This window comes from Peromyscus maniculatus, chromosome 4 (genome assembly GCF_049852395.1).
Source record: "Peromyscus maniculatus bairdii isolate BWxNUB_F1_BW_parent chromosome 4, HU_Pman_BW_mat_3.1, whole genome shotgun sequence".
NCBI classification, from domain to species: Eukaryota; Metazoa; Chordata; class Mammalia; order Rodentia; family Cricetidae; genus Peromyscus; species Peromyscus maniculatus.
Window position 1 is genome coordinate 74,843,971 of NC_134855.1, and position 144,179 is coordinate 74,988,149.

General features: G+C 36.3%; 1 pseudogene; it reads right to left on the reverse strand.

The window, feature by feature from the left end:
• Positions 1-51,018: 51,018 nt before the first annotated feature.
• LOC102924863 (large ribosomal subunit protein P2 pseudogene) lies at positions 51,019-51,351 on the reverse strand (annotated as a pseudogene).
• Between the last annotated feature and the right edge of the window lie 92,828 nt (positions 51,352-144,179).

The window sequence follows — 144,179 nt, forward strand, 5'->3', positions numbered from 1 at the left end:
ATTTGATATTCAGTTTCCTCCTATTAAGGAGGAAAGTATGTATGAAATTCACAAGCTAGAAATTCACTACATGGAGCTATCCAGTGGTGGAAGAAGAGAGGGGCTCCAGGAGAGTACTCTTCATGCAGATAAATATTGAGAAAGAAGGACAAGGGAGTACATTTTTTATATTCTCACTCATTTCTAAAATAATATAGAAAAATAGCATTCTGTGCTTTTCCAGTACTATAGGAAGCTTCCTTCCCTGAACTAGTTTGGAATTCATGAAAAGATGAAAGAACATAAAGCATGTAGACAGTCATTCCCACATATCATCATAAGGACCAGCAATTTTAATTTCCAAGGTCTAATTTTGTATTCTCCCTCTAAAAACTAAGGAAGAGTAGAGAAGAAAAGGAAGGTGACAGACAATTTGCTAGCTATGACATACATTATACCTACTTTAAAATCTTAATCTTAGAATCTAGACCCTGATCAAACCAACATATTTCTAACAGATTCCCCCTTTCCACGGACACTGGCAGTCAGCTTTCTGGGATATTGTCTGTGAGTTCCAATTGGCCAACTTAGTCATGCCATGACATATCACCTGGGAAGTGAGTCTACATCAAAGACTTGTCACATCCTGTTCTTCACCTGTTTCCTTCTTTATTCCTAGGTATGAGACAGCTTTGATGCAGACTCACTTTAGGAACCATTCCTATCTTCAAAAAGCATAAGGAGAGACTCCCAATTCCACCACATGGTCTCTAATTCTCCCAAGAGACCTAACAAGCTGTCTGTCTCGGGTGATGGAGCCTGAAATTTTTTTGTATCCCCAGAAATGTTGTTGGTTCTTTGACTGTCTCTCCGTGGTTTTTAATAAATTTTCCAATAACCTCTTTAGCCCCACAAAATCCATCTCAGTATCCTCTTAAACTACCTATCCCATCTGAAACCTAGTATCTATGCCAAAAACAGAAGGCCCAGAAATCATAGATGTTTGATCTGTGACACTAACAGGTTTATGTAGCAAAAGAAATAATGTGAATATATTTATAAATAATTTAATTTTATAGTGATTATGCACTTGAAATTTAGGGCTTGTGTGATTGTTTGAATGTCTGTCTATGTTCAATTGAGAAAGCATGTCAGGAAGAAGGTAACTCTTAAGATAATTTGGTGAAAAGCTTAGAATGATTTGATAGGGCACCATAAGACAAGATGCTTTGAAAATACAGTGGCAGAACATGGCCTTTATGTTCTTGTGTTTATAGAAAGATAACCAATAAACAAACAGATTCTTGTGGTGGGGAGAATGAGTTTACATTAATTAATATTCCTTTTAGGCTGCTGCAGTTAGCCACTAGGTAATGAAGTGCAAAATGAGACTTCTGACTGTGCCAGTAGGCTGTTCAGCTGGAAGATGCTGCATAATTGGTTTGTTGTACTTCATCGACTTGTGTCATGTCTGTGACAATCTAGGGTGGTGACATGGGATGACAAGTCAATAGGGTTCTAATACAGACAGGAAAGCATGGGCTTCTACAAGTCCTGCAATATGGCACAGATAGCTCAATGTTAAGTTCATGATTCTATTAAATTGAAGTACCAGAGACTGAAGGAGCCAAAACTTGTCCTCAACCCATGATCACCACAGGTGTCAATGGTATGATGTGTTCTGAATTTGATCATCCTCGATTTCATTTCATTGAGCTTCTCTATCATGTTCTATCATTGTTCTCTTATGTCATACATCTTACATTTTTTTTGCCTATGGATTTATTGGACAATTTAAAATATTAGAAGAAACAGATGGTAGATTAGCATTTGAAGCTTAAATTGTTATGAAATATGTAAGATTAATGCACATAATGAAAGCATTGTGAATATTCTGTTGAAAGCAGATGAGTTAAAATCACATTAGGATAAAAATAACTGTAAATTTTTGTTTGTTTTTAAGACAGCTAGGGGTGGCTCAGTGGATAAAACTCTTTCTATGTAAACATAATGATATGAGTTTGGAGCCCCAACATAAAAGCCAGATTTGAGGTATCTATAATACTAGCATGGAAGCAGGGCAGAGAAAGGAAAGGAGCATTCATTTCTGGTGCCTACTAGCCAGCCAGTCTAGCTACAGAGACATTGTGTCAAGAGAAAATTCTAGAGTGATTTAGGAAATACATCAGTCATTGACTTCTGTGTATACACGTACATGGTTATTCACTCACACATGCATAAATACACACACACACACACACACACACACACACACAGAAAGAGAGAGAGAGAGAGAGAGAGAGAGAGAGAGAGAGAGAGAGAGAGAGAGAGAGAGAGAGGTATCTTAGAATTCAAAAGTTTTAAGGTAGGAAATAAACTACGAAAAAAAAAAATTTAGCTGTTCAAGACAGGGTTTTCCTGTGTCCTGGAACTCATTCTATAGACCAGGCTGGCCTTGAACTCAGAGATCTGCTTGCCCCTGCCTCCTGAGTGCTGCAATTAAAGGCATGTGCCACCACTACCTGGCAAGAAATCTTAACCGAATGTCTTCATATATGAGCTATTGTGGTGTTTAGAAAAATGAGATCATTTCTTTGAATAAATTATAGATGATTAGTCAACTGAGACTGCATTCATTCACAAATTGTTCCTTCCTTTACCCAAGCACTTACGTGTGTCTAATAATCCAGGCATAGAGCTTACATATAATCGACTGGTAGATGTCTAAAGGATATGAATTCAAAAGTGAAAACACAAAATATCTAGTGTTTTGAAGACTACACTTTCATCATTGAAAATACTAAAGTATCTGGAATTGGATTCCTATAGCAAGACAAAAGTAAAATGGTAAAAGGAAAAGACCAGATTGAAATCTGACAATTATCCTCTGACTGTTGTTGGTTCCAATATACTCAGTATGGTTTTGTACTGTTCTTATAGCACTCAATTTGGCCTTCACCCACAAAGAGTATTTCCTAATCTTGGGGAATAGCAAAGCGTTGACATGAACTGTGTCAGTCTCTCAGTTCAATCCCCAGCACAAAAAAAAAACTGAAAATAAAAGTGAAGTATTCACCAATTGTACTTATATTTATGTGTGTTCCTCAACTCAACCGTGTGTGTGTGTGTGTGTGTGTGTGTGTGTGTGTGTGTGTATGCATTGATTGGTGGAATATGGTGCAATATTGTGCAGAAGAAAAACTAATACAACTAGAGTTTTGATACATACTTTGTGTGTGTGGGTGTGCATGTGTGTGTGAAAGAGGGGGTAGTCTCATATATCCCAACTTACATCAATATTGATATGTATTCTAGGATGCCCTTACTCTTCTAATACTGGTGTCTTCATTTCCCAAATGCTGGGATTACAGCTGTGAGGATTATGTGTGCTTTATTCCATACTGGAGATCACAACCAGGGATTCTTGCAGGTTAATCAAGCATTCTCCCAGATGAACAATATCCTCAACCCCAAATAGACTTTCAAATAACTCTTGAAAAGTAGCTGTAACAAATTATGTTCTCTATATCACATTAGACATATCCAATAACTTATTTTATTCATCATTTAATTATTACCCATTTTATATATGAAGAGTTTCTTATTCAAGTAAATATCTATGATTTCTAATTATTTTAGCTGTTGATCAAACGTGTTTTTGGGTTGATTTTTCCTTTATTGCTTTGAACTATTGTTAATACTTGTGACTGATTATCCCCAAATATTGGATATATCCTTTTACTTATTATCTTTTTCATTGTCAGTCTAGAAAAATCTTCTGTATTTTTTATATGCATTACTGTAATTTCTAGTTGGTGTACCTGTGTTCATCCTATATATCATAATCAATTTAGCCAATATACCTAAGGGAGCTTTCTCTAAGAACATGTCTCATGAGTATATTTCTTCCTGAGCTTTAAAAAATAAACATCACCATAAGCATGAACCATAGATAAGGGATGAAGTTTTGCAAGAGGAAACATCACTGGCTGATCCTGGATGACCCAGTATTTCTGTCTTCTGCTTTCTAAATCTTAGAATATTATAGAAGGTAACACCCTGATGTAAGAATTAAATGTCAGTAACAGTGCACACTGTGTCTCTGTTGTTTTCCAGGACAGGGTGTTCTACAATCTTTGTGCTAGTTCATCTAGTTTTTCCTGAGGACTATTCTCAGACCAGATGGCATTTAGAGTCACTTGAATGAACAATGACATAGGGAATGCATGTTTACCCTGGCCAGTGCTCTCAAGTCTTGAGCTGCCATTAAATGAACAATAACATGGGGTAACATGACTTAATGTTAGAATATTCTGCATCAGTGAGCTATAGTTAAGGATGCAATTGATAGAGAGAAATGTGTCCACTAACAGTCTACTTTGAGTCTGTAGATTAGACAAGAGCCTTTGCAACTTTTGTTTCTTTTTATTTTCTTTAAAGAACTCATACTTCAAGCCGGGCGGTGGTGGCGCACGCCTTTAATCCCAGCACTCGGGAGGCAGAGCCAGGCGGATCTCTGTGAGTTCGAGGCCAGCCTGGGCTACCAAGTGAGCTCCAGGAAAGGCGCAAAGCTACGCAGAGAAACCCTGTCTCGAAAAACCAAAAAAAAAAAAAAAAAAAAAAAAAAGAACTCATACTTCACTTTGTCTTCCAGTCTGCGTTCTTCCTTTAAATTCTGTAATATATTAAATATCTGCATACCACAGTGCCTTTGAATTGTTGCTTTTGTGTCTCTGTATGATTGTCTTTTCAATTTAGAATTTCAAAATATGTTTTAGTCCTTGAAAATTTCATTTATTTACACAAAGATTTTTGGTTACCAGGAGAGTAGCTATTCTCCTAGTGCTCTTTTACCCTAGTGCTTGTCATTTCAAATCCACAGAGTCAGTGATGACACATCATTCATAGCTAAGGTTCATTGTATATAGGAAAGAAATATTTTCTTAACTCTCTAGCCAAGTGACAAATCTCTCTTGAAATGTCTTTTGGGGTACCTTTCTGCATTAACATACCCATTTCTGTTTCTCTTTGTGAGATAAATGATATCAAAAATAATATTTGGTTTTATTTCTGTTGAACATTTTTGGGTGGCATTTTTAACTGCTGACTTATATTTTGTCCAATAGCAGACTGAGGGGCAGAGGGCAAGAACAGGAGGACCAGGTGAGGAATGAGGAGAGATGTGGTTGAGGGAGGGAATGTAGGAAGAGACTGCTAGAATTGAGGGACTTTTGAGGGATGGTATGAAAACCAAGTGCCATGGAAACTTCCAAAAATATATGAAGGTGAGCCCAACAAAGTCTCCAAATAACAGGGAACACAAAGTTCCTGACTGACATCTCTTTTCACCAACTGAAGCTTCCAATACCAGGACTGGGTTTCATCCAAATAATTTGTTGGCCAAAGGGGTCCCATGAAAATCCCCAAACAACCCAGGCTGTTGCCAAGACAATAGATTATTACCCACAAACCGAGATTGAGTCTGTGCCTACACAGTTCTTAATTAAATGCCTTTACCCATACATTCTAGTATCTTTGACATAGGGAAGTCCTCTATAAGCCACACGAAAGAAAAACATAAATGCCAACCCAGCTGCAAAAGCTTTGATCTGCAATAGATTCTGCTTACAAAATATTCTAGGGCAATGATGGCACAAACCTTATAGGAGGAACCCACCAATATCTGATGTGACTTAAGGCTTACTCCAAGAGATAGAAACCCATACCCAACACTACTTGGGTGACCAAGAACCATACATTACATAGCCCAGGAACATAGGATTTTCCACAGGCAAGAGAGTCTCAACTGATTATGCAATACTGAGTGATGAGCTGTGAAATCACATAAATACAAGCATCATTATATGGACAGAACAGCTTGTGTGTGATGGGGGGCACACACATGTGTGCATATGTGCCTATGCCATATCATATGTATGGAACAACAGTTAAAAAAAATAGGCCATTAATTTGAGACAAAGCAAGGGGCTTGCATGGAAAAGATTGGAGGGAGGAAATAATTATATTTTATTTTAAAGAAAAAATGAAAAAAAAATAGTTCTAATACCTACATGTTGCTTGGGATATCTTCCTTTTATTGAACATAAATAATGTCTCATTTTACAATAATTTTATATAGAGGTTACTTTTTTGCTTAACTTTCAGTTAACTATATCACTCAAATACATGATTTCCTTTGGCTTTCACTCAATTTCTGTGTGCAATTATTAATTCATAATAATGAATAATTAATTCATGATAATGATCATTTGCATGGTGTTTCACTTTAGGAAGCAACAGATGAATTTATTGTGTAAAAAAAAAAAGGATCACAAAGATGAAGAAAACCCCTTAATTTATTATTTTTTTAATTGTTGAAATTTAAGTGGTACACACACACACACACACACACACACACACACACACACAAATGAATTATACAATTGTACATGTTTATGGAGTGTCATGTGGTATTACAATATTTGTATAAATCGTGGATGTTTAAGTTAGATTAAACGTAAGTATAATCCAGATATTATTTGTTGTTAAAATACAAAAGATTTCTTCAAGTGTGGTCAACTATACAGCAATTATTTTTTTTTTTTTATTTCCAAAAAAACTTTAATGCCCAGTTAACAACACCTAGGAATAAAGTCTTCAACATGATTTTTGTAGGAGACATAATTTAACCCCCAATAGCATACTCATTGTATGTAGATATTTAGCAGAAAAATAAGTTACTATCAGTTTTCCATTTACATTTAATTTGACACAACTTTAGTATTCATTACATATCTAAGAATATTTGTATGGCATAGCACATAATTAGAATGGTTCAGGGACCAAGACATTCTTTCTATCTTCTTACTTAGGCTTTCCTTTTAATTGATAAATAAATATGTGTATTTTACAGTATAATTTGATGTTTTCATCTATGCAAAAATTATAGAAACAAACTATTCACAAAACCATCATCTTACCAGTATTGTTTTTGTGATAATGATTGAAAGTATGAAAAGGTTGAACCATACAGTGTATTAGAGCAGCTAAAGTCTTCACTCAGATCCCACACTATATGTGCTATGGTATACAGCTTTCCCTATGCACCTCAGACTTCTGGTAATGCCTGTCTGTTTCTTTTTTTTTTTTGGTTTTATTATTATTATTATTATTATTATTATTATTATTATTATTATTATTATTTTACAACACCATTCAGTTCAACATAATAGCCACAGAATCCCCTGTTCTCCCCCTCTCGCCCACCCCTCCCCCCAGCCCACCCCCCATTCCCACCTCCTCCAGATCAAGGTCTCCCCCGAGGACCGGGGTTGACCTGGTAGACTCAGTCCAGGCAGGTCCATTCCCCCCTCCCAGACCGAGCCAAGTGTCCCTGCATAAGTCCCAGGATTCAAACAGCCAACTCATGCAACGAGCCCAGGACCTGGCACCAATGCACAGCTGCCCCCCAAACAGATCAAGCCAAATGACTGTCTCACCCGTTCAGGTGGCCTGATCCAGTTGGGGGCCCCTCAGCCTTTGGTTCATAGATCCTGTGCTTCCATTCATTTGGTTATTTGTCCCGGTGCTTTATCCAACCTTGGCTTCAACAATTCTCGCTCATATAAATCCTCTTCTTACTCACTAATTAGACTCCCAGTGCTCCACCAGGGGCCCAGCCGTGGATGTCTGCCTTCAGATTCCTCAGTCCTTGGATGGGGTTTATGGCACCACTATTTGGGTATCTGGCCATCCCATCACCAGAGTAGGTCAGTTCCTGCCGTCTCGCGACCATTGCCAGCAGTCTTTTGAGGGGGTATATTTGTGGATCTCCGTGGGCCTCCCTAGCTCTCTGCTTCCTCCCCTTCTCACCTTCTCATGTGGTCTTCATTTACCATGGTCTCCTATTCCTTGTTCTCCCTCTCTTTTCTTGATCCAGCTAGGATCTCCCACTCTTTCCCTCGACTGTCGCCCTTCATTGTTCCCACTCATGACCAGGCTATTCATGTAGATCTTGTCCATTTCTCCGTGTCTTTTTTTGGGGTCCCGTTTTCCAGGTAGCCTCACTGGTGATGTGAGTAGCAGTCTAGTCATCCTTGTTCCACATCTAGCATCTTCCTATGAGTGAGTACATACCATATTTGTCTTTCTGAGTCTGGGTTACCTCACTCAGGATGATTTTTTCTAGATTCATCCATTTGCCTGCAAACCGTGTGATGTCGTTGTTTTTCTCTGCTGAGTAGTATTCCATTGTGTATATGTGCCACAATTTATTTATCCATTCTTCAGTTGAAGGGCATCTAGGTTGTTTCCAGGTTTTGGCTATTACAAACAATGCTGATATGAACATAGCTGAGCAAGTGCTCTTGTGGTATGATTGAGCATTTCTTGGGTATATGCCCAGGAGTGGTATAGCTGGATCTTGGGGGAGATTGATTCCCAATTTTCTAAGAAAGCGCCATATTGATTTCCAAAGTGGTTGTACAAGCTTGCATTCCCACCAGCAGTGGAGGAGAGTTCCCCTAGTTCCACATCCTCTCCAGCATAAAGTGTCTTCAGTGTTTTTGATCTTAGCCACTCTGACAGGCGTAAGGTGGTATCTCAGAGTTGTCTTGATTTGCATTTCCCTGATGATTAGGGAAGTTGAGCAATTCTTTAAATGTCTTTCAGCCATTTGGGATTCCTCTGTTGAGAATTCTCTGTTTAGTTCTAAAGCCCATTTCTCAATTGGACTGTTGGTCCTTTTGATGTCTAATTTCTTGAGTTCCTTATATATTCTGGATATCAGTCCTCTGTCAGATGTGGGGTTGGTGAAGATCTTTTCCCATTCTGTAGGCTGTCGCTTTGCCTTGTTGACCGTATCCTTTGCTCTACAAAAGCTTCTCAGTTTCAAGAGGTCCCATTGATTGATTGTTTGTCTCAGTGTCTGCGCTACTGGTGTTATATTTAGGAAGTGATCTCCTATGCCAAGGCGTTCAAGACTATTTCCTACTTTTTCTTCTAGCAGGTTCAGAGTAGCTGGATTTATGTTGAGGTCTTTGATCCACTTGGACTTAAGTTTTGTGCACGGTGACAGATATGGATCTATTTGCAGCCTTCTACAGGCTGATATCCAGTTATGCCAGCACCATTTGTTGAAGATGCTTTCTTTTTTCCATTGTACACTTTTGGCTTCTTTGTCAAAAATTATATGTCCATAGGTGTGTGGGTTAATGTCAGGGTCTTCAATTCGATTCCATTGGTCCACATGTCGGTTTTTATGCCAATACCAGGCTGTTTTTATTACTGTAGCTCTATAGTAGAGCTTGAAGTCGGGGATTGTGATGCCTCCAGAAGTTGTTTTATTGTACAGGTTTCTTTTAGCTATCCTGGGTTTTTTGTTTTTCCATATGAAGTTGAGTATTGTTCTTTCCAGATCTGTGAAGAATTGTGTTGGTATTTTGATGGGGATTGCATTGAATCTGTAAATTGCTTTTGGTAAGATTGCCATTTTTACTATGTTAACCCTGCCTATCCATGAGCATGGAAGATCTTTCCATTTTCTGAGATCTTCTTCAATTTCTTTTTTCAGGGACTTAAAGTTCTTGTCATATAGGTCCTTCACTTGCTTGGTTAGTGTTACCCCAAGGTATTTTATGTCATTTTTGGCTATTGTAAAGGGTGATGTATCTCTAATTGCCTTCTCAGCTTCTTTGTCCATTGTATATAGGAGGGCTACTGATTTTTTTGAGTTGATTTTGTATCCTGCTATGTTGCTGAAGGCGTTTATAAGCTTTATCAATTCCTGGGTGGAATCTTTGGGGTCACTCAAGTATACTATCATGTCGTCTGCAAATAGGGAAAGCTTGACTTCTTCCTTTCCAATTTGAATCCCCTTAATCTCCTTATGTTGTCTTATTGCTCTGGCTAGAACTTCAAGTACTATATTGAATAAGTATGGGGAGAGTGGACAGCCTTGTCTCGTTCCTGATTTTAGTGGAATTGCTTTGAGTTTCTCTCCATTTAATTTGATGTTGGCTGTTGGTTTGCTATATATTGCCTTTATTATGTTTAGGTATGTTCCCTGTATTCCTGATCGCTCCAAGACTTTTATCATGAAGGGGTGTTGGATTTTGTCAAATGCCTTTTCTGCATCTAGTGAGATGATCATGTGGTTTTTTTCTTTGAGTTTGTTTATATGGTGTATTACATTAATGGACTTTCGTATGTTGAACCACCCTTGCATCCCTGGGATGAAGCCTACTTGATCATGGTGGATAATTGTTCTGATGTGTTCTTGGAGTCTGTTTGCCAGTATTTTATTGAGTATTTTTGCATCAATGTTCATGAGGGAGATCGGTCTGTAGTTCTCTTTCTTTGTTGCATCCTTGTTTGGTTTAGGAATCAGGGTAATTGTAGCCTCATAGAAGGAGTTTGGTAATGTTCCTTCTGTTTCTATTATGTGGAACAATTTAGAGAGTATTGGTATTAACTCTTCTTTGAAGATCTGGTAGAATTCTGCGCTGAAACCATCTGGTCCTGGGCTTTTTTTGGTTGGGAGACCTTTAATGACTGTTTCTATTTCCTTAGGGGTTATTGGACTATTTAAATAGTTTATCTGGTCTTGATTAAACTTAGGTATGTGGTATCTATCCAGAAAAATGTCCATTTCTTTTAGGTTTTCCAGTTTTGTGGAGTAGAGGTTTTTGAAATATGACCTTATAATTCTCTGGATTTCCTCAATGTCTGTTGTTATGTCCCCCTTTTCATTTCTGATTTTGTTGATTTGGATTCTCTCTCTCTGTCTTTTGGTTAGTTTGGATAAGGGCTTGTCTATCTTGTTGATTTTCTCAAAGAACCAACTCTTTGTTTCATTAATTTTTTGTATTATTCTCTTAGTTTCTAGTTTATTAATTTCACCTCTCACTTTGATAATTTCCTGGCGTCTATTCTTCCTGGGAGACTTTGCTTCTTCTTGTTCTAGAGCTTTCAGATGTGCTGTTAATTCACTAGTGTGGGATTTCTCCAACTTCTTTATGTGGGCATTTAGTGCTATGAATTTCCCTCTTAACACTGCTTTCATAGTGTCCCATAAGTTTGGGTATGTGGTGTCTTCATTTTCATTGATCTCTAGGAAGTCTTTAATTTCTTTCTTTATTTCTTCCTTAACCCATTGGTGATTCAGTTGAGCATTATTCAGTTTCCATGAGGTTGTAGGTTTTCTGTAGTTTTTGTTGTTGTTGAAATCTAGCTTTAAACCATGGTGATCTGATAGAACACAGGAGGTTATTCTGATTGTTTTGTATCTGTTGAGATTTGCTTTGTGGCCAAGTATGTGGTCGATTTTAGAGAAAGTTCCATGGGGTGCTGAGAAGAAAGTATATTCTTTCTTGTTAGGATGGAATGTTCTGTAGATATCTATTAGGTCCAATTGGGTCATGACATCGGTTAAGTCCTTTATTTCTCTGTTAAGTTTCTATTTGGGAGATCTGTCCAGTGGTGAAAGTGGGGTGTTGAGATCTCCCACTATTAATGTGTGGGGTTTTATATGTGGTTTAAGCTTTAGTAATGTTTCTTTTACATATGTGGGTGCCCTTATGTTTGGGGCATATATGTTCAGAATTGAAACTTCATCTTGGTCGATCATTCCTGTGACGAGGATGTAATGTCCTTCTTGATCTCTTTTGATTGATTTTAGTTTGAAGTCTATTTTGTTGGATATCAGGATGGCTACCCCTGCTTGTTTCTTAAGACCATTTGATTGAAAAGTCTTTTCCCAGCCTTTTATTCTTAGGTAGTGTCTATCTTTGAATTTGAGATGTGTTTCTTGTATGCAGCAGAAGGATGGGTCCTGCTTTCGTATCCATTCTGTAAGTCTATGTCTTTTTATAGGTGAATTAAGTCCGTTGATATTAAGGGATATTAATGACCAGTGATTCTTCATCTCTGTTATTTTTGGTGGTAGTGTGTGTGTACTTCTCTTCTTTGGGGTTTACTGTTGTGGCTTTATCTATTGCCTGTGTTTTCAAGTGTGTATCTGACTTCCCTCGGTTGGAATTTTCCTTCTAGTGCTTTCTGTAGGGCTGGGTTTGTGGATAGGTATTGTTTAAATCTGGCTTTGTCTTCGAATGTCTTGTTCCTTCCGTCTATGATGATTGAAAGTTTTGCTGGGTATATTAGTCTGGGCTGACATCCATGGTCTCTTAGTGTCTGCATTACATCTGTCCAGGTCCTTCTGGCTTTCAAAGTCTCCATTGAGAAATCGGGTGTTATTCTGATGGGTTTACCTTTATAGGTCACTTGGCCTTTTTCCTTGGCTGTTCTTAATATTCTTTCTTTATTCTGTACATTTAGTTGTTTAATTATTATGTGTCGAGGGGACTTTTTTTGGGGGTCTAGTCTGTTTGGTGTTCTATAGGCTTCTTGTATCTTCATAGGCATTTCCTTCTTTAAGTTGGGAAAGTTTTCTTCTATAATTTTGTTGAATATATTTTCTGTGCCTTTGAGTTGGTATTCTTCACCTTCTTCTATCCCTATAATTCGTAGGTTTGGTCTTTTTATGGTGTCCCAGATTTCTTGGACATTTTGGTTCATGACTTTGTTGGCTTTAGTGTTTCCTTCGACTGATGGAACTATTTCTTCTACTGTATCTTCAATGCCAGAAATCCTCTCTTCCATCTCTTGCATTCTGTTGGTTATACTTGCACCCGAAGTTCCTGATCTTTTACTCAGGTTTTCTATTTCCAGCATTCCCTCTGTTTGTGTCTTTTTCATTTTTTCAATTTCCCTTTTCAGATCTTGGACTGTTTCCTTTGTTTGTTTCATTGCTTTTTCATGATTTTCTTTCAGTGCTTTATTGTTTTCTTCCAGGATTTTAATGTTTTCTTCCAGGACTTTATTGTTTTCTTGGAGGGCTTTATTGTTTTCTTCTAATTTGTTTGCCCTTTCCTCTAGTTGTTTACAGCGTTCTTCCAATTTTCTTGTCTTTTCCTCTACACAAGCCTCTACCTTCTTCATGAAGTTACTCATAAGGCTACTTTCTTCTGCTTCTTCTAATTTTTGGTGTTCAGGTCTAGATGTTGGAGGCGAGCTAGGTTCTGGTGATGCTGTATTGCTCTTCATTTTGCTGTATGTACTTCTGCTTTGACGTCTGCCCATCTCCTTGTGATTCCTTCTTGGTCTTATCAGTGGACTTGTCACACAAAGAGCTGACAGACTCAGGAAGACTCTCTCTCTTGTCCAAAAGGGAGTTCTCTTGTCCAACTCTCTGGTCCAGAAGGGAAGTCCGGGGCAGGCTCTGGTCCAGAATGGCAGTCAGGGACAGGCTGGGAGCTGGGGGCCGGTCTCTAAGTCTCAGGAAGTGGGTGGGGTCTTGGGCAGATGGGCGTGGGGGCAGGGCGCGGAGACTGCAGGGGCTGCCAGGGGCTTGGAAATGGGGATCCCTCCCGGTGGGGCTAGAAGGGGAGCTGCCCGGTGGCCGGAACCTGGTGCCAAGTTGGGCAGGCCTCTCAGGAGTGGCTGGTGGCCAGGGATGGTGTCCTGGCTGGACCCAGGCACTCACCTCTGGTCCAGAAGGGAAGTCGTCAGGGGCAGGCTGGGAGCTGGGGGCCGGTCTCTAAGTCTCAGGAAGTGGCTGAGGTCTTGGGCAGATGGGCATGGGGGCAGGGCGTGGAGACTGCAGGGGCTGCCGGGGGCTTGGAAATGGGGATCCCTCCCGGTGGGGCTAGAAGGGGAGCTGCCCGGTGGCCAGAACCTGGTGCCAAGTTGGGCAGGCCTCTCAGGAGTGGTTGGTGGCCAGGGATGGGGTCCGGGCTGGACCCAGGCACTCACCTCTGGTCCAGAAGGGACGTCGTCAGGGGCAGGCTGGGAGCTGGGGGCCGGTCTCTAAGTTTCAGGAAGTGGCTGGGGTCTTGGGCAGATGGGCGTGGGGGCAGGGCGCGGAGACTGCAGGGGCTGCCGGGGGCTTGGAAAAGGGGATCCCTCCTGGTGGGGCTAGAAGGGGAGCTGCCCGGTGGCCAGAACCCGGCGCCAAGCTGGGCAGGCCTCTCAGGAGTGGCTGGTGGCCAGGAATGGGGTCCGGGTTGGACCCGGGTACTCACCTCTGGTCAAGAAGGGAAGTCGTCGGGCCTATACAGCAATTATAATTATCTAGAGTTACCCTACTTTAAGGAGCACACTGGAACTTTTAATACTACCTAATTCTAACTTAATTAATACCCATTATTTAACATATCTCACCCACCTACCCGAGCTATTTTCCCAGTCTCTTGTTACCACCATTCTACACTCTTTCTTCAATCACATTTTCATTGTATTCGACACCCATTCGTCATGAAATATTTGTCTTTCTAGTCCTGATTCATCACCTTTAACACAGTGAACATTCTCTTTCTATCCCTACTGTCATAGTTGACAGGCTTTTGTTCTTTTAATATTCACATATTATTCCATTAACAATGTGGACTATATTTTTCTTTATCCATTCTTTCATCAGTTAATATGCATTTTATTTTATTTTTTTTCATTTCTTGTATCTTTTAAACAGTGTTGAATTAAACACATAACTGCATTTGACTTGCCTCTTTGATATATCTTCTTTTCTTTTCAAAAGGTTAGAAGGACTCTTAGAAGAGTTGAATTATATTCAAATTCACTGAAAGGCATGGGCTATTTCCCTTGGAATTATTAATCAAGGGAATCCCAAGATATCTTCAAAACAATTATGGTCATTGCCCTTGGTTATCCACTGTAACTATGCAATAAGACCCTGTTGCTCTAAACACTGTGCACTTTGGCTGTGAGACATAGAGAAATCAATTTCAAACCAACCTGGAAATGTCCTCCTCACGTGCTGGTATTGATAGTGCCAGACAGTGCTTAACAGGCTACCAGGCTGGGGGCGGGGTCATCAATCATCTTACCAACTGCTAGATCATGCACGTTTCAAGACATGTCTACAAGATAAGATATGCCCACTGGTACAATAATGACATGTATTGTGGAGTAACTGACAGAATTCAGACTGATTTGAGACTTGTTTTACACCACTGTGATCCTGGTTAAAAGTTAATGTCTGAAAGGTCAAATTTCCTCCTAAATATTTATGTTTATATTTATAGACCTGGGATACAACCAACATTAATCAGAGAAAGTTTTTTTATAGAGCTTAGCAGTCAATTCTGTGATGTATAACTGGTTAAAAGCAGAATATAATATCAACCATAGTTCAAGCAATATCAAAGAACATGATATAGAAAGAATGTTAGGTCTAAACGATGGAGAAGAGTGTTATGGAATATAAACCTTTGGGCTTGATATGCCATTACACTCAAAAGTTCATACCAGCTTGGATTACCAGATAAAGAGTTGCCCAACATCAATGTAGTCAAAATTCAGGCAATTGTGGAAAACACTGTCTTTGCCCATCCCTTAATGTGGAGCTGTTGGATGTTGATAGATGCTGTTAAAGGTAGGTTCAATCATTCTCTTTATATATAATTATTCTCTCTATGTAATCATTCTCTCTCTATAATCATTCTCTCTCTCTCTCTCTCTCTCTCTCTCTCTCTCTCTCTCTCTCTCTGTGTGTGTGTGTGTGTGTGTGTGTGTGTGTGTGTGTGTCCATGTGTATCCTCTGTTTATACCCATGCTTCTGTGATTGTCCCAACACCCATAGACATATGAACAAAGTTATTTGGACTTAATGGTTTAGAAAAAAAAGGTGGGGATAGCTTCACAAAAACAGTGTTCTTTTGGACACAGTTGTACATATAATCTCATAGAAATTGTGGCAAGAACTATGCTTGTATAACCCCAACATGAAAGTGGGAATTTGGGCAGAAAATTCTAATACCAGCTGACAAGCTATTAACATTTGATACTTTCTGGGAGAAGGAGAACCATCTTTCTTTAATGGCATGATTCCTGGTAGGACTACCACATTCCAAGTTGTACTCCATTCCCAAGAATAGTTGGGAAATATAAACTTAACACAATGAGAAATCAAAAATGAAAACTCAGTGTTGGGTTATATTATGGGTGAGAGGAGATTGTAGGCTTGGGAGGAGTTTGGGGAGGAGATGAATACAATCTAAATACATTGTATGGAATTCTCAAAGAATTAATAAAAAAGAATAGTTCTCAATCCATATTGCTAGTGAACATAAATTGGACTTTGGAGCCTGTTGATCTTGCTGAAGTTTAAACTCACAAGAAAAGCCGCTAAAACCCATTAACAATATTTGGCTTGACTAGCTGCTTTTAGGTCTGGGTATTGAATGCAAATACACACAAAAAAAGGTTTTAATAGTTTTGTCTCATGCAATAAAAATTAGTTTTGATTTAGTCTTTTTGAATTAGATTCAATAAATTAACAACTTATATTCATAGTCCATTATTTAATCCCAAAAAAATTAGTAATATTAGAACTAAATTAAATTAACTTCATTCACTTATTAAATTAAAGCAAAAGGAGGTTTTGATTATTTAAATGTTTTTTAAATTACCAAATCTAATCTCAATAATAATATTATAAGAACTGATTTAATTTTTATTGAATTCATAAAGGAAGGTGTCCCTTCATGTATTTTTTAATGAGAGCTATTCTGTGAGCAAACACATGTTATTTCATGAGCATAATTTTATTCTTTGATGGATGTCATGCAAAGGAAATATCTAATATATCTTTAGAGTTGCCAAAGAAGAATTCGAAGGTTTTCTGTTTTACAGGTGACCATGTTATTTTAAGAGTTGTACTCTGGATTCACATGGCATGAGTGTCTTTTAGATGCGAGAATTATATTATACACACTGAACAATTGTTTTGTTAAAATAAGACACTTCAAAGGTCCATTTTAATCTGCCTATTTGATAGTCTCTCTAACTCAGCAAGATCAAGAAGTATGCCACAGGTGAGGCTTGGTCAAATTGGAAAGTCTGTTTAGCTTGGTGTAATGCCAGTCAGTCAGAAGTTATTCTGAAGGGGTGGGTGCGATTCTCACTGTCATCTGTATAAAAGAAGAGATGATATACACATTTTCTCCTAAGGAGTGTAGCATTAAAGACTGGTCAGTGATGAAAACACATACATACAATTAATTTAATAGACTTAGAGACTGAATAGGTTGTATCCATGTATTTAGAAACACACACACACACACACACACACACACACACACACACACACACAGAGCAACAACAACAGTTAAGGAAATAAAAGAGCCCATGAATTTGAAGAAGAGCTTGAGGGTGGACATAGGATGGTCATTGGAGTCAAGAAATGGAAAAGGCAAATGATGAAATTATAATCTCAAAAAATAAAATAAAACATTAATAAAAGAAATAAAAATTTGATTTGTGGGTCATAAGGGCATACAGTTCTTTAAAGAGTCCTGCAACGTCTACACTCTTACTTTAAATCTTCTATGAAAACTAACTAGAAATTTCATGTCTAGGTATGTTTTATCTACTGAGTCATAATTTCAAAATTAGTTTCAACATAACCTCATAAACTGGACATGTGAGTATGGACTTTGGGCAAGCTTTCTAGGTAGAGGTGTTCAGTATATCAAGATGGATGGAAAATACATAGACAACGCTATTGTTTTGATTGGTCTTCATAGCTCCTGCAGTGCTTTTAGAATTATTATAAGCAATGGGTTAATGTTTCCATTGATATTGTGATGTGAAATGAGCCCAAAACTTGTTCTTATGTTTTAGATTCCTTGTAGTAATAACTAATTTTATTAACAGTAATTACTTCTTGTCAATAATCTGTTTTGAGTAGACAGCTAAAACAACCCCTCAACCATCTATTACTTCTATAAAATGGCTTAAATCCTTTTCTTTTTGTTGTTGTTGTTGTTTTTGAGACAGGATTTCTCTCTACAGTTTTGGTGCCTGTCCTGGATCTCTCTATGTAGACCAGGCTGACCTCAAACTCACAGAAATCTGCCTGGCTCAGCATCCCAAGGACTGGGATTAAAGGTGTGTGCCACCACTGCCTGGCTCCATGTTCTTTAAGCCATAACAAGATTATACAACAGCATTTTTAAAATTTATTCTTATTCAGAAGAGGATATCAGATTCCCTAGAGCTAGAGTTACAGATGGTTATTAGCTATGATGTGGGTTCTGAGAATTGAGCCTGGATCCAAAACTCATTTTTGTCAACTTCTAAGTGTTCTCTCCAGCCTCCATCACACTATTTTGTAATATATGGTACAACGACACATATGAAGCAATATTAGCTTCAACATGAGTTAACATTTCTTTTTCTTTTTTTTTTTTTAATTCTTTGGTGATTTTGTGTCGTATGTGCAATGCACATGGAGGACAAATTTTGACAATGGCTCTCTTTGTTAATCTTTCTCCATCTCAGTTTTTGAGATAGCCTCTCACTGAATCTGGAACTCACAGATTCAGCTAGACTGGCTGTCACAGACTGGCATCCACACCTTTACCCTAGCAGTGCTTATGTGTTAAGACATATGCAGCTGCTACTGGCTTTTAGCTGCATGCTAGAACCTGAACTCCAGGCTTCATGTTTATACAGCAGATACATCACTCACTGAGCCAACTTCCCAAGCCTCTGCTTGAAATAGTATTATTTTTGCGATTGCATTTTCATGTAAGGAAATTAAAATACTTAAACACTTTTATTCATTATTCTAGTCCTTTAAAGGATATTTTCATTTGAACAGTTTTATCTAGTAGTTTTTCTATATTTTTATAGGATCATAATAGCAATTTTATTTGTTCCCCCAAGCTTTTAATTAATTTTCTCATTAACAATGTATTATATAATAAAGTCATACTTACTGAGATTTTAGCATTTTCCTTTCAGTCTTCCTTCATATCCATTTTCTTTCATTGCACCAAATTATTTCTTTAATCTATTATATGTGCTGTCTAATAAAAACAGACTTTAAATTTCTTCATCTTATCCAACTCAGCACATGACTTTTGTCATATAGTAGACACTAAAATCAGTGCGGGCATTTTCAAGAGTGGGGAAGGTAAGATGAGCAGACTGTAAGTTCAAAGAACACATTAGAGGTTCAGTTGACCCAGTTAAGCCCCAGCTGATCATGTCTGACAGGCTCACCCATAGTTTGCACAGCATAGTAAAACTACCTGTAGACACAATGAATACTTACATTTAGCTTAATGTTATTTTTGACCATAAAACCAATATTTATACCATGGAACTAAATCATAGTCATTTCACAGTATTTTAAATTTACTGATTTGAAAGCTGAAATCTTCAGACCTGGTAAATCTGAAATTTCCTTCTGAGTTGTCCATTTTAGCAAGCAGCTTGATCTGAGTTTGGCTGTATGCAATTTCCTGTGTCCGTATATATTTTCTCCCCCTTTCATTAACCTCTAACTTGTACATTTCAGCAGTTTTAGTTAATTCCATTTTGTACTTTACTTCAAAAATTCATTGTCTTCTATTCCTGCACAGAAAATCACTCAGTTTCATCTGTGATCATTTGGTCCTTTTGTACTTTAAACTGGGCTTGAGATGTTCTTTCTTCCCTTACTATATCTCCCTTCAAGAACTGCCCCTTACTTTGACATCACACTCATCTTTCTCAAATGCAAATTTTCTCATGGAACATCTGCTTATATCCCTTCATTATATCTTTGGAAAGCACTGACACTTCTTTGATGGTACAAAGGCCTTGTAGTGAGTGGCTCACCTCATTTGATGTCATACACTCAGAGCAATTTTAGAAGTCATGTACCCATGCTATTGTGTGTGTGCTCTCAATTCCTGGCTTGACTTTTCAGCTGTCATCTAGAAAGCTGACTCTTATTTTCAAGGCATCCCCCAAACCTTGGAATCACTTAAAAGGAGTTTTGCAACTTGTATGACTAATAAGGGTGTAATCACTGTTTTTACAATTTATTCACCACTTTGCAAAATATTTGTTCTCTTTTACTTCATACCTAGACTCCTGATGTCAAATAACATGTATATTATTGTATATAATATGATCTCATACATGAACAAGAGTGGAAATTATGTATTATTCTTTCTCTTGAATCATTGTCTTGGGAAATTATTAAATATCATGCTGACTATTAAGGGCTGATAGTCCTCAAAGCTAACAGTAAACACAATAACATTTTTAACATCATCAAAAGAATCTGCTTTAAATTTACTGGCTCAGAATTAAATATATTTAATTCAACAACAAATGGTTTGGCTTTATTTGAAATGAGGTCTGATCTAGTCTAGGCTGGCCTTGAACCTGAGGATGACCTTGAACTCTTGATCATCCTGCCTCTTCCTCCTAACTTCTATGATTAAAATTAAGTGTAACTGTATAATGTCCTGTTTATACAGCTCCAGATATTGAACCCAGGGCTTTGTGCATGCCAAACATTATATAATTAAGCAAAAGTAGGACTTCAAGTTTTCTTAACTTGAGATATAAGACAGAAGTTTATTAAAATGAAGACTGGCATGTTATTGCTTCTAAAGTATGAATAATGTTAATAAGTATTTCTTAAAACTTTCTTAATGAAGTTATAATACAAGGCAAAAAGCAAACTGAAATTCACAAAACATCTTTATTAACCTATACAAACCCTATACCTTTGCAGGTAATAAAATGTTCATCTCTGATGCACTTTTCAAAAGCTAAGAGTGTGAAGCATCAAAATGTTTCTTAGGTTGTAAGTAGCTCACTTTGTGTTCCTCTGGCAAGAATAATCTGAGTTGTCGCTTGCAATTTTGCTTTTCATGTTTCCTACACTTTCTTTCATTGTTTGTTTATTTGTCTATTTATTTCCTTTTTTAAATGTGTGTGTTTGTCTGGGTGACTATATGCTAGATGCAAATGCATGCATGTACCTCTGGAGGCCAGAAGAGTACCTTACATTTCTGCTCCCTACTCCCCCATAATCTAGAGTCACAGAGGGTTGTGAGCCACTGGACTTGGTTGCTGGGAACCAAACCTAGATCCTCTGCAAGGATCTAGCCCCTTGCTTATACTTTTCTTTGAAACTGTTTATGCTGTTCAGACCAATCAAGGAAAAAGAGATGATAATGTGCAGACTGCTGCTTACTGCAAGAGACTAACATTCAGCAAAGCTTGTAAATGGCACCATGCGAATATGAATGGCATTCCTTCTTGGCCTGTAACTATTAGAGTTCACCTCCCATTGCTTCTTGTGCTTTTTAGTCTGACATAGTATTTTGACTTTCTTTTTCATTTGCTTATATTTTGCTTTTAAACTCAACAAAGGGAATTCTTTGGGCATATATTTGCAAACAGTTTAAAAATTAGATAATGATTTTAAATTTGTAAATTTACAGTTTTATCTGATCAGGGTATTAATCACAAACCCTTTTTAAAACTGTACCCATGAGTTCTGTGGAGTAGAGTCACTCTTCATGTTCTTTGATTCCCTTTCCATTCATTCATTCTGCAGATACTTAAATGGATAGGAATATCGGGAGACTTGACTAGGTGACCTTCACATTACTAAAATCAAAAAGGTATCTAGCTAGTTTGAGTTACTATGTACAATTGAGTTTGTTGTACTATTAGTTTATGTTTTTGATATCAGAGGATATGTCATGGGAAGAATACCACAGTTTGCAATTAGTGTTTTTGAGTGAATAACAAGGAAAAAATGAAACACAATCTGCAATAATAAGACATTGAAAGCAACAAGCTTGTCTTCTGAAATTAAACCTTATTATATTTTTTGAATTATGTGTAGGTGGGAGAACAAAGCTGATCCTTCTTCTCACTTCATCTTTTTGTTGACTTGGCTTCTGTTACCTCAATCCCCTTTGTAATGGCTTCTATTTCTCAGGAGCTTCCTTCATAAAAAATGCTGCATCCCCCCAAGAAACTCTTTGTGTTTAATTAATTGACAGCACAATTAATGCTTGCAGGGCAACATCTATTGTCTACAATTCACATATGAGGCACAAGAGAAATATCAGATGAGAAGAATAACTGAGTTTATAATTTTAAGTAAAATTGTACTTAATGAGGTAAATTGACTGCAGTTTTCTCTCCATCCCATTCTCAACCATTATCTGTATCATGATGATCTTATGTCCACAAATGAATCAAAATAGGCTTTTCAAAGAAATCTGAAGTTTCTATCTTTTAATTTATAATAAAGAGAAACAAAACACCCTTTGCAGAAATCAACGAGGTCTTAATTTTCTTTTATTTTGTATCAATAGGAATAAGGTCTATTTAGTGTCTGAAACTGTGATGAGGCCAGGTGTGGGTTTTCTGAGAAGAAAGAGAAAAAATCTCCATGACTCTCTATAAAACAAACAGCAGTTTCATTTTAAAAGAGAGCAGTAAGTTGGCTTAGTAGGATAGAATTTCAGAGTCAAAGGAAACTTCTTAGGGGCGGAGAGCTCTAGGATGATTTTAGAAGAGGGAAGGAGAGAGACACAGAGACAGAGACATATAGAGACAGACACAGAGATAGTGAAAGTTGACTAGATAAGAAGAATATAAGATTGTTCAAGAAAATAAAAGATACAAAGCAAATTTTAAAACATTCAATTTGTTGAAAGGAAAAGATGTGGATGAATCTATGCCTGCAGGTATGCTGTCTAAGGGTACACAGAGAAAAAAGGAAGCCAGTGTAAAGGTGTTCAATAGCTAAACTTCTACAGCAGATGGTGATATGGGTTTAATCCCACTTGGCCTTCATGAGGATCACCATACTATATGTTTGAAAATGTCTTTTACAGTTGTGTGTGAAGAAAATTGTATGTTTTAAACAGGTTATTTCTACTCCAATACTTTCAACTTTAGTTAGCTTATAGATTCATAAATGTCATGATTTGGGAGGATTGGAGTCCACAATGCAATAGAGGATCACAGAGCATTTATTCCCAGTACCTTTAGTAAGAGCCCAATCAATTTATTTGTCCTCTTTCTTGTCAAGCTGTGGCTAGACCTTCTTGTACCTGATCTAAGAAAAATGATGAGGCAAAGCATTAGAATATTGGGTTAAAAACAAGCAAGTAGATACTAGGATAGCTAGACTGTAGTAGTAGACTCAGTATAAAGAGATACATAATACATAATTTTACAATTCAAGAAACAAATATTTCTTTTTGAGCAAACTTAAACATTTTAAATTAAAATATAAATCCACTTTTCTCTTCTTTCCTTCTTCTATCCCCTTCAAAGCATCCTTCCTCCAACTCCATTCATATGTCCTCTCACTCTCAAATTGATGTCCCACTTTTCTTTGCACACATTGTTACATACATACACCCCCCACACAAAAAACTATGAAAAATATATAAACAAAAATCTCTTGATTTTGTTTGTGTGTATACAGTTTCATGGCTGACTTGTCTGTATTGTATAAACAACTAGGTATTTCTTCCCTGAGAGAGGCTAATTCTCTCTCTCTCAGCAGTCATTTGTTGTCTGTAATTCTTTGTCTGGGGGCAGAATCTTGTGAGATTCCTTTCTTCTACACTAGCGTATCCATGGATAACACCATTTTCCTGATGTTGTAGTATAGATAACTTATAGTAATTGAGATTAAAGCCCAATATGCAGTAGTCCTCAGAAACTACTCCTCAAAACTGTCCTTTTATGTTTCTTCTAGTCATTAAAACAGCTAGTCATTTCACCACATAAAAAATTATAGAAAATGTCCCCTACATTGTACCATCATGAGTATTGTCGTTATCAGCAACCCCCTCCACAGTTTAATGATTAAGTATTTATAGCCATTTCTAGGAGAGGATGTTTTACACCATACTTCTTGGTATTCTGGTTCCTACAATCGCTCCACTCCCTCTTCCATGGTGTTTCCTGAGCCATAGCTACAGGAACTAGTGAGGTCATAGTTCTTAGAAAAGAGTATGCTTCTTTCAATTACTAGGTGAATATAATTTCTTACTACATTCTAAATCTTACCCTTATATCAACAGATAAACTTGGAGCCACCCCTCACCCAATAAGTGTCTCTTTATAGCAATGGAGACCAACACAGAAAAGCACAGCTGAACACAATGTAGAAATCAAAGAATCTTGAGAAGCCCAGTCTCAATGGAGACATCTATAGCACATCCACATTATACCAGGATGTCTGCTGTGAAGCAGTCTCTCTTAAAAATGGATGCAAACATTAATTCTTAAAGGAGGAGGTATGCAGTACTTGTCATGACACATCATGTATATGTGTGTTGGAATGAATGAGCAGAAGAGACATAAAAGACAGTTTGTTAGTAGTTATTTCTTGGGGGACTGCTATATTTTTGGTTGTCATTCCAGATGGCATCAATTACTTATATTTATGTTTTAACTAACAACTCAACAAATAAACAAGAGATTTAAACAGCTAGGTATTTCTAGAGAAAGATAAATATATACTTATAGGTGAGTGGAGTGGATTCAAATAGAGGATTGTTGATTATTCTTACTTTTTTGTGAATTCAGGATTTAATTATAGAGACAACCATTCCCTGTGTTATATCCATTTTGGTCCTAACATTTGGATATCACACCTTATAGTTCAAATCTAAAAATTGTTAATTAAGGTTTTAAATTAGCACCAGTGCTAGAGGAGACAAGTGTTGGGTTATTTTCCAGCCACGCTGGAATCGAATGAAAGCTAGGAACACACACTGAGAATTTTGCAAATATATTTTTTTAAGGTTTCAGGGGTTTTTGAACTCTTTGAAACCTTTTCCTGGGCCCTCCACATATAACCCCTGTTGGATAAGGAGAACCTGAAATAGATACTCAACAAGACGTAATCTATGCATCTCAAGAGTGTTTTGCTCCAAGTTTAATATTTTAATTAAAGCAAAGATTCATTCTGTGAATGCTTTCTTCCTACTGCTATGGAAAATATTAAAAGTACTGCTATGTGGAAACAAGAAGGAACATGAATGGAAAATTCATGCAGAGACAACTCAGAGGTATTATCAAATCTCATTTTAAACACAGAGTTAAACTGATATTTTTTTTTGCCAGATTAACTAAGGAAACTTTGTATTCTATTAGTTAAAATTGATGGAAATAAGAATAAGTCGGTATTAATGTTTTTCTCCCCTTTTTGAAAGAAATTTTAATCCATTTATTGAAAATTGGTGTTATCGATGTAAAATACTCTTAACAAGTCAGAACACACACACACACACACACACACAGTTACCACCATTTTCATCCTGAGTCAGATGACTGCAGTTACAATGATTACCACTGTTTAATATTTTGTGCTGAGAAGCTATCACATTCAGATTGACAAATGAATTTGACAGATACATTGCTGAATTACTTGATTTGCGATAAACAAGCTAGCTACCTGCCAACATCACAAAATTAAATATATAAAATTTGCAGTTTACACATATATTTGATACCATGTTATGAGTCTTATAATAACCCACTGGGGTACCTACTTTCATCCAGTGGCCTTGAGCACAAGACGTAAACTACCTCTGTTTCAGTATCGTCAACTAAAAAATGAGGACAAGCACACCTCAGTGAGTTGTTGAAAGGATTATAGTGAGATGGCAAATTTCTTGCTGACTAACAGATACACTGCCTGTTATTGCCCTTTGTAATCTACATGCAGCCTGTACACAGAAAATTTCAAACACTCCTCTCACAGCCAGGCAAAGCTCTGTATAAAGAAATCTGAAATTACCCAAGAGAATGTAAATGATTATCTGGGTGTGGGTCAACAACAATAGCAGGAGATAGAGAATTCAAATAGGGCATTTCACACACTCCAAGAGCAACTGTTGAGAAATTTACCAGGGATTGACAGTTAACTCCACAGCAGTGCCCTGTGCTGAAAGTGCTAATGCTACTGATGGAAGTGATTTTAAGAATCACAACAGAAGCTCGGTGCAGAAGTAGTAGCTCCAGATAACAAAAATAACATTCAGCCAAGTCATTGCTGAAAGAACACAAGAACAGTTCTGCAGTGTTTGAGCATTGGTTCTAAATATGTCCTCTGTGAATCACTAACTGTATTTTAACGGCATCATTATGATGGAGCATTTCTTGCCAAATATTTGCTAATTGATCACCAGTACTAGTTGACTGCAACACAATGCAAAAGTGATATACAGCGTGTCCTTGAAGATTTGTAGTCTGGAGGATGAACAAGAGATCAATATCTTAGGATATAAGAAGCCGGAGAACATTTGAAGATTTAAAATTTACAACTGGCAAAATTGTAAATCCAAATAGTTTTATTTCTAAATTTCTATTTAGAGGTTGTGTACAAATGACACGTAAGTAAAAAAAAAAAAAAGTACGCAAATGAACAAATAAGATATTCTGTTATAAGATGGGACAGCAATGTCATTAGTTACATTTGGGTATGATGTGTAGAAAACAGTACTTAGTTCATTTCATTATTAATTCAAAGAACGCGGCAATTTTGTTTCTCCGAGTTTTACAAACTGGTTGACACAGAGGCCTAGGACAGAACCAAACATGTCTGGAGGAAAAACTATGTCAATGTAATGGTGCCTAGTGATGTTCTGCTATACACGTAGATTGATGCCTAGCCAATTGTCCACAGAGAGGCTATACCCAGCAACCGATGGAAACAGTTCCAGACCCACAGGTGGAGTTTGGGGAATCCAGAAGAGGGAAGAAATGATTATAGAAACCAGAGGTGTCAAAGACACCACAAGAAAACTGACAAAATCAACTAAGCTGATTCACAGAAACTGGGGTTCACAGAAACTGGATTGATTGTCATGGAACCTTCATGGGTCTGACCTAGACACTCGGCCTATGTGTTAGAGTTTTGCAGATTGATCCTCTTGTGGGACTCCTAGCAGTGAGACCAGGGGCTGTCTCCACTCTTTTACTAGCTTTTGGGGCCCTACTCCTCATATTATGTAGCCTTATCCAGGTTTAATACATGGGGAGGTGTTTTTGTCTTACTGAAATTTGATATGTGATAGTTAGGGTTTGTATTGCTGTGATGAAATACGACGACCAAATAGCAAGTTGGGAAGGAAAGGGTTTATTTGGCTTACACTTCAGTATTGCTGTTCATCACTAAAGGAAGTCAGATCAGGAACTCAAAACAGGGCAGGATCCAGGAAGCAGGACCTGATGCAGAAGCCAGGTATTGAACATTGGGTTGAGGATGTAGATCAATTGGTAGAGTGCTTGCCTACAATGAAAAAAAGCTCCCAGCTCCACACACAACACCACATAAAACAAGCATGATATCATATTCCTGTAACCACAACACTTTGGTGGTGAATGAAGGAGGGAGGATCATGGTCATTCTTTAGTACACAGCAAGTTTGAGGGAAGCCAGGGATATATGACATCTTGTCTCAAAAAAAAAGTGTCTTCATTTTTAAGGGGATCTTAGAGTATTCAGTGATTAAATGCTTGCCCCACAAGTATGAGGATCCTCAGAACCCATGTACACAAACACCAGTTGGTTTTGATGATTCACCTACAATTCACAATCTCATTGAAATGCTAAACCTGTGGGTGAGGTCTGTGTTTCACTGAGAGACTTTGTGTGGTGATATATTGTATATCAAATGAAGTTTCTTGGGGACCAGAGAATAAAGCCAGCCACTAGATTAAACATAGATGCCAGGCAGTGGTGGCACACACCTTTGACCCTAGCACTCTGGATGCAGAGATCTGTCTAAATCTCTTGAGTTCAAAGCCACCCTGGACCACATGAGATTGATTCAGTCTAGGAGAGAAACAGAGCCAGGCAGTGGTAGCACACACCTTTAATCCCAGTACTTGGGAGTCACACAACTTTAATCCTAGCACTTGACATCTCATGACTTTGCTACCAGTATTTGAGAAGCACACACACCATTAATCCCAGCACTAGGAAGGAAGTGATATGGCTGGGCAGAGAAAGGTATATAAGACATGAGGAGACAGGAACTAGGTAGGCTCTTTTCGGCTGAGGACTCAGAGGCTTTCAACCAGAGGATTCCTACAGGTAGGATCTTGCCTTCCATTTGGCTTGAGGATTCGGTAGTGGTGAGAAGTTTCTCTACTGGCTTGTTATTTTGTCTCTCTGAACTTTCAGCATTTACCCCAGTATCTGCCTCCGGGTTTTTTTATTATTAAGAACATTTAGGATTCATGCAATGACTTTGCTTCAATTAGTAATGTTTTTCGAAAGCAAAGTAGTATTATTCTCCACATTAACTGTGGGACTCCATAGCTGTATGCATGAATGACCATACACACATGTGAACAATCACTTACATCCTGTAGAACACATAATATGAAATTGGAAAACAAAAATCACATACACTCAGATACAATGGGTAAATAAGACAGAAAGTTCATAGGGTTGATTGATTGTGTTGTTTTATTTTTCTGTGAATTACTTTAGCAGTTGCTAAATCCAATCCTTTGTCTTTAAAATAATGAAACAGATACTGAAAGATAGTTGATTATTTTGAAAATGACAAAATCTCTTTAATAGGGAAAATATAATATTTTTAACACCGCACCTTTAAGATTTGTAATTTTATTGTCACCAGAATTGTTTGTTTTTATCCTAAAGACCATGGTAAGCCAGAGCTACAGGAATATGATACCATGCTTGGTTTATGTGGTGATGTGTGTGGAGCTGGGAGCTTTTTTCATTCTAGGCAAGCACTCTACCAGCTGAGCTACATCCTCAACCCAATGTTCAATACTTTGCAAGCATTCCCACATTACCTTATCACAGTTTTCATTCCTGCACATCCTTTCTTTAGGTTCTGTGTGTCAGACACTATTAGACACTCTTATGAGCATGGAATAGTGAGAAATGAAAAAATTAGTCTGTCCTCTCAGATATTGTATTTGCAAGAATACAGCTTAACTCCAAAATAAATATTTATTTTTGAAAAAGCAAATGTTTTGTATTGGCCACCAATAATTCCTAATTGTGTAGATCTTCCACAGAAAAAAAGCCATTTGATCCTTGGCAGTAAGTCTGGTAAAATAGTTAGCATGAAACCCTGCAGAACAACTAGTTGATTATCTGAGATACTGATTCCATTTTATTGCATAACTCTACAAAATTCTCTATGAAGATCACTCATGGCCTTTCTTAATTTAAACTTAGTTTCCATTTCTAAGTGAAAATTAATTATGTTTTCTAAAAAGTCATCAAAACTATATTTAAAGTTTATATATCATAATGAAAATATGCTGGTGTGGAAAAAGTTTTCTGAAATTATACAAGTGCAATAATATCTTTGTCTCATCCCAAAGAATGCTATGGATCACTCTGGTATAGTATCTAAACACTGTGTTCTAACAAGCAATGCAATGTGCTTAAACAATCAAACAAGATACACTTAAATTATGAATGTCTATATATTTCAAAATCCTGGGAGTAAGAGGGAATTCTTTAGGATTGTTAATGGGCTGTTTATTGAATACCCCTGTATCTGGAGTCTCCACTTCTAGCCTGATCTCTTATGTTTTGTTTCTTTGGTATTTACAGATTTTTCTCCTTTCTAATGACACAATGAGCACTGCCATCTGAAGATGCTGCTTTTAGGGATTTGCTTGCTGTATTTCAAATTTTAGACACATTTAGATCAGAAAAATTTATCAGCTTTGATCATCTACTTTTGTTGCCAGCCCATTTGTGGCCCAATATTTATGTGATCTTAAGTGATGAATGTCACCTCTCATAGAAGAATTTAACTGTCATTATGTAATATTGACTGTCAACCTAATTTGAGCTCAAAAGTGTTCATGCCTGTAAGGACAATTCCAGAAGGGTTTACCTGAGGTGTGAAGACTCAACCTTGAATGCAGGTCAGATGATTTCATAGACTGGGGTCCTGAACTGAAAGAGCAAGAGCAAATGTGAGTTACATCATAATATCACCATGCATCTCCTTCTCCTTCTCAGTGACTTTCACAATGAGATCAGCAGCCTCAAGATCCTGCCAACACATCTTCTCCACCATAAGCCTCAATCTGTGAGCCAGAATTAACTCTTCCTCTCTCCCTCCTTCCCTCTCTCCCTCCTTCTCCCCTCCCTCTCTCCCTCTTTCCTTTCCTTCTTTCTTGGGTTTTTGTCAGGCATTTTGTTCTAGTAATGAGTAAATGAAAGAAAAAAATTCAGCAATCCAAGTTTCTCTATGTTTACCAGATACACCCAACAAAGAAACTGGATGGTGGCTAATTCTTATAGATACTCACTGTTGTATATACCACTTTTAAGGTAACTAATTGGTGGGCTGTATGTTTAAACCATTTTCAGAAGCACTAAATAGTATAAAATTAGTGTTGTTGTTGACTGTGGGAATGACTGATTATTCAGTAGGTGATCCTGTCAAATAAACTTGAAAATAAACTAATAAAAACTATTGGCAATCAATTTAATGGTTCTGTGTGCTATTTCTGGAGGCTGTTTTTCCCCAGGGGATATTTTTAAATTATATTATGCTTTGTTGAACATTGTGTTTTGCCTCGGCTCTATGAGTCAATGGGGCTTGGTTATTGGCAAATACTCTGCAAACAGTGCAGAAATCAAGGAATAAAAGAAGTTTCATGACCTAGATGTCTTTCAGTTGGATAAGGTGGGGTGGGCTAGGTGCCTTTATTCTAGAAAAGAGGGGTCTTACAAATGCTTCCAGGGTATTTCCTGTGTTAGTCTGTTCTAGAGGGCCTTTCAATGCTATAAGAAGGAACAAGGGATATTATGCTTTTCAATTTGCTTATGCCTCACAGCTTTATGTGAAAAATAGTAGTAAATGATATAGGGAAAACCTGGAATCCTTATATGTCATCATTGAAAACCTGGTCCATTTTATTATTACAAATTGGGTTTGTGTATTAATTTTTTCCCAGCTTAACAAATTTTGATGGCAAAAATATTCCTTTATGCAATAAAATGGGAAAAATTTGAAAACTCTAAAGAACTGATATTAAGGCTAGGCCCATCCGTTCAGGCATTAAGTGGGGAAAATTCAAACTCCATGGAACATATTCTTTTGGAGAAATAAATTTTGAATTCCAAGCAGAATCTGTCCAAATAATCAGGTAGAATCAGGTAGTGCAAATCAGAGATATTATCCAGCTTCCTGATGTACATGTAGCTCACAAGGACACACCCTCAATAAATGGTGCTTCAGTTGTAAGTTTTCTTGTGTCCCACCCAGTCCACAGCTGCTCAGACCCAAGTAAACACAGAGGCTTATGTTAATTATAACTGTGTGGCCATTAGCTTAGGCTTATTACTGACTAGCTCTTACACGTAAATTAACCCATAATTCTTATTTATGTTTAGGCACATGGCTTGGTACCTTTTCTCAGTTCTGGCTTGTCATCTCTGTATCTGGCTGGTGACTCCTGACTCAACTTTTCTCTTCCCACAGTTCTCTTCTCCAGTAGATAGGCTACTTGCCAATCAGCATTTTATTTATCATCCAATCAAAGCAACACATATTCACAGAATACAGAACATCCCACAGCACCCCCCCTTTTCTGTCTAATCAAAAAAGGTTTTATCTTTAACAGTAAAATTACATATAATAGAACAGTTATCAAGCAAGAATTACAGTTACAACATCTAGTCTATTTGTATTTGGCAAAATTAAAAAAAATATTCTGTTTATTATATATTTGTGAGTCTAATGTTTCATATCTAGCTCATCATTTATCATAACTAAAAAAAATTATAACTATAACTATCTAGTCTTCAATTACATGAAAGACCTCAGAAGGATATAATATTACCTAAGTAAACTGGAAATGCACTGTAATCATTTCCAAAAATCTGGAATGACAGACAGCTGGCTATTTGGACAGTTATCCAAAGTTTCTCTGCAAGGTTGGGGCATCCATTCTTCAGCCTACAGGCCTAGAGTCTCTCAGTTGCTTCTTATGTCCTATTGAATGTCTGACAGTCTCTTCTGTGAAGCAGGAACCCGAAAGACCATCTCACTTTGCAAATTTCAGTGCTCACTTTCCTATGGATCCTTCATGTCCAGTCAATACAACATTTTGTCAAACAGTCCAGGCAAGAACAATTTCTTGCCCAAATGGCTATTTTTGCCAAGAAGAAGATAAACTCCATATGGAGTGTCTTTGATTCCCATTCTCCTTTCTGAAGTAAATCAGTGGTGCCAGTAGCAGACATGTCTCACTGTTCAGAAAGTGTAAGTTTTTAAAACATGTTAAATGCCATATTCTGTAGATCTTTGAAGTGTTTGAAGATTACCTACCTAACTGAAATATATCTATGTATATATAGAAAACTTAACTAACATGACTACAAAGATTATCATAGATGATTAATTAACAATCTGTAGTTCTTAATTATTTTTTAACATTTAAATGTGTTGTATAAACATAACACCTTAAACAAGAAAAGAAATATATATATATATATGTATGTATATATATATATAGAGAGAGAGAGAGAGAGAGAGAGAAAGAGAGAGAGAGAGAGAAAGAAACACAAAATTAACTAAATTTGTTATAAACTAAAATCTATAGCAATATAAACATTTTTAAACAAGTTGTTGCTCTTTAAAAGTAGGTTCATTAATCTACCCTTTCATCTTATCATAGCTATAGTATTCCCTTTCCTTATTCTTTTTTTTCTTATAAAAGAAAGCATTTAGTTGGTAACCTGCTTACAATTTCAGAGGTTTAGTCCATTATTATCATGGCAGAGAGCCTGAAACTGGATCAATAGCTGAGAGCTACATGCTGATCTGCAGACAGAGAGAGACAGACTTTAAACTTGGCACAGGCTTTTGAAACCCCAAATTCCACCTCCAGTCACACACTTCCTCCAGTAAAGTCACACTTACTAACCCTATAATTCTTTCTTTGTTTTCTTTATTAAGAAATTTTCCTCTGTTAAGTTTCGATTTGGGAGATCTGTCCAGTGGTGAAAGTGGGGTATTGAAGTCTCCCACTATTAATGTGTGGGGTTTTATATGTGGTTTAAGCTTTAGTAATGTTTCTTTTACATACGTGGGTGCCCTTGTGTTTGGGGCATAAATGTTCAGAATTGAAACTTCATCTTAGTGGATCTTTCCTGTGATGAGTATGAAAATGCCCTTCTTGATCTCTTTTGATTGATTTTAATTTGAAGTCTATTTTGCTGGATATCAGGATGGCTACAGCCACTTGTTTCTTAAGACTGTTTGATTGGAAAGTCTTTTCCCAGCCTTTTATTCTTAGGTAGTGTCTGTCTTTGAATTTGAGGTGTGTTTCTTGTATGCAGCAGAAAGATGGGTCCTGCTTTCATATTCATTCTGTAAGCCTATGTCTTTTTATAGATGAATTAAGTCCATTGATATTAAGGTATATTAATAACCAGTGATTGTTCATTCCTGTTATTTTTTGGTGACAGTGTGTGTGTGTACTTCTCTTCTTTGGGGTTTACTGCTGTGGCTTTATCTATTGCCTGTGTTTTCGAGGGTGTATCTGACTTCCTTCTGTTGGAATTTTCCTACTAGTGATTTCTGTAGGGCTGGGTTTGTGGATATGTATTGTTTAAATCTGGCTTTGTCTTCGAATGTCTTGTTCCTTCTGTCTATGATAATTGAAAGTTTTGCTGGGTATATTAGTCTAGGCTGGCATCCATGGTCTCTTAGTGTCTCTATTTCATCTGTCCAGGTCCATCTGGCTTTCAGAGTCTCCATTGAGAAATCAGGTGTTATTCTGATGGGTTTGCCTTTATAAGTCACTTGGCATTTTTCCTTTGCTGCTCTTAATATTCTTTCTTTATTCTGTATGTTTAGTTGTTTAATTATTATGTGGCGAGGGGATTTTTTTGGGGGGTCTAGTATGTTTGGTGTTCTATAGGCTTCTTGTATCTTCATAGGCATTTCCTTCTTTAAGTTGGGAAAGTTTTCTTCTATGATCTTGTTGAATATATTTTCTGTGCCTTTATTTGGTATTCTTCTTCTTCTATCCCTATTATTCATAGGTTTGGTCTTTTCATGGTGTCCCAAATTTCTTGGACATTTTGGGTCATGACTTTGTTGGTTTTAGTATTTTCTTCAGTGACTGTTGGAGGCAGATACAGATATCCATGGCCAGGCACCAGGCTGAGCTCCAGGAATCCAATTGATGAGAGAGAGGAGAGATACTTCAGGTGAGGGATGTCAAAATCATGATGGGAGGACGTGCAGAGATGACCAGCCACACTAGTGGAATCACTTTCCTTCTTTAAAAACAGTTTGTGTTTATAATCAACCCTCTTTAAATAAAAATAAACATTCATTAACAATATTTTGGAATTTGGGCATAGCTTCTCATGCTCTTGCTGGATGAGGGCACTGGCAATCTTATGGCGATCCTGAGAAAATTAAGAATTATAGTAAAGTCCTGACTGGAATAGTCTGAGAGGCAGCATTGTCTGAGACAATTTCCTTGAAGCTGTTCTGGATGTTGGATCATCTGGGCCATGGATTCATTGGAGACCTTTCAGGGGGTCTTGGCTGGTCAAATCTGATTCTTCTTAACCTGGAACAAATCCATAGCCTCTTGCTTTTTGTGGAAACAAAAGTAGAGCCTCCTTTCCAAAGAAACATATCCTTAGATCCAGATTTTGAATCAAGATACCTTTAAAATATACATATTGGTTTAAGTGAGCAGCCTTTAAAGTTAAATGTCTTTCTGCAGTTAAAAAGTCCAAAGACAATATAATCCATACTCTTTGTGTGATTCATCTTTATGTGGCTTATTTTTTTATATTACTTTTACTGTCCCTTTAAAAGACTTTATTTTTTAAAACTATTTCTTTATATAACTGTCTATATTCATTTTATTTTCTCTTCCCAGCCAATGTACATTTTTCGAGACAGGGTTTCTCTGTGTAGCTTTGTGCCTTTCCTGGGACTCACTTGGTAGCTCAGGCTGGCCTCGAACTCACAGAGATCCGCCTGCCTCTGCCTCCTGAGTGCTGGGATTAAAGGCGTGCACTACCACCGCCCGGCGCTAATGTACATTTTTACACACACTGTAAAGCATTTAATGTCTTATTCCATCCGAATCTATCTTATTGTGAATCTTTTGCTTTAAACTGCAGTGGCTAGTATTGAAATGGCAGCTTTGGCTGCTTGATCTGCCCACCTCAACTTTCCAACATGGCTGTGATATGTTTACAGCCAGCCTTGGATGCCTTACTCTCTGCTCTGGGAGGCAGTGGATCTATGCTTCCCTCCAGCAGTGTGTAGCCAAAAACCTTTGTGTGTGTGTGTGTGTGTGTGTGTGTGTGTGTGTGTGTGTGTGTGTGTGTGTGTGTTAGCAATGGTTAAATCCAACAGGCACCACTGTGTGGCTTGGATAAACCTCTGTGTACTGCAGCAGGAATCCACAGCCATGCTGCTTAGCTCATGGTGGCTGGTGGCTGGTGGCTAGCGGCCAGCTCCATCACATAGGCAGCTTTCAGTAGATGAGTTTGAGCTGCTGCTGGCATGAGACTGTGAGACTAGGAAGCCCAGTGTGGGTCCATTTCGGTAGGTTCAGAATCTTTAAGCTTTTTTTAAGCATCTATATGGCTCAAGGCCCCACATTGGTCCCCAACGTGAAGAGAAATCTCAGGTGACTGTCCAGGAAGCTGGCTGTTTCTGTCATAACTCATTTTTGGAAGTTGCTTGTTTGCATGTTACTAGGTACTATTTCCTTCTTGGGCCTCTGAGGGAGCTGAAGATTAGATAGTTGTAGTTACAGTTTTCCTTGTTATGAAATTCAGAAAAGTAACTCAATAAGAGGTGTTAAGTATGTAAGTTTGAAAGATATAATAAGATATTTTTCTATTGCTAATATAAGTTAGGATAGAAAGTGAATTAGGTACATTTTGAACTCACTAAAATAGGATTAATAATGGAATATTTTCTCTGAATTTGTCAAATGCAAATGGACTATACATTGTTGGTATATTTATAGCTTGTATATAGTTAATGCACTTATTGTATATAGTTTTTCTTGTATTAGTTATAACTTTTTAAAATGTTTTATTTTTTTTATTAGTCAAAAAAGGGTAAATATAGTGATATTTTATTTGTGCTTTAATAAATAAAGCTTGCCTGGAGATCAGAGGAAAAAGGCCAGCCATTATAAGTAAACAAAGAAGTCAGGCAGCAGTAGCACATGACTTTAATCCTATCACTTAGCAGGCAAGATCTCTGTGTGTTCAAGGCCACACTGAAAACAGAGCCAGGTGTGGTGGCACACACCTTAATTCCAACACTAGTTAACCATGGAGGTCTGGAGGTCTGTACAGACAGACAGGAAGTGACAGAGCTGTGTAGGAAGAGGAAGTGATGTAGCTGAACAGAAAACAAATCAGATGGCAGGACAACAAGTCATAGGTGTGTGTGGGTAGACAGGAAATAACTCTCATTTGGAAGCTGCAGAGTTGGTGATGTAAGGTTGGCTGGTGGCTTTTCCTATTTCCCTGATCTTTCTAAGGCTTTCACCCCTATATTTGGCTCTGTGTTTTTTTATTTAATAAGACTGTTTAGAAATTAATCAACACCTGTTGTTAGAACTAATTGAGTTTGGAAGGCTTGTGAAAGGCCCAAGAACCAAGTTCTTTCTCATCTTCTGTTGCCTTCCTGTCTTCATCCAGAAAACTAGTCATGAAAATCAGGATTCCTTTCTAGGAGGTAGGTCACAGAACCTGGAACTGTTCTTAACACACACACACACACACACACACACACACACACACACACACACACACTAAAATAAAATAACAAAAACTATGTAAACCCTAGATAAAGTACTCTTCCTCAGATTTCCTTGTAAGAGCTGGCCATAAAGACATTCTGTTATGTAATTTGTCTGAGAGTAGACCACTAGACATTCATTCTAGATAGGGTCCTGCCCTGTGTTTACAGAGAAGCAAAGATGAATATAAACTTATAAACTTTCTTGACTGCTGTCCCCATAGGTCAGTTAGTGTCACATTTGTTGCACACTCCTGTGTCCACACTGCTGTTTATCCTAAGCTGAATCATAGATAATTTCCCTTTGATCCTTGAGTTCTCACTTTTTAAATCTCCTGATTTAGGTTATATTTCAATTAAATCAATTTGAACTAGCTTCTCCAGTTCATCTGTATTTGACAGCTTTGTTTCAGACCAGACCAGAAACCAGAAGAAGATGGAAGAAAAACTCTGTTAATTACTTGGAATACATTACTCAAGAAGATTACTAGTTTCACTCCAGTTGTGATGTTTACAAGAGGCTGAAAGTATAAGTTAATAAGCTTGCAACTAACTGAATAAAATGATTTCAAACAGTGATCATTTTTTTACAAAAATAAAATCAGGATGTGGTAGATTAGAAGTAAGCCTGAGGGTGGGAAGAGTCCTCAGATTTAAATAAATGATTGAAACAATCTTGAGAAAATATTTTAGTTGTTACTGAATCACAGATAAACTACTTCATCACTAAATCAACTTCTCAAAAAATTAAGACCACCATCATTATTTTCCTGCCCTTAGCATCTGCATTCATTCCATCTTAAAACAATATCTCCAAATAATTCTCAAATCCTTAAGTCCCTCTCTCAATTATAACACACACACACACACACACACACACACACACACACACACACACACACATACACACACACACACACCTTTACTACAATTTTGATAATTAAACCAAAGATAAAAATAAAGGCACCTCTAAAGCAAAATAATTTGTTGAGCTATTACACAAGATAACTACAAGAAGGATCTAACCTAAGACAGTGATGTACAGCTACCAGAGTAGAGGCCTATAACAGTTAGAAAGTAATCATTATGTCACAATCTAAGGATACCTTTGCTGAAGAAGGAAGATACTCTTTCACTCTATATTAAACCTACATTGGAGATAGAAAAGAAGTGATGTATAATAACAAGGGAAGTTCAGAAAATATGTGACAGGGTGCTGTGAGAAAAGATGGAATGTATATTCTAGATTCAGTTGTTTAAACAGAACATTTTAACCATTTGTATTGTTCCTGACAATACAAAATCTCAACATACTCTTTTCTGTTTATTCATTTAGTAGCTGCAAACACCTTTGATAGACATTTGTCAACACTGATCTACTTCATCCTGGATGTCATACTTTTCTTTTGTCAATACTTTGCCACTTCTATTCTTATCTCCTTTGATTTTCGTGACTAAAGGATTGATTTTGTGCATAATTAATTTTTTATCATATGATATTAATATGTGCATGTGGTCTTATGTTTGTAATATGCATATACAAGTATTGTGACTATAATACATCTTGGTACACATTGTTCAAACTCAAACTTCATATTGCAGGAATGTAAATTTAAGAGTTCTTCTCTCTAAACTTAATTATTAGTGTATACTTAGATTTAAGTTTTTTAACTTTATATTTATAATTCCATATTCATTCAAACATATAACATTAACATATATTCTTAAAAACATATTATTAATTCAGTTTATATTGTGTGAGCATTATAAAATTGGTATTATAACATGTGTTGCCTTTTTGGGACATTTTTATCAATATTATATCCATAAATTTATCCAAAATGTTGAAAATATCGATTTATTTTCACTGATATACAGTGCCTTATTGTGTACATATTCCATTCTTTATTTATATAGTAGGCCAATGGTTGTCATCTGGGTTGTTTATAGATGCTATAATAAATAGTCCTGGACAATTAGAGATGAATTGTAGGAGATAAATAACTTTTTATTCACATCTCCGAGTTCTACTCTGCTAAAACCAAATATCAATAGACAAGTTAAAGGGAAAAAAAAGACACATATATTTATTAATGTGCTCAATAGTCACATAAAATAGGACACTCCATGAAAAAAAATAACGGTTGAAGCTTAAATATCTTCTTCATAGGTAAAGAAGCAAACACAATGGGGGCTGGCCACTTTAGAGGTGCTAGTAAATTATCTCAGGCAAAATCAGGGGTCGAAAAATAGAAAGGCATCCAGAAAAAAAGGCTGTGCACATGTGGAGAGGAAGTGGTAATAAGTTGGCAAAGACAGAAGTTGTAGTTCTATGAGTTGACTCAGGAGTTAAAGGTGAAATTCAATCCTCAGCAGACACTTCATGTAAGGAGAGAAAGGAACTCCACAGGGCAAATTTTATCTGACTTTATATGCACTCTAATATCCAGGCTCTAGGTTTCCTGATGAGAGAGCATTCATGTGTGTGTGCATGTGCACACCCACACACACATGTGCACACATACATACACACATGTACACACACATACATGCAAACATATACACACACACACAAACACAGAGAGGGAAGGAAGGAAGGAAGGAAGGAAGGAAGGGAGGGAGGGAGGGAGGGAGGAAGGAAAGAAGTAAGGAAGGAAGGAAGAGAGAGAGAAATAAAGAAAGAAAGAAAGAAAGAAAGAAAGAAAGAAAGAAAGAAAGAAAGAAAGAAAGAAAGAAAGAAAGAAAGAAAGAAAGAAAGAAAGAAAAAAGAATAAGAAGTGGAAGCATCTAGTATCCTCCTATGAGTACATACCATATTTGTCTTTCTGAGTCTGGGTTACCTCACTCAGGATGATTTTTTTCTAGATCCATCCATTTGCCTGCAAACCTCATTATGTCATTGTTTTTTTCTGCTGAGTAGTATTCCATTGTGTATATGTGCCACAGTTTATTTATCCATTCTTCAGTTGAAGGGCATCTAGGTTGTTTCCAGGTTTTGGCTATTACAAACAATGCTGATATAAACATAGCTGAGCAAGTGCTCTTATGGTATGATTGAGCATTTCTTGGGTATATGCCCAAGAGTGGTATAGCTGGATCTTGGGGGAGATTGATTCTCAATTTTCTAAGAAAGCGCCATATTGATTTCCAAAGTGGTTGTACAAGCTTGCATTCCCACTAGCAGTGGAGGAGAGTTCCCTGAGTTCCACATCCTCTCCAGCATAAAGTGTCCTCAGTGTTTTTGATCTTAGCCATTCTGACAGATGTGGAACAGGGATGGCTGGACTGCTACTCACATCACCAGTGAGGCTACCTGGAAGGCAGGACCCCAGGAAAGACACGGGGATCGCCCAGTGATGGAGAAATGGATGAGATATACATGAACAGCCTGGACATGAGTGGGAGCAATGAACTGCAAGGGTCGAGGGAAAGAGAGCGGGAGATCCCACCTGGATCAAGAACAGAGAGGGAGAACAAGGAATGGGAGACCATGGTAAATGAAGACCACATGAGAAAAAGGAAGAAACAAAGTGCTAAAGAGGCCCACAGAAATCCACAAAGATACCCCCACAAAAGACTCCTGGCAATGGCCGAGAGACAGCCGGGACTGACCTATTCTGATGATGGGATGGCCAAACACCCTAATAGTTGTGCCAGAAACCCCATCCAAGGACTGAGGAATCTAGATGCAGACATCCATGGCTAGGCCAAATATAGAGGTGAAACCTTTAGAGATCAGGAAAATAGTGAGAGCCACCAACCAACCTTACCTTACCAGCTTTGCACCTTCCAAAATGCCATGACTTCCTGTCTACCCAGGCTTTTATTGCCTTGCTGTTCTACCCTCTCATTGGCTCTTAGCCAAGCTACCTCACTTCCTTGTCACTGCCTGTCTGTACAAACCTCCAGGTCTCTATGGTTGGTACTAGGATTAAAGGCATGTGTCACCACGCTTGGCTTTGTTCCCTAGTATGGCCTTGAAGAGAGAGAGACCCTGCCTGCCAAGTGATTGGATTAAGGGGGTGTGCTACCACAGCGTGACTTTCATGTTTACTTAAAATGGCTTTCTATTTCCTCTGATCTCCAGGCAAATTTTATTTATTAACATACAAATAAAATACCACCATATTTCAGCACAAATAAAATATCACTACACTATAGGTCTATAGTATAACTTGAAGTCAGGAATGGTGATGCCTCTGGAAGATGCTTATGGTAACAGATTGTTTTAGCTATCCTAGGTTTTTTTTTTTTTTTTTTTATGAAGTTGAGTATTCTTCTTTCCTGGTCTGTGTGGAACTGTATTGTGGTTTTGATGGGAATTGCATTGACTCTGTATAGTGCTTTTGGTAAGATTGCCATTTTTATTATGGTGGTTATATCTATCCATGAGCATAGAGATCTTTCCATTTTCTGGTATCTTCTTCAATTTCTTTCTTTAGGGACTTATTGTCATATAGGTCTTTCACTTGTTTGGTGAGAGTTACCCCAAGGTATTTTATATTATTGTGGCTATTGTAAAAGGTGATGTTTCTCTGATTTCTTTGTCAGCCCATTTATCATTTGTATATAGGAGGGCTACTGTGTTTTTTGAGTCAATCTTGTATCCTGCCATGTTATTGAAGGTATTTATCAGTTGTGGGAGTTCCTTGGTAGAATCTTTGGGACACTTATGTATATTAACATATCATCTAAAAATAGCAAAAGTTTGACTTCTTACTTTCCAGTTTGTAATTCCCTTCATCTCCTTTTTGTTGTTGTATTGCTCTAGCTAGATTTTTGAGTACTATATTGAATAGATATGGGGAGAGTGGACAACCTAGATGCCTCTCAACTGAAGAATGGATAATGTAAATGTGATATATATATATATATATATATATATATATATATATATATATATATATATATATATATATACAGTGGAGTATTACTCAACTGTGAAAAACAATGACATCATGAAATTTACAGGCAAATGGATGGAACTAGAAAATATCATCCTGAGTGAGGTAACCCAGACTCAGAAAGACAAACATGGTATGTACTCACTCGTAAGTGAGGATACTAGATATAAAACAAGAGATAATCAGACTATAACCCACAGCTTCAGAGAAGCTAGGAAAGAATGAGAATCCTAAGAGGGACACATGGATCACCTTGGGAAGGGGAAACAGATGAGCTCTCCATGAGTAAACTGGGGATGGGGGCAGGCAAAAGAGTTGAGGGGATAGGGGATGAGAACATGGTCAAACTCTGGAAGGAATAGAGTGGGGGAGCAATGAAAGAGATATCTTGATAGAGGGAGACATTATGGGGTAAGGGAGAAACCTGGTGCTAGGGAAATTCCCAGGAATCCATAAGGATGACCCCAGATTAGACTACCAGCAATGATGAAGAAGGTGCCTGAAATGGCCTACCCTGGTAATCAGATTAGTGAATAGCCTAACTGCCATCATAGAGCCTTCATCCTGTAACTGATGGAAGCAGATGAAGAGATCCATAGCAAAGCACCAGGCAGAGGTCTGAGAGTCCAGTAGAAGATGGGAAGAGATATTTATATGAGCAGGGGATGAGTCAAGAGTGGTTTGGGGAAATCTGCAGAGATAACTGAACCAAGCTCATTGGAACTCATGAACTTTAGACCAACAGCTGTGGAACCTGCATGGGACTAGACTAGACCCTCCGAAGAGATATTATATGAGCAGGGGAGGAGTCAAGATCATGTTGGGGAAATCTACAGAGATAACTGAAGCAAGCTCATTGGAACTCATGAACTTTAGACCAATAGTTGTGGAACCTGCATGGGACTGAACTAGACCCTCCACATGTGAAAGACAGTTGTATAGCTTGGTCTGTTTAAGGGGTCCCTGGAAGTGGGATCAGGATCCCTCCCTGGTGCATGAGATGACTTTCTGGAGTTATTACCTATGGTTATAAATCTTGCTCACCCTTGATGCAGATGGAGGGGCTTGGCCCTGCCTCAGCTAAGTGTATCAGACTTTGCTGACTCCCCGCAGTAGGCCCTTACCCTTTTGGTGGAGGGGATGAAGGTGAGTCAGTGAGGGGAGACTTGGGGTCAGTGGGAGCAGGGATGAGAGGGGGGTCTGTGGTTGGTATGTAAGATGAATAAAAAAATTAAATAATAAAAATACAAAAATAAGAATAAAAGCAGAAGTCATTTCAGATAAAACCTGTCCAGTGCTAGTCTCCCAAAGACTAGCAAGAGTATTTAGTGTACCCAGGTGGAGAAACTTGAGTCTTCTTTTCCCTTTCTTTCCCTGTCCCCAGTCAAATGTTAGAGGGAATCTTAGAGCAGGTGCATTTCTTTTTAAGAATTTCCTCCAGTCAAATAAAGCAACAGGGAGAGAGCCCATTTCTTATCAAGAGGTAGAAAGACTAAGAAAGCCTAGAGAAACCTTGATTCTCAGTCAAGTTGTACAGCATGACAATGGCCTTTAATTCAATGTTCTCAGGGAAACACAGTGTTATACTTTTACTCTCTGAGTGAATGTAGAACACCTGAACGGTCTGGAGTTTATTACGTATCTTACAAGAAGATTTCAGGTCATTTCACACGTTTGTACTCACTTTACAAAGCACTGACTTCCTATTCATATTGATTATATAAATTATACTTCCACTGGTAGAATATAAGCTTTCAATACCCTCTATAAATTTTTTAACATTAGATAATGTTAATGATATTCATTGAATTTCTAAAGAATAATATATTTATATCATATTTAATTTTTGATTATTATCAAACTTTTAATATTTTTTGGTTTTGTTTCCTCTAAGACATTTGCATATGTTTATTGCCCATTTACTTATTCATTTATGTGTATGTTTGGTTTAATTTTTGTTGCAAATTCAGGTGGAATTAGATATTTGTCATTTCCCATCAAGGACTTTACCACCTGTAGATTAAAAATATTTTTCTAATTTTTAACTGTTTGTTTTTTTTTTTAAACTGAAATAGAATTCCAGTACTTTAAATACTCCATTTCTTTCTTTCAAACCCTCCCAACTATCCTCCCTCCAATCAATCCTATGCCCCTACTCTCAAGTTGATGGCCTCATTTTCTTTAAATATTTTATACACAGAATTATGTGTATACATATATGTAAGCATAAATAAACAAATACAATATGTTGAGTTAGTTTTTGTAATTTGTGTGGATATGGTTCCAGGGCTGAACAATGTTCATCAAACAACTAAAACGTGGACTTGTCCATGGGAAAGGTTAATTCTTCATGTCCCAGCAGTCATTACATGCCTTAGTTCTTTGTCTAAGGGCAGGACCCTGTGAATATGTGCTGTTTTTAGGTTAACACACCCATTGTTATTGGCATGACTCCAGTATATATATATATATATATATATATATATATATATATATTTCCATGATTCTTCCTGAGCCATAGATGCAAGAGCTGTGATGTAGCAGTACCCATAGTGGCAATAGTGGCAGAGATTTCCATAATCCTTTGACCTCTGCATTGTCTTCAGTGTGGTTTTCTGTGATGGTCTGCATTTTCTGTAAAGAGAGGCTTCTTTGATGAAAAGTGGCATAACAATAAGATTTATGATAGAGTAAGGAATTGTGATGGTCTATGAAAGATGACTTTCTAATCTCCCTTATTTTGCTAGCTGGGGAAGCTAGCTAGGTTTCCAGTTCCGGGCATTTTCTTCCTGCTGAGTGGGTTTTAAGTAAAATAATACAGCAGTTGACTATCATTTATATGTGTATGAGTGTCATAATATGTTGTTCATTGTTCTGTACTACTCAGCCGCAACACCAATGAACAGTGACATTAAAAGTATGACAAAGATACCCCCGCAAAAGACTGCTGGCAATGGTCGCGAGACGGCAGGAATTGACCTACTCTGGTGATGGGATGGCCAGACACCCTGATAGTTGTGCCATAAACCCCATCCAAGGACTGAGGAATCTGAATGCAGACATCCACGGCTGGGCCCCTGATGGAGCACTGGGAGTCTAATTAGTGAAAAAGAAGAAGGTTTATATGAGTGATAATTGTTGAAGCCAAGGTTGGATAAAGCACCGGGACAAATAACCAAATGAATGGAAGCACAGGATCTATGAACCAAAGGCTGAGGGGCCCCCAACTGGATCAGGCCCCCTGAATGCGTGAGACAGTCATTTGGCTTGAACTGTTTGGTAGGCAGCTGTGCATTGGTGCCGGGTCCTAGGCTTGTTGCATGAGTTGGCTGTTTGAATCCTGGGACTTATGCAGAAACACTTGGCTCGGTCTGGGAGGGGGGGAATAGACCTGCCTGGACTGAGTCTACCAGGTCGACCCCGGTCCTCGGGGGAGACCTTGATCTGGAGGAGGTGGGAATGGAGGGTGGGCTGGGGGGAGGGGGGGCGAGAGGGGGAGAACAGGGGAATCTGTGGCTATTATGTTGAACTGAATGGTGTTGTAAAATAATAATAAACACACACACACACAAAAAAAAAAAGTATGACAAAAAAAACTCTATGAGATCTCAACTCTATGCAAAGAAATATAGTCAAGTGAAGAAAACATGGACAGGGAGAGGTGATCCTCCTTAGAGAAGAGTAGTACATCAATTGGCTGTCTATTACCAAGAGATCAGCCTTGAAAATACACAAACAGGTAGAATTATACGGATTGAAGAGATTATATTCAGAAATCTCCATCTCTATATAATTAATTTTGTAGTTAAGTTATAGCCTCAAAAATAAATAATGTATATATTCATATATTAGATTACATGATTACATATGGACTAAACATGTACATATTTTACATACTTTGTTATCTAAACAATATGACACAAAAATTTAAAGAACATTTATAATTTTTATTGAACTATTTACAGATTTTATTTGTAGTATACAGGATACACACTAAATTATGTGCAAACACTATACCACTCTATGTAAATAACCTGAGAATCTTCAGACTTGGGAGCCCAGGGTTCATTGAACCAAATCCCCTAGGGACCTAACCGACAGCTAATTCTTCTTTTAAACTATGAATTCTCTGTTTTTTATGTGCCTTAGTTGTTCATTTGTTGGGTGTCACACATGCTAAGCACTCTACCACTGAGCTATATTTGATATCATTTTATGAACCTTTGGAAGGAAACAACTTCCCTTTAAAATGGTTCTAAACCTATAGGTTTAATTATAGTTTTTTACCCTCATCAAAGGAGCTGCTTTGTGAGGAAGATGGAGATGACTAGTGTTGTTGGAGGGCTTCTCTCCAGGTTCCCCAAGCCCTTGCAGTCCCACAATCCACTTATAAAATAATCACTCAGACACTTATATTACTTATAAACTGTATGGCCATGGCAGGCTTCTTGCTAACTGTTCTTATATCTTAAATTAACCCATTTTTATAAATCTATATCTTGCCACGTGGCTGGTGGCTTACTGGCATCTTTACATGCTGCTTGTCCTGGTGGTGGCTGCAGTGTCTCTCTTCCATCTTCTTCCTGTTTCCCCAATTCTCCTCTCTCTTTGTCCCGCCTATACTTCCTGCCTGGTCACTGGCCATCAGTGTTTTATTTATATAGAGTGATATCCACAGCACTTTCCCTTTTCTTCTTTTTTTAAAAAGGAAGGTTTTAACTTTCACATAGTAAAATTACATATAACAAAACAATTATCGAGCAAGAATTACAGTTACAATATTAAAGAAGATGTTATATCTATCTTATATTTGTAAGTGGTTTTTAACCACATCAAAGACCTGAGAAGGAACATAATGGTATCTGAGAAATGGTAGATGGATGCAAGCAAGTTTAGGGAATCTTGCAAGAGTAGACCAAGACAGCTGGCAGTCTGGACAGTCACCTAATGTTTCTCAGCATTATTGGTGTATTCAAATTGGCTACAGGCCTAGAGTATCTGACAGACCATTTTCAGAAGCAGGAATTCTGAGAGACCCTCTTACCCTGTCTTGGCAGAGTACAGTGGTTGCTTTCCTTGTGTCCTGCTTGTCCAGAAAGGACAGCATTGCATTTGTACTGTCAGCCATCAAGGCAAGGGCAGTTCTTTGCCCAGTTGGCCATTTTGTGCCAAAAAGACAAACTTCCAAATGGAAATGTCTTAGAAGCCCAACATTCTCTCGGGATCAATTGGTGCAACTGGGAGCAATTGTGTCTCATGTCAACAGAATTTTAAGTTATTTAAATGACATATTCTCTAGGTCTATGAAGTGTTTGAAGATTACCAATCTATCTGAAATATATCTATGTATACCTAGAAGACTTAATTAACATGACTACAAATATGATTATCATAGATGACTAATTATTAATCTATTTTTAATTATCCATTACAATTTTAAATGAGTTAAACATAATACCTCAAACAAGAATATATATATATATATATATATATATATATATATATATATATACAGTATAACAAAATTAACTTCAAGTTTGTATCAATAAACTAAAATTTATACCAATGTAAAACATTTTAAACATAAACTAAAATCTATACCAATGTAAAACATTTTAAACAAGTTGTTCTTTAAAAGTAGGTTTATTAATCTACCCTTTTATCTTATCATCTCTATATCCTCCTATATATCTATATCATATCCCCATTTCTTTTTTAGAAAGAGATCACATTTATAATCAACCTGTTTTAAATAAAAATATTGTTTTTTCTCTGTCCCACACCAGAGGGCTCTTCTGATTTGGGACACAAGTATCTCTTAACCATTTTTTTTTAAAGTAATATGTCTGGGTTTAGAGGGGGAGTGAGCCAATTCCACCTCTAAAGCCAGCTTGGTATATTTGGGAATTTGGGCGTACCATCTCTTACTACTTCCTGCTGGAGGGGGGCACTGTATCTTATGGGGACGCAAAGAAAATTTTAGGCCTATGAGGCTGTATTGTGGGAGCCAGTTGCCTTGAAACCGTTCTGGATGTTGAATCATCTGGGCCATGGTGTCATCGGAGATCTTTCAGGGGGTCTTGGCTGGTCAAACCTGATGTATCTTAGTCTGGAACAAATCCATAGCCTCTGGCTTTCTGTGGAAATAAAAGCAGAACCTCTTTTCCAAAGTAACATATCCTTTTATCCAAATTTTGAAGTCAAGGTACCTTTAAAATTTACATTTTGGCATAAGTGAACAGCTTTTACAATCAAATGTTTTTCTTTAGTTACGGATATGAAAGACAACATAATCTAATTTTTTTTTTTTTTTTTTTTTGGTTTTTCGAGACAGGGTTTCTCTGTGTAGCTTTGCACCTTTCCTGGGACTCACTTGGTAGCCCAGGCTGGGCTCAAACTCACAGAGATCCGCCTGGCTCTGCCTCCCGAGTGCTGGGATTAAAGGCGTGCGCCACCATTGCCTGGCTAATAATCTAGATTTTATGTGTGATAGCCATCTTTACGTGGCTTATTACCTTCACTGTTTTTTTTTAAACACTTTATTTTTAGATACTATTTGTTTATATAACGGTATATATTTTTTTTTCTTTTAAGCCTACATACATTTTTACAAGCATTATAAACTATTTCATCTGAATCAGTCTTATTGAGAACTTATTGCTTTAAACTGTAGCCTTTTAAGCCTGAAAAGGAGCTGTGGCTGCTGGCTCCGCCCACTTCAGCTTCCCAACATGGCGGTAGTACGTTTACCGCCAGCTCTGGGAGCCATCAATTCTCAGAAATAGTGGGTCTATGCTTCTTATCAAAGCAGGGTGTAGGCCAGAAACCTCTTTTTTTTTTTTTTTTAATACTAGTAAAGACTAAATCTACCACACAGCGTAATGTGCCACTGGCAAACGCCTCATTCCCGCCATACTGTTGGTCAAACACACATGCCAAGGAACCCACCAGTGTTCAAACCTGAGTTTTGCAGTGTCTAGCTGCCCATGTGAGACAAGAAGCAGGAACCTGGTTTTGGCTCTTTTTAGAATTGGTTATTAAATATTCTCAGGTTTAAGGTGGAAATTTGAGCCGTTGCGCGCCATTTGTAGCTAGAGTTTTCCTGCCTTGCCCAGTCAGGACAAATTTTTGTCACCCGCCAGTCCCACAGCCACTCAGACCCAACCAAGTAAACACAGAGACTTATATTGCTTACAAACTGTATGGCCGTGGCAGGCTTCTTGCTAACTGTTCTTATATCTTAAATTAACCCATTTTTATAAATCTATACCTTGCCACGTGGCTGGTCACTTACCAGCGTCTTTACATGCTGCTTCTCCTGGCGATGGCTGCAGTGTCTCTCTTCCTTCTTCCTGTTTCCCCAATTCTCCTCTCTCTTTGTCCTGCCTATACTTCCTGCCTGGTCACTGACCATCAGTGTTTTATTTATATAGAGTGATATCCATAGCAGACTAGAGCAAGGTACAATTGGACAAAACATAGAGAACAGGTACAGTGAATGCTCTGCATCAAAGACTTGGGGAACATCATGGAAAACGGTCTGGACAGATTACAGAAGCCAGGAACCAAAGCATTTGCTGTGGGGCAGTGTCTTTGTGTATGTGGCACAAAAGGTAAATCCGTGAAATCTGAAGAATATGGTTGTCTATAGAAGACCTGAAAAGGGCAAACTACAATGCAGGAAAGTGGATGGGAAAAGGGCCAGAAAGCCCCACCTGTAGACGAAGACTTACAGGCTATTAATAACTGCTGTGAGAGGAAGAAGCAGCGTGGTTCAAGGATTATGGCCCTCATAGGTGATCAAATCCCATGGGGTCAGGCCTAAACATGTATTGGAGAAACACTGAATGAACCCTGTGGGTTGAGTTTATAATTTTTGTGTAATAATAATAATTAAAGAATAAGAGGCAATGGTTTTGAGAAGGAGATGGAGCACAAGAGAAGAGATAGAGAAAGAAGAGTTAGGGAGCAAATGATGCAAATATAGTACTCACATATGGAAATCTCCACATAAGTAAATATATACATACACTAAAAATAAAGCTGAAAAACAGTTGCTGTTTTCATAGGACAGTTTTTAACCCAGCATCATTTATAAATAATTACTTATTCTGAGTCACAAACAGCATTATTTTATATCTGAAGTTCGTATGTTCACATGTCATTGTCTAACTGATTAAGCGCTAGTCTTTTGCAGTACCTCCTCTATCAAGTCATAGATTGATCTGGCCTATTATAATTTCAATATTGAAGAATTGTATGATTTTATTTGACTGAGTTGATGATGTGTAGTACATGGTATATTAATTTGCAAATATGTCTAGAGTCTTGTCCCTATAATCTATGAATGTTACCTCAAGTGTAAAAGTAAAATTTGCAGTGTAGTTAAGGATCTTGAGATGAGAGGTTTTCTTGGGTATTCTGGATGAGTAGTTGTGAACACTATGGTTATTAGGAAGAAGAAAGCAAACTCAAATCAGTAAAAGGAGATTTGACTAAGCAAGATTTACAAACTGACAAAGAGCAGAAAGCTAAGGCATGAAGTTGTCCTGTACTAACTGAAAACATTGGTACACACCTTTAATTCCAGAACTGGGGGGCGACGCAGAGGCAGGCATGTCCTTGTGAGTTTGAGGGAATCCTGGTCTACATAGTCAGTTCCAGGACAGGCAGAATACACAGAGAAACTCTGTCTCAAAAGAGAAAAGAAAAGAAAAGAAGAAAAAGAAAAGAATAGAAAAGAAATATATTCTCATTGAGTGTCCAGAAGAAATTCAAATAGCACTTTAATTCAGCCCTAATAGACTCATTTCAGACACCTGCATCAATGACACTAAGACTGCAAAGCTAATTCTTGTAGCTTTGAACCATTACATTCTTAATGCTCCAGAGTAAATTGAAAAGCAATACAGGTCATTGCAGTGTTTTGTAATGGGAAATGATATTATTTTACTTACGTTTTAGCAATAGCAATTCTTGAGGGACATAGTAGCAGTAATTTGGTGATTGTTGTAATAACAGAAACTATGATATTCAAGGTAAATATTGAACCTTGACATTTGAGTGCGCAACAGAAGCATGCATATGTCTTTAAACTTCTGCCTCCATAATTTCAGAAGAGAAGAAACCTCTGCTCTTTCCATGAATTAATAAGGTCTTATCCCAATGTGGGATTCTCTATACCTGGAAAAAAAATAAAAGGAGGCAGAGGGAAAGTAAAGGACTGTATCTTGCTAAATGCCCCTCAGTTTCCTGTCCTTAGAGTCTAAAACTTCTATTATCTCCACAACTGTCCACACTTTATCAAAATATACATGAATACACAATTTCCCTATTGAGGTCTTCATTTCTGAAGCCTCTCATACCAGGGAAAAATACACAAACTAAATTTGAATGCTTCCTTTTTTTTTAAACACATAAAAAGGCTTTATTTAAAGCAGGGGAGCCAGAATTTGATCAAACAAGCCAAATCCCATGTCATCATCTGACTCCTAGGACTCCTCCTTTTTCTCCTCGTCTTTCTTCTCCTCTGCTGCAGCAGGGGCAGAACCAGCAGCAGGAGCTGCAGAGCCAGGGGCAGCAGAAACAGCCACATTCCCACCAGCAGGCACACTGGCAAGTCTGCCAACGCCCTGGGTGATGACATACTCAATGTTATTTTCATTCAGTTCTCTGATGACCTTGTTGAGCCAGTAATCGTCCACCTTGATGACCATGCTGTCTAGTGTCTTCTTTGTGTCTTTGGCGCTAGGAGAGGAGTTGCCCCCAAGGGCAGCAAGCAAATAAGAGGCGACATAGCGCATGTGGGCTGCTGCAGACCGGCCTCATGCGTGTGACCTCGGTGATGACAGGCAGCAAAAGGCACTCCCTTTTGTTAATATGCCTTTTGTAATGAGTATCTCAGTCATGGAGTTTGCTATATAGACAATTTCAAAAAAAAAAAAGGATTTTTCTTTTCTCCTTTACATAGTACAAGAGAGGTTATAGTTTAGATGGGGCCACAAACTGGTAGAGGTAGTAAATGACTATGTGGTAAATATCCTGAAAGGAAGCCTTCCATTTTCCTGGATAAGTAGGAAGTGAACTTTAACAGAGATAGAGATGAAAATCTAACACTATTAACAATCAACACCATTGAGAGAATGATGATACAATTAACAGGTTAATCTGAGAAAATTCAAGTACTCATTATATTAGACTGCCTCTCTGTTTCTCTGTCTCTTTCTGTGTCACAGTCTCTCTCTCTCTCTCTCTCTCTCTCTCTCTCTCTCTCTCTCTCTCTCTCTCTCTCGATCTCTCTCTCTCTCTCTCTCTCTCTCTCTCTCTCTCTCTGGTATTGTTTATACATTTAGTGATCTAGCTCTTTGTCAATAAATCTATTAAAAACAATATCACTATTTACTCTATATAGTGAATGTTATTTGCCAATTAGTCTTTTTAATTTTTTAAAACTGTGTCTGTGTGGGGATATCCCTGGAGACTGAAAGAAAGTGGAAAATCCCATGAATATGAGTTACAGGTGGTTAAAATCTCCCCATCAGGAGTGCTGAACTGAGAACTAAACTTCAGCCATCTAGAAGAGAAGCAAGCAGTTTTAACTACTGAGCCATCTTTCCACCCCTGCCAATGAGTCTCTTATACTGTATTCCTAAAAGTGCTTATATACTAACCTTAAATGGGAAATAATTTGTGTAGCCTGAGGGAGCAAGCACCCATGAGATAGTTTGTGGAAGGCAGTAGGATAATTAAGTCACCCATTTCAAATCCTGTTCACTCCTATGATGTCGAAATTTGAATACGTGATGTAATTCTGAGTGTTTATTGCGTTTATTCTGTTCATGCTAGAAAATCTGATTCTCACATTTTGTGGGAGAGAAGAGAGCCGTGTCTCTATCATTGTCTTGGATCACCTGAAACTCAGTATATCCATTCTTCCTTTTTGAAGATGAAAAGTGCATGCTCAACTGCCATAAAACAACTGAGTTATTTTCTAAGTGAAAGAACTAAGCTAATTAATTTTGTAAGGAAACAGAGAACTGTTTTGAAAAGTAGTTTTGAAGAAGAAAAAACGAGATATTTGAAGGAAACTCATGTGACTAGACAGCTAAGAGGCAAACTTTATAGTTCATAACCTCATAAATGAAAAGAAAGAATGAATAAGAACCTAAAGAAAACCATGAGATTTTTGTGCAGTGTGGTAAGTGGATGCTTAGAGAGAGGGAAACTCAAGTATCAGTTGGGTCCATTTCTCCTTCCAAAGAAATGCATGTGATATACCATTATCCCGTGTGTGTGTGTGTGTGTGTGTGTGTGTGTGTGTGTGTGTCTGTGTGAATGTCTGTTGTGTGTGAGTGTCTGTTGTGTGTGTCTATTGTGCATGTAACTATGTGTGTGGGTGTTGCTGCCTTCCTCATCTCTCTTTCTCTTCCACTTTAAAATAAAAGATAAGTCAAAGACTGATAAAAAAAAAGAAATCCATGTTGAAGATCTAATATAATTTAATTCAATCTGTCAAACTCTTCATATATAGGCTACCAAAGCAACAAAGAAATCAAGGATTTAAAAAAATAGTATAAGGATATGTCATCAAGGAAAAAAATGCAGAGACATACAGCCCAAAACATTCTTTACCTTATCTAACATTAACTAATGTTTACTTTCCAGGTCTAATTTTTGGAACAATAATGCATATGTTTCAAGGTTGCAATATAATGAAATCTTAGGATTTTCAAATTTGTCCAGGCTGATCAATTTTAGACTATTCTACTGAGTCACCAAGAAACCCTAGTTCTTTGCTGTGGGTGACTCCGAGACCTACTCTGTTCCCACTGACTCACACTAGGCATCAGTGTTCTATCACACTGTACAGACACTCTCTTCTTCAGATCATTTGTGCCTAGAGAGGGAACCAAAAAATCAAAGTAGGAGGTTGTTTGTTTGTTTGTTTTGGGTTTTTCGAGACAGATTTTCTCTGTGTAGCTTTATGCCTTTCCTGAAACTCACTCTGTAGCCCAGGTTGGCCTCGAACTCACAGAGATCTGCCTGCCTCTGCCTCCCAAATGCTGGGATTAAAGGTGTGAGCCACCACCGTCCTGCCAAAGTAGGAGATTTAAAGTTGGAAGTCTCATTGCTTGAACTTACTTTAATAGTCTTAGTAACTTTTTTTTAAAACCAGAAATAATAGGAGAAATATTGGTGGCTAGAAGCACTTTCTGTACCAACTACTCCCATATAAAGGAATATAAGAATATGATTTATCATGTACTCACTCAGTCAAGCTTGTGGGTATGCGACTTTACTAAAAATGGTTGAACCAAAGAGATCATTAAAATAGAATACTTTTTTGTCTAAGATAGAATCTTGTGAGGAAAATAAATAAGCAAAAGGAAACTCAAAATAATATACACACGTCCCTACCAAGGATGCTATAGAAATACAGCTCTAGTGTGTTTACTCTCACTGAGGGCATTTAGGAATACTTCCTTTAACAAGTATATTTGTGTGAAATTGAGCTAGCCAGGAACAGCAACTTAAAAGGGAAGAATGCCTGCCAGATCTTAGGAGTGTATGAAGACTGTTCTTTTCCCATAGGAACATCTAGCAGCCTGCAGTAATTAATACATACAATAACTTTCTCTTTTTTTTTTCTTTACAAAATGAAATGCTAATAATTAATAACATTCAGCTCTCAACGTTTTTATTTACTTTTATTTTTATTTTATTTTATTTTTCTTTATTAAGAAATTTTCTACCCACTCCTTATGCTATCCACAGAACCCCCATCCTCCCTCTTCTGACCTCCCAGCCCTGTTTCCCAAGCCACCCCGCACCCCCACATTCCCCAAATCGAGGTCTCCCATGGGGAGTCAGCAGAGCCACAATAACTTTCTTGATAAGACATGAATCAAAAGCCAAATTATCAAGCTTTCTAAGAATTTGTTAAGTCTTGTGAAGCTACAAAACAAATATTCATTAATACTGCAACCTTTACGACAGTGAGATTATGACAATACTATAAACATCACTATTACTCATCAAGATGTGAAACCTCCAAAGGAACCTCTGAGAAGGAAAATATGGTGACACTCTGGGTCTGTTTTCCACCTCCAAGTCAAGGGGAACTCAAAACAGGACAAGCCAGTTAAAAGATTCTGTAAAACTTTCTTGTTTGGGAAGTGATTAATCTCATTTTCTTTATATGTGCATGTGCTCTGCCATTCTGCCTTATGTGTATTTTCAGTTGAAGGATGTGTGATAGGGAATACACAATTTTACTGCCTAAGTCAAAGGAAAACCTAAAGTTTTTCATTAGAGCTGAAAAATCCACAAACATTTGAGCTGATTCTTTATGATTAAAGGAAAAGAACTCATCACTTATTTAACACAAATTCAATTGTTTCTCTTTTGTCCAACCATGTTGGTGTCACCTTTTCTCTTTTCAAAAAGGTGAAAGTGAAGGAAAACTAGGGCACAGTATTATGCCGGCCCAACATGAAAACACAGTCTGAGAAACTGCCATGGCAATGACTGTCTCTTGGGAAAACACTATCATGATTCCAGATGGCAAAATAAAATAGCTTCATGAGGATACTATTCAGTCATTTGTTGAACTGATGAGAAACAAAGTCATGTTGCATACTTTACATGCTATCTTCACCAATATCTCTCACAACTTGGTGATACTTTGGAAACATGACATTGTCTCTTTGGCACTGGGTTATCTCATTCAATATATTTTCTAGGTACATCCACTGACCTACAAAGTTCTTGATTTCATTTTGTTACAACCAAATAGTATTCTGTAGTGATTGTGTACCACATTTCATGGTCTAGTCACCAGTTGAAGGACATTAGCCATTTTCTAGCTATTGTGAATAGAGCAGCAGTAAACAGGGCTGAGCAAGTTGCTTATACACAAAGATAAGTATAGTTCTCATCCATTATCATGAAAAATTCTCATTGCAACATAAAAACATATTTAATCAAAATTCTGAGTTGTGATGCCAAGTCCTAATGGCTGCATGTATAAAACAACTTCCATCACTAAGGCTCAGGGATCATTTCAGAAGAGGGACAGAAAGGTGGTAAAAGCTAGATAATCAGGAAGTTTTCTGTGAGATTCTGTTTCCTAGTCATGTCATAATCTACACATATAAATTCTTACTAACATGACTATCATACTATGAGCTGAATGGCTATACTAATAGCCATACCAAAGTGGACAGGAAAAAGTCTATGAAGCCTCAACTCTGCACAATGAACTATAGGGAATGTTGAGAGTATAGACTTATTGAAATGGTTATCCAATAACAAATGGTCAACCCTGAAAACACACACACACACACACACACACACACACACACACGTGTGTGTGTGTGTGTGTGTGTAATGTTTAAACAATAGCATATCATTTTGTGAAATAATTATGAGAATGAAATAGGCATGTTGTCATAGAAATAAATGCATGTTGATAAACTATCAAACACTTGTGTTTGATTTTTTGTCCAATTTCTGAGAAAAATAAAGGAGTTTGTGGGGTGCCATGGGCCATGGGCATATATAGCAGGTGACAACTAGTATTTAACAGGTCGACCTACCAGCCCCATCTGATGGGGAGCCCTACCTGGCAAGGCTGTGAGGTCATTGACTATAAATGACCAATTGCTTCTGTCTATAATTTTTCACATGTGCAACTGCATTTCTTTCATAAAAACAATTATGTGCATTCTCCCCCATTATTTGTGTGTTTATTACATGAACATATTCAATATTTGTGCGTACATATAGCTGTGGATGGTCAGGAAGATGATTTCCGTTTAAGCTGTGTAATTCTGATGATTAGAAAAAAATTGAATAATTTTCATAACTGACACAGGAAACTAACAGTATTCTCAGTCACGAAGACAGCCAATTTTAGACTGCAGAACAAATTAAAAACAGACTAACTTCCCCTGCAGAGAATACATGAACATAGGTTCCAGGTGTTTATTGCTGAATCAAGGTCAGGCACGAAGCAACTTTGGTAGACATAACCCTCTGCAATAATTCTCTTACTGCTTTTACTGTAACCACTAAAGTTTTAGCCTGCTAACTATTATTGTTAAGTCCTGATTTTAATGTTATTCTCTGTCTGGGAATGCTAACTACTCAGGATTCTTGCTTGGCCAAGCATTATTCACTGGCTATTCGATGTGACTTTCCTAGCTTGAGAGAAACACTGTGATTCCTTACATGTATCACTTTGGCTCTATCTCTGGTTGTTCATTCAAGAAATACTTTGTGATCCTGAAAATGTAACTCATGTTTGTGGAAAATTTGGCTATGAGAGGGGGGCTAGGAAGAGTTATGTAAAGAACTAACTGTGTGTATGTGTGTAGGTATGTGCTGAAAGAGAGATGTAGCTGTGTGTATATATAGAGAAATGTTCATGAGAGTTAGAAAAAATGTGTGAGGAGAATTTAGTATGTAATATATATATATATATATATATATATATATATACATATATATATATATGTATGGGAGAGATATGGATAAAGAAATGTGTGGAGGGAAGAGGTATGGCTATTAAAAGAGATGTGTGTAAATGAGTATAAAACAGTGAGTGTTTGTTAGAATATGTGTGTATACTAAATGAGTGATGAAGCTTAAATTATGAAGAAGAATAAAAGAGAATGACCCTCAGATCATGTGTAAATTATTATACATAAGAAATCTTTCTATCCCTGCTCTTGAGGAGTCTTTCTCTGAGTAACCCTGGGTAGCAGTCCTGGGAGCTGGACTCCCAGGCTGCTAAAGTGGAAGATGGTGTTGTGCTTACATGTGCATGTGTGTATGGTGTGTGTGTGTGTGTGTGTGTGTGTGTGTGTGTACAGAGAAAATCACATGCCTGTACAGGTCACAGAAGATGAACAAAGATTGGTCTCAATCATGTAACTGTTTCTCATCTTTTAAGTTATCACATATTATAGGATACATTTGAATTCCAGTTTTGGATATTGATGAAGGGGGCTGCTTCAGTACTTTAATAGAAATTATAGTTGTTATTTGAAATGCAAAACACACACAAACAGTAAAGTATTTCCATTTTCCTCTTTGTGTTTTAAACATGGATCTGAAAGAGTGAGTATGCATGGAAACTCCTTGGTAGTGATCTTACCAGGCAGTAACGGATAAGTAACAAAAAGAAGGCCCACAACTCTTCTAGCATTTTAATGATAGGAGATAGAAGGTGAGCTCTGGGGTATCTTTTTGTGCTTACTTAAAACTAATAATATTATATGCATTATATGTAAAAAATAGTAATATTAAACATTATTGGGGCCCTTTAAAAATATTTTTAAAAATATTCATTAATTGAAAAAATTGAATACTAGATTAAGAGAGTTGGCATGCAATGGTAGAAAATAATGCTTCCATGGGAACAATATAAGCAATTTAAGCATGTATTAATCGATTCTTCCTTTTTTTGAAATCCATGTATCATGGACCATTCATTAAATCTATTTATTTCAAATATTTTTTTTCAAATAATTCATTTTTGTGCTATAAATGCTGTAAAGATTAAAGGAAAGTAAAACAATTGTTTAAGTTAAAATATTTTATTAATGACATTAATGAGTAAAAAAAGTAATTTCCTTATTTTATATGTAACCACAAACTGCTTTTTTCTCATTGACTAAATGGCTTAGAATACCATTAGCTCAATACTCATTAGGCCAATACTCAGTGCCACTCCTTTGCAGATTTGCCCCAAGAGCCTTATTGATAGGTGTATATATGGTCTCTAAGTTAGGATATGAGATGAGATTGTAGGATGCTCAGTGTATAGTCAGATTTTTCACTGCTGTCCTCCTGGGTACTGTGTCTATAATAAGTTAGAAGTTGGTGATTGACTGTCCTTAAAGATAGTGGTAGGTATAAATGGGAATGATTGTCTTGGACATATGGGCGTGTTCAATGAACAGCAGTGGAACAGTTGATAAACATAAATAAGCTGCAGATAGAGATCAGCTTTCATCTTGCTTCTAGACATTGCCTGTGCTGAGATAAAAAGCACTAAAATACTCAATGTCAACTGTATTTCATGATTCATAGGGTTGTGGAATACTTGTATACTGTGTGAAGGTATATTGCTGTTATTGATTTAATAAAATAAAATGAATAACCAATAGATAGGCAGGAGGTTTAGGCAGAATTTCCAGAGAGAGAATAGAGGAGTAAGAGAAATCAAGGTATGTAGGAGACACCAGGAAAGAAGTAGAGGAAGCAGAAGGCACAAGATAGTAGAGAGGTAACACCACCTAACAGAACATAGATTAATACAAATGGGTTACTTTAATTTATATGAGGTAGTTAGGAATCACTCTAAACTATAGGATGAGCTTTCATAATTAATAAGTCTTCTTGTCATTGTTTTGAGCTGGCAGCCCAAAGAAAAATTCATGCACAGTGAAGGTTAGATAGATATGCACCTGAATGTTCTTGGCATATGGAGGGGCACATAGGAATGCTACACATTTCACTCAGCATTGGCAATAACTGTGTTTATTTGTATATTTGTTCTGTGGTTATTACTTCTTGTGACTGTAATGTTCACATGTCCTTATTTCTTTTCATTCTCCTTTTAATAGTTTTATTGAAATTTAAGATGATTCAGTTTATTATTAAGTATTTTACTTCTTGCTCCCACTTCTTTCCTTGTCTCTTTTGTGTGTGTGTGTGTGTGTGTGTGTGTGTGTGTGTGTGTGTGTGTGTGTGCATGTGTGTATGTGTATCTGGAGTTTGACTCTAGGGCCTAATACATACTAGACAAGTGCTTTAACACTGATTCTCACTCCCACAATTTGGCCAAATTCTGTAATTTCTTCCTCTTTTTCTTGTTTTGCTCTCTTTTTGTGTTTAGCCTGTGGCCCCTCTGACTGAAGACATCTTGAAAACATATTAGTTCACAAATCAAAAGGATTAATACAATATGTGGACAATTCAGAATTTTGCTTTGTCAAATGTATTCAACATTGACTACAATACAATAATTTGATTCCCAGCCCTTAACTTTTCTATGCAGTAAAATCTTCCATAAGTACTTTTCTTCTTTTCTGTTGAGAGATATATCTTTCTGGCATGTGTTATTTTGTTCTCTGGTATAATGTTGTAAAGAAAATAACCAAATGAGTCTATTTTTAAAGATTTCAAATGTAAGAGAAATTGTTAGTATTATTCCACATCTTTAATTTGATAATAAGTGTTAAGACGTTAAAGAATTGTTCTTTTAAAATTGAACTGCCAAGTCTTATATGATCTTGAATAGTTAGGGTTCCTTTCTGTTGTTTTTAAAACATTGTCTCTTTCCATTGCTTCATCTCATTGCTAAAAGCATCACTTTTGTTTACTTCCTGGGAAGTGACAGGGAGAAATAAGAGAAACAGTGAAATTAATGGAGAGATACTATGTACCTTGGCAGTACAGCAGATCTGTCACCAAGTCATAATTCTATTGTTTTTCCACCGTATGAAATATGCCTAGCAGTCAGTGAGTTGCAGTCATAACCGTGTGTGTGGAGAATGAGAATAGAATAACATAGAAGGGAAGATGCATTGGTCCTCTCTTGCGTGACTTCATCTGGATGGGAGTCTGGGCCTTAGTATATAAGTCTGTTTACTTACACATGAAACATGAGGTTGCTCAAGTACTTGGCCAATGCACAATGAAGTCTTGTGCTTCTATTTAAGCTTCTATTTAACTTGAATGTACTTTCTTCCTGGAGACTTCCAAGATCCTGAAGTGGTAACTGAGCATGTCTGTCACTATCTAGTGGCAACTGCTCTCATTTCTGTAGCAAGCATAACATTTGCTTATTCATTTATGACCTGTGACCACACATAGGCATCCAAATGATATAAGCTTGGCCATTCATGCATATGCTCACATTTCTGTCCTCAGACCCTCAGAGCAGTTCACGGGTTCTTAACAAAAGTACTTTACAATGGATGTATAGACTCATATGAGAGAAACACAATTTCAGATTTTATATTTGATATTATTTTAAAATTGTAAGCTACAAAGCTATTGAGACAGATCCCCAGGAAAGGTCTGTGTCACCAAGTCTGACAATGGCCTGAATTAAATAACAAGAACCCACCTACTAGAAAGTAAGAACCACTGTCTTTTGACCACTATATATATGCTGCACCACGTGTACACACACACACACACACACACACACACACACACACACACACACACACACACACACGAGTGCATACAAAATAACTAAATAAATGATGTAATTTAAAATATATTTAATCATGAGGCCATCTAGCCTAGGTAAAGACTACGTTTGTAAAGATTACTTACTAAAAGCTTGGTGAAATGATTCATAATCCCTATACTTTATTTTGAATAAAAATTTCTGGAATTAACTAAATAAAATCAAGCTTATAGACACACAATATACAGGAGTTAAATGTTCTCCTCTCTTTACAGATCCTGAGCCCATGGACCATAAGAAAACCAGGATAGAAATGGAAAGGAATCATTTTTCCATCTTTTAACCTTATATGATTTCAGTATATTGCCCAAGGATAGAAAGGTACGTAAACTTTTGGATTGAATTTGTGGATGTAAAAGTTAATAGAACTAAAGTTCAATGATGACAGCTATAAATCAGTTCTGCTTTTCCCCTTTCATTCAACTGATGAATGTCCCACACATGTTCAGTTCCTTCTGCTGGGTTTTCTTGTTAACAGTGTCTACCATTATCAGCATGATGTTCACTCTTCTTTGGCAGTAAGAATGTTTCCTTTAATGTCCTTATTTTACAGTTATCTTATATACTAATTTAGAAATGCACAAAGGGCTGAACATGCTGAATATTCTCTTCTTATGTGTCATCTCCTGAAGATATTAGAAATATCTTATATACCAACTACACTTATTTGTCTTTTTGACTGACAATAACTATATTCTCACACAGTGAATGCCACTAGCAAGATCCAGTCTTCTATAAATATGTACTCCACATTGTATGGTGAATTATGGTGATGTTATTTATTGTTATGTGGAGTTCTTAACTGGCTTTTTAGAGGATGCTTCTCCTACTGAATTACAGTGTACCAATCCTTTCAATCCTACACACACAATTAATTATTGAGTTGTATTTGTGTTCACAATTGATAACTTTAAAACAGAAAAATTCTAACAATTCAGTAGTCAAATACCGCATTAAAATTTGGTGAAAGAGCTGGTGAGATGATTCAACAGTTTAAGTTATTTGTGTTCAAGACTGAGAACCTGAGTTTAATCCCTGGAACCCACATAATGGAAGGATAGAACCAGTTGAACTTTACACAACCACACACACACACACACACACACACACACACACACACACACTTACGCACACTTTGATATTTCTGTACACATAATCTCTCTCCCTCCCCCCATGTCTACTCACACAAATAAATAAATAACTACATACACGAATGCAAAATAAAACACATTTAAATGCATTATAAATTATGAGAACAAAGAATTAAAAAATGTGGACAGGTATTTTATTCCTTGTTTTTCATTATCCCTTAACTTTCAAGTGTCTTTTTTTCCTAACTATTGCTTCATTATGAGGTTTTAGTAGAGAATATCTCTTCATATGCAGCCCAGAAATTCATAAAGTATTAGTATAATTTTAACATTTTGAAAGATTATTCCTTGTTTATGTTTTTGATTTAAGTAAGTAGTCCAACACTCAAGGAGCAGACACAATTTTACATCCTACTTGACCTGTTTCCTTCCTATATGTGCTTTCAACTGCTGAATCTGACTTCTTGCTACTCCATCTTTTGGTGGACAGAAAATTACATTTAGTTTTATAGTAGCTTGGGATATGTCTTTCTGATAATGGTTATTACTTATGCCATAACCCAATCATAGTCGTTTAGTTTATCTGCCAATTTATATGAAGCTATTCCTTTACATCCTTGTGATGCTATCAGTATTATTTTAAATGATATTTATACTCAATTATCACCATAGTAGCAAAATTAGTTCATTAAATTACATAATAATGTTTAAATTTTGTTCTTAATGTATGAGCTAATCAAAGATTTATCATGTCCTATTTCTCTCTATATATCATCTATCTATGTGTGTATCTACCTATTATCTATCTATCTATCTATCTATCTATCTATCTATCTATCTATCTATCTATCTATCTATCATCTCTCTATCATCTCTCTATTTCTCTATCATCTTATGTTTATACCAAAATAGATCAACTAAAATGGTCAAAAGCTAAGTCAATAGTAACACAATTTGTGAAAATTAAAAACAGAAATGCTGGGTAACTTTATTGCACATTCTAAAGAGATCAAGGTTTGTGCACAAATATAATTGTATGTGAGATGATATTTCTCTTCTCTTTTCTATTTAAATTTTAATGGTGTAAAGAAAGAACTTTTAATTTCAGAAGTCCATTTAGTATGAACGCTGTGTAGATGGCTTAGTGAGTTAAGTGCTGAATGACCTCCTCTGCCATAAAAGTAGAGGACAGCTTGAAGGTCTATACCATTTCTGGGGGCTTGCTGACATCTATTCAGGTCAAAACAGTTAGCTCAAGTTTCACTGAGAGAGTATTTCATAAACTAAAGTGTAGAATGAAAGGGAAAGAGACCTGATGTCAACCTCTGTTCTTTTTTCGACAAACTCAAGATATGTCTACACACACAGATCCAACAATGTATAAACTACCATGGGTTTCTGTCTCATAGAATAAGAGAAATAGCAATTCAGGAAACATACATTAACTTAATTATGCTCAGGTAGCATAGCACTCTCAGTACATTTACATGTCTTTTGACTGAGGTGAATGGCCAGTATTAGCCTCCTTTTACTAGAGGCAGTTGGTCCTGTTGTCAAAGATTCCATTCAGAAATTGGCACTGAGAATGTAAAGATTCCATGTTAGATTTCTTGGCAAATTGTGTTTTTTTATGTAGTTTTTTTTTCTTTTCCTTTTTTTTTCTTTATTTCAAAGTGCTTCCCTGTACCTGGAGTTTTCTCCAGTCTGGGTCAGGCCCACAGCTGTTAAGAACCAAGTAAACACACAGAAACTTATATTACCTATAAACTGTATGACCATTGTAGGCTTTTTGTTATCTAGTTCTTACTTCTTAAATTAACCCATTTCTATCAATCTATAAGTTGCCACATGGCTCGTGGCTTACTGGTACTTTATATCATGCTTCTCATGGCGGCTGGCTGGCAGTGTCTTTTGACTCAGCCTTCCACTTCCCAGAATTCTCCTCTCTGCTTGTCCTGCCTATACTATACTTCCTACTGGGCTACTGGTGAATCAGCATTTTATTTATCAATCAATCAGCACAACACATTCACAACATACAGAAAGACATCCCCAGCACTTCTCGAACTACCCTTCCCACTCTCTAGAAATCCCTCAATTAGTGAATCATCTTTTCCCCTTTATTCTGTCTATAAATCAGTATGTTCCTTTTTTTGTTCATTTCATTGCAATCTGGAGGCAGCACCAATCAGCACATGCCATCCCATGTTTTTAGTACTAACATTAGTGAAAGCTTCTTCAATATCATAAGTCATATAGCTACAGTTTTGTTATTACTTGACCTAGATTTTCTTTCTTCTGGTCTTGAGTAATCATTTCTAAAGACACTTTTCTGCTCCTTAAAATACTGCCAGTATAAATTGAGGTGCTTTTCCTGTAGCACTTGCTCATTTCCAGTACCAGTCTCTAAGCCACTGGTGCATGGGCCGGGTCATATTAAGGAAAAAGCAACCACAAATATCAGTGGTCAAATATAGTTTTTACTTTCTCAAAGAAACAGTGAGCTTTAGTAAATTCAGAACTAAGAAGTATCTGAGTACTTCACTCTAAATTACACTTAATATTATCAGAATTGAAATATGAAAGACCTGCAAATTTTGTAAGAATGTATACATTATATATTTTAAACACAAGAAATTAGAGAAGCTAAGTTTACCTGCAATTATAGAAAAGTTAAGAATATGATTTCCTCCTTCCTACTTGAGACTAATAGTATCTTTCTGTGAAAGAAGTGCAGAAAGTGAAGAACATTCATATGTAGTTACCCTTCATAGAGACTGATTTTCCTGCAGTAAATTATGCTCAAAGCTATTATCCAGCCCATCCTAGAAACACAAATGAATCACTAAAATTACATAAATTTAAATAGTTTATATTATTGAATGTTAATTAATAAGTATAATATATTACTTATTTATATATATTTTAAATTATCCATTAAGTATTGATCACTGATTTAATTTATTATAGATTGCAGATTTAATTTCATCATATATGTGAATATATGAAGAAACACATATAGAATATCTATTTATACACATACACAGTGTTTCTGTACAACACATAGTTTCAAATATATGCACAGGGCCTTCAGAAATGTTCATACATTTTAACAAAATGAGTACAATTTCTAAGGCACATATCCTAAAGAAAGCTGAAAATCAATGAAATCCAGCATGTCTTTAAACATGAAATTATGATCACATTAATTAATGCTAAGATGTGATATTTCATCTCTGAAATAATCATTGATGTAGAAATGGTTAACAATAATCTCTGATGAAAAGGCTGATGAAACTTTTGCCTTGCAGAATATAATATAAATCAAAGAAAAATTTTCTTTGGGATGATTTGTTGAAGCAATTGTACTTGCAAATTGATTATATTGGAAAGATCAGACAAGTATGAAAAGATTCATATAAAGAATGTCCTTTTAGCAGAAAAAAATCATTTATAAAAATAAAAATGTTAACCTAAACGAAAAGGAAAAAAGACAAAGAAATCTAAATGAGATTCAATATGTGTTAGTCATTGAACATGAAAGCACATGATTATTGTACATTATTAAGTAAAAGATGGCTTGGTAAGACTACTGCCACATGAAGATTCTTATGACATGTCAATGAAATTTATTATAGATTGCAGATTTATACACCATGTACAACATGAACACCATGTACACCATGTACAAATGAAACTTGGGGAAAAAGGGGTTTATTTATTCATCTTTTTTTTTCTTAGAGGCCACAATTTATCATTGAAAGAAATCAGGGCAGAAACCTGGATATAGGAACTGAAGTAGAGAACATAGAGTAATTTTGCTATACTTGTCAGCATTCTTTAGAGTAACATAACTGAAATAATTTATTTATATGTATATATGTATATATGGAATTTACTAGAATAGCATACAGGCTATGGTCCAGATAATTCAATAATGGCTGTTTTACCAACAGAAGGTACAAGAATCCAGTCGTTGTTCAGTCCATGAGACTAGATGTTTCAGCTGGTCTTCAGTATATACCATAATCCCAAAGAAGCAGGCTCAAATATCAATGAAGGAATTGATTTGTCAATGAAAGCAAGAGCCAGCAGGCAAAGATCACATCCTTTATATTCACTGCCAACAGACATTGTGATCAAAATTAATGTAATCAAAAGCTACATGTTAAAAATGTTTTTTTCTCACTTCTAATGATGTAATTAAAATAATTTCCTCATAGGTAAACTCAGCTACTTAGGTTTAAATTAATTCCAGATGTGGTCAAGTTGACAATCAAGAATATTCAAAACAAGTCTACCCATTGTCTACTTGTCACATGATCATATCTCCTTTGTCACACTTAATTTCCAAATGAAAGCAATAACTAGTCAATAATTATTCATAACATGATTTAATAATCCTTCACATAATCAAAAACACACTATAAATTTAAAAGATAAGGCAATGTACCCTGAAGGACATTCCTTTAGTATCTCAAATAAATTTGATAAACACTGGTATTCTCTTTATATTATATTACATGAAAATGAAATCTAGGAATAAAAATATAAATACCTGCATAAGCACATTTTTAAGAAAATATAAGAGAAACACTCATGCCAATTATAATCTTTATTTCTGCAACTTGTCACATGGCCTAAGCTTGCACTTATAACTGCTTCTCTCTACTATCCCTTCTGTATTTCAACTACCCTCATCAAGTACTTTAGCAGATCTTGTTTATTTTTCTGGAGGCATAACCCATACCTTCATTCCTGTACCATTTGTAATCCCTAAAGGATTAAGCTGTTATAGTTTCCCATTGGCTTTAATAACAGGACATGCTAATAGCAAGAGATGTACTAAAGGATCTCCTACACTCTAGACAAAATCTTTCTTATCTCCATTGTAGAGAAGGAATACAATTTTCCCTTTGTAATCTTGACTAATCATCCTTTCTATTCACTGTTATTCCTTTCTTAGCCGTATGGCTTAAAGGCATCAGAAGCCCAAAGTGGTGAGGAGGAAGTCTAAGCTTCTACTTCAATGGTATGTTTGCTGTGTTTCCTGGCAGGAGAAGTCCCTACTCTGGAACCAAAATTACTAGGCCAGTAGAACTTACGGTCATGGGAACAGGAACCAAAATTTTCCTAGTGGATCACTAGGGTTGATAGTGAGTGGAATTATATTCTCCTTTCCACCTAATTCCTGAACCTATGGATCCTGGGTATGGGAGAAATCATACCATATATTGGACACTAATTCAAAAACTACATCACTTCTTGGCAACACTGCTCCAGCACTTCTGGCTGTCACCATATATTTGGTGCTATGCCTGTATCTTCAGAAGTCCATTACTTTTTTCTATTAGTCCAGCCATGTAGCTGAAAATTTTCCTGTGTCCCTCCTGGCTGGTGGTCAGGACAAATCTCTTTCTTCTGACAGTACCACAGCTGCTTAGACCCAAATAAACTCACACAGGCTAGTATTAATTTTAAACTATGGCCATGGTAGGCTTCTTGTTATCTACTTCTTAAATCTTAAATTAACTCATTTCTATAAATCTATACTTTGCCATGTTCTTGTGGCTTACAGGTACTTTTACATCTTGGTTCTCATGGTGGTGACTGGTAGTGTCTCCTCTGCTCTGTCTTCTTCCTTCCTCTCTTCCTATTTAGAATGTTCCACCTAACCTTATTCTACCTCACCATTGGCCAAACACAGCTGCTTCAAAATAATAGGAAACATGATAATACCAATAGAGTCAATGATTATGTCCCCATTCTCACACTTCTATGATTATGAAGGATGTCGCATGTTCAGAAACAATACTGTGTGGAGTACTATGATGATGATTTATAAGGCTTTCAGTAAATCCATGTGCTATGTTTTTGTCAGAAGCATTACATACATAAAATAGCTTGGGATAACTCTAAGCAAACAAGTGAAAGACCTGTATGACAAAAACTTTAAGTCTTTGGAGAAAGAAATTGAAGAAGATACCAGAAAATGAAATGATCTCCTATAATTTTTGATAGGTAGGATCAACATAGTAAATGTGGCAATCTTACCAAAATCAAAACCCCAACACACTTCTTCACAGACTTCAAAAGAACAATACTCAAAAAAAAAAAAACCAGAATAGCCAAAACAATTCTGTACAATAAAGGGACATCTGGAGGCATCACTATCTCTGACTTCAAGCTATACTATAGAACTATAGCAGTAAAAACAGCTTGGTATCAGCATATAAACAGATATGTGGACCAGTGGAACTGAATTGAAGGCCCTGACACTAGTCCACACACCTATGAACACCTGGTTTTTCACAAAAAGCCAAAATAAACAATGGAAAAAGAAAGCATCTTCAACAAATGGTGCTGGTATAACTGGATGGTGGCATGTAGAATAATGCAAATAGATCCATATTTCTAGCCCTGCACAAAACTCAATGCCAAGTAGATCAAAGACCTCAACATAATTTCACTTACACTGAACCTGATAGAAGAGAAAGTGGGAAGTAGCTTTAAATGCATTGGTACAGGAGACTACTTCCTAAATATAACACTGGTAGCATAGACACTGAGAAGAGCAATTAACAAGTGGGACCTCCTGAAAATGAAAGGTTTCTGTAAGGCAAAGGACACAGTAAATAAGACAAAATTGCAGCCTATTGAATGAGAAAAGAACTTCACCAACCCTGTTTCTGACAGAGGGTTGATCTCCAAAATATATAAATAATTCAAGAAACCACAATAGAAAATACTAAATAATCAAATTAAAAAATGAGGTACAGATCTAAACAGAGAAATCTCAATAGAAGAATCTCCAAATGGTCGAAAGACACTTAAAGAATTGCTCAACATCCTTAGCCTTCAGAGAAATACAAATCAAAATAACTCAGATACCATCTTACACCTTTCAGAATGGCTAAGAACACAAACACTGATGACAGCCTGTGCTGGAGAGGATATGAAGTAAGGGGAACCCTCCTCCATTGCTGATGGGAGTGCAAATTTGTGCAGCCACTTTGGAAGTTAGTATGGTAGTTTCTCAAAAATTGGGCATTGATCTACCTCATGATCCAGTAATATTACTCTTGGGTATAAACCCAAAGGATGTACATTTATATCACAAGGACATTTGCTCAACTAAGTTCATAGCAGCATTATTTGTAATAGCCAGAACCTAGAAACAACGTTAGATGCCCCTCAACTAAAGAGTGGGTAGAAATGTGGTACTTTTACACAATGGAGTATTAGTCAGTTGTGAAAAAAAACAATGACATCGTGAAAGTTAAAGGCAAATGGATGGAACTAGAAAAAACTATCCTGGGTGAATTAACCCAGACCCAGAAAGACAAACGTGGTATGTATTCACTCATAAGTGGATATTAGACATAAATCAAAGGATAACCAGGCTATAATCCACAACCCCAGAGAAGCTATGTTATAAGGAGGACCCTAAGAGAGACATGCATAGATCCCCCTAGGAAGGAGAAATAGATAAGATCTCCTGAATAAATTGGGAGCCTGGAAGGGGAGAAGGGGAAAGGTAAGGGGAAGTGGAAAGAGAATATGAGGTAATGGGATGGTCGTGTTGGGAAAGGAACAGAGATGGAGAGGAAGAAAAGAGATAACTTGATAGAGATAACCATTATGGGTTTAGGGAGAACCCTTGTACCAGGGAATTTCCCAGGAATCCAATGGATGACCACAGCTAAGACTACAAGCAATAGTGGAGAGGGGGAATTAACTGACCTTTCATGTAATTGGACTGATGATTATGCTAATTATCATCATCATCATAGAACCTTCATCCAGTAACTGATGGAAGCAGATGCAGAGATCCATAGCTAAACACTGGGTGGAGTTCCTAGAGTCTGGTCAAAAGGAGGGAGAAGGGATTATATGAGCAAAGGGGTAAAAAGACTATGATGGGCAAAGCAACAAAGACAGCTGACCTGAGCTAGTTGCAGCTCACTGACTCTGAACTGAGAGCTGAGGAACCTGCATGGAACCTAACTAGGTAGGCCATCTTAATGTGGGTGACAGCTGTGTGGCTTAAGCAGTTTATGGAGTCACTGACAGGGGGAAAATGATTTATCCTTACTGCATGAACTGATTTTTTTTTTGGAACCCATTCATTATGGAGGGATATCTTACTCAGCCTTGATATGGGGGGAGGGCCTTGGTCCTGCCTCAACTTGATGTGCCAAACTTTGTTGATTCCCCATGGGTGACCTTACTCCCTATGAGGAGATAAATGGGGGTGGGGTGGGGGAAGATGGGAATGAGTGAGAGGAGGTGAGGGAGGGGAACTCAGGTTGGTATATAAAATAAAAAAAAAACTTTAAAATAAAAAAGATTTAATAATCTACCTGTTTATCCTATCATTTCTGTAGTATATATACATTACAACAAAAATAACCTCAAATATCTGTCAATATACAAAACTCCAAGCCAATGTGAAATATTTAAGACTAGTAGTTGCTATTTTGGTTTAAAAGGAGATTCAATTATCTATCCCTTTATGCTACTTCTATATCTCCTCTTTTTCATTTTAAAACAAAATCCCTGAATCTAATCTTCTCTGTCAGCTTTTTTCCCCTACCATTACCAAAAACAACTTCTAATCAACCCCCTTAAACTATGACAAATATCTATAACCCACCAAATGACCCCAAACCGCCTACCCCACTTCTTGGGAATATGTGATTCATGTCATTAAAATGACTTCCAACTGTCTGGGGTGACAGCATCTTTAGGGGACCCTGGAAAAAAATGGTATGATTGTCAAGTCCTAGGAGAGCTACTTGTATCATCTGTTTTTCAGATTCTGTAATGAAAAAGTTCTTGGCTTATCTCAAGGCATAGCTAAAGTAGTCGGTCAGGCTGTGCCAATTCAGCTAGCTACCATGAAATTGTCCTGAGCAGTTTATAGTCCTAAGCCAATCTTAAGTGGCATTTGACAGCTTAGTAGCATTACCATAGTCCTAGAATCATTATTGTGGGGTCCCACCCTCCTTTTGGGGACTTCAAAGGTTGCTATTACACATCGTCATGGTTCACCACAGAAAACTTAAACATTTAAAATGTCATATTCAGCAGATCTCAAAGACGTTAGAGGACCATAATTTGTTATATACATCTAGAGTACAAAAAACTTAATTCCTGTTTACCTGACAGAGACTCCAACCCAAAATCTTGTACAGAAAGCTAGATGAGGCCTTGTTATAGAACTGGTTCTCTATATGACCATTAAATCAATTCAAATAGTTGAATATACATATTATATGTTAATCTTAAAAATTTTGGTATAGTGTTTATACCTTAAGAAAAGTTTTAAAGAGTCAAAATAAAACCAAAGAATTATGATTTAGTAACAGGAGAATAGTCCCTTAATTTTGGTTTTCCTTATGTCCTATAGAAGGTAGTACTTCTGACATGAGACAGAGGTTTTGGATTTTACTTTGACAAGTATGCTTGGGCTTAGAGAAGGAGAGACCCACACTCCAATTTCAAAACCAGCTTTAAATTTTAATTGAACCTGGGCTACAGAAGGACACTTTGTATTATGTGACTGTAGAGAACACAGAAACAAACACTTGGGAAGGTTTATGAAATTTTATCCTGTTGTAAATGTGATATACCAATAGGCCAATTTACTCTTTTTCTTGGGACATTTTCTCTGGATGGTTTATCCTTTTTCTTTACATGTCTCATCTGTCCAGTGGTCTTCTCCTTAGTTGAATATCTTCATTCTCCTGGAAAGACAAAAACAAAACCCTGCCCAAACCTTAACTGGGAAGTTTCCCTTTTCGTAAGTTATATTTGATTAAATGTAAAGCATTTGTTAGTTTTATAGTTTAGTTTAGATTGAATGGTCATGATGGTTGATGAACCATCACCTCTTCTAATTAAGAGGTCCCTGTTGTTCAAATCTAATCTTTATCAGTTTTCATGGTATTCATAGATGTTCTCCTGTGGAAACAAAAGCAAACCATGTCTCCAACATAACACATATCCTGGTTTCCATCCTGAGGTTAACACATCTTTAAAGTATACAGGTTGATTTAGCATTCAGAAAATTTAACGTTAATAAAGCACTGTGTAGTCTATCTCTGGGGGGTATTTATTGTCCCTTTCTATTTATTAAGCATATCTTTTAGGGTTTTATTAGATCTTTCTATAACTGTTTGCCCTATAGGATTGTGCTGTATACCTGTAATGCATTTTATGTTGTAACATGCATAAAAATGTTTCATTTTACTAGAGGCATATGCTGAGCATTGTCAGTCTTAATTTGTACACACATTCCCATGAAGGCCATAACTTATAACAAATGTGTGATTATAGAATCAATCTTTTAATAACTCAAAGGAGTTGCCTGTTGAAATCCTGATATGCATCTGTGATGTGGTGTACATATTTTAATTTTCCAAACTCTGCAAATGAAACATGTCCATTTTTTCCAATTTTATTTCTTTGAGTACCCTCTGGTTTACTTCCTACAGGTAGTAGAGTTTGGTTATACAAGGAACAAGTAGGATATTTTCTTATAGTTTCCTTGGCTTATAATGGAAAAAATCTATTTTCAAACCTGTGCTAGTGACAATGTTTCTTTTGAGCTTCTGAGGCTCCTAACACATTCCTACCAATAGCTGACTAATTTCATCATTATCTTGTTCTAAATGACCTGGAAGACCCATATGGGATCTAATATATGTTATATATGGGATGATTTCTATCTTTGATTATTTCTTGTAACCGAATAAATGACAATGTCAATTATGTATCATCTGGAATAAGTTCAGCAGTTTCAATATGGAAAACAACTCCTTCTGCATATTGAGAGTCAGTACCTATATTAAGGGACTCTGAAAAAATCTAATAATACTGTGAAATAGCACATAATTGTGACTTTTGAACAGAATCATAAGGGTTTGGGACTACGTTTCTTAAATTTCTTGATTTATAAGCTGCCTTTCCTGATTTATTGGCATCATTATAGAATATAGGGGCTCCAGAAATTGATGTTCCCTGTACAATATGAGGAAGAGTCCAGTTAGTTCTCTCTATAAACGGAATTGTCTTGCTTTGGGGGTATTTGTTGTTAATCTCTGCCAAAAAAAATGCTGCAAGCTCTTTGCCAGTGTTAATTTTTTGCCCATAAAGAGTAAATTTCAGCATTAGTAAAAGGTACAACAATTTCTTCTGGGTCTATTTCTGTTAATTGATGAAGTCTTAATCTTCCTTTTAGAATCAACTCAGAAAGTTTTCTACATAGGTCTTTAATTTTTTACTCTGCTTGTGTGGTAAAAATATCCATTATAACATGATATTATATCTCTGCATCAAAATTTCTATAAAAGAATATAGCACAAATCTTAGAATGTCTTATTAATTAAAAAACAAACTTGGAGCCAGATATTGGGGTGAATGCTGAATGATCAGAAAAGCAGAACAAGACAGAACAAGACACAGCTTCCTCACCTCACCAATTCCTCAACTGATCCTTTTTCCTCAGACTTGAAGCCTCTCTGCTGAACTGTGCTGCTCAAAAGCCTAAAAGCTTAACCAGCTCTAAGTTCCTCATCCTCATGCCATATATACCTTTCTGCTTCCTGCCATCACTTCCTGGGATTAAAGGCGTGAGTCACCATGCCTGGCTATTTCCAGTGTGGCTTTAAACTCACAGAGATCTGGATGGATCTCTGCCTTCCAAGTGATAGGATTAAAGGCTTGTGTGCCACCACTTTCTGGCCTCTATGTCTAGTGGCTGTTCTGTTCTCTGACCCCAGATAAGTTTATTAGGGTACACAATATTTTGGGGAGCATAACATCACCACAGAAGAATGTGTAGAATGTACAATAAACAGGATGCAGTAAAGCTCTTGATTCAAATGATCCACATTTGCATCCTGCAATTTCTTTTCTACCAAAGCCAATTCACTCTCAGCTTAAGTTGATATTTTTATTGGACTATTTAAGTCCTTATAAGGTTGTAAGGTTTGAAACAAATTACTCAGTTCTTGAGTTGTTAATCCAATTGTGGGCCATAACCAGTTAATATCTCCCAACAATTTTTGAAAATCATTAATAGTTTGCAATTGATTTCTTCTGATTTGTACCTTTTTGGTTGAAGATTTTGTACACATATTTTATATCCTACATAATTAATAGAATCTCCTGTTTGTATTTTTTAGGAGCAATTTGTAATTCCCAAGAGGCAACATTTTCTTTACTTTATCAAATATTTTCTCCAAAATATCTACCTTGAATCAGCTAGTAAGATATCATCTATGTAATAGTATTATTTCCAACAGCTGTCATAACAAATATTGGCACAGAGTGAAACTGTTTTACATTCTTTGTGGGAGAATATTCCACTGATATCTCTTAACAGGTTGAGAATTATTATAAGTGGGCACTGTGAAGGCAAATTTTTCTCAGTCCTTTTCTTGTGAAAGTATAGTGAAGAAACAACCTTTTAAATCAATAACTATAATAGACCTTCCTTCAAGTAATAGAGAAAGAAGAAGGATTCTAGGCTATACGGAGTCCAATGGTTGAATTACTTTTGTAATAGCTTTCAGATATGTTACAATTCTCCATTTTCCAGATTTCTTTTTAATAACATACAGGAAAATTATAAGGACCGTTCCATTCTTCAATATGTTGAGCAATTAGTTGCTCCTCTACCAGCTGGTATAAGGCCTGAAATTCAGATATCAACGCCATTGTTCCATCCAGGCAGTTTTGTCTGTTAGCCATTTTAAAGGTATGGCTATTGGTGCCTTTAAGAGATCATTAGCTGCTGTGCCCTGTTTTTATACAACTTGAACTATCAGTGACTGTTCATTATAAAATGTTTTAATATATTTTCCAAAAATATGTATTAGTTTATGTTTTGTTTCTAAGACTGGAGGAATGTTAGTTTGGGTATTCCATTGCTGTAACAAATCTCATCACCATAAATTCATTGCTTTTTAGCCACATGTGGCTTTAAATTTTCTCTTTGTCTTTCTGGCCCTATCCTTTTTACCCATCTTGTGCTTTGTATTAACTGAGATAAAGTTCTAATCCTTAAAAGCTGAACATTTACCTCCTGAAGAGGCAAATTTCGATACCAAGATTCTGGTGCAATTATTATTAGATCTGACCCTGTGTCTACAAGACTTTCAATTGCAATGTCATTTATTTGTATTTTGGGCTTTGTTCTTTGATCACTTATATAAGTTTGCCAAAATATTTGCTTTATGATTTTTCCTGAAATTTTTGTTTTATCTTTTAATGCTATTCTATCATCCAGATCAGTAAGGATTTTTACATTTGCCTTAGGTCCTTTAAATCTTAGGAGGAGTTTTCCTCATGGTGACTGTTCAGGTATGGCTCTTTTCAAAATGGGTTGGAGTGTCCCACATCAATTAGCAATCAAGAAAATGCCATAGAGACATTTCCATAAACTTGTCTCACAGAGCCACTTCTGCATTCAGATTTTCCTGTCTCCATGATTGTCAAGTTCACAAAAATATTAACAATCATATATTATATTAATATTACATAAACCTAAATATTTTCTATATCCCTCCAAAAGTTAACAACAAACATGACCAAAATCAATAAAGAATATTTCCACTTCAAAAAATATATTCATACTTCTTCCACTCCAACTAAAAAGTATGTCTTAAAATTATTTATAAATAAGTATAATTTTAAAGACACTACTAATAGCAGAATGTTTTCAATAATCATGGAGGCATCAAAATTATTACATTGTCAAAATATTAAAATAATGTTTTTATTTCACATATTTCTTAGCCTCTCAAGAATAGTATCATTTATTTATGTTGAATATTTGAATAGCTGTGGAATCCACCCAACTCCCTAATCAGTAATGTGAACATGTCCATGATTAAATCAAAGCATACATTGTGTGTGCCTCTGTATGTTGGGCTCTCTTCTTATTTAACTAACCCTGTATGATTTTCACTCAAAACAAATTATTGCTCATGCATTGAAAGGGCAATGAGCAATTAGAATATAATTGATCCAACTGAGCATCAGACTTCACTCTTGTGTTCAGGAAAATGGTTTTGAAATAATCTTAGCCATTAGCAATTTCACCTAATTCAGAAGACATTTTCCTGAAAATGAGAGCACTATTGACTTAAATGAGAGTTAACTACAATCACCAACACTACAAACCTCAGAGCCTCTCAGATAGTTTAAATACAACCTTGTTAATTAAAAAGTAAAATGTCTGTAAGTTAACAAATTATGAATTATTTGCATATTTTGTTACATTTCAAATTGTATGCATTATTTTTGCTTTTGTCTTTTTTTTTGTAAATTTATTTTACAACATCATTTATTTCAACATAATAGCCACAGAGTCCCCTGTTCTCCCACTCTCGCCCCCTTCCCCCTCCCCCCACCCCACCCCCCATTCCCACCTCCTCCGGATCAAGGTCTCCCCCGAGGACCCGGATCGACCTGGTAGACTCAGTCCAGCCAGGTCCAGTCCCCCTCTCCCAGACTGAGCCAAGCGTCCCTGCATAGGTCCCAGGATTCAAACAGCCAACTCATGCAACGAGCCCAGGACCCGGCACCAACACACAGCTGCCTCCCAAACAGATCAAGCCAAATGACTGTCTCACCCGTTCAGGGGGCCTGATCCAGTTTGGGGCCCCTCACCCCTTGGTTCATAGATCCTGTGCTTCCATTCATTTGGTTATTTGTCCCTGTGCTTTATCCAAACTTGGCTTCAACAATTCTCGCTCATATAAACCCTCTTCTTTCTCACTAATTAGAATCCCAGTACTCCACCAGGGGCCCAGCCGTGGATGTCTGCATCCAGATTCCTCAGACCTTCCTTGGATGGGGTTTATGGCACAACTAACAGGGTGTCTGGCCATCCCATCACTGGAGTAGGTCAGTTCCTGCCGTCTCTCGACCATTGCCAGCAGTCTTTTGTGGGGGTATCTTTGTGGATCTCCGTGGGCCTCCCTAGCTCTCTGCTTCCTCCCCTTCTCATGTGGTCTTCATTTAACATGGTCTCCTATTTCTTGTTCTCCCTCTCTTTTCTTGATCCAGCTAGGATCTCCCACTCTCTTTCCCTCGACCATTGCCCTTCATTGTTCCCACTCATGACCAGGTTGTTCATGTAGATCTCATCCATTTCTCCGTGTTTATTTTGGGTCTCGTTTTCCAGGTAGCCTCACTAGTGATGTGAGTAGCAGTCCAGTCATCCTTGTTCCACATCTAGCATCTTCCTATGAGTGAGTACATACCATATTTGTCTTTCTGAGTCTGGGTCACCTCACTCAGGATGATTTTTTCTAGATCGATCCATTTGTCTGCAAACCGTATGATGTCATTGTTTTTCTCTGCTGAGTAGTATTCCATTGTGTATATGTGCCACAATTTATTTATCCATTCTTCAGTTGAAGGGCATCTAGGTTGTTTCCAGGTTTTGGCTATTACAAACAATGCTGATATGAACATAGCTGAACAAGTGCTCTTGTGGTATGATTGAGCATTTCTTGGGTATATGCCCAAAAGTGGTATAGCTGGATCTTGGGGGAGATTGATTCCCAATTTTCTAAGAAAGCGCCATATTGATTTCCAAAGTGGTTGTACAAGCTTGCATTCCCACCAGCAGTGGAGGAGAGTTCCCCTAGTTCCACAACCTCTCCAGCATAAAGTGTCTTCAGTGTTTTTGATCTTAGCCACTCTGACAGGCATAAGGTGGTATCTCAGAGTTGTTTTGATTTGCATTTCCCTGATGATTAGGGATGTTGAGCAATTTCTTAAATGTCTTTCAGCCATTTGGGTTTCCTCTGTTGAGAATTCTCTGTTTAGTTCTGAAGCCCATTTCTCAATTGAACTGTTGGTTGTTTTGTTGTCTAATTTCTTGAGTTCCTTATATATTCTGGATATCAGTCCTCTGTCACCTGTGGGGTTGGTGAAGATCTTTTCCCGTTCTGTAGGCTGTCGCTTTGCCTTGTTGACCGTATCCTTTGCTCTACAAAAGCTTCTCAGTTTCAAGAGGTCCCATTGATTGATTGTTTGTCTCAGTGTCTGCGCTACTGGTGTTATATTTAGGAAGTGATCTCCTATGCCAATGCCTTCAAGACTACTTCCTACTTTCTCTTCTAGCAGGTTTAGAGTAGCTGGATTAATGTTGAGGTCTTTTATCCACTTGGACTTAAGTTTTGTGCACGGTGACAGATATGGATCTATTTGCAGCCTTCTACACTTTGATATCCAGTTATGCAAGCACCATTTGTTGAAGATGCTTTCTTTTTTCCATTGTACACTTTTGGCTTCTTTGTCAAAAATTATATGTCCATAGGTGTGTGGGTTAATGTCAGGGTCTTCAATTCGATTCCATTGGTCCACATGTTGGTTTTTATGCCAATACCAAGCTGTTTTTATTACTGTAGCTCTATAGTAGAGCTTGAAGTCAGGGATTGTGATGCCTCCAGAAGTTGTTTTATTGTACAGGTTTCTTTTAGCTATCCTGGGTTTTTTGTTTTTCCATATGAAGTTGAGTATTATTCTTTCCAGGTCTGTGAAGAATTGTGTTGGTATTTTGATGGGGATTGCATTGAATCTGTAAATTGCTTTTGGTAAGATTGCCATTTTTACTATGTTAACCCTGCCTATCCATGAGCATGGGAGATCGTTCCATTTTCTGAGATCTTCTTCAATTTCTTTTTTCAGGGACTTAAAGTTCTTGTCATATAGGTCCTTCACTTGCTTGGTTAGTGTTACCCCAAGGTATTTTATGTCATTTTTGGCTATTGTAAAGGGTGATGTATCTATAATTGTCTTCTCAGCTTCTTTGTCCATTGTATATAGGAGGGCTACTGATTTTTTTGAGTTGATCTTGTATCCTGCTAAGTTGCTGAAGGTGTTTATAAGCTTTATCAATTCCTGGGTGGAATCTTTGGGGTCACTCAAGTATACTATCATGTCATCTGCAAATAGGGAGAGCTTGACTTCTTCCTTTCCAATTTGTATCCCCTTAATATCCTTATGTTGTCTTATTGCTCTGGCTAGAACTTCAAGTACTATATTGAATAAGTAGGGGGAGAGTGGACAGCCTTGCCTCGTTCCTGATTTGAGTGGAATTGCTTTTAGTTTCTCTCCATTTAATTTGATGTTGGCTGTTGGTTTGCTATATATTGCCTTTATTATGTTTAGGTATGTTCCCGTATTCCTGATCGCTCCAAGACTTTTATGAAGGGATGTTGGATTTTGTCAAATGCCTTTTCTGCATCTAGTGAGATGATCATGTGGTTTTTTTCTTTGAGTTTGTTTATATGGTGTATTACATTGATGGACTTTTGTATGTTGAACCACCCTTGCATCCCTGGGATGAAACCTACTTGATCATGGTGGATAATTGTTCTGATGTGTTCTTGCAGTCTGTTTGCCAATATTTTATTGAGTATTTTTGCATCAATGTTCATGAGGGAGATCGGTCTGTAGTTCTCTTTCTTTGTTGCATCCTTGTTTGGTTTAGGAATCAGTATAATTGTAGCCTCATAGAAGGAGTTTGGTAATGTTCCTTCTGTTTCTATTATGTGGAACAATTTAGAGAGTATTGGAATTAACTCTTCTTTGAAGATCTGGTAGAATTCTGCGCTGAAACCATCTGGTCCTGGGGTTTTTTGGTTGGGAGACTTTTAATGACTGTTTCTATTTCCTTAGGGGTTATTGGGCTATTTAAATAGTTTATCTGGTCTTGATTTAATTTAGGTATGTGGTACTTATCCAGAAAAATGTCCATTTCTTTTAGGTTTTCCAGTTTTGTGGAGTAGAGGTTTTCGAAATATGACCTTATAATTCTCTGGATTTCCTCAATGTCTGTTGTTATGTCCCCCTTTTCATTTCTGATTTTGTTGATTTGGATTCTCTCTCTCTGTCTTTTGGTTAGTTTGGATAAGGGCTTGTCTATCTTGTTGATTTTCTCAAAGAACCAACTCTTTGTTTCATTAATTTTTTGTATTATTCTCTTAGTTTCTAATTTATTTATTTCACCTCTCACTTTGATAATTTCCTGGCGTCTATTCTTCCTGGGAGACTTTGCTTCTTCTTGTTCTAGAGCTTTCAGGTGTGCTGTTAAGTCACTAGTGTGAGATTTCTCCAACTTCTTTATGTGGGCATTTAGTGCTATGAATTTCCCTCTTAGCACTGCTTTCATAGTGTCCCATAAGTTTGGGTATGTGGTGTCTTCATTTTCATTGATCTCTAGGAAGTCTTTCATTTCTTTCTTTATTTCTTCCTTAACCCATTGGTGATTCAGTTGAGCATTATTCAGTTTCCATGAGATTGTAGGTTTTCTGTAGTTTTTGTTGTTGTTGAAATCTAACTTTAAACCATGGTGGTCTGATAGAACACAGGAGGTTATTCTAATTGTTTTGTATCTGTTGAGATTTGCTTTGTGGCCAAGTATGTGGTCGATTTTAGAGAAAGTTCCATGGGGTGCTGAGAAGAATGTATATTCTTTCTTGTTAGGATGGAATGTTCTGTAGATATCTATTAGGTCCAATTGGGTCATGACATCAGATAAGTCCTTTATTTCTCTGTTAAGTTTCGATTTGGGAGATCTGTCCAGTGGTGAAAGTGGGGTGTTGAGATCTCCCACTATTAATGTGTGGGGTTTTATATGTGGTTTAAGCTTTAGTAATGTTTCTTTTACATATGTGGGTGCCCTTGTGTTTGGGGCATAAATGTTCAGAATTGAAACTTCATCTTGGTGGATCTTTCCTGTGATGAGTATGTAATGTCCTTCTTGATCTCTTTTGATTGATTTTAGTTTGAAGTCTATTTTGTTGGATATCAGGATGGCTACCCCTGCTTGTTTCTTAAGACCATTTGATTGGAAAGTCTTTTCCCAGCCTTTTATTCTTAGGTAGTGTCTGTCTTTGAATTTGAGATGTGTTTCTTGTATGCAGCAGAAAGTTGGGTTCTGCTTTCGTATCCATTCTGTAAGTCTATGTCTTTTTATAGGTGAATTAAGTCCGTTGATATTAAGGGATATTAATGACCAGTGATTCTTCATCCCTGTTATTTTTGGTGGTAGTGTGTGTGTACTTCCCTTCTTTGGGGTTTACTGTTGTGGCTTTATCTATTGCCTGTGTTTTCGAGGGTGTATCTGACTTCCTTCGGTTGGAATTTTCCTTCTAGTGCTTTCTGTAGGGCTGGGTTTGTGGATAGGTATTGTTTAAATCTGGCTTTGTCTTCGAATGTCTTGTTCCTTCCGTCTATGATGATTGAAAGTTTTGCTGGGTATATTAGTCTGGGCTGACATCTATGGTCTCTTAGTGTTTGCATTACATCTGTCCGGGTCCTTCTGGCTTTCAAAGTCTCCATTGAGAAATCAGGTGTTATTCTGATGGGTTTACCTTTATAGGTCACTTGGCCTTGTTCCTTGGCTGCTCTTAATATTCTTTCTTTATTCTGTACATTTAGTTGTTTAATTATTATGTGTCGAGGGGACTTTTTTGGGGGGTCTAGTCTGTTTGGTGTTCTATAGGCTTCTTGTATCTTCATAGGCATTTCCTTCTTTAAGTTGGGAAAATTTTCTTCTATAATTTTGTTGAATATATTTTCTGTGCCTTTGAGTTGGTATTCTTTACCTTCTTCTATCCCTATAATTGGTAGGTTTGGTCTTTTTATGGTGTCCCAGATTTCTTGGACATTTTGGTTCATGACTTTGTTGGCTTTAGTGTTTCCTTCGACTGATGGAACTATTTCTTCTACTGTATCTTCAATGCCAGAAATCCTCTCTTCCATCTCTTGCATTCTGTTGGTTATACTTGCATCCGAAGTTCCTGATCTTTTACTCAGGTTTTCTATTTCCAGCATTCCCTCTGTTTGTGTCTTTTTTATTTTTTCAATTTCCCTTTTCAGTTCTTGGACTGTTTTCTTTGTTTGTTTCATTGCTTTTTCATGATTTTCTTTCAGTGCTTTATTGTTTTCTTCCAGGACTTTAATGTTTTCTTCCAGGACTTTATTGTTTTCTTGGAGGGCTTTATTGTTTTCTTCTAATTTGTTTGCCCTTTCCTCTAGTTGTTTATAGCGTTCTTCCAATTTTCTTGTCTTTTCCTCTACACAAGCCTCTACCTTCTTCATGAAGTTACTCATAAGGCTACTTTCTTCTGCTTCTTTCAATTTTTGGTGTTCAGGTCTAGGTGTTGGAGGCGAGCTAGGTTCTGGTGATGCTGTATTGCTCTTCATTTTGCTGTCTGTACTTCTGCCTTGACGTCTGCCCATCTCCTTGTGGTTCCTTCTTGGTCTTATCAGTGTACTTGTTTCACAAAGAGCTGACAGATTCAGGAAGACTCTCTCTCTTGTCCAAAAGGGAGTTCTCTTGTCCAACTCTTTGGTCCAGAAGGGAAGTCAGGGGCAGCCTCTGGTCCAGAATGGCAGTCGGGGACAGGCTGGGAGCTGGGGGCCAGTCTCTAAGTCTCAGGAAGTGGCTGGGGTCTTGGGCAGATGGGCGTGGGAGCAGGGCACGGAGATTGCAGGGGCTTCGGGGGGGCCAGAAAAGGGGATCCCTCCCGGTGGGGCTAGAAGGGGAGCTGTCCGGTGGCCAGAACCTGATGCCAAGTTGGGCAGGTCCTTCCGGAGTGGCTGGTGCCCAGGGATGGGGTCCGGGCTGGACCCAGGCACTCACCTCTGGTCCAGAAGGGAAGTCGGGGGCAGGCTGGGAGCTGGGGGCCAGTCTCTAAGTCTCAGGAAGTGGCTGGGGTCTTGGGCAGATGGGCGTGGGGGCAGGGCGCGGAGACTGCAGGGGCTGCCGGGGGGCTTGGAAAAGGGGATCCCTCCTGGTGGGGCTAGAAGGGGAGCTGCCCGGTGGCCAGAACCCGGCGCCAAGCTGGGCAGGCCTCCCCGGAGTGGCTGGTGCCCAGGGATGGGGTCCGGGTTGGACCGGGGTACTCACCTCTGGTCCAAAAGGGAAGTCGGGGGCAGGCTGGTAGCTGGGGGCCGGTCTCTAAGTCTCAGGAAGTGGCTGGGGTCTCGGGCAGATGGGCGTGGGGCCAGGGCGTGGAGACTGCAGGGGCTGCCGGGGGCTTGGAAAAGGGGATCCCTCCCGGTGGGGCTAGAAGGGGAGCTGCCCTGTGGCCAGAACCTGGTCCAAGTTGGGCAGGTCCTCCCGGAGTGGCTGGTGCCCAGGGATGGGGTCCGGGCTGGACCCAGGCACTCACCTCTCTTGTCTTTGTTTTTTGATATAAGTTTTCTCTTTATATTTTTAGCTATCCTGGAACTCACTCTATAGACCAGGGTGGCCTTGAACTCAGACAGAGACCTGCCTGATACTGCTTCCTGAGTGCTGGGATTTAAGATGTGTCACCAATGCCCAACTAACACTTTTATTTTTTATCACATTATACATTATAATAGTTTGGAATTGAATGTATTAATGGCTCACACTCAATTTTTTTTTAGAAATTTACTGAGTCATTCTGATAAATTTGATAGATTTTTAAAATAAAATGATGATTAAGACAAGTATCTATCTTTCATATTTGTAAGAGGTCAAACAGAATTTTAATAAAAATAGCAGTAATTAATTTGAGATAAGTGGAAATGACAATAGACACTAGAAGGTAAGAATTAATGTGAGTACACCACAGTTTCAAATGCAAACAGAATTAAAGAAAACCAATTATAATTGAGAAATTATCACTCATTTATTTTATTTCAAGTTAGAGACATATTAAACAAATTATATCTTCGCCATATTTAGTGACATTATGATGATTTTGTTTCCAAGGAAAATAAGTCTCAAAGCAGTTAAGAAACTTGTAATGATCACAAAGATTTTCTTCTAAAATCTATAATTTGAACTCATGATTTTCTTTAAAGAAAGCCATTTTTCCCTCAAATCCTTTCCCTGTCTATATGGCAATTTAATTTTCTAAGACAGAGGGGATAAAGTGAATGGCTAGGAGAGAATATCATGAACAGTATGCATCAATAAGGCATTAAAGTACAGACTCAAAATCAGGTTGGGACAAATGTTCAGAAACACTGAGGTAATGGTGTCTTAAACTGAATAAGAAAAAAAATATGAAGAGAATGATGAATGCTAAGGGGCTTGAGATTTCCAAGTCTGCAATTAAGAACACTTGAATGGATTCAAGAAAGATATAACTATAATTGATATAGATATTAGAAAGTTGACAAGTTAGAAGAATTTCTTGCGCAGTCTTTGATAAGCTATCATTAAGAAAGGTGACATAGAGCAAAGGAGATGAATCAGAAGTAATGAGCTACTATTAAGAAAGATCACATAGAATAAAAGGGATGAATCAGAAATAATAAAAGTGCATGTGGGGGAAATAGTAGGTGAGATCTAAAATGAGCAAAGAGTGAGCGAAAACAACCCTACTGAAATTACTCCTGTAATGGTGCCAAGTAACTGTAATGTGTCATTGAGAAACAGGTATATTGAGAAATAACTTTTATACTTTTAATTTAAGCATACACTCCCCTTCTCTATATTAAAATGAAATAATAAACCTTTCTGTGGTAAACAAAAAAAAACTGAATTTGTGTATAAATTGCTCAGTTTTCTCCAATGGTCTATACATTTCAAAGAATCTAAAAGTATTCTCCTCTCATGGTTCCCTTACCTGATTGAATTCAATAATCCAAAAGTGTTAAACAAACGTGTGTTGGATAGACAGTGTGTCCTATTGCTATAGGTACATGTTTGTGTAAGGGCTGTACCTTGCTTTCAAAGGTTGGACATTATAACAGAGACTATACACTTTCAAACCAATGAAGCACAAATGGCATGACCTAGAGTTCTATAGCCTAATCTTATGCTTTGTTTGCTTTCTACTTCCCAACTGTTGGTTCAGTGTGACAAACCATTCCCAACTCAGGACTATCCCTTCCCCGTCATTGTAAAGACTATCTTTGAATGAAAAGACAAAATAAACACTTGTGCCCTACAGTTGCTTCTTGTTTCATATTTGGTTATCTCATTGTAAAGAGTAATAGACAAGAAACTAAACTATTGTTTGCCTTGTGTGGCCCTTAATTGACAAGTTGATAATGGAGAATTTGAAAGTTGATGTCTGCAACTGGAACAATTTAAGACTACTTCTGTTAGTCTATGTTATAGCAAAACACTCTGGAAAAATTATTCATGCTTTAGCCACACATTAAATATGGTTGGGGTAGGACCTAACAGGACAATGTGTTGTGATTGGGTAACAGAAGAGGATGCACAGCTGTGAAAACACAAGTGACCTGTGAGATTTCCAGTTAATTAAATCTGGTACTGTCAGGATACAGAAATGACTATAATTAACTCCTCTCAGAATTTTAAATGTTTACTTTATATAAAGCTGTTTTAATGTAGTAGAAAAAAATGAAAATCCCAACTGTTGTCTGAGCTTAAAGTATCCATGTAATTCTTGTTGTATTTCTAGCACACAGGTCAAATTTAACCAAAGAGTTTTCACTAAAATGTATTAATTTCCATAATTCAGCTTCTACTACGAAACTCTGTTCTGTTGGTGATAGGATAGGTTTCATAATGAATATTTCTTTTAGAAATGATTGATTCTAGGCCTAGGGAAGTAATGGGATGAGCATGAATCTTTTTCTTGTTTTTTCTCTATGTTTACTTGTATTTGTAAGAAATTATAACGTCTTGTTAAGGATATTGATGAAATTAACTGGCATACTGTAGGTAGAATAAAAAGCTTCTTCTGCAAAAACTCTTGAGAAGTTTAACACCAGAATAATGTGATAAACTAATGAATAAGACATTCACAAAACACAATTTCCTTACTTCCTCGGACTCATAATTAGGCAACAGAAAAGGTTAGGTCTGACTGTGATTCCAGCATTCAGGAAACAGAGATGAGATGATTGAGAGTACACAGCTAGTGTGGGATATGGATAGAGACTGTGGGAAGATGGACAAGAAGAAGTTATTAATAATTTTCTGATAGGGTCAAAACTATTAGCGACGCAAAAGATAGAAATGATGATAGAGTATTTCATATACATAGGGATTAAAACATATCAGAACTAAAGAAAGTAAGCTATCTAAGATTGGACTCTGTTTCATAAGTAAATGAATACTAAGAAATATTAGTAATTGGACTGAAAAATTGGACAATGGACAGTAATTCACAAAATTATAACATATACATTTAAATAAGTTGGAAATTATTCTACAGAATAATAAAAAATACTAAGAGAACATCCATCCTAAAGACATATTCAAGTATTCAAAAAGTAAGATATGCTCCAAAGTTTAGAAAATAAAACAAAATGAACAATATGAAAATATAGAGAAACAAATAAAATGAAAAAAATACTAGTCTATTGTTCATTAGTTTATGAAAACAAGAAGCATATAATTATTCATTTTACACTTACTTGTTTTACTTATATGGTTTGCATATTGTATACTTATAGCTATTCCCTATTTTGAGAATAGTTTATTCTCAAGTTTGTTCCAAGCAATGTATTAAAACTAATAGTTAGGGAAGAATAGATACAAAAATGGACCATAATTTGGACCTATGGTCTCACTGCATAGCTCAAACTTGATGAACACCATATATAACCCAGGGTGGCCTCAAATCTGTGTTCTTCCTTCTTCAGTCTGCTAGAGCTGGGATTATAGGCATGTACCAGCAAGCTTGACCTAAAGTAAAAATTAAAATTTGAAAGAAGTTGCTGAAATGTTGAGCATAGAAACACCTGACATGTGTGTTCTTACAGATTTAATGGTGTCTAGTGAATTAAAAATATTCAAAATTTGTCCAGGAAAAGGATGAATGAATGAATTAGTGAATAAATTATGTTTGAGGAAATGTCTACAGCTGGATGGATTATCAGTGGCTGAAGGGTGGAAGACTCTTCTCCAGACCAAATAAGTATTTGAGTTGATAAAATTTATAGTACTCCAGCAAAAGCCACAGAGTAATATAGCAAGCATATAACAAAAGATAAGTAAACAAACTTTGCCATCCCTGTCTCTTTGAGAAGTGTCTGGTGGCTGGTTATGTGATTCAGAGAGAATAAGAGAGCTTGTATTTAGCATCATGTGTCCTAAAGGTCTAAGGACTTCAGGCTCATATCCTTATTATGTTACCTTTGACAAGCCACTGTTAGAACAGCCATAAAATATTACTGATATTCCTTTAGGTTGTCTCTTTCTTGAACTAATCAGGCTTATTTTTTCACAGGCCACATATGGAAAACAGTAGTATAAATTCTTTTGTTGTAAGATTTTAAATATAGCCATATAACTTGAAAAAACAGATCGATATAGTTTGAGGTAAATCAAATTTAAGAGAAAAAGAACATAACCAAATTTAGTGGATAAATTTTTATCCATTCCATATTTGAGGAACTATTGGCAATTGATGGGCATTTATCTGGGGAGGAAAAGTCAATTTTCTTCATAGATATGGCCACTGAGAGGCTACAAGAATCCAGTAGTCATGCCCACGTGCATTCACATACAGGCATCACTAAAATGAATCAGTAGGTACTTGAAGATAGCACATTAAATTGGGAGGGAAAAGTGGTGGGAAAAGCTGGAGAAATTTTAAGGAAGGAATGGATAATGAATATGAAACAAATACCTCCATGCATGTTTGAGTATTAAGTGAATTATATCTTAAATGCATGATCTTCGGATATAAATGCAAACAGTTGTCTATGTGTTGCTTATTTTGTATTAATATCTTCAAATCTGCTTGGCTGATGTACAGATTGGTTTGACATGTACTGAACCTCTTACTGTGATATTTGGTGGGCAGCTAATAAAGGACAACATAGTAATGGGACTTTCTAATGGTCACAATTCAACTTTTTCTTACTGTATATCCCAAGAGCAACACAGATAAATGAGTATTTCTCCTAATAATCAAAGTGAAGAAAGCATATCTCTTCCAGTTTCCTGTCCTAAGGTGATTTTATATATCTTTTTATTTAAAGTCATTCTACAGTACAAATCAATTGATGTGCTACAGCTTTCTAGATGGTATTTGAGGTCAGTATTAATATAAAAATTAGGAAAATGTAAAATGATTCTTATTTTTGCATGATCAACAAATTACCTTTTTATAGTTAGAATGCTTCAATTTGAAATATAAAAATTCCTGCAAATGTGCATTTTCTATAGCTAAATATCTTGTGATGGCTAAAAAAAGAAGAGTAGATACTGTAGAATCTAGTCATTTAGAATTTAAAATCTAGAATTTTTAGATCTGCCTCATTCTTATCAAATGGTGATTTAAAGTATTTGAAAAAACTTTCAGTTGGCCTAAGACAATATGAAAGATAGGCTCTAAAGATTTGAGGGAGAAGATAAATGAAGGAATGTAAATGGTAGACCTTCTTCAACTTGACTGAGTCTAGAATTCTCTACCTCCTTATACTTTTCTGATGGTTGTGGATTGAATGATTTGTAAAGGATGTGAGCTAGAAGGTTCTATTTCAGGTCAATTTCTATTTCTGTCATATCTATTTCTTTCATGCATATTGATGTTTTAGACAGTTATGTGATATAGTAGGTGTGAGAGAACTCTTGGGGCAGAGACTGTGAAGTTTTATTCAACTTCATTTCTTTTAGTGTTTCACCAGTAGCTAGAATCACAGGATCGTCTTTTTCTTAAACTCACATATCAGCAAAATCTTTTCTTCCATATGAAACTACTTCTTTAGCTTTCTCATCTTCAGAACTCTTATCAAAATTGTTCATTCATCAGACACTTGCTTATCTGAGGCATTTCGAAGCCTGCTTCTCATTTTTTTTCTACCTGTGTCCACTATCTACTCTTAAATGAATTCTCTATGTCTTTAAGCATTCATTTTTAGTAATAGCCCTCCAAGTTGGCAAACAGTTTCTGTATTTCTTTTCTTATTATTACTATAATAAAATCCACAAGAATAGACAATCGAAACAGAAAAGATGTTTATGTTGGCTTAACTTTCTACCACAAGGGTGAAGTCCGGGCTATGATAAGCAAGTCCTGAAATAGTGCAGGACATCTCATGTCAGGTGCTAGAGAGTGTGAATGTGTGCATTTGTTATCTTGTCTCTATCCTTCTTCTAATAAAGTTATCAGCCTTTCAATCATGGAAGCTATACACTGATGACTTTATCTAATCTAAATACCATAGTCCTACCTTAAAGTTTCATATTAGATTTCTTTTTTCTTAATGCTTTATGATGATTAAGAAGAAAAGAGTAGATATTCAAGAATAAATTTCAATATAACCTAGCACATTAACACTGGGAAATAAATTACAATACAATAAACCTTGGAAGATGTGCCCAAATCACTTATAAATAAAACACATTTGAATGGTCAAACATGGAGTTACAAAATAGTATAAGGATAAACAAAAGGTATTCCTTGTTTCTAAGGAATGTTCAGAGCAGGGATGATAAACCAATCCCAGAAAAAATATTGTAAGTGATATATAATTCAAAACTTCATACACCTCAAGAAATTGGGGCTGAGATAGATACTGGAGTGCAAATACATGAGAAAAATTTCGCCAGGAGATGTGGTAGTTTGAATGAAAATAGCCCCGTAGGCTCATAGGGAGTGGCACTGATAGGAAGTGTGGCCTTGTTGGAGGAAGAATGTCACTGCAGATGGACTTTAGGATTTCAAACCCTCAAGCCAGGCCCAATCTCTCTTGCTGCTGCCTACAGATTCAGATGTAGAACTTTTGGCTCCTTCTCCAGCACCATGTCTGCCTGTGTTCAATCCTACTTCCAGGCATGATGATAATGGACTAAACCTCTGAACCTGTAAAACAGCCCAAGTAAATGTTTCTCTTTATAAGAGTTGCCACAGAAATAAAAACCCTAAGACAAAAGTTGGTATCAGGGACATGATGTGGGATGTCTTTCTGTATGCTTTGAATATGTGTTGCAATGATTGGTCAAGAAAGAAGCTGCTCTGGACTATGGTAAATTGGGTTATAGCTATGCAGAAAATCTAAGAGATATAGAGGAAGAAGAAAAACAGAGAGAGAGAGGAGACACCAGCCTGCCTCCCAAGGAGCAACATGCCAGAAGACTGGTAATACCATGGTCACATGGCAATATATAAATTATTAGAAATAAATTAATCTAAGAGGAAAGAGCTAGCTAGCAAGAATTCTTAGCTATATGTCATACAGTTTGTAAATAATATTAAGCCGCTAAGTGATTATTTTATAAGCAGCTCCAGGACCTTGGGGCTGGGTGGGACTGGAGAAACCTGCTGGCTACAGGGACTACAGTGTTGCTGTGATAAGCCTGACTATGCTTTTCTTTGGAGGAATGTGAATTTTAGGACATTGGATTAGGAAAGCAGTTGAAGACTCTAAGCAATGCTTACAGGTCCATACTAGTAAAAGCTTGGAAGACAGTGATAATAAGTGTGATTTGATTAACTGTGGGGGCCCAACTCAAGAGGTTGAAGAGGAGAAGAATATTAATATGTGTTCTTGTGATATTTTGTCAAAGAATGTGGCTGCTTCTTGCCATTGTTTGAAGAGTCTGGTGAAGGTTATATTGAAGAGTTTGGCTTAATAGTTGTGGGGGGAGATTTCCAGACATTCTAGTATTGACTGAGTTGCTTGGTTACTAATGACCACACTTACACAGATCTACAATGAAAATGAATAAAGTGATCCAGAAAAAATACAAAATGTATAGTTAGAGAAAGAGCATACCAGTGTGTGGAAAGGAGCCAAGTTCTATGTCCAAGGAGATAAACAGATCAAAGAAAATCCTGATGCTGAATTGAAGAAAGTGCTGACCTCAAAGCAAGATCCCACCCCACCTAAGCTTCCAATTTATGTAAAGGAATTAAAGAAAAGCTTAGGGCAGGGTATGGTGGTATACGCATTTAGTGCTAGCACTAAGGAGAGAGAGGCAGGCAAATTTATGAGTTTGAGGCTAACCTTGATTGCAGATCAATTTGCAGGACAACTAAGATTAGCCAGTGAAGGAAACAATTGAAAACAGCAAGCTGGTGAAAATGTATTTGAAGGAAGGGCTCATGTCCCAACCCAGCAAGCAGCATAACTTGATATATTTGACCACACACTTCTGGCTTTTTAGAGTCAAGGATACAAGAAAGTGATCATAGAATCTTCCTCTGTGACTAAGGAAAGCCTTGGTGGAGCGTGGCATGGTGTTCATGTATCATGGCCCAGAGAGGCCATTGGGTAAAGCTATGAAGGTGAAGCCCAGATTGCCTTGGAAACTCCAAGATGTTGGAGATGCCAGAGTCCTAGGATTCCTGCAAGGAAAGCTGCAGACCCAGTATAGAACCTACTAAAGAGAACGAAGTGTGTGGCAGTCAATAAAGCTAGAGGGAGTTTGATGTCTGAAGAGCACTTTGGCATCAGATATGGAGATGCAAAATTTAGAGTTTGCCTTGCTGGCTTTTGGTTTTCCTTTTGTCCTTTATTTTGTCACTATGCTCCTTTTTGGAATAGTAATCTATATCCTGTGTCATTGTATGTTAGAACTATATGATCAGTTATTTGTTTTTGATTTTACGAAGGGTTACAGATAAGAGATTGCATGAATCTCAGAAGAGACTTTGAGCTTTGGAACTTTAAGCAATGCTGATACTGTGAACGACCATGGGGACTTTTAAAGTTGGACAAAATGTATTTTGCACTATGATATGGCTACAAACTTTGGGGGCAAAGTAGTGGTATGTGGTGGTTTGACTAAAAATGACCCACATAGGCCCATAGGAAATGACACTATTAGGAGGTGAAGCCTTTTTGGAACAAGTGTGGCCGTGTTGGAGCGTGTGTGTCATTGGCTGTGGGATTTCAAATGTTCAAACAAGGCCTACTGTCATTCTTTCTTGCTGCTGCCTATTGATTCGGATACAGAACTCTCAGACCCTTCTTCAACACCATGCATGCCTGTACTCCACCATGCTTTCTGCCACGATGATAATGGATTAAATCTTGAAACCTGTAAGGCAGCTCCAATGAAGTGTTCCCCTTTATAAGAGTTACTGTAGTCATGGTTTCTCTTCACAGATATCAATAACCCAACAGATATGTCATAACTATTTATGATAATATCATGGAATAGATATAATAATTCTAGCTTATTGAGTTGAAAACCATAGTTTGGAATTTCTCACAGTGAAAACAGATGAGGAATTTAGACTCATGGACAGAATCTAGTTTAACTAAATAAATCCATGAAGTAATTTGAGGACTGGAGATCCTCAGCTCACAGTTCATTTGTACAGGAAAGGTAAATCTCAATATAAGTAGCTCTCCCTTTGAGTCTTACAATTAACACAATCAATCTCAAATTTTGTCATTTGGGGAAGTACTTTGAAATAGCAATATTTGCAAAAGGTCAGTTAATTCACCATCTTATACTTCCAGTGACAAATGGCACAATGGCTAATCTTGCGTGTCAACTTCACTTCTTATAGAATCAACCAAGAGATAGGTAGCAGGACACAGCATCAAGAGATTTTCTTAATGAGGTTATAAGAAGTAGGGGAACCTATCTCAAATGTGTGTGAGGGAAGAAGGCATGAAGGAAAAGGGTTATTCTTTGCCTGCTCTCCTCTACATTGTCTTCTTGTACTAGCAGGTTGACTCAATCCGTCCACATCTTCCTTTGGGTTCTTTTGCTCTACTGCTGTCACTGTTGCTGTTGATCTTCAGCCTTCCAATGTGAACTAAAGATCAGTTAATCTCCAGGAATCCTCCATGCCTTCAGCACTAGACTAGGACTACTGAGATACCCAGCCTCCTGGATCGAACAACTGTCATATTATCAGCCTTTCCAGTATGAATACAGCCATTTCTCACCTACCAAAACCATAGTATGGAAACTAACCTAATACATACACTTTGATTGTTTGGTTTTGTATTTGTGTGTTTTTCAAGACAGGGTTTCTTTTTGGGTAGTCCTGGCTGTCCTGAAACTAGCTATGTAGAGCAGGCTGGCCTAAACTCACAGAGATCTGCCTGCTTCTGCCTCCTGAGTGCTGGGATTAAAGTAGTGCACCAAAACAGCATGGCTATATATATTTTTAATAAGTATTTATTCTATGGGTTCTGCTCCTTGAGAGAATCCTGACTTACCAAAACAAATAATATCTGAAATCAACTTAAGAATTTATCTGAAGCAATAAGTATCATGTCAAAAAACCACAACAACCACCCCACAAAATATCAAGTGTCATCAGATCTACACTCTTTTTTTTTATATATGACCACAAAACACAGCTTCAGTCTTTTCTATTTCTTTTTCTTTGCCATGTGGGTAAAGAGAAAGGAATGAAAAGAAAAATAACATAATTATATTAGTTATATTAAATACATGAGAGAATTTGAGAAGAAAGTATTGAAGGTTCATTATTTCACCTAACTATGATACCAAGAATTCATAATTGTGCAATTAAAGCAAAAATGGAATCTGCATTCAATGTATGTGGATTGCTTTGTCAAGATTTCCATGTGAAATGAATATATTAAGACAAGTACAGAGCACATGTTACAAGGTAGCTTGTAAAATAAGTGTATAATGAGTATTCATCTCTAATCCCAGCTCTTTATCTTCATAATTTTTAAAAGAACAGAATATGTCTGATGCAATTAACTTAATGTAAAATTATACATGGGAAAGTCAGAGAACTCAAGGAATAGTGAAATCCATACCGCATGTCTGAAATAATAGTTCTGTCTTGTATTGCCCGCAAATTAATTAGATTTTTGATATTATAAAATATTTGATTCAGCAAACTTTACAAATACATGAATATCTATGAAAGATTGTGAGAATTACTTAAAATAATAGTACTAAAAGATAGATTCTCATTATTGTTTTTACCTCTCTTACCATACATACAAATACACAATTGTATTTTGTATCCTACTCTATTATTCAGCAGTATATGTTAAATGCACTTTCATGTCAATTAATGAATATATATATATATATCTTTTAAATTCAATTATTGTATTATATGTCAGGAATATTATAAAATAGATATTGCCTGTTACTTATTGTGTTATTTAAATTGTTTCAATGATTAAATACTGTAAACAAATTTATTGCATGCTTAAAAATGAATATAGAGCCTGTGATTAACTGCTACAAAGAGAAAACATTAGGTTATTATCTAAATTGTCAGAAAGACTGCAAAAGTAAGTTCCAAACTTTGCCAGCAAGAGCTCCTTCCAGAACAACACTCTTGAATCCTTCTCTGAGAAAACAGCTATCTTTCTTTCAGTCTGGAAGACTGGTTGTCATGAAGCAGTCTTTGTAGTTCTGAATTGTGAGAGAGAAATCAATGCCGCACCAGTGATCCATGGGTCAGAAAGTCACTGCCACCAAAACATGTCAAATAAATAAGAGAATCCTTTAACTGCTCTCCCCAGAGTCCAGAAAATGTAGCTGCATCGTCACCTGTTGGCCCCAGAAAAACTATCACTATCTGGACTCCAGATATCAGAAAACTGTTGACCCAGCAAGTATGTGCCAAAGAAATAGCTCAGAGAAGATTTTAATTAAATGATGCTGGTTTCTTGTTAATCACATCTAGTATTTCAGCTCCAGCTAACCAGCATTATTACTTTATAAAGTTTTCACTTCAGTAATTCTGGTCTCTGATTAATCAAAGATTATTCTTCTGCCTCAGCTGTCCAGCAACACAGAATCTTTATATAAACTATCTCACAAATAGTCTCAGAAGAGACTTTGAGTTACTCTCCAACTTCCTTTTGAAATTTCACAAGCCAAGCTTCCTATGTCCACATGTCTCTCAGAATTTTTGCCTTCAAAGCCCCCACAGAACAGCCAACTAAGCTCTACCACTACATGGCCTATGCATTGCGAAAATCTTCCACGGTCTTCCATCGAGCACCATGAACAGGTGTATTGTGTCAATAGCCCATTTTGCTGGTTCCTGTTTTAGTTTACTTTTCATTGTTTTACCAAAACACTATAAACAAAAGCAACTTCTGGGGGGAATGGGTTTATTTTAACTTACAGCTTACAGGCCATTATAAAGAAATATCAGGGCACCAACTCCAGTCAGGAATCTGAGGCAAGATTTGACGCACAATGCAAATAAAACCATTATTTACAGGCTTGCCCCCTATGGCCTGCTCAGATTTCCTTTATATATAACACAAGACCAACTTCCTAGAGCTGGTACCAACTACAGTGTGCTGGCCTAGTCCACATAAATCATCAATCATGAAAATACCCCACAGACTGGCCCACAGATTGATCTAATTGAGATACATTCTCAACTGAACTTCTTTGTTCCCAGATGATTCTAGTATGCATCAAGTTGACAAAAACCTAGTGAGTAAACTTGCCTATTTGTGAAAAACATAATTGAAAGGATAATACTTGAAAATTTTGTTGATTATTAAATAATTTATATGACACAAACTCAAGAAATGTTAACCATTCCTACCACTTTATTTTATGGACATTTTGGAAATCTGTCTAATTCTTTCCTTAGGGCAAATTCTATAAGTGGAATTTTATGTTTATTGGACATGTGCACTTACGTATTATAGTAAGAGGTAGAAAGTGAAAAGAGGCCAAACTTGTTCTCTTGTCTGCAGTGTGTAAAGGTGATCATTTTCTTATTCTGTGTCCCATTGAAAGTGTTTTCTTCCAATCTCAGCTTCACTTTTTTTGAGAGAGTAAGTTACTCAGACATGCAAAAATTAATTAATGAAAGTAACCAAATTTAGATAACTATATAGATCATTTGCATTTTTCTGGACATTTTATTTTTGTTAACTTTGTAATTAATGTTTCTATATTTCTTTTTCATTTATAACTCATCTTTTTTATAAAACAAATACTTTAAATTTTGTTCGATATAATCAAATATTTAAGGATTATGTAAATTTATGATCAAAGAAGTTTTCCAAGTAAGACATTTATATGGCATGTTATCCCTTTTCTAGACAAAGATTGTATCACAATTTAACTAAAATTTTGTTAAAATGTATTGGACTGCCAATTGAAAGGGGTATAGTAATAAATACTTGATCAATGTGTAGGTTATTGTATAGATTAAAAATTTATCATATATATATAATTTACTTGTAGAATAATTTCATGTATTTCATAGATATTTGTTTCTTGGATAGAGTATCTTATTTATTCTTATTTCATCTGCCCTTTACATTTATAGTCTAGATGATTATTGCACTGTAAATTGTTATTTATAATCATGATTAATTTAACTATAAATATTTATAGTTTCCCATAATGAATATATTTAAATAGTTTGAGGATTATTGATTCCAGCATCAACATAAATAGAGTGACATCTAAATATATATTTTAAGCAAAGCTATTGGTGGCATTAACTACTTAAGAAAAGTAATTTGAGTAATGAATATTAAATGTTATTTTTCTACTAGGTACAATCAAATTAACATTATCCTTCAAAATATTCTGCATTAAGACAAGAAGTGAAGAAGAAGTACATTGTGTGTACAGCTATTATTACTTTCAGATGGCAGCCACCTTGCTTCTGATTTGTAACAGAAGTAAGAGTTGCTTTTGGTAGTGAATATTGTTTACCTATTACCCTAGCAAGAAAATAATGCTCCCATAGCACTATACTAGACAGGGATTAGGAAAGAAAGTATATTATTTATGGACTCAGTCCATGCATACGTTAAATTTAGAGTTCTAGTTGTCTCTTATTTTTATTGAGTTATCAAAACTCATAGTTTAGAGGTACAATTAACAAATGACTGAATTATTTTGCATATAAATATAGAGATATTTTCTAATTTTATACTTTCAAAATGGTTGAGGAGGAAAGATGGAAAATGAGCTCCTCAGAATGAAGATTTCATTTATAATTTTCAAGTTTCAATTGCTAATTCTTTATGACATGTTGTTGCATATTGATTGAATCAAAACCTCTATAACAGTATGTTACTACTATATGCAAGGTATTAATATACAGATATTATTAATTTGCTGCTTATATGTGGCTAAATTTTGCAAAGTAAAGTGTCATCATAATTTCTCTTTTACTTGTGCCAGTTATACACAGAGAAGAAAACTCAATGAAGCAGAAAGCCTAGAAAGGCAGAAACATTATGGACAGATCCTGGTTTTACTATACCCTGAACTAGTTTCTGAGTGGTATATGGCTGAGAAGTAAGGGACAATCATGCCCACGAGATTGCTGATATTCTAATGAATCATGATATAGGGCAAGAAAAATAGAAAGTTAAGTTATTTAGCAGGAACATTTCTCAGTAAGAGGAAAAATAAATATATATTGATTTTAGTTAAGGATTACCTGAAATCAGACAATTATTGTAGACTAAATATGAAGAGTTCTCCATATGTTAGTACATGGCTTTTCCAAGTAGTGGTAGTGTTTGCAAAGATTGTCTACCCTTTAGTGGTGAAGCCTTGTCTTCAGGAGGGAGATCAGATAAGGCCTCTTGAGGTTTTATTACCCAGGCCCAATCCTTTGTCACTTCTGTTTCCTGACTGTTGTGCCAATGTGACAAACTAATTTCCTGTTCTTGCAATCATACCTTTTTTACCTTGAGGACATGTATTCCTTAGAACTATAAACCAAAAGAAGTCTCTTTCTTTACAAAGTTTCTTATTGCAACAAAAGTCAGAGATAAACTGATCTTTAAGGTGTTTTTGGAAAAGGAATTACATCTTACACAAAATGTCTAATATGTGGGAAGGGCATGAGATCTTTCATAGGACATCAAAGAACAACACATATATCATCAGAATAGGGAAACCACAATAAACTCAAGGCCATGTGTCAGGAAGAGGGTAGAGGTATGTTTTCTTCAATCTGGTACCATTTTTAAAAGGAATAACAGTGTTTTCTTGTAATATTAAAAGCCTGACAACTTTTTAACTAAAGTATTGATTTGTGATCATTCACCTACTCAAAGTAATTACAAGAAAATTGATGTATCTCAATGTCTGTATATTCTCCCATAAGTTATATAGCTATATATAATATTACACTTCTGGTATATCTTAATTATAAGGCATATAAAAATAAATATAATCTTGAAATTTATACATGTACACACAATTTCATTACATCTGAAGAACCCAAGCACCCCCATTTCAAGCAAGCCCCTCACCCCAGCTTGAAACAGGCCTGTGTTTCAAAACTCTCCGAGCTGCTGATATAGGTCAAAGGACAAATTAAACATGGAATGATCCAGTGCTAGAGATGGTCAAAGTAAAAGTCAGGATGTTTGAAGGACTAGCTAGTAGCAATTGATTAACCACAGAATGCCCCAATGCCAGAGCTAGTCTATAAAGTCTAACAAACAACCAGTCAAATCTACAAAGTAAGATAACACAGAAATTCTGAAAAGCCCTTAAAACTTGAGCCAATCAGAATTGTACCCATACTCGCACCCCTGAATGATGTAACCTTGTGGTTTTTGCTTTTAAAACCTGATCTTGCAGAGAGGCGGGCACCTCCCCTAGCCTCTGCTGTGTCCGGGTGCTCGACCGAGGTCCCTGCCACTGCTTGAATTGAAATAAACTTTGCTTTTGCATTTCGGTGAGTTCGTGTCTCTGGTGGTCTCTTTGGGGGTCTCGTGCCCAGGGCACAACACATCCTCTTGCCACATGTTGGCAGAGTCTGTCTCATCCTTTCCCACTATATCTTATTAACATCTAAAAAAAATTGTGCATGTGCGTTTTTGTATATTATCCAGCAGATGGAAATTGTCAAAATTATGCAAACATGTACTTTTCTTTCCCTTTGATTGTAAGTGATTTTAGCAGTAGCCTTGACCCTAGTATCTGTTTTGTGAAATAAAGGAGTTAATTTGTGTGATACAATGTTCATGACACTTGTTCATGCATAAAACAATATGCCTGAGACATCCATGAGGTTGTAATAAAAATACAGATGAAAGTTGAACATAACTATCATATGATTCTGGAGTTCAGCATCATTACTAGATCTGTGCTTACCTGGATTCTCTTCATTATAACACGATGTTGTTATACTCTTAGCTATTGGCATCTTAGAATTTGCAAAACTCTGATCTGAAATGCTATATCTCTGTTAGTGTTTAATCTCCTGTCTATTCCTATGGACAAAAATAACAACAAACACTAGAAAGAAGATTTAGAGGCAAAGTGTTGATCCCTCTTGGAAAACAAAACTAGGTGTTGTCTTGAGTTGTGAACTATTATGTGGTGTTAGCTATACTCATTTTATCTAGATCTTCAAAACAGCCCCTATATTTGGGCTTGTAAAACTTAGATAATTAAAACTTAGTTAATTGGAAACATAGAAAAGAACAGTGCATGGTGGCACATGCCTATAATCTCAACACACAGAAGCATAAGCAGAGGGTTCAATGCAAATTGAAAGCCAGCCAAATCAACATAGTGAATACCATGGCTACATAGTGAGACTGAATTCAGACTTAAGTATACATTTAATCCTAAAATTAAAACTATGCACTTTAATTTGACAGAATGTAACTATCTTGCTTCTGATCTAGTCTTATAATCCTTTTACCTTAACTCTCAGCTTATCTGCTTCTAACTCCAAAGTATATGAATTATTTGGCTTTAATTCAAGGACACAAGAACCTTTAGGATTGCTTATTTAGTGCTGTGTGAATGATGTTTGCTTTTATTGAAACTGATTATGACTTCTTTGAATGATTGCTTCCAAATTAGTCCTGCAAACACAATGGTACCTAACTCAATTAGGTCTTGTCTCCCCTCCACTCTATCTGGGTACCCTCGCAAGGCCTCCTTTCATCTGGTTATAATATTTATTTAGTTATCATACAGCTTGTATATGTATAGTACGTGTTAAAACTTCATTTGGTAATTAACTGTTTCCTCATGTCAGACAGGCTGTCCCCAATTAATCCAAGGAAGAACAATTTTATGTCAGAGACAAAAGGAATTGAAGAGGCCAGCTCTGATACAGAAGACTCAGAGATTATTCTGAAACTTGTTTTTAATTCTTTAGGTGGCTTACTAGCCCACTACACTATGAAGCAGCCACTTTGAAGATTTCGAGACTCTGAGGATTTATCAATATCTTTAGGTAGTATCTTAATTTTGGTTGTTTTTCCCCCAGAACTAGACACTGTGGCTCCTCAATTCAAATGTTGACTCGTTGCATCTTTTTTCCAAGAATAAATGTGGCATTTCTTTAATTATTCCTTGTTTAAAGCTTTCAGACACCTTGCCCTCCTAGTCTTCATCACTGTCTGACATTCTCCATCCTGTCCATTTCTTCCATTGCCTGTTTTTCTCTAATACTGTGTGACCAAGCTTGCTTCTGAATATCTATATGGGTTGCCAAGTTTGTCTCTGTCTCAAATCAAGTCAAGAAACTCCCCCAGGACTTTTTGAAGATGAATTAAGTCTCTTTTGCTTATGCCATTAACTATTAGAATTTAGTCCAAATGTTTCCAGTTGTTCTTGAGGGTTTTACCTTGTTATTTCAATGACTTCCTCCATCTACTTCTGACTCTGAGTCTTCATTCTGTCAGGTGGTATATTATGACTTCCTCACAACTTTGTTCTGTATACATTCATCAGGCAAAGACATTGTATCTTCATCATTGTAGGGAAAGCTTGCAATGGACAATACTGACAAACAAATCAAAACGCCAGTAAAATAAAAAATATATACCATAAAACAAAAAATAAAATAGTAAATTAAATGAAAAATAAAATTAGAAATAGTCTCAATAAACAAAATAAATTCTTGCAGTAATTTTTATTACCTTTAAATTAAAAAAAACTGCTCATATTCTATCACTTTCTATAAGTGAATATTTATGAGTAGCTTCATACCATTATAAACAATCAAATCTATCTAATGAACTAAAGGAAGTCTGAGGAAATATTGATGCAAGAGGCACCAAAAGAAAGTTGTCCTTTGTAGCTTCACTTCTTTCACAACATGAAAATAATTATTTTATGAATGCTTTGCCTACATATATACATACATATGCATATATGTATATGCAGCACTTTTGTGCCTCTTTTTCCCATAGAGGACAGAGAAGGGTATTGAATTCTCTGGAATTGTACTTTCAGATGACTCAGTCATGATGTGCATGCTGGGAAATAAGTCAGGAAATAAGTCTGTAGAAGAACAGCAGCTGCCCTCAACCATCAAGCTGTCTTTTTAGGCCCATCATTTACAAATACATCACAACTCTATGTCTCTGATTTTTTCTACCTATTCTTTAGAGCTCCTTATTTATGTCTATGTTTCTTTACTCTATATATGGTTAATTGAATAATGCTTATTTAGGAATTGTGATGTAAGTAAAATAAAAGCATAGCTTTCAGAAGATCTTAGATATCTTTTATATTTTATGTTTATAAACTTATAAATCCTTTTTGTCATGTATTTTATAAAAATAGATTCTTAAAAATATTCTTCTCTTACATATAACATCCCAAATGCATTCTTCTCTTATATATCACATCCCAAATGCAGGTTTCCCTTCTTCCTTTTCTCCAAGTCCCCCTTCCCATTACACTCCTCCATTTCCCTTCAGAAAAGGGCAGCCCTCCCAGTGGTATAAAGCAAACATGCATATCAAGCTACAATGAGACTAGGCACATCCCCTCATTAAGGCTGGATGAGACAACCCAGTAGAAGGAAAGGGTCCCAAAGGAAGGCAAAAGAGTTAGAGACAGTCCCTGCTCCTACTGTTAGTAGTAGTCCCATAGGAAGACCAAGCTACACAATGATAACATATGCGGAGAACCTAGGTCACACCCATACAGGCTCCCTGATTATCTGTTCAGTATCAATGAGTCCCTATGAGCCCAGATTATAGATTCTGAGGGCTGTGTTCTCCTTGTGTCCTTGACTCTGGCTCCTACAATCGTTGCTCCCTGTGTTCTGCAAAACTCTCTGAGTTCCACCTAATATTTGGCTGTGGGTTTCTGTATATGCTATCCTTAGTAGCTGGATGAAGCCTCTTTGATAACCATTATGCTAGGCTCTGATCTATGAGTATAACAGAATATCATTAGGAATCATTTCATTGACTTTTTCACTCATTTTGTTTTATCCTAGATCTCTGGCCTATCCAGACTCTGGTTCCTGGCCTCCTACACAGTGCCAGACATGGGCTCAATTTGGACAGCTCATTGGTTGGCCACTATCACAAAATACTTTTTAATAGCTTAAAAACAAACAATTCTGATCTATTTTGTTTTTGACTATTTCAAGACTGAGCCTTTAATAACAGATGATAAAAACACTGAGTTGATATGCTACTTTTTCCAAAAAGTTCAGAACTGGAGTAGATTTTATTACCTCTTCTCATAAGGGGCTTGAGAAGCACTGTGTGACATTTTGTAATGAAGCACTATGGCTATGGTTTGTTTTAAGATGGTGTGTCAATCAGGCTTCCGTTGTAATGATGACTGACCTAAGAGAAACTTGTCACAGTATTCATCAGACTATGCTGTGATAGAAGTGTGTGTCAAGGAAAGAATCTGCTGCCTCTTGCTAATCAGGAGGCATAAAAGATAACAGAAAGAATGGACTGAGGACAAGCTATGCCATTCACAGTCATGGCTCCAGCCACCTACTTCCTTCCTTCAATTACATCTGACCTTCAGCATCTGTAATAGGGACCAGGACTTTAACAATTGCATCTAGAGGAAGTTTCAGATATAGCAAAAAATATAAGAACCACTACATATCTTTCCATCTGTGTCTTAAAAGGAAGTTTGATGTTGAGGGCATTCATTCATTTTTGCTGAGTATTATCTACTTATTAACATTACTATTTGCTCTATACACAGATAATTTAAATTTAGGAGTATTTAAAATGTGGCAACTGACTTGTAGTCATCATCAGTGCATTCGTTGTTGTGTAAGGAGCATAAAATAATCTCGTGAAATGTTTAATGTCAACCAATTTTATACATTGAAGACATAGATTAATTTATCTATAACTTTAATTTGTATAGTGTTCAAATAATAGTGAACACTATTGACATATACATTACAGGGTAAGCTGTTCAGTCTTTCTGCTCATTTCTAGGTAGTTTAGCCACTCAAGTAACCTTGAGTACTAAACTTGTAACATGTTTTTCATTTTTTGTAAGTTTCCTACTAATTTTGATTAAACTTTAATGTAAAAATCTCAAACTTATTTGGTAGCTTATACAAATTGAGACTGTTGAAGCATCATGAAGTCTCATAGAATTATTTTGAATTATTTTGTAGGTTCAATTCTGATTTCATATTTAACATAATTGATTTTTAAACATCATATTCCATTTTTCCAAAGAGTACACAGCTTTGTTTGAGATAGAATTTATTTTTAATGGAAGATCTTGGTATTTCATGAAAAATGTAGGAGAACACTCATTAATGACACACAATAACCTTAAAATTACTCTCTATACAGACTACTCAAGCTAGAAAACCATGTTAAAATTCAGTAAATCCTCACTTAATTTTGCACACCAAGAAAAAGTAGAATGAAGGTTGTTGTCAGTTCACCTTAAACATATTGATTATTAAGTTTTAACAAGTTCACAGTGACTTTCAGAGAATGAAAAAAACATGGAAGCATGATCATCCTGAAAATGTACATCTTAAAAAAAAATACCAACACTGCTCTTTAAGGAACACCATTTCATGATATTATTGTAAATCCATCTGATACAGTGGCATAACAAATTTTAGAGACTCTCCTTCCCACGTGTCTCTTGTTTTAAGGAAGTTAAAACTTCCTTATCTCTGTTGATGATAAGGAGAGGGATATAAGAATTAGTTTGAGTTTTTGAAGGCGAAGTCATTTGTACAAAGTGGTTATGTGTGTCAGCATCATGAAATCTCTCTTCCTTGGAAGCAAGAGGAGGTCTGTGAAAAGCATCTTGGAAAAGTGTTTTCCTTTATATCAGTCCAGCTTGGGAACTCTTCTTTTAGTGATGCATGACAATTCTCTCCAAAACAGTGATAATCTTTGTCTGCTAACAATTTTTCAAGAAAAAAAGAAAATTCTGAGATTTTGGGAAATGATGAAATATAGTGTAGTTTATTGAATCACAAATGTCACTATGGACTTATGTATTTGAACACTTGGCCCCAGCTTCTGATGATGCTTAGGAAAGTTATGGAACTAGGGAGCTTTAGAGGAAGTATGTTATGGGAAGTGGGCTTTGAATGTTAACAGCCTGTCCATTCCTGTCCTCTCTCTGTACACCCTTCCTGTTCTCTCTCCATATATCCTAGCACTTCTGAAATGTGATCTCTCAGCTTCCTATTGCAGCTGCTTGATGCCATAAGTTTCCCACCATTATGGATTTCTTGCTTTTGAACCATTTTCCCAAATAACTTCATTTAATAGTTACTTTTCTTGTGATATTTTATAATATTAAAATATAAATAACTAATACAAATTGTATTCAAATATACTCCAATAACTAGAAGTACATATTATTCAAAATGTACACCTTCAGTTGGTTTTGCAGCACCTTCAACTTGCTGTGCCTGGAGTGTCCTGTGCTCTTCATTTTAGCTCAGTCATTCCTGCTATTGAAATTGCAGGGCCCTATTTATGTTGAGACTCAGACTTTAGATAAGGTTAATAAACAAACATGTATATCTTCCCTGTGGCTCATGACAGGGAGACAGACAGACAGAGAGAGAGAGAGAGAGAGAGAGAGAGAGAGAGAGAGAGAGAGAGAGAGAGAGAGAGAGAGAGAGAGAGAGAAATGGTCCCAGGATTTAGTGCTGAATACAGGGATAATAATACATGGCTTTAGTATTCCCAGGTTGCTTCTTGCTTCCTCTTCATAATGTTCATTCATATTCTTTCTTATGTATCAAAAGTCACAGATTTTTGTTTCAAAGAACAATTGATTTTGAGTAGAAAAGACAGTTTAGTTTTATACCTGCTCATAAGACTTTGTCCCCTGTTAAACAAAATTACACACTAGTCCTCAACAGTCTCTTTTTTTGCATGAAGATGACATACGCTTCTTAAGTTCTTCCAGCTTCTCTGCAACTCCTGCCTCATCTGTAAAATCATTTGGATCCATCGCCACGCTATGCAGAAGCTTCATGTTACACCCTTCTCACCAAAGATTTCTCTTTCTGATCCTCCAAAGAAGTGGGATGTTTTGGGAGCTATCAGAGTAGAAGAGTCTGTGTTTGTGCTGTTTGTCTTTCCATGAAATTTGGTCCCTGTGACTTGGAAATGTTTTAGTGGTTTGTCTTCCAGAGTCTAGTTCAGTGTAGATAAACAAGAAAAGCTGAATGTAAATAAAATTGAAGTAGACACAACAGTCTGTATATCTGAAGTGAATTTTGTGATTCAACACTGTAGTAAAACACTTCATTCTTTCAATGAGCATGGCACATGGGAATGAGCACTCTTACTTACAGATATGTCCTTGAAATGATGTTCAAAGATTTTAAGCAAATGCTCTTAGTTCCTGTGCTTGGGAAGTGGTTTGCTTTGTATTTATTTGCATGGTCCACATTTATTCTCAAGAAGAAAGTGATTGGAAGGATACTTCAGAGTTTACAGAGGACTGAGGGCTCATGACATTTTTTCTAGGACATTTTTTTTTTCAGAATGACTGTGGTGGTGTTGGAGATTTGTTCTTTAGACAAAATTAATCTTAGAAGAGAGTCTATTTCAAGTCATGGCATTTTTGCCATGTTGCAGTGGTATTTTTGTCAAACATAAATGTCTATTTCAGTGCTGTGAGCATAACTTTATATAGAATGCAAAAGTATGGAACAAGGGAAGGAAATGCTTGCTGCTTTTGTACGACAGTGGTGGCATGCTCTGAATATTTTGCCTGTCCTCACAAATTAGAGGTGAAAACAACATTCTGTGTGCTGAGGAGGATAGAGAATTGTCAGTCTCTTCAGCCAAGTTGGAGCACACCAGCAGCTCCATTTTCCACCTGTTGAATCATTTACACCTCCTGCCCACTATTGATGTCCTCTACAGTAGTTTAGGAAGATTCACTGAAACTCCCTGGCTTAAGTTCTTTTCATTCTGCACAGTTAGAGGAGAAATAATCCTAAAAAAACCTTGAAGACAAAAAGGAAGGAGTATTTCTAATCTTCATGCACTTCAACAACCATGGTATGTTATTAAGTACAAATCACACTCAGCTGTACATCCTGGCTCTGTACCTTTCCTTATGAATATGAGTGAACTAGTTAAAAAAGATTCTGGACCTCAGTGACTTACTTTGTGTTATAGGTCAATCATACTGTTAGAGTTTGTATCTAAATTCCAGTAAAGACCCATGCTTCCTAAACAATGGTGCTTTTGAGAAGCAGTGGATTGTTATGTGATGTTTTGTTTGTGTTCTGACAAATAAATCTTGCTTGGGGTCAGAGGGTAGATTTAACTACTAGTTAACCATAGAGGTCTGGAGGTCTATACAGAGAGGAACAGGAAGTCAAGAGGCAGGGTGGAGACAGCATCTTGGCCCTTTTGGACTGGAGGAACTGAAGAGAAAGGAAGTGACTGTGGCTGCTCTCCTGCTCTTCTGATCTTTCAGGTTTTACCCCGATATCTGACTCCTGGTTTGTATTGGTAAGATTAATTAGATTTATACTTCAGTCGAGTCTTAAGAGTTTTGGCACTACCCTCTCAACAGACTGTGGGATCCTGGTCTTTTTCTCTTTCTTTTTGCATTCTGGCAATCAGCTGAGTAGTTCTGCTCCACCATGCATTTCCTCAAAAATATATTGCCCAATCACACACCCAAAAATAGGAAAAAGAGTCACAGATCAAATACCTCAAAACATTGAGCCTTAAATGAACCCTTTTTCATAAATTCAGATCACAGGTACTTGTGTCAGAAAGCAGATTAGCACAAATGTCAACATCTGGGAGACTGAATAAGATCCTACAACAATAATAACCAAAAAGATTCTCTAATGCACTGATTCTTACAATGTTTATCAAACATAACCTTATCAGTTTAGTTCAGTGGTTTCCAACTCAGGGGTCCCATATTAGATGCCCTGCATATCAGATATTTATATTACAATTCATAACAGTAGCAAAATTATAGTTATAGAGTAGCAACAAAATAATTTTGTGGTTGGAGATTATCACATGAAGAACTGTATTAAAGAGTGACAACATTTAGAAGGTCGAGAACCACTGGTTTAGTATTAAATCTATGTCATAGTTCCTTCTTCTCTAGGGTATAGATGAGCTATCATACTAAATTAGTAAGTCCTAGAAAATAAAAACACGTTGTTTTCTTCATGTCAGGTGATTAAGTCAGAATAGTATTCGTAGTCCTAATCATTGCTATTATGCATGAATACTGACTAATGTTAACTGATGTTTAATTTTATGCTCTTTAATAGCATACCTTTAGGATGTTCTTAGTTATATACCAATTCTTTATTAGAACGATTGTTACAAAAATATAGTTCAAACAACAGTTGCATTTTTGGTGTGACCTTGAGTTGGAAATAGTGATAGACTGAACCATAATGATTTGATAACTTTTTTCTATTTCACAATCAAAAGCCTATTTTAACAAGCTGATTTGCATTTTAATTACAAGGTGGTATGTCCTGTTGTAAAGAGTTTGAAATTTTTGACTCTGAATAATTATTTTGAAGTCATGATAAATATTTTACAATAGACAGAAGAGAGATGAAATATATCATATTTACCACTTTTTTTAATGGAGAAAAAGACTAAGTTTGGCTGTTGCTCCCTTTCTCATGTTCTTCCTCCCATGTTCATGAGAAAAATGAACAAAGTTTGGCAAAAAGAAGAAGGGAAGGAAGAAACAAGGGAGGGAGGAAGTAAGGAGGATGAGAAATGAGAAAAATGCTAAGAATGCTAAAGACTGTGATAGCAAGTACCCAAATTGATGTACTTTAAAACACCAAAAAAAAATTATTTTTTGTAGTTTTTGAAGTAAAAAGTCTGAAGACATAAGTATGGACAGGTGTAAAATCAGTCCAAAATCTCCAGACAAAATTCTCCTTTTCCTTTGTCAGCTTCCATCAGGGTTTGTAAAAGCATTCCCAGAATTCTCCCAGTTTCTGCCCAGTCTTTACATTTCTCTCATTGTTTGGTGTCTTACAAAGGATATCAATGGTTTTGAATTACAGAATGACCATATACTTTTTGTTGAGTTATCCTAACATATCTTTTCTGACACAATTTCAAAATGTAGATACATTTTGAATTACCAGGGATTGGGATTTGAGCATATGAAATGTTAACTGTTTCTAAAATATTGCTCTGAATATTTTGCCTGTCCTCGCAAATTAGAGGTGAAAACAACATTCTGTGTGCTTAAGAAGATAGAGAATTGTCAGTCTCTTCAGGCAAGTTGGAGCACACCAGCAGCTCCATTGACTGTTATGACTGTTAACTGTTTCTAAAAATTAAGGTAGGCTCTATGAAGAAGGTATAAAGCTTTAAACAGCACAGCTGCTGGTTCACTACAACACATACTGTTAGTTGCTTTTCCAAAAGCCAGAATACCTTACAAAATAAATTAGGTTAGTCATAACCCAAGATTTCTCAATACACTGACAATGAATATACCATATAGAAAAATTCTGTGTGAAGGAATGTTTGTATTCATTAAAGCCCATGCATCCCAAGGCAGGACAATGATATGAACCATTTATTTCTTTATATCTTTAAAATAAAATTAATTTAAAAGCCTTTTTCTAAAGGCAACTTTGAGAACCTAATGAAGAGTATAAAACAGACATTGCTGACAACAGACTCAGATAGAAATACAGACACCATAAAAGAAATGAAACAATAGCAGAATTACAGCAGAGAAAGGAAAGGAATTTTTCTACCTCACACCTGGATCACAATAAATCTCTATAGGTAAATACATTAGAAATATATTGTCTTTTTAATACTTTCTGTTCAATTTTGTTGACAAGAGAATTGTAATATTCAAAATTACATGTACATGGTATTTTTTTCAAAAATAATAAGAACAGAAGAAAAATGGAATGACACAAATTATTGTATTGAATTTGTTCTGGCAAATTTTCATTTTTATCTTTAACGTGCTCCTTAGATCACATTGGGAATAAAAGAGTACCAAAGCATCTCTGTAGCAAAGCATGCATGCTTCTCTGCAGCAAAGCATGCTTGCTTCTCTGCAATTTGAAGAAACTGTGAAGAGCTTCTCATAAATAGAAAAAAAATAGATCTTACCTGCATGAAACTAGGAAATGCAGAAATCATTGTAGGGATAAAATGAGCCAACAGAGACTTCAGTGCATTTCTGCAACTATCAGAATCAGGGAAGGTTGTCTAACACATTAACATGCCTTCATGAGCTATGGAACCCTGGTGTTCTCATAATGTCCTCCCGTTTTGCTCTGTTCAACAACCAGTACTAGGTATTCCTCTGGCTGCCCCTACCTCTGCACTCATCACCTTTGTATATCCTTTGAGCGTTGAAAAGGCTAGAAAGGAGATGCATATGTTGTAAATGCCACAAAATATCCATTACTCTCCAAAATTTTAATTTTTGGTGTTTTGTTTCTCTAAATATATTCTGAAGATCTAGTGGCATTACAAATGCCATTCTTTCTTGGCACATCGTTGGTAATATTTAGCACAAACATATCATGATGACATCGTGACATGCCATCAAGTCAGAAAAAAAACCTGTCTTTTTTAACAGTTCTCACAAACTTACTTTATGCTTTTCATGTCCTGAAACACCGTGGAATGATGTGCTAAATTCTATTACAATATTGTGTTATGTTATCATTTCTTTTTTTTTATCACTACCTTTTTAAAGACTTAAATGCAAGTCATACAATTCATATTTGTATCTTTGCTACAAAGCATAGATTCTTACAAAGACCTTTCACATAGATAATGGCAAATGTAATGAATTTCAACAATTAATGAAGTATGATATGATAAACAATGGACGGATTTAACAATATGAAAGACTTCTTATCATGTATGGCCAGGTTGGCCTTCTGCCACATTTTGGTCAATTTTTCATATTTAAATGTTTATTCTGTATGTTTGTACACAAAACCTGTATTTTATTTGTCCAATGACCATAGTAGATACTTTCACTAATATAAAACATAAAATATTTGGCTTCAAATTTTCAAAAAGTTGTTATGCCTAAAGATTATGTTTATTTGCAGTTTCTTCCATTCTTCAACCAGAGAAAATACAAGCCTACTACAAAAGAGAAGAGAAAGCATTATAGACATTGTTACAGGCTATAAATATATCTATCTGAATGTAAGACTAATACCCCATGGCTGATATCAATCATCAAGCTCCATAGCTTCAAAATCATGTTTGTTATTAGCTAATTGCTTTTAACCTTCCCAACTGTGCATGCCTGTTTCATTACTCCTCTTTGATTTATATTGTAAGCTTATGATCCTTTGTTCTAAGCCTTCTATCTTTGGGGAAATATGGTTGTGCAACTTCAGTCCTTAGCTCTCTTACAATCAGATGTTTTCAGAAGCTGTTTTCCTAAGGACAGTTAAAAAGGAAATAGGAGAGAGAGAGAGAGAGAGAGAGAGAGAGAGAGAGAGAGAGAGAGAGAGAGAGAGAGAGAGATTACCAATTCATAAATACCTACAGCTTCTTATGCAGATAGGTATCTTTAAAACACTGAGAGTGACTCTTCAGACTTTGCAATGGATTCCTGTTCTAACAAATGTCCTGAGAACACGCTATGGCTGACACTATTGGAGGGAGAAAACAATACAGAAAAATCAGACAGCTTTTTTCTACAGTAGTCACTGGGGTCACGTCTCCTGTAAGAAAGATTAGAGTTAAAATATAATTTGTCATGAATCTCTAAACAACTCTGTACTGGTACATACATATTGGATGGAAGGGTTCAAGCATTCCCTTTCATTTTGGTCACAAACAACAGAATCATTTCTATTATTGATACTATTATTTTCTAAGTTAAGTGTATTAATTCATACAACATGAGATTAAGTGAACTCTCTCTACCAGTGATCCAAAAATTAACATTTTAAAATTTCTGACTTTCATGGCCATTTGTTTTCAAGTAAAAGTGTTTTAAATAGCCAGTTCTGGGCTATGAACATAGCTCAGTGGAATGGTTGATCATATGCTTATCATACATAGGCCCCTAACTTTAGTCTCTAACATACACACACACACACACACACACACACACACACACACACACACAAAAAAAAAAAAAAAAAAACAAAAAAAAAACCTCAAGATAAATATGTAAATAATTAGTCAATTCTATTTGTGAGTAACAAGATTTTTATTCTATTTTTCTAGCCAAGTTATTACTTTTTCCTCATTCCTACAATTGTATAACTCTCATACGGAATATATTTTACAATTCAGATCCAGAGTACTGAGTGAAAAATCCTTGGGAAATCCTATGAAAACTGAGATGCTGGGAGAACAATGTAGAAGTACTATCTAAATGATACAAATTCTCATACTTTGACAACATCTCACATAATAATCTTGCCTGAGATTGTGAATTAAGAGGAAGGTGTCTAAACATTATCAACTCTTATATGGCAACTGAAAATGAGCATATATATGTTTCCAGAACAGAATGTGATTGAGGTATATGTACATTTCTTTCTTTAGTATTTTAATTCAAAGTAAATTGAAGTCCTTTGGCTTAACATCTTTTAAAATTAAGTGTTTATATTAATAATATATACTATGCCTTTTGTTTAAGCATAGTCCCAATCCCTAACAACAACAACAACAACAAAAAAAAAACCACAAAAAAAATAAAATTGTATTCTTTTGTTTGGGTTGCTTCCTTTAATGACTTGTGGCCTTAAATATTTTAAATAAAAGGCTGCAATAATTAGAAAAACAATAGGCAAATATCTATGAAATGTTTGCAGAATAGATATCTATGAGGAAAGTAATTGACTTTCACCCCTGAAGCTCAAAAAGTTTCACATCAAACTACACAGAATTACTGAGGTACCTACAGGAACAAATCCTAAGGGAATGCTGCTCCTTTGCATAAATTCCTCCCTGGCTTCATTTATCAGACTCATTAACTCAATGGCATCTCTACCAAGAAACATGACAGACGTCTCCCTAGACACTGCATTTCTATGTTCCCCCCTGGGAAGAAAAAGGACAGTGAGCACAAGGCCAAACATTGAAAAAAATATAATGGAAAAATGGAGCTGTTTGAATTTGGTATTGGAGAAATTTTGTAAAGAGTTAGTTTGAATCTGAAACCATGATATTGTTAATTTGACTGTGCGGTTGAGAAATGGCAATATCATTTAATGATCTCTAGTGATATTAGAAAGTATAATCAAAATGGATGTTAGCAATTTCAATCAAGTATATAAATGGTGAACTCTTCAAACATGTCATGTGCAGACAATTGGATAATTATCTGAATACTTTTAATGTGAATTTTACATCTACTTCCCACTCACAACAGAACAAATTCCAAATGAACTAAAGACAAAAAAGTACAAAATCTAACAACTTACTTATTTAGAAATTAAGTAAGGATATCAGAAAAGAGCCTCATTATCTTTATTAAAAAAGACACAATATACAATTAGATTTTTAGAGAAAAGGTTGATCAATTTGTTAAAGATGTATAAAAACTTCCAGAATATCAAACAATGCCTATATATACAAAGTTAACTAATGAAACATGAAACTATTATAACATAGCTCAGAATTATAGGCTTCTTTTCAGGTGAAATATTAGATGGGTACACAAACCTATGAAATTAACTAATTTCTATGTGATTGCAACATGCCAACTAGTACAAAAACCTTATAAAAGGAAAATGTATATTAACAAATCACAGTAGTTTTGAAGTGGATTTGAAGGTATTTTATAATCAAAATAGTTTCTCCTTTGCACATATGTTTCTGGGTTTGTTAAGAAATATTACAATGTGAAAAAGAGACATTCTCCTTGTGCCAGGAAGATGGCAGCTGCTGTGATACTTAAGTAGGAGTTAAATTTACATTTTGGAACTAGGTTCTTAAATTATAAAGCAGATTATAAGCATGCCTAGAGCCCTCTTCTTTTATTACAGTACCCTTACATAGAAGCCATCGTGATTCTGATGGCAGAGATTAGCTTGAGTAGGTGGCACTGAGTTAATTCACATACCCGTTGCCCCGGGATACCTAAATTTAAGCTGCCTATTCTTTCTTGGGGCAAGAAATAAAAATAAACTGTGCCATTTTCTTGATGCTGTGCATTTCAAAACCTAAGCTTTGTCTATTTCTTCCATTTATTCACATTCTTCTCTATAAAAGAGGTTTCATATTGCTAACTTTGGTGGAGCATCAAGGAAGTTGGGGAGTTTGTTAAACACAGCTTTGGAGTTAATGCACTGAGTGAGTACATTCTTGAATAGGATGTGTGGTGACTTCCAGTTCATTCATTCAGTTCAAATCATTCAGAGGCATAGCACTCAGAAATCACCAGTGGCATACAAACAGATCTGTATAATCCTCATCACGACCCTGAGAATAGGAATTGGAGCTGTATATGAATAACCTGCTTATTGAGACATGTTTATAAAGGGGTAATTCTTGTTCACATTCTAAGGGAAGTAAAGACAAATGTCAGTGTTATGTCTTGTATTGGCTTGTATGTTGTAACCAAATATACAAGGTGATATCTCCAAAGAAAAATGTTTCCAGATACAGAGAGCACATTTTTGTATCTACTTTAATTTCTCCCTTGAAGATTTGCTCAATTAAAAATATTAATTAGAAGTTTTTGAGTGGGTTCATGTTTATAAATAAGATTCATCACAAATACAAAGGATTTATTAGTTAATGTCTCTCCCAACATCTTTGGTTTAGTATCACTAACTAATACAAAAGGAGGTGACTAATTGTATTTTGCCATTTACCAATTCAAATAGGTTGAAGAGTTAAAGCTGTAACTTGCCAATATCATGTTGGGTTTAAAATCAGCATGCACTTTGCACTCCAAATCTTTTCTAGTAAAAAAAAAAAAACCACAAAACAACAACAACAACAACAACAAAAAACTATCCAAAGGAACTTCTCTTGTGCTCTCTGGCAACTTGTGATTAAGTAAAGGAAAACACAGAAAACATCCTCTGAAGCTGCCTGGCCTTTTGTGAAGAGCTGTTGTCAGCACTGTTAACCACTTTGCACTTGTGTGATCAGCAATTGCAGCAGTGCCGCATAAAATAGGTTCAAATGACAGATGTGTATGTAAAACAGCTCTGAGGATCTCTTCCTGTGCCCTCCTCTTAAAGCTCTCTCCCAGGGCTCGCTGTCTCCACGGCAACAGCATCACTGTGATGCTGCTGAAGTGTGTTTTGAAAGCTTCTTCTACCTGAGAAGGTAGCACATGACAGAAATGCCTGCATTCCTGCTTATGTCAGATTAATTTTCTTTTGAAAAGTACACCTTGCTTATTACTAATTAGAGATATGTATTCTTTCTTTTATTCTTCTCCTCCATCTTCTTCCTCCAAGAGTGGATCCAGAGGACAAACATTTGAAAGGCAAAAAAAAAAAGTATCTTCTCTTTTGATGTAACTTCAGAAGCCACATATTATTATATTATTATGTTCACTTTTATCTATTAGGAAAGAGAAGCACAAGCTATGCCCAAGAGAAGTCCAAAAAGAAGCCTGTGGCTCTCTTCCTTGTAAGTGCTATTGCATGACTGTAAAACATGAGCAACTTTTACAGCTTTCCATTAGGAAATGCAATCTGTCAGTGAAAGTAAATGTTTGTCTTTCTATAACCATGTACACTGGTTATTCATTTCTTTGTTGTTTTAGTACTATTTACTGATTTCTAGTATCTTTGATATGTTCCCACTCTGTTGAAAAGCTCCATCATCTAAGATTAGATGCTGATGTAGAAATCAAAAGCAACAGTGCACTCACTTTTCTGTGGGAGAGGCAAGTGCAATGTGCAAAGAACCACAGTGGGAACTACAACATGTTAACTCTCAATGTAGGGTACAAAAGCCAGTCTTGCCTTTATTTATATGCTTTTCTAAGACACACAAATCCAACACTGTCATGCCCAGGGAGGGACATATTTGAATCCAAGAGTTTCATGCCTGATGATCAAGATAACAGAATGTTGAGTAATAGCTCATTTGTTCCTCACAAATTCTTTCAAATTTTAAGAAATGAAATAATTAAAACAAAAACCTACTGCTTTTAAATTTTAATAAGTTTGTAAAAGTAAATTTTATTAGTGATTGAAATTTTATTGGAATTGTATTATTTTAAAAGGCATCTTTTTTGTATTAGATATTGACATAGTAAGCAGTTGAGAGGTGTGTAAGATGATCAAGCAATATTTTACTATATTTTCGTTTATTGGCAACAAAATCATCTTAAGCAAATGAAAAATGAATTTATGGTTTTACTTGTTGTCTTTTGCCAGCGAACAAATTATTCCAATATGCATAGCTAAAAATCAGAGTCATCTGTCATCTCTCACAGTGTTAGTTATTACCTTCTGCAGTCTTAGGATTGCAAATACAGTTTGATGAACAGTTGAAGAGTTTCTGTTTTAGATCTTTTAGGAAATTACTACTAGGTGTAATCTGGATCTGCATGTCTCTGAAGACTTCGCTGGAGCTGGGAGATAAGTTCTTAAACTAATCACTGACAAATTCATTCCACACATTTCCCTCCATGCTTTAGATTCTCTTCCTGTATTGTGTATCTTTCTAGGATGGCAAGTGGCCTCTCTCCTAGGCATTGATCAGAAAGACCAAGGCAGAGATTAGAATATCTCCTATGATCCAATTTGGCAGTAACACGGCCTTAGTATTGCCATGTTCTATCTGTGGGTAAGGCAAGATTTTCCAGAGAGATAGAATCAATAAGAAGGAATTGGAAGATAGAAGAATGCATAAACAGCTGAGTGGTTTTGCAAGGGAAAGTCATTCAGATAATTATGAAGACTGGGGAAATTTACCATAGGATGCCTCCAAGTTGGAGAAGCAAGCAAAACCATAGTACCTCTCAGTTCAGGTCTAGAAGTATCAATTTTAGGAAGCTCATGATATACCTCAGTTCAAGGCTGGAGGCCTGAAAAACAAGTGACTTCTCTTTCAATTTAAAAGCTGAAAGAAAAAGAGCATGGCGTTCTGATATTTGGAAAGAAAGGTGAAAATTACTATTGCTCCATAACAGAAGGAACAAATTCATATTTCCTTCATTGTTTTGATTCACTACACCTTCAGTCAATTTGGTGGAGCTGCCTACATTGATGACAGATGTCCATTGCTTAAAAAAAACACACACACATTTTTTTTCCAGGAGAACTTCTCAAAAATATACCAGAAATACTGTCACCAAGTATCTACAAGCCCCTGATTACAGTCAAGTTTTCACATAAATAGTCTAACAGTCACACATTGCTACTCCCTCCAATGTGAAAAGAAATAGACAACTCTACCAAATCATTGGAGATTGATTTGTAGTATGGCTGTTCCTATAAATACTTAGATATTGGAAGTCATGTGACATCAATGCTTAAAGCCTGCCTTGTGATAATCTGCTTTGATTTGAATTCTTCTGTTACAAGTAGCTAGCTACATGATCTTCTGTAAACTACATACAATTTTTCTTTCTTGATTTCTTCATTTCTTATCAGTAGATAAAAGAAAACAAATTATAGCTGATGACACAGTCATTGTCATTGATTGCTACAGGGATAAATTGAATCTTTGCAGATGTGTGAACCCTATGACTCTTCTGCAATCTATAGTCCTTGGACTGAAAATGTTTATTAATATCAATATAACCACTCACATTTTAATAAACATTTCTTCAACATTCAAAAGACAAGGTTAGTAACACATCTCTTGTTTTAGGAAGAAATACTTTTGTTCCAATGCTATAATCAAAACTAGCATTTATAAAAATGCATTTTAATACTATTCCCTAGAGTTGACTCAGTGCATACATTTTGAAGAAAAAAAAAATACCTTGACTATTTTCCGGTAAGCTTTTGAAAAATACAAGATTCACTCAAAATGTGGATTTCTATCCAATTTGTGGGTCTAATAACTATCAGTGTTTTCTGTACCATGACACAATGTGTCTGTGAAGATAAAAGTTCAATATTCTATGTGTGCCACAGAATTACTCAAGAATGAGCAACTGTTGATTCTGCCACCAAGTATGATGATTGGTGCTAGCATCAAACATGGAAAGTCTGTGAATGTTTGTACCAATTGCAAAAAAGTTGATACTTTTGTGAAGTGAGAAGGCATGGACAATTCTCCTTGTCTACTTTCTGTTACTACTCAAATAGCAAAGTCCTCTGGCTGTAAGAGAACTGTACCCAACTGAGAGACATGTGCAGCAAATGGTAATACAGGAAGAACCGTCCAAATCTTCCAATGTCAGAGATTTAATTGACACAATGCCTTCCATTGACTAGGCTCTGTTACACAAATGTACAATTGAAAGGAGTGCCACTAATATCCCTCCTTATCTCCAAAATTCCATGTATTTTAATGGATGTCTTACAAATGTGAACATCTATAGCTCATGTACCAACTACTCACACTACTAAGAATATACTCTAAAGAAAACATATGCTCATACAAAACCATACCTGAGATGTACAGAGAACTTCATGTCCTTTGAAAAGAGATAATAAACAAGCCAGACAATGGTGGTGCATGCCTTTAATCCCAGCACTTGGGAGGCAGAGGCAGTTGGATCTCTATGAGTTCAATGCCAGCCTGGTCTACAGAGTAAGTTCTAGGAAAGCCGAAGCTACACAGAGAAACCTTGCCTCAAAAATAAATGAATAAATAGATAGATAGATAGATAGATAGATAGATAGATAGATAGATACATACATACATACATACATACATACATACATAAAGGAAGAAGAAGAAGAAGAAGAAGAAGAAGAAGAAGAAGAAGAAGAAGAAGAAGAAGAAGAAGAAGAAGAAGAAATAAGAAACAAACCAAAAGCTCTAACTTGAAAGTCATTCAACTGACAGAATAGATGAGATTGCTGAGGTTTAGTTCAAAGGGATTCTACTGAGCAACACAGATAAGTAAACTGATACAACTTAGAATCTCAATGGCAATAATATGTATGGGCAAATTTAATCTAAATGTCAGTGTAACATACCATGGCATTTTAATGAAAGTCATGAGAGACAAACACATCATGATAAAAGAATAAAGCAGCAATCACACCAGTTAGGAAGAGGAATTTAGACTTCAGGATGATACAAGGAAGACATTTTTAACCTGATTACAATGGTGCTTATATAAATCTGTACGCTATATTAACAAAAACTACTGGGGTCCTGCCCCTCTATAGCCTTTCCCCAGAGTTGCAGAAGAGATGCTACCAGTGGCAAATAAATTAATCTGAGGGATTCTCAAATACATCTACATACACAAAACTCTTTAGTACATTCACTCTGTTCTTCTGAGTCAGTTATCTCTCTACACAGCTTCTATTCTGCTCTCTTACTTAGTTCCCTTCTTGCCTGATCTCTCCCTACATTTTTCTGCTATTTTCTTTATGTTCCATCTAAATTCTCCCAACTAGTTCTTCCCTATCTCATTCTTCTCATCTCGTTCCTCCCCATCTTGCTCTTCCCCATCTTCCACCTCATTCTTCTTGTCTCTCCCCTAGTCTCTGAGGTTTTCAGTTATGTATTCATATAAGCAGCAATGCTCTAGCCACAGTAAGGTCACCAGGCTTGAATTCTTTCAGGGTCAAAAGGAGGGGTGATAAAATCCACACAGAGCTATCATTAACAAACTAAAAGGGAAGTGACTAATGGGGAATTGGTCAACTAAGTGCTGAATTTGGTTAATTGACTGAAAAAAAAGAGATTTATGTGCTCAACCTATATTCTTAGAAAAGGTTAGTTAAAATATTAAGAGTCTGTAATTCACTAATTCACGGTGAAAATAAAACTGTTTTGTTTTTCTTTGGAGCCATTTCTATTTCAGCCTAATCTCAGCTGAGGCATTTCTGCCAGGGTAGGGGAAGTGCACTCAGTAGCTAGGCAACTTACACCACAGCTTGATGTACATGGTACGTAAAAGTTCTTCAGTTCTGAGTTAATTGTTCAAAGGGGATCTGGAACTATAGATAGCACTTGAAAGAAAGGAGGGTCAAGCTTAATTAGCACATCTGCCTGGCCTGGGCAGTTGTATCATTGCAAATTTTTATCTTCTCTCAAGAAATAACAGGTAGTCTGGATGCTGCAGTCTGTTCTTAGAAAGTCTGGAAAGTATCTCAGATAAAATACCTTTGTCTGGAGATCGAACTGGCCAGATGTTGCTAATGATAATAATTAGAGCAAGGCCTGAAATTAGGGGTCTTGACTGTGACTGTTGTTAGCACAGTTGGGGGAAGTTATCCAACTATTCCAATTGTTAGGGGAAATTGTGCCCAATGAATGACCAAACACACTGTTCTTAGAAAAAGAATTAAATGGAAAAGCTACAATAGCACACAAGAAATTCACTGTAGGACATAGCTAATATATTCAAACGCCAATATCAACAAGACTCTTTCAGGCTTGGCTATATCCTCTGGAAGAGCCTTGCTCTTCCAAGTATTAGCATTTGCCATTGTCAGCTGAATTTCCACTATACATTTCTGGGGCTTTGAACACAATATGTTAAATGTTATATGTATTTAACAATTATATTAATTATAATAATGATAAAAAGAATAGGTTTTCTTTCCATCATTTCCTAAGAAGCACAATGTTACAACTATCTGCATTTAATATTTATTATGTCATTGTTATAAATATGTAGAGATAATATCAAGTATGCCAGAGGATATGTATAGATCATACAACATTTTTATTGAGGATTTCAGCATCTATCATAAGAATTATATATTCACAGGAGTGTTGGAATTACGCTGGATACTGACGAACAACTAAATATTGCCACATTTGCTTTGATAAGACAGACGTAGAGAGATTATCCAGTTTGGTGATGCTAGCATATAAATATTTCTGTTATTTTTTTTCTGAGCTTTTCAGGATGGCTATTGAAAACTTACTCTTTGTCTTAAAAGAGGTGTGCTTCATCCTTTATTGCAGAGTACAGTTATTTCTTGTACTCTGTACTGAAGCCTACTAGGTCTCTAACGGGTCTCTTTAGTTAAATTGAGGCAAAAAGAGTTTTCTCTAGGTTTAGATGTATTTGGATGCCATTTTAATTTGAATATGTTTAGGATAATTTCCAGTTAATGATCCAGTAAGGAATTTGTACTCCACTGATTTATTTGAATGCCACAGTAAATAATAAATGAGCAAAGCACCAACAGAAATTGACAGAGCAAGAGAATTGCTGTAGCCCTAAGCCAGTAACCTGGAAGTCCATCTGCCAAATATTGTAATGTCTGAGACAGGGAAGCCTGCTGAGAACTTACACACTGCACCACTGATGGCCTCAAGCATACAGATTTCCTGTAAAGAAGGTGTCAGCATTCTGAAAGGCATTTTCAGCTATGCTTTGATTTAGAACAGGTGGTCTAGGGCTTTGGAAAGGCCACTGAAGGGAGGAAATGTTCCTATAGAAACACTGTTCAATAATAGAGAATGCATGGTAATATGTGAGATGAGAGTCAAAACATTCCCCCAAGGCAATTATATGGTCTAGGATGGAGTGTCCTGGCTGAGAAGGATTCCTTGAGTGAAAAAGCAAAGCCAGGAAGGAGGAGCTATGAATATGACATCAAAATCTGTAAACTTTGACCTCTTGGACAGGGATTAGAAAATGACAAGCAAACAAATTATGCAGCCCTGGAATGAAAAATGTAACATATTGAATGGGAGGGTGTTTACAATAACACAAATAATGATTTCTCAATCCTTATTTCCATTTGTATTATTTCTTAGCAGGCAGCTGGTCCCTTTCAAAAGTATTAAAAACATAAAAACATCTACTAGGTCCATAAATAAAATCTGCAAAATGAAACATTTAAAATAAGAAAAGAAGATAAGTAAAAGCACAGTGAAAAACCATGTATTACAATTTTTCACATTTCAAATCTGATAGCATAAATTATCTTTCAAGAAATTAAAAAAAAAGAAAAAAATACATGTGTCCAAGAAGAGTCTAGTAGACAATGGAAGGAAATAAAAATTGAAGTAACAAAATTCAAGAAATCACTTCAAAAATACACATAGTTTCCTGAAAGAATGAAAACAGCAGTAAAAGACAGAAGCAGAGAAAAAAGACAAAATAAAGCAAATCTCTGTGTGTGTGTGTGTGTGTGTGTGTGTGTGTGTGTGTGTGTGTGTGTATGTGTGCTCATGTTTGTTTCTGATGAAGAGAATAAAATAATTAGGAATGTAGCAAATGTTGGTACAAAGACCTACATTTTAGGATTAAAAAAAAACCATCATTTTCTTCTGCAATAAATCATTAACACCAAAATAGTTCTTGATCAAAATGAATAAAATTGAAGGAACATAACATATGCAAATATATAACTGTAAGAATAAAAAGAAATACCAGGAATTCTTTTTTGGTACATGATAGCCAGAATCAATAAAACTCTGATAGAACATGAATGTGACCCACTGAAAATGAAAATATTATATAATGGCATAAAGAGTGACACAGAGAAGGCTTGTTCATAAAAAACTGAGTCATACAATGGTGACTTCTCAGAAGTCTTCTTATTTGCCTGCTTAGTTGGTTATGTCTGTTGCTATAGTCCAAACTGGAAAGCCTATGAACTAGGGGAGCCAATGGAATGAACCCCCTTCCGGTCTAAAGAACCGAGAACCAGAAGTACCAGGATAAAGGCAAGAACATGTTTTCTAGATCAAACAGAAAGAAAACCTAGCCTTTACTCCTTTGGTTCAATTATGGTCTTGAAAAGACTGTATAAGTGAGGCTATCCTTTACTCAGTCTACAAAGCTGTTTTAGAAATACATTCACAGTGTCACCTAGATAATCTGGACCAGCCCTCTGGCATCATCACACCCAATTAAATGTCATTCTATTACACCATGAATATTATATTTAGCAAAATTGGATTTAAGCTCTGAAATAATAGCAAAATGTGTTTGTTAACACTCATAAATTTAATCCTCAAAATGACTTGCTAAATTAAATAATAGTTTTTAAAATTAAATATGCAGAAAGAGAAACTACAGTAAAGAGAGAAAAATACTGAAAGCCTTTAAAAATATAAAATTTTAAAACCATCTTGGGAGCTAGAGAGATAGCTCAGCTTTTAAGAACATATACAGCTCTTACATAGACAGTGAGTTCAGGTTCTAGCACCCAGGTTAGGCAGCTCACAGTTTCCTCACTAGCCTCTACAGGTACTATACTCACATGCACATACCTTCACACACATGCAATCAAATAACATAATAAAATAAGATAGCCTCTAAAGCAATGTTGGAAAAACATAATACAGTGATAAGGTATTTGCTTAAATAATGCATATCTAATATGTCAGTCAGAATCAATTTAGAAATCATCTTTTAGTGGTATAGAACCAGAACCAATAAACACTGAGGGTATAATATTTGGTATCACGTCACATTAAGATTTTCAGAAATTTATACTTCTAAGGACAATTTATACTTTGAAGAACAGTACCTTTTGAAAAGCAAGCCAGAAGGAATGTCAAGTTATGTACTATGGAGTCTAGAAGATTTGAGAATGTGGAGTTAACATATCTTACTGCTCTGTTCTCATAATAAAGTGAGTCTTCTGGGAGAGAAGAGATTGAAACATAACAAGGGCTCCTCTGTGATGCAGTCAGTTTTGCTTTTACATCTTTCATAGTTTTTCCAGAAAGGCACAGAAGCCTAATCTACTAAAATATGATTCAAATCTAGTCAAAGCTCAATGGAATAACAGGCCTCTAACCTTCCTCTTTGGATCCTTATACCTTATTCCACTCCAGTAATCTCTCACTGTAAACAAAAATCCAAGACATATTTTTTTCTTCTCTTTGGTTATTCTGAAGGTCCTATATAACTGCCAGCGATTGATGAAGAAGTATAAATCCATAAAGTAATGATTTCGACATTGCTTCTGTTTCCATTGCTGGCTTGTGGGCTTAAAATCTTTGAGATGGCATGGTTCTGATCATCAGACATCAGGAAAAGAAAATACAGAGGCAAAAGCCGAGAGAGCATTGCATCAAAATATTCTGATTTTGCACAGGACAAAGGAAACCTTAACTTCAGTAATGAAGGCAGTTAAGCTTGCCTCCATTCAGATGAGATTAATGTGATAAAACTAAGTGTATTGTGTCTTCTTACAAATAATATAGAGACTCAACTGGTGATCAGTTAACAAGTACACAAGAAAGATTTTACTTTATTTTATTGGCAGTTTCCTAGGAAAATGCTCAAAACAGTCTTGCAGCCACTATGGATCAACTGCCACAATTTATTGTTTGGTATTGTCAGTCCTTTTCATGACTAATTATAATCCTGAAGTTTGATAAAACTTCTGTTATCTTTTCATTTCTTTTTTCTTTCTTCCCTCCTTCCATTCTTATTTTCAATGTTTTCCTGTCTTTCTATTTTACATATTTTTTTGTATTTTGCATACAAACATTAGTGTGTGTGTGTGTGTGTGTGTGTGTGTGTGTGTGTGTCTTTGAAACAGGATCTCACTGTCACCCTACTGGCCTAGAATTCCCTGTGCAACCATTTAGCTGAATACTTGCACTGTCTCAGGCTCTTAGTGCTGGAATTACAGGCATATGTATCCACACTCAGTTCATCAAATTTCTCTGTAACATACAGAAGGTACAGTTTTTGGTCTATTCTGCTGCAAATCTTATAAGGTGACTTCCATGCTTAGAGATTTCAGAGCAATTGAGTTCTTATAAGTTCCTCAATTATTGTACCATCTCAGAAACTTGGCATATTTCACTTACATGCTTGGGCTTAGGTCTTTAGGATTGTGAATCTTATAAATTCCTCAATTATTGTACCATCTCAGAAACTTGGCATATTTCACTTACATGTTTGGGATTAGGTGTTTAGGATTGTGAACCTTGGCTTTGCTCTCTTGAGAAAGAAGTATTTTTTTGTAGTTTATGAACCTATGTTCATACTTGATTCACATAACAAAAGTACAAAACTATATCAAATCCACCTGATGTCAGGATCCATATCCATATGTATGCATGTGTGTATATGTGTGTGTGTGTGTGTATGTACAGATATATGGCTTTCATTGTATGCTTTTAGTAACTCTTACTTAAAAGTGATTAATGAAAAAGATTAAGTTTTCAAAATGTCAATGAAAAGAAAACACAGAAAATTGGGAACAAATGAATTTGGAATCAAATTGTTGTGTGATGTTTTGTTTTGCTTTTGTTTAGTGGCAACTTGGTAAATTTAGAAGTTTTTCCAATTTCCTGTGCAAGTAAATATCAATATAGTTCAAATGAGAAATATTTGGAAGATTTGTGTAAAGTAGAAGAAGTTAAGCCCTCATGTTTAAAATGGCATAGAAATATTAGGTTGCAGGTGAATAGGAGCTGACCAATATCAGCTATGGTGGGTAGTTTTAATCGTCTACTTGACCCAATCTATGACCAGCTTGGAAAAAATTCTCATTTATACATTTTCTAGATCATATGGAACTGTGGACTTGTCTGTGGGGGAATTGCCTTGATTGTGTTCTCTGAGATGGGACATCTTTCCCACTGTGAGTAACATCATTCCTTGGGCAAAGTATTCTGCATTTCATAATAAGGAAGAAAGCAAGCACTAGCAAGCATATGTTAATTCATTTCCCCGACTCTGGATGTGATTACCTGCTTATTGTTCCTGCCACTCGGACTTCCCTGGAATTATGGGCTACAGTCTGGAACTTGAGCCAAATAGATACTTCTCCCTTAAGTTGCTTTGTTAAATTATTTTTATTATAGAAACAGAAAACAAAATTAAGAAACTAGCTTCTTTTTAACTCTCCAATCAGTGTTTAGCTTTTTCTAAAAATTTCTGTGCTGACCAACAGCAATCCAGAATATCCAGAATAGCAATAATTCTCCCTATGCATCCCCCTCCAGTTCTTCCTGGAATGGCCTTATTCACTGTGCTAGTGCTCACAGGAAGTTTGATGCCCTATTTTGAAACCCCTGATTCTGCCTTCTAATGCTTAATGCTAGTTTCTTCAGTAATTGTGTTCTTAGTTCTATGAGACTATCCTCATTTAACAATGGTGGTAGATTTTTTAATATTAGTTATATTTTTCTGTTGTTATGATGAAACACCAAACAAAGTAAGTTAAGGAGGAGGTTATTTTGTCTCACAGCTTGAAGGCACAGTTCCTCATGGCAGGGGATTTATACCAGTAAGACCTTCAGGCAGTTGGTTACACTGAATTTGCAGTCCTGAAGCAGAGAATGGTGAGTGCTAGTGCTCAGCCTGTTTTTTTTTTGTTTGTTTGTTTTTTTTTTTTTTGTTTTGTTTTGTTTTGTTTTGTTTCTATTCAGCACTGGAATCAGTCCACGGAGTTTCTCCACCCACATATAGGGATGATCTTACCACTTCAATTGGCCTAATCTACACCATCTTTCACAGGCATTCAGACACACTAATTTGATTTACAAATTTTTTCATACTCCTACCCAGAAGTAGATATCCTATAAGATTCTAGGTTCAACCATGTTGATTATTAATATTAACAATCACAAATACCAACTCTCTTAGTGTTTTAATTGCTGTGAAGAGTTACCAGAACAAATGGAAACTCGTATAAAGGATAAACATTTAATTGGGGTGGCTTACATTTTCAAGGTTTAGTCCATTATCATCATGGAGTAACATGGATGATGGCATTCAGAAGACATGGTGTTGGAGAAGGAGTTGAGATTCCTACATCTTGCCACACTGGCAATAGTAGGTAGCTTGAGCATATATGAGACTTCAAACCCACCTATACAGTGACACACTTCTTCCACCACCTATACAGTGACACACTTCTTCCACCACCTATACAGTGACACACTTCTTCCACCACCTATACAGTGACACACTTCTTCCACCAATACCACACTTAGTCAAACAGTGCCAGACTTTCTTGTAGTGATATTTTATTTGTACTGAAATGTGGTAATATTTTATTTGTGTTTTAATAAATAAAGTTTGCCTGGAGATCAGAGGAAGTAGCAAGTCATTTTAAGTAAATAAAGAAGTCAAGCAGCGGTAGCACATGCTCTTAATCCTATCACTTAGCAGACAGGGTTCTCAGTATGTTCATGGCCACACTAGGAAACAGAGCCAAGCATAGTGACACATGTGTTTAATCCTAGTGTAGCAGGAATCTTAAAAGTTCTTATTAATAAAATCAAACCTGAGGCCAGGTATTGGGGTGAACGCTGGAAGATCAAAGAAGCAGAACAAGCCACAGCTACCTCGCCTTGCCAATTTCTCAGCTGATCCTGTTTCCTCAGATTGGATGCCTCTGAGTCCTCATCCAGAATGAATTTCATCTGAACTGCTGCTGGAAAGCCTGAAAACTTAACCAGCCAAAAGCTGCTAGTCCCTTGTCTTTACCTTTCTGCTATCTGCCATCACTTCCTGGGATTAAAGGCTCACTTCTTGGGAATAAAGGTGTGTGCCACCATGCCTGGCTGTTTCCAATGTGGCTTTGAACTCTCAGAGATCCAGAGGGATTTCTGCCTCTGCAATGCTAGGATTAAAGGAGTGAGTGCCACCATTTTCTAGCCTCTGTATCTAGTGGTTGTCCTGGTCACTGACCCCAGATAAGTTTATTAGGGTACACAATATTTTGGGGAACACAATACCACCACATCCTAGTACCAACCATAGAAACTTGGAAGTCTGAACAGACAGACAGAAAGTGACATAGCTATGTAGGAAGAGGAAGTGAGGTAGCTGAGCTAAAAGGGCCAATGAGAGGGTAGAACAGCAAGGCATATAGATGTGTGTAGACAGGAAGTAACTCACATTTGGAAGCTGCCAAGTTGTTGAGGCAGGTTAGCTGTGACTTTCCCTATTTCTCTGATCTTTCTCTAAGGCTTTTACCCCTATATTTGGGTCCATGTTTTTTATTTAATAAGACCATTTAGAAATTTGTCTGCAGTTGGTGCCCAACTTGCAGTTAAAACCTGCCTTTTTAATTGAAATAGAAGGGGAAATGATGAGTGATATCCTTTTGTATGTGTTGCTCTGATTCGTTGAGCAGAGGAGACACTTCTAGCTGCCGCCAAGAGAAGCAAGATGTAAAGGTACTGGTAAGCCACAAGCCAAGTGGCAAGGTATAGTTTTATAGAAATGGGTTAATTTATCATGTAAAAGCTAGCTAGCCAGAAGCCTACCATGGCCATAGTTTAAAAATAATATAAGACGCTGTGTGTTTATTTGGGACTAAGTGGCTGTAGGACAATGGTGGAATAGATTCCACAGGATCAGAGAAAACTTCTGGCTATACTTCCTAATAGTTCCACTCTCTTTAGAGACAATTTTCTTTACAGCACTGAACTAACTTACAAAGATTTATTTATTTATTTTTGTTTCATTTTATTCATTTATTTATTTTTATTTTACATCCTGAGTACATTTTTCCATCCCTCCAGTCACCACTACCACCTCCCCTTTGCCTCTTTCCATCCAATCCTCCTTCATTTTTATTCAGAAAATGATAGCCCTCCCATGAACATCAACAAAATATAGCATATAAAATTGTAGTAAGACTAACACCTCACCTTGTTTGAACTAAGCCTGGGTAAGTTTGTACTAAGATGTAGGGTCTCAAATGCCAGTAAAAGAGTCTAAGCTCCTACTTTCAGTGTTATGAGTCCCAAAAGAAGACCAAGCTACACAACTGTTATATATGAGCAGAGGCCCTAGGGCAGTCCCATGAAGGTTCTCTGGTGGACAGTATCATCTCTGTGAGCTCCTATGAGACCAGGTTAGTTGATTCTGTGTTTTTTTCTTATCCTTGAACCCTCTGACTCTTACATGCCTTCCTCCCTCTCTTGAGTAGGATTCCCCCAGCTTGGCCTAATAATTGATTATGAGTCTCTACATCTGTTTCCACCAGTTGCTGGGTGAAGCCTCTATGATGACTACTGGGCTAGGTACCAATCTAAGAGTAAAGCAGAATATTATTAGACATCATTGCGTAGATATATTTTTTTCTTTAGTAATATTTGGTTCTGTCTCAGGTCTCTGGGCCATCTGGCCTCTGGTTCCTGGTGTTCCAGGCATTGTCAGGGTTCAGCTCATTCTCAAGGAATGAGTGTCAGGATGTGGGACTAGTCCCACAATCTCTGTGTCACCCTTAACCGAGAACATCCCATAGGCAAGACAACTGTAGGTCAAAGATTATGTTGCTAGGTTGGTGTCCCAGTCCCTCCATTGGAAGTCTTCCCTGGCCACAGTAGATGACCAGTTCAAACTACATACTACAATTGCTGGGAGTCTTAGCTGGGCTCCTCCTGGTAGATTCCTTAGAGGTTCCTTAGCACTAGATTTCTACCTGATCCTGAAATGCCTACCCTGCTTTCTGAAAAACCACCTTCACCTGTTCTCTCATGTTCTCATCTCCATTACCCCCAGTCTACCCATGAAATCTCCTCTATTTCCCCTTCCCAGGGATATCTGGGTGTCCCCCTGGAGCCCTTCTTCTTACCTAGCCTCTCAGGGTCAATGAATTGTTGTATGGTTCTACTTTAATTTATAGCTAGCACACACTTATAAGTGAGTAATACTATATTTGTCTTTCTCTATCTGGATTACCTCACTCAGGGTGATTCTTTCTAGGTCCATCTATTTGTTTTCAAACTTCATGATGTCATTGTTTTTTTTTTTTTGTTTGTTTGATTACCAAAGTGGCTGTACAAATTTGCACTCCCACCACCAATGAAGGAGTGTTCCCTTTGGTTCACATCCTCTGCAGTATAAATGATCACTTGTGCTTTTGACATTATCCATTCTGATAGGTGTAAGATCATTTTGATTTGCTTTTCCCTGATGGCTAAGAACGTCAAATAATTCTTAAGTGTATCCCAGCCATTTGAGATTCTTCTGTTGAGAATTCTCTGTTTATGTCTGTTCCCTATTTTTTACTTGGATTATTTGGGTTTTTATGTCCAGTTTCTTGAATTCTTCATATATTTTGTAAATCAGCCCTCTGTCAAGTGTGGGGTTGGTGAAGATATTTTCCCTTTCTGTAGGCTGCTGTTTTGCCCTATTGACAGTGTCCTTTGCCTTAAAGAGGTTTTAAATTTCATGAGGTTCCATTTATTAATTGTTGGTCTTAGTATGCATGCTACTGATGTTCTGTTCAGGACGTAGTTTCCTGTTCCAATATGTTCAAGGCTGTTTCCCACTTTTTCTTCAATCAGGTTCATTATATCTGTGATTCTGTGAATTTTCTTATTCTAATTTCTTTGTACGATCCAAAATTTATGGTGGCATAATCATGTAGCACTAGCAGCATATACGTGTAATCCCAACACTAAGGAGGATAAGGAAGGATGCTCATTCAAGGACAGCCTTGGATATATGGAGCAACTGAGGTTAGAATACATAGACTGCCCCAAATCCAAAACCAAAATGAAAGCAAAAATATTTCTAAGTAGCTCATTTATATGTTTAGAAAAATTTCCATGATCCTTTCACTAGGCTGGTTGCTCTGTTTGTGGGTCTGGTCTTTGTGAATTATCACTCCCGTCCCCATTAAGCTTTGATGGTGTTTGACATCTTTACCATAATCCAATGTAAACTCTGTCCTTCTTGGCATGGCTAGATGCTTTGAAGTTTAGTATCTTTCATCTCCTTTACCAATTTGTCAATATTTTTTCTCTGCTTCTTTCCTTATAACTTTTCTACCTGTTTATTTTCTTTAGATTTGTAGCTATTGTTGTTTATCCTAGATGTTTTCTCTAGTTGTGAATCAAAATGCTTATTTTACATCATTTCATTGTTCTTTTCCTCATCAATTCATATACATGTCTTCATGATTTGATGATGTTAAGGATGGATTTTCAACATTAATCATATACCTACAGTAAGCTTCTATTATGTTTGCATGTATGTGACAAATGCCTATTTATGTATGCAACATCTGTTTGTGCACACATATGGGTATATATATAGAGAGAAAAGTGTTTAATATCAGATGTGGTTCCTTAGAAGTTGCCTACTGTGTTCTTTTTAAAGATAGAGATTGTGTCTTCCACTAAACCAGAGCTTACTGAATTTGTTAGACTGACTGCTTATCAAGCCTAACAGAAACTCACAACTGCAACTCCCCAGTGTTGGGATTACAAGTCCACATCATCAGTGCAATGTGAGAGTACCCAACCAATATCTGATTTAACTTAAGACCCACCCCATGAAGTGGAACCCATACCCAACACTACATGTGCGACCAAGAACCTGAGACTAGATATCACAGAGATCTACGGGGAAACCAAATACTACTGTTCTAAAATAATGAAGCAATAAAATAACGCCTAATGACAGTCTCCTGTTTTCATAGAACTATGCCTTGCTCATCTGTATATCAAAGAAGCTTCCTCCTGCAGCAGATGGAAACAAACAGAGAGACCCATAGCAAGATATTATGCAGAAAATAAGTAACTTTGGAAAACTCAGCCCTACACAGTAAGTCTCCATCAAATCCCTCCCCTTAGGGCTCCTAGATCCCTGTAGGAGAGGCAGAAAATGTGTAAGAGCCAGAGAGAATGGAGGAAATCAACAAAATAAGACCCTCTAAACCATATGGATCAATGCACATATGCACTCACAGAGACTGATTGCATGCACAGTAAGTACCTGTATAGTTCTGCACCACATTAGGTCTTGAAGCTGAAAGAAGAGGACATATGCCACTAGTCCTAAACTGTCTCCATTTGATAACCACATGAAAATGAAAACTAAGTTTTCTCTAAGGGAGAAACAAACTACTCTTAAAGGCAGGCTGCATGCACAGCAGTAGATGGCCAAAAGAAAATGAAATCAGCATTTTTGGAATGTGTGTGTGTGTGTGTGTGTGTGTGTGTGTGTGTGTGTGTGTGTGTGTGTGTAATGTTCTTTTTGTACATATTATAGCTTATTGTTTAGTCCTTTTGTAGGATTCTTGAGTGTGCAAACACGTGGGTCTTTGTGTCTATACTTGTTTCTTTGGCCCTATTCCTTCTGTTTGTGTTTTGTCCTATTTCAATGTGTTAGTTTTTGTTATATTTTATTATTATCCCTTAGGATCTGCTTTATTTTTCTAATGAGAGACAGGGAGTAGACATATCCAGAGGGAAGGGAGAAACTTGGAGAAGTAGAGGGAAGGGAAACTGTAATCAGTTTGTATTCCATGAGAAAAAATAATGCTCTTTTTAATAAAAGGAAAACATATACACATCATCATGCATGGCTTTTATGAGGATTCTGGGGATCAGGCGCATGACCTAATGATTCTGCTGTCAGCACTATACTGACTCAGCTATCTTTCAAACCTCTTAATATTTTTCTTTCCTGAGATAGTGATACCTCAAATGAGATTTTTTTCTCAATACTAATGAAATTCCACTAAGAGAAAAGGAAAAAAGAGAAAAGAAATCAGCAATGTAAATGTACATAAATCATTAAGCCTTAATATGGGATTTATTTTCACATTTAAGGGACAGAATTCATTTGGTATTCTGATATGTATTTGGATCTATGTGTTTTGATAAAATAAATTATCATCATTGAAATTAATACATTTTGCTTAATATTTTAAATGAATCTGGGTAGTGTTCTAATTTATTAAAAAACACATTGGCTTCTTCCATGGGGATATTATGTTTTCTCAGGTAGAGAATAATAAGTAGAAGAAGAAATGAAGTGTAGGCAGCTTCTTTAAGGACTTGGTAATATATTACCTTCTCTTTCAGAATGCTCACAAAAGTGATTCTGGAGCTGTTAATCCTGTTGGTTCTCCTTCAGCAGACAGGACAATAAATATTCCTTATTGTGAAAGATTTATTCTCTACACCATCATAACTGAGTCAATCGATACAGTTTAATGTTTCCCTAGACAATCTGCTGTGCACAACACATTTCATCAGCAAATGCACATTAACAAAATACCTGATTCCACAGTGACAGTCATGTGACTTAAGAAATGTAAAATAATAATAACCCCAAGCACGTAGTCTGGGGATTAAAATGCTGAGCACACTCTCATTTATACACAATGAGTACAGAATTTATAAACTTAGGTTTGAATCTAAGTGTCCTGACACAAAATGATTGATTCCAATAAGAAGCTTCAAATTCAAACTTGTTGATATCAAGTTAAAACCTGAAAGTGAATTTTTACACATATTTTCTTTATGCATATAGCGTTATTCAATATACATATTCATTATATCTAATATATATAATAGTACTTGTGCCTTACTTGGTATTGAAATTCATGAGTACCTGCAATAATAATTCATCATAGCATATGAAAAAATTAAAGCAATTCCTGACCAATGTCACAGAATGTCATTTTTACAATGAACTTAGAATTTTACGAAATGTCCTTTCAATAATAGTTTGTCTTTTGCTGTCTCTAACCTCAGTCATTTATATGTTTATAAGAAAATAAAAGTAGTAAGTTCTTTTATGTTTTAGTCATATATTAAGACATTATTGTAAATGTTTCCGTATATTAAATTCCACAGTGACACTTGTTTTCAATAATCTGTGTTCTGTAATAACTGGAAACACATTGAATTTTAAACTCTGTTTTAATACATTTCAATTCAAATAATGAACACTTTACTAAATATATGTTCATTAATATTAATAAAAACAATACAATATTAAAATATTCAGAAATAAATTAACATAAAATAATCAAAATAATTTGATAGAAATATATTAACTAGTACTTTAGGAACAGCTGTAATTTGTTGACTATCACACAGTAAGAGACAACACTGAACATTCTGTATTGAAGGAAACATGCATATTTAGAATTTTAATAATCATGCCCAGGTTATGGTACTGAAATTGAGCTTCATTCTCTTCCTTTATTCTTACTGAAATTATATGTATTTCCCAATTTCATCCTGATCATTTCCACATTAAGTAATGAATTTTTATTATCTGAGTGATTTTTTTTTATTTCTTATCAACCCAAGAATGAAGCTGTAGGAGAGGACAATTAAAGTAGCCGCATAGCTGTCCTCTGCCAGTCCAGACCATCTGCCATTTTCTTTATATTGGGCTTCAACTTTCAAATTAATGATGTTCCTACCTTTTTCTCCTGAGTCCTGGGATTACAGATGTGTACTACATTGTCCTGAATGAGTTACAAAATTATTCTTATTGGTTGCAGGCGTGCATATTAATTTCTGTTTCTTTTGTAACAAATCACTACAAACTCTTGCCTTGAAGGATACACATTTATTGTGCATTTAATTTCTTAATTTCTACAAGAAATAACTTACACTGGATAGCAGTTAGGCTTTGTGTGTGGCATGGGAGTTTCACAAGGTCAAAGGCTAATGTATAACCAAGTCAATTCTCATATCTAGAGAATCTGCCTCTAAACATTTAAGACTCCAACAAAACTAAATGTCTTTCTATCTTTCTGTGAACCTTCTGAACATTAAGTGAAGAGAGCCAGATGGAATCGGTTTGGCGATGTGTGGATAGAAACCTGACTTTCAGAGCTGAATCTCATGTTTGCTTCTGTATTTTGAAGGCAGCTCACTCTAGAGGAACTATACAGGGACCAGACTGACTGCATTCCTTAAGACTCTTCCTCATGTAGAAAAAGTATTAGTCAATTGGAGACTTTTCAGTTGTTCAGCTATGCTTGGAGCTATATAGAAAATTGTCAATCTAGATTGTAATACTATAAGCCAACTGAACTGCTAATCTGCAGCTATGCGCTTTGGAATGCTATCCCTGGTATTATACAATATGTCCATTTAGCTTAAGTCTCAAAAAGTATTGTTCTCAGAATAGGTCCAGTAACTCTCAGCTTTACACATCCCCAAGCCATGGTGTTTACAACCTATTCAGCATTGACTAAATCCTGGGATGTCTCCTTAACGGGACCTGGGAAAATAAAATTGTTTACATAAGTAAAAGCCTAAATCTGGATCTACCACAATGTGTGATTTTTATGGAACAGCCTGCCTGGAATATCACAGTCTCAAATATAAAACCTTTTGAGCAGTTTGGTAATAATAGTTTTTAATGACTAGGTCCTCACTTCCAACAAAACAATCAGTATTCTTGAGGGACTTTATATAAAAAGCATGGGCAATTCTATGGAGATATTTTTAGTTCACTTACTATCATTTCATGTAAAGTTTAGAGCCATGGAAATTCCATCTGAGACCCAGAGGTTTTGTTTACTTTGTGAACTTAGATTTAATTTCTGAGTCTTCAATAAATTTTTCTTCAGAACATGAATGATAATGCTGTTAATAAACTTGTTCAGGAGATTAAGTGAGGTGATTCATATGCTAGCATTCAATCCAGTAAATGCAAAATTACATGTTAGAAGGGATAGACAGATGGACATATAGATGTTGAGATATGATATAAATATTCAGATACAAATACACAGAAAGATTTGAGTCTTTTTTTTTTTGGCCTTTAGTAACTAGTCTTTTTAATATGTATGTACTCTGTGGTGGTTAGTATTAATTATCAACTTGACAGCTCGGATGGTCTAATGAGGAATTTTTATATTGTTTAGATAAATTTAATTTTCAAGAATATTTGTGAGGAAATGTCTTAATACTATTTGTTAATGTGGCATATGTCTTAATTGCAGATGGGACCATTCCCTGGGTTGGGGATTCTGTACTGAACAGTAAGAAGAGACCAAGCATTATACTAGTGTAACCTCATCACCGTCTTCTAATTGTGGACTTAATGACCACAGGCCTCACATTACTGCTATTCTTCTTTCCCAACCATGATAGAGTATACCTGGAACTACAAACTCTCTCTCCACACTCCTTTCACTCATGTTGCTGTCAGAGTATCTTACCAGAATCAGGAAACAAACTACAACATATTGTATTTTGCATTTAAGATATAATTACAGAATTTATGATGTTTTAACTCATTTTCATATTTTACTTGAATTATTTTAATTTTGTTGTCTCATTTGGACATGATGAATTTGCTTCCCTCTTTTTAAAAGGCCAGTTTTGCTTAATTTCATAAAAGTCTGTATTTATCTCTCAGTGTATGTATTATCAAACCTTTATTTCTTTCTCATTTTAAGTCATCTATGCAGTATATTGTATAATACAACTATTCATTTGCTCTGCCTGTAACTGTATTTTAAAAGTAGCAAATAAAGAAAATAAAAGAGTAAATTGACTGTTTACTGATTGATAATTATTCAATTCTCTTTACATGTTCCGTAGTACACATTACATTTTTTTCCTTATAACTCATTGATAAACTGTCTGATGTTATCAGCTTGGGATCATAAGCTCAGATATCTTACAAGGTTTGAAAAGTACTGCAAACAAAATGAAGTAGCACATAGGTAAAATAACACAGTGCTAATTGCCAAATAGCATGCTGTCAGGAAGGAAGAAAATTGTGTTAAGCATTGGTATCTTCAATTCAGTGCTCTGTCTAGAGATGAAGAAACTCAGATGAAAGTTTACCATGAAAGTTCAAGATTAACATTATTTAATTTTTTGAGATAAAACTGTAATATGCTTCCTCACTATGTTGTCTCTGAATTATGTGAACAAATTTAAATATAAACTCCATCACCAAGTGCTGTCGTCTCTGGATAGAAGGAAGCTTATGACCTATGCCAGCTGAGGCAGAGATAGAAGCACAGCTTCAGAGTGTTGTTGCACCATCCAGATCTGTTCCTTTAATCTCTGAGGGACTTCAACTCAGGAAAAACTACTTCTTTGGCTTTAACACAGAACAGATATTTCAGGATAAGCCAGTTTGACATAGGTTGGTGTTTCTTAAGAAAAAAATTTTACACGAATATTGAACACATAAGTTAAAAGAAAGAGAGGTGTGAAAAAGAAATTAAGGCTTATCCAAAAGCTTTTGTGTTGACTTGTCAGAGGAGAGCCACACAAATGTATTTCTATTGACCATATATACTAGTTTAGTGTATTTTGAGTTACTTCTCAAAGCATTACTAAGAACAATCCCTTTCTCCTTTATTATCAATAAATAAGATAATGTGATGGCTTTGAAGATGTCTTGGGTGGTTTTACAATCTGACAGCTGAAATCCAGAAGCCACTAAGTTGCACAGATACCTTAGGACATGTCCACTGACTATAAATGATGCTTCTGTGGCGAGTCCTATAAAATTGCAAGTTTCTAGCCGGGAGAGTATCAAGGCCTCATACCAATGTCAATTGTACTGGGAGTTATTTTCAGCTGACAAGAGGTCTCACCCTGACTCCAGGGTGAGGGCCTCTTGTTCCTCCCCATCTATCCATAATTTTCTCTATATTTCTATTGTGCACCTACAGACCTGTGAGTTTTGGCTCTGGTTTAGCTATGCATTCACATAGATCTGCCTTATTGTCATATGGATCTGTTTATGATGATGATAGTTTGCAAAAGCTGTTTGAATAAAACAGTTGTGGAATTGTTACCCTGACTATGTAGGATGCTGTTTTAATTACCACTTGATGTTCCTTTACAAGTCAACTTAACTTTATCATTGTTCTTTCACTTTTGCAAGTCCCAAATTAGTATAAAGAAAGAAGTAGAACCTTTCTAAAACTGTCACAAAGATGTTCTCAAGGCTGCCTGGGAACCAGGCATAGATGCGAATCTAAGAATCATAGTGGGTGTACAATGTCTGAAACCTATTTTTGCTTTCTCAGGGACATCTCCTCTGAAAGGCATTAAATGTAATATGTCTCATAGCCATGACTTATAGATCTCTACCAGCTAAGAACCTTATCCGAACATCTTTGGAACCACCTCACAATAGGGAATGTGGAACATGCTTTCAGAAATATAGCTGACAGTGAATATTCATCATTTTAGCATCAAAAGAGCAACTGTTGGTGTTATACACAATTCTGATTGTTATTACTTCTAAGAGGTCCCAAATAAAGGTCAATAAGTCAGTGAACTCATGCTAAAATACTATGATATAAAGAGATTTCACACTCTGTCATGGTCTTTCCTATAACTTAATTCCTCAGAAATGCTGTTTTCTCATTGCATATTTCCCAGTTCCCCCAAATTACAACCCATAAGAACTGCTTTTTATAGGAAGACACACACAACTTTTTTTTTTTGGTTTTTCCAGACAGGGTTTCTCTGTGTAGCTTTGTGCCTTTTCCTGGAACTCCCTTGGTAGTCCAGGCTGGCCTCGATCTCACAGAGATCCACCTGGCTCTGCCTCCCGAGTGCTGGGATTAAAGGCATGCGCCACCACATAAATAAGCCATGTTAACAAATCTAACAAAACTATAATCTGAGCCAAGCTTATTACTACAGACCTGACTGCTTAGTGATCAGAAATATAAAGTTATGAACTGTATTTCCACAGCAACAAAATGATGTCCCTAAGAACAATGTTCCTACATAAAGCAACTTTTCACAAAGTTTAAGAACTTGAATGTCAAGGGGAATTTTGTCACAAAAAGAAACTGGTATGCCTCAAATGGCTTTCAAAAATGTCACTTTTGTTCAATATCCATGGATTCCTTTTTCTATTTGACATCTACAAATATCAGACCCCATGATGGAATCAGTCAGCCGGAGTATGCATGTAATAGCTGTTTTAATTGAATTCCAAATAAAGTGAGACTTCTATTTTGAATTAGGGAAATATCCAAATTCAAAGGTTTATCTATGTTATCAGGATATTCTTTAAATAATAATTCTAAATTTCCTTTTCATATCTGACTGCAAAGCATCACTGTAAGAAAAAATGAGATAGAGGTAATTAGAAATAATTGATACAAACTCTATTCGAATATACTCACTTTTACACTCAAATCTTGTTGAACTCATCTCTCCTTAATTTCACAAATATCCTATTGTTAGTGTCGTTCACCTTTTGTGGTGGAAAGTGGGGATAATAGTTATGTCATTACAGAATTCCCTGACTTGTGAGGTTGAAAATGAACATAAAGAAGACATTTCTGATTTAAACTATACATGCTTTATATTTATCATTGCCCTCAATTACACAAATCACAGGAAATGGAATCCTTCGTACTTTATACCTGGCTATGTGAACAATTATGGCCTTCAATTATCCTGAATGAATTCGAGAAGAGTCCCCTGGATATGAATAGTCAGTGATAAATAAAAGCAAGTAGAGCAAAATCTCATTTCTACACATGAATTCTGTTGCCAAGCTGTGTTAACACTCCTAATTTACTAAAAACCAACCACAAACAATGAAACAAACAAGAACAACAATGAAAAGCCCTTTTATTATCATTGTTTATGAGAAATATCAGATCTAACATCAGGGTATTGCTACAAAATACACCAGTGTTTGTAACAAGGACATGCTAACAAAGTATTTTATAAATGCAAGATGTTCTGATTTAGTATGAATGCGTTTTGGAATGAACTTCTTTCACTCCTTTCTCAAAATTATATATGTATGTATATATGTATATATATATATATGCATATACACAAATATGTATATGCACATATATACATACATATACATCAATCATGTATGCATACATAAAAAAGGGCCAATAATTTGAAAGAGAGCACGGAGGAATATGTTGGAGATTCTAGAGGGAACAAAAGTTTGGTTGAAAAGTTCTGATTATATTATAATCTCAAAATAAAAAAAAAATAAGCTACAGAAAAAGAAATAGGACTTCCCGCTCTGACTCAAAGTTGGAAAATAAAACACATTTTACCTGATGGAAAGTCAGGGCAAGCTCAACTGGAAAACTCTCAATGTGGAAAAAACTCTTTGTGTAACAAGAGAGAAACAAAGGAAGAATTAAAATGAAAGTGAATGGGTGTTCAGTAGTTACCCAATCTTTAAAAATGTATAGAAAGAGAGATATAAGATTTAATTTATTTCTCAACATTTTTTCTCAAACATGTCACGTCATTGATATAATATTATAAATTTTTGGCAGTACATTTCATAGAAACATACATTTCCACGCCTGTATTTTAGGTCTGAATTGTGTTGATAAGGCCTCCAAAAAGTTAAAGGTCCAAATGCAGTCATGTGTGTCAGGATGCAAGTTAGTATGAAAATTGTCAGTTCTTTATACGGTCTATGATACATATATATGAACACACAAGTATATCGTTTGCTTGTGATATAATTTTTTACTCAGACTCTGAAATTAACTATGAAACAAGCAAGCAGAATTCAAGTATTATGCTTTCCTATTTTATTATCCGACTACCATCATTTACTAAATCACTTGCTCCATTTTCTTTTGCCTTGTCTGGTGCTCAAATTTAAGCAATATGATTCCAACTGTAAGAGAAGAGGGCATTTATTTTCACTACAGCTCAGATGAAAAAAATATATTTGTAACTGTGTGTGTGTGTGTGTGTGTGTGTGTGTGTGTGTGTGTGTATTAGTAAGAGAGGGAGAAGGAGGGAAGGAGGGAGGAAAGGAAGGAGGAAAAGAGGGAGGGAGGGAGGGAGGGAAGGAGGGAGGGAGGGAGGGAGGGAGGGAGGGAGGGAAGGAGGGAGGGAGGGAGGAGGGAGGGAGATGCATCTTTTTTCCAGTTTTAACCATTGGATTGAAAGGAAAGATAACAGAAAGACATAATCCAACAATTTCTCAAATCCTTGGCATCATTGCCTTTTGATTACTATGCTGATCATAAGTACTTGATCCCCTGCACACCTGTATATCACTTGTCCTACTGCAGTGGTTCTCAACATTCTAGATGCTGAGACACTTTAATAAAGTATGTATTTAAGGCAGCATTTAATACTTCATGTTGTGATGAACCCCAAGCATATAATTATTTTTGTTATTACTTTATAACTGTAATTTTGTTACCCTTATGAATTATAATGTAATTCAAATGACCTTTGAAAGGGTCATTTGATCCCCAAACTGGTCATGACCCAAACATTGAGAATTGCTATTCTACTGACATTGTGGTTGAGATAAATTTCCAACTAATCTCATGTAGCTTAGTAACCTTACAAAGTACTGCTTCTTATCTTTTCTGTATCATTCAATGGTTAACATCATGAATATTTTAAGAAAGTTCTCAGCTCTACCCCTAATCTGAGAGTCCTTTCCCAATTCACAGAAGATGACCTTTCTTATGACAAAGCTCAATCATTTCCTATCTTAAATTGAACCTTACTATTTTACCAAGTTCAAGTCACCCTTCAGTAATTTCTCAATGTCTTCTAGAACAGGAATCAATAGTTAAAATTTGACTCCCTTGCTTCCTTACTGTTGTCTTTTCTTTCCCAAAAGTATTAGAAATAAAAGAAAGCAAGGAAAAGGGTGGGATTTCCTCTTTTTCTCTATGTTTTAAATTTCTTTCTTGTTGCAATAATCAAATAATTTGGCAAAAGCAACTTAAGGCAGAAAGAGTTTAATTAGCATACAGATATAGTGTGAACTGAAAAAAAAATGTCCTGCATTGCAGCATTATGGTGAGTTCATCAATATTTGTCATAATTAAGAGTCTGTAAAGTTTCCATATTAACTCATCTTACTATATTTACTCTTCAATTACTATATTCACTGTGCTATGAAACATTTTAACTATGATGTCTAAAAGTCTCATGCACACAGAGAAATCCTGTCTCAAAAAACCAAAAAAAAAAAAAAAAGTCTCATGCAAGAGTTTGTAGTCTCAGGAGTCTGGGGACAAAATCTCAGTAGAGTGTTTTGCCTAGCATTTGCAAAGACCTAAGTTAGATCCCTCCTCCACTATATTGAGGGTAGAGGAACAGATAGGTGATGCTAGCACATAGGATGTAGAAGACGGTGGCTCAGCAGTTCAAAGTCTTCTTATCCATGGTTTTATATCAATTTAGAGCCCAGTCTGTAAGACATAGGATCCTGGCTCAAAAAACAAAACAAAACAAAAAACCAAACAAACAAACAAAAAAAAAAAACCAAAAAATCACGAACAACAAACAAAAAGACTGTATAGTCTCATAGAAGAAGTCAATCATGTAAATAAATAGTATAATAAAATATTATTGCTAATAATAACAGAAGTATATGAGAAACATTAAAAATTAACAAACATAATTTAATTATCCCACTTTTTTAGAATAGTGACAGCAATTTTTACCTATATGTATATTTATCTGGAAGAAAAATACAGGCAGAACAAATACACCATGAGAAAACAACATTGAAATGAGGAAGTCAGCTTAATGTGATTACAGTGTGTCCTACTCTTATAAATGTTTTATAAATAAAACAACCATACCTGTTTTAATGGCATTGGGAAGCTAAAAAGGAGAGAAATGACTAATTTCTGCTCATTTTCTCATCTACTCCTTTGCCCAATGTAACATGAATCTTAGCAGGTCTTATTCAAAAAACAAAACAAAACAAACAAACAAACAAAAAAAACAAACAAACAAAAAACACCTGGAGCCAGATATTGTGGCCCCATGAAGACACCTGAGGACCTTAGTAAATGCTTACGTGGTTAGTGCCTCTGACCTTGCTAGGGCTTTGAGTACTTACTATGTGGAAAACAGAAGCATGATTTGTTTCTTTTAGTCTCCTGATTTACTAACAACAGCCTTCTGTTTTGCTCACATATTAGTTTGCTTTATTCTTAAACAAGTATTTCTTACTTGGAAGTTCTATGTTCTTGAATATCTTGGCCACCTCTTAGAAACTCAGATAAATACATTATCTTCCCAAAGGATGTTTTTGAGTTTCATGATCCTATTATTTAAAAATATTTCATAATTCTCCATTTCTGTCAAAGCATATCTGTACCTCCAGAAGTAATATGTGGCATTTAAAAAACTATTTTTAAATATCTTCACCTTTCCAAACTACCCTCTGTCTTCATCTTCCACTGTTCATTTCCTTTCTACTTAATTTATATTCACTGTATGTTACTCCATGGCAGATACTAGCTCTAACTTTATTAATTTGGATAATAATGACATCCTGTAAGGTAATGCAATTTTTAAATGCATTTCACAGAAGAAATAATTAAGGCACAAGTCATAATACTTAGGATATGGCAAATATAGGATTCATACTCAGGGATACCTAGCTGTAGTTAGTTTTTTCCTGGCTACAGCTCTGAAAATAAATTATCAAATTTTTCATCATATGTCCCTGTAACAACTCATATCTGAGCTTCAATTATTGATCTTCTGTGTATTATTTCTCTTCTTTTACGATTTAATATTTTTGCTACCATTCCATGTTTTCTGTGTTTATGAGGGTCTTCTGTGATACACACATATATCCTACTTCAGGAAATTGCAACATTGACTCTGTTTTCCTTCTGTTATTCATTATCCTATCCGTTCTTCTATCTTCATGTAATCCTCCTGATGGTCATGCACATCTGATCCATCTGATCAGCTGTGATGTCTCTTAAGTCTGTCAAACTTTTTGAATTAGCTTCATCATTATTAACCCCACCAGTTCTTTATACTTCTGTGTAAAACAGAAAAGGTTGCCTCTCTCTGCTTTCTCAAATTTATCTCCAATTCATCTTTTAAATCTTTCCAGTCGTGACTTAATATATAGATTTCAATATCTTTTCTCTCATTTTGTTTGTAAGTTTTGTCATAATATTCATAGACCTAAATTAATTTATCATTCTCATTCCTTTTCTGCTTGAAATGTCAGCTGCTGTGGGATGTCTTTCTGGATGCTGTGAATATGTGTTGCTCTCATTGGCTAATAAATAAAGCTGCAATGGTCTATGCCAGGGCAGGATGGAGCTAGGCGGAAAATTCCAAGCAAGATAATGAGAGGAGAAAGGAATGTAGAGGGAGACGCCAAGCTGCTGTCCAAGGAGCAACATGCAATGGGACGCAAGTAAACCCATGGAACATGTGACAATACATATATTAATAGTTATGGGTTGTGTTGAGTTATAAGAACTAGCTAGCAAGAAGCCTGAGCTATAGGCCATACATTTTCTAAGCAATATAAGCATCTGTGTATTTACTTGGTACCAAAAAGCTGCAGGGCATGGTGGGAGAGATTCATCCTGACCTCAGGGCCTGGGAAGGACCAGAGAAAGTTCCAGCTGCAGTCAGCAGCATTTTGAGATATCAATCATTCCATGCATACGATTCTGTCTTCACTGAGCTTTAGAGATGCTGCCTCTTCTAGACCTACTTAACTTATTTTTGTCATGATACTTGCTCACTCATAACCAATATATGTATTTCTATGATCTTTTTTTTTTTTTTTTTGGTTTTTCGAGACAGGGTTTCTCTGTGTAGCTTTGCGCCTTTCCTGGAGCTCACTTGGTAGCCCAGGCTGGCCTCGAACTCACAGCGATCCGCCTGGCTCTGCCTCCCGAGTGCTGGGATTAAAGGCGTGCGCCACCACCGCCTGGCTATTTCTATGATCTTTAAGAATTTTCTATAATTTAAATGAAAGTTCATTTCCATTACAATCCCATCTAGTGTCATAATTTTATAATTCATTAAAATACCAACAAACAAAAATTTATATATTAAGTTCAGAATGTACCTTTAAGTATGAATTTGTGCATCATGCTGCTTCCACTATTTTCTACTGGCATTAGTGGTCATCTGATTTCCAACATCCAGATGTAAGTGACCAGTCTATCTACTGAAATCAGCTCCTCCTATCTTTTTCTCTATTTCAGTCAATAGCAACTGATTTCTATAGTTGCTCAGATCAACTATCCCCACCTTTGTGTTATTTGCTCACATATTTTTTCATTTTTATGAGCCAAACAATATTGTAATCTCTCTCTTTAAAACAAATTTAGAACCCAAATCCTTTTTTACAAACTCTACCATTAGTCTCATGGATCATATTTCATTCATTTTTCATAGAATTCAGTTTTTTTAAAAATTTACTACAGTTGCCAAATAGATTACCCCTAAAATATGTCAGGTAACATACTATGTTCAACCCTTTCCATTACCTGTACACATCTCTCACAGTAAACTTGAGTGGATGGTTGAGGAGGTCATGACAAATCAATCACTCCTATATTTCATTTGTGACTCAGTCCTCTTCTAGTCTCCATATTTTCTATTCTATTCTATTCTCTACATTTTCTAGTCTAATTCAAATGGTCTT